Source organism: Scyliorhinus canicula, chromosome 2 (assembly GCF_902713615.1).
Source record: "Scyliorhinus canicula chromosome 2, sScyCan1.1, whole genome shotgun sequence".
Taxonomy (NCBI): Eukaryota; Metazoa; Chordata; class Chondrichthyes; order Carcharhiniformes; family Scyliorhinidae; genus Scyliorhinus; species Scyliorhinus canicula.
The window spans coordinates 16,140,081-16,284,259 of NC_052147.1; the positions used below are offsets into that span (position 1 = coordinate 16,140,081).

The following is a 144,179-nucleotide window of genomic DNA, read 5'->3' on the forward strand; positions in this document are numbered from 1 at the left end:
TCTGAATCAATCATGTATAATATGAACAGCAATGGCGCTGCCAATAACCTGCCTGAGGAACCATCTTTCTTCCATCATCATGCAGTCCCACAGAGCCATTCTCTGGGTTGGGTCAATGCATTCCACCCCCACCCAAGCACTTGTGTACCTTATTGTCTTTTGGACCAATCTCTTGTAGTCCCCCATATCTAAAATCAAAATACTGGCGACAAAGCACTGAGAGGACAAGGTTGAGTGGGTGTGAATTCCTGACATCAGTGAGGCTCTGTGTTTGCGATTGGGGAAGTGAAATATTGAGTTTTTCATTTAATGAAGTGTACTATTAGCTTCATACAAAATTTCCCATCGAACCAAGTGTTAAGAACATTGTCATTCCCTTTACATAATTTCTTCTTTCAATACCAAATGCACTATTTATATACCTTCCAAGTAATTAAATGAACCATTCCCCGGCACTCCCGTTGCGTAGAATGCCTCACGATTGCTGATCGGAAGAATGGAAAATATTTGTGACCTACAAACCCAATTCAATCCTTCGGTTGGCAAAATCCTTGTTCACTCTCTCAGAAGGGCGCAGTCTTGTTTCTGTTGCCATTTCGCCAAATATCAGGTTGTCTTGATGAACCTGATGTCGACGTGTGGAAAATGTCAGGAGCAAATTAATGGAGTCCAGTGAAAGAGTACACCTCATTCACACATTCCAAAAGAGAACTCAGCCTTTGATTGAAGGGAAGCCATTGACTCTGGTGATGCATTAGTGTGCGCTTTCGAGCTGAAAGAACTCAACAGATATCAACCAGGATAAACCCAACTGTTGTTCCTGATGAGGAGGGAGTAATGAATGGTGAAACAGATATTCGTTATTAATTGGACCCAGTATGGCTCTGTACTTGTGTTTGTCATGTCTGAGTGTCAGACATGTGGGCTGATAAGAGTCAGGGTGCGATATTAGATTTTGATGAAATCGGATTTCTGTTTTCAAAAGTCACATTTAATTTTCAGAAGATTTTTGACTTTCACAAAATAAACCAGTGTGATTGTAGATTTATAATGGGACCCAGGCCTTTTTATTTTACAAAGCAGTTATAATGGACCAAGTATAATCCAAGAGGTAGCCTTTATGACACAGCTACATTAACATCAAACAGCTAATTACGGCATAATTGGATACTGAGAGAGAATGACCCAGGGCATAGTTTGCTTAGCAACAGCAAATGGCCTATTTTCGTATCATTGGCTTATCCACACTTGCCCTAGACCAGCTATTTACATTTGTACAAAGTTGTTTCCCAACCTCCCCACCCCCTGCCTTCTTTTCATTCCACTTTGGCATGTTCTGCTCTCCCTGCTTCTGTTCAGCCATCCGAATCGAGGAGACGCGGCCACAGTGATTTTTCCCATACCACCATCCCCCGGGCCAGCTCAGCAGAGTGAGATGGCAACTTCAGCGTTTTCCTCAATCCCACCTCCCTCCCACAGTAAAGTGCTCTGCGTCTGCCGAGGCATCTCACACGGCTTGCTCAGTCTAGAACCGAGGAGACTCTGACAGACTTGGGATTTGGCTACTGTTACCACTCAAAGCCTGCAGTGTAGAGGTGTGAAGCAAGCATTCTTAAACCTCCTCATGACCAGGCAGCACCCATTCCCCACATCCAAAATGGCCAGACAATGAATAATACACACAATTCACTCAATTAATAGGGCGATAAAATTGGATAATCAAACAGCTGAAGGACCATGATTCCAAGATCTTCACGTTCAGCAGTCTGGAGTTCAACACTATACATGTCCTGGTTTCGACAGGTAAGCGATGAGCGCTACAATGACCCCAACGTAAACTCCTGTTCCGATGGTGATGGAGAGAGCTGCTAGGAATAGGGCTCTTCGTGATGCCGAGGTCGCACGCTGATAGTCTCCTTTTGCAATAGCTTTGCTCGTCTGTAAATTAAGAAGTCATTTGTTACCACCAAAATTAATCATTCCATTCAGCCTCGCCCACGCTGACTGAGTGTGTGTCAGCCAGCCAGGAAACAAAAAAATAGACATTTGAAGGATTGAACAGCAGCCAAACATGGCTAATGGCATCTCACACTACCCTTGGCACGAACATTCCATCACATTGCCATTCATGCAATCATTCCAAGTACACATTTTGCCATTAACACTGTTACTGCAACCCCTCACTGCCAATTCCACTTACTCTTAACTGACAGCCATTCAAAGGACTTGAAGTTGGTCCAATTCAGGCAGCTCCCGCCCTGCCCCCTGATCCTGCCTCCCTAACAGCTCCCCCCCCCCCCCCCTCACCCCCCACCACCACCAATGGTGTCAATGGACAGGGAGAAGAACTAATTTATCTGCTCACTATTTTTGTGTGCACTTAATGGTTCCCTCCCAACATTGGATAAATGGTAAGCCTTTTTGCAGAAACTGCAGCCACAACAGCGTTGGACCCCCATTTCCACAGCGGGTCAGCCTCTGGCCTGAAAGAGGCGGATGTGTCGTTTGCTGATTTAATGGAATTGGTGTCAGGCAGGCTTTGACCATTAAGCATTTGGGGCGGGGAGGGCTTTTGCCTGGTCTCCGCAGATTCAAGGCAACTGTTTCATTTTTCCAATAAGGTATGCGGGCTGGGCCATTGCAAATCACCCCAGCACCCAACGACCCAGCACTTTGCGCATCCCCTGGTGCAGTCTCGGGCAGGTGTGCGTAAGCTCTCCTTCAGGGTGTCACTGTGAAGGCTGAATTGAATGAGCACCAACTAGTGCCAGGAAAAAAAATAAAGGTAGCTAGTGAAGCAGCCCATCACCAGACTCTGACAACTGTTATGTTGTCGGTATATTCGAGGAAGCGTTTTCATGGTGTAATCCTCGCTGGTCTCAATATTGCTGCATTGCCTTCAAGAAGGAGAAGCCACCTTCGAGCCCAGTGAATCACCCGTGTCACTGCACATTAACAGTCCCTATGCTGCATCGTCATTGCAGTTTCTCCTGGGGTGCATACATATTGGAGTGACTCCAGCACTGAGCACCTTCCATTGTTGCTGTTTGAGTAGAGACGCCACTGTAACAGCCAATGAGGGTGCAGGAAGGGTGGGACTTATGACAGGACAAACAGCAGAGCCTATTTTACAGCCGTCTATTTAAACAGCCGATGTGCATTACAACAAAGGAAGTACTGCAAACATAAATTATGGGTGAAACTGCAGCAAAGTTTCCCAATAAAAGTAAGATGATCACTCCAGCAAAATGCAGTGAGTGGAGGATAGTTAGATAATACAAATTATGTGCACAAATAAATCCCAGTCAGGTACAAGAGCAGATGGAAACATAAAAAATGGGAGCAGGAGTAGGCCATTTGGCCCTTTGAGCCTGCTCCACCATTCAGCATGATCTAGCTCAATGCCATACTCCTGCACGCTCCCCATACTCCTTGACATCCTTCGAGCCTGAGAAGTCTATCCATTTCCTTCTTAAATATATTCAGTAGTTTGGCCTCCACAGTGTTCAGTAGGAGTACAGTAAACCATCCCATCATCTCAATTCTGGCCAGGATGGTGGTATCACTATTTGCAGCTTTCTCCCCCCCCCCATCCATACCGACAGCAGTCAGACATGGTCCCTGTGGTGAATGTGCAACCACTATAATTCACACTGTGTATCACTGTGTCCCTGTGGGCTCCGTCTGTGAGCCGTTGCGCGGCTCTGCCCACAGGGGGAGATGAGGAGCATGTACAGGGCTCCGCCCTCGGCTCCACCCCCTTCAGGAAGTACAAGTGCTGCGGTCCTGCGAGTCCGCCTTCAGTTCAGCATAGTCGCAGGCAGGCTCAGTTGTAAGCCGATTAAAGCCACAGTTTACTCCAACTCGTGTCTCTGGTTGAATTGATGGTCGCATCAGTCCCTTTTAAACCTTTCACGTAATTATCATTTATTTAATTACCAAATCACAAAGGCAAGATGCCAGTAACTATCCTGGAGATTAACCTAATAACCTGCTTTCTTTCTAAAGCAGTGACATAAACCGTTGCCAGGTTACATGCAATGCCACCTCGGCACCTCCTGCCAACATGAACATGGCAGCAAAATAAAATTGCAATGATGAAGTTTCCGAAGAAACGAAGTATCTTCTGAATGAACATTAAGCAGGTTTGTTTTCTCTGTTATAGTAACAACTAGGACCATTACAGCATAATTGAATGAGATTGTTAATGATTTTCTCACCATCTGTCACAATGTGTAACAACAATGAAGTCTATAATAGAGCTATCAGCTCTCCACGTTTCAGAATATATTGAAGTTGACTCAACCCATTCTTTGCCCAAATAGACAATTACCCAGTTCATGGAAATAAGGACTGGAGCAAATGGAATTCATTTCTGTATTTACTGGAAAAGCACTGGTGAGTTGACTGCTGAGAGATCGATTCAATGCTCTTGCTCAACACTGACATGGAGATATGATGCAGTTCTTATGGAACACACACAATATGCTCACATACCTAAAGGCAGAAAGTCATAGTTGGCCAGATTGAACACTGTTGACTGGAATCTTAGCACAGGATAGCAATCAGCTCAACTTGACTCATTTCGGAAGGCTATTTTTAAAAGGTAATTTCTCCTTCTCTGAGCCCAGGAAAGGGTGGACAACATATTCTCAGCCGTCTGCCAATGGCACTGCCCATGGCCGTTGAGGTGACAGCCGAGGTTGATGGTTATTTAGATATTCGTTCTGATGTTGGCCGAGTACCTCACCACACGGCAGAGCTGAGACTACTAGGTGTCAGACTAGAATCATAGAACCCCTTCAGTGCAGAAGGAGGCCATTCGGCCCTTCGAGTCTGTTCAATCTTGGCTCTTCTAAACGAAGCTCAGAAATGTTCTGCTCACCAATACAAATGATTGACCAAAACAAAATGAGAGAATGAGTTTTCTTTATACAACCAATAGATCCATTGAGGATAGATTTGGGAATATTGCGGTGATGGTGAAAGATACCACTTGAGCACTTCAAACCAACCCACTATGAAAACTCAGCGCTTTCACAACAATATGGCAAGTCCTTATAATAGGACCCATCACAGAAAACCTTGAATGCAAAGAACAAAGAACAATACAGCACAGGAACAGGCCCTTCGGCCCTCCAAGCCTGTACTGGTCATGATACCAACCTTTGCCAAAACCTTCAGCACTTCCTTGTGCCGTATCCCTCTAGACCCATCCTATCCATGTATTTATCAAGATGCCTTTTGAATGCCGTTAATGTATCTGCTTCCACAACCTCACCTGGCAACGCATTCCAGGCACTCACCACCCTCTGGGTAAAAAAACTGCCTTGCACATCATCTCTAAACTTTGCCCCACGGACCTTAAACCTATGCCCCCTGATGATTTACCCCTCCACCTTGGGAAAGAATGCCTGTCCATCCACTCTATCCATGCCCCTCATAATTGTGCAAATCTCTATCAGGTCACCCCTCAACCTCCGTCTTTCTAATGAAAACAGTCTGTCTTTTCAGCCTCTCCACATAGCTAACACCCTTCTAGACCAGGCAACATCCTGGTAAACCTCCTCTGCACCATCTCTAAAGCCTCCACATCCTTCTGGTAGTGTGGCGACTAGAATTGTGTGCAATATTCCAAGTGCGGCCGTACCAAGGTTCTATACAACTGTAGCATGACTTACCACATTTATACTTGATGCCCCGTCCAATGAAGGCAAGCATTCCGTATGCTTTCTTGACTACCTTGTCCACTTGTGTTGCCACCTTCAAAGATCTGCACGCCTAAATCTCTCTGACTTTCTAGATCCTAAGAGTTTTACCATTTATGGTATATTTCCCCTCTGTTAGACCTACCAAAATGCATTACGTCTCATTTGTTCAGATTAAACTCCATTTGCCATTTCCCTGCCCAAGTCTCCAACCTAGCTGTGTTCTGCTGTATCTTCTGACAATCCTTAACACTATCTGCCACTCCACCAACCTTGAATCGTGAACTTACTAATCAGACCAGCTACATTTCCTTCCAAATCGTTTAGATATCCGACAAACAACAGAGGCCCCAGCACTGATCCCGGTGGAACACCACTAGTCACAAACTTCCATTCAGAAAAACACCCTTCTACTACTACACTTTGCCTTCTGTGGCCGAGCCAGTTCTGTTCCACCTTATCACCTCACCTCTGATCCCGTGTGACTTCATCTTTTGTACCAGTCTGCCATGAGGCACCTTGTCAAAGGCTTTACTGAAGTCCATGTAAACAACATCCACCGCCCTCCCCTCATCGATCATCTTTGTCACCTCCTCAAAAAACCCGATCAAGTTAGCGAGGCACGACTTCCCCTTCACAAAACCATATTGGAAGCCGACTGACCTAACATATCCATTCCATAGGTTTCTTACAGAATTAGTTAGGAAGTCTTGGAGTTCTGTGAAGGAAAATAGTGAGCTGCGAGGGGTATTTTTAAGAGGCCATAATGTTGGTGAACTATTGGAAAATGGCAGGTTGACTACCCAGTGTGCACTGCAGGCATGGGAGGTGGCTACCTTTCAGCAATGTGCACCTCACACGATTTCCACCCTGGGTTTTAACTGAGAGTCCAACAGTGTAGATTGGGAAAATAGTGATCGTCTGCAATGGGAAGATCAGAAGCATCCATTGTAAAGTGTGAAGTGCTGAAGTTTGGGAGGATTGACATGAATACAAATGTATGAGGGGTAGGAGCAGGATAGGCCATATGGCACCTTGAGCCTGCTCCATCAGAACATGTCTAATCTTGGGTTTCAACTCCACTTTCTTGCCCACTCCCCAGCTCCCTGGATTCCCCTGAGAGATGAAAAATCTCTCAATCCCAGCCTTAAAAATACTCGATGATGGAGCATCCACAACCCTCCGGGGTGGAGAATTTCAAAGATTCACAAGCCATTGGATGAAGAAATCTCTCCTAATTTTGGTCCTGAATGATCGGCCCCTTATCCTGACGTTGCTCCTGCAGGTCCTAGATATCCCAGCCAGGGAAACACCTTGTTGTCTCTCCTTTCAAGCCCCTCGTGGGTTTTAATGGGATCGCCTCTCATTCTTCCAAACTCCAGAGAATTTAAACTCAATTTGCTCAGCCTATCATCGCAGGACAACCCTTTCATGCCAGGGATCAATCCGATGTCCCATCGCTGTACAGCCATCAAACAAAGACAGTGCACCATGAGTTATTTGATGCTGAAAAGTCCAGGTGAACCTTGGATTGCACGGAGGCACAAATCCTAAAAGATGGGAGGACAAGTTAATAAGGTGGTAAAAACTCAAATGGGTGACTCGGGTTTATAAATAGAGGCCAAGAAAACAAAAGTAAAGAAATCATGACAGAACTTTATAAACCCCCCATTGGGCTTTAGCTATTGGTATTCAGCTAGAGCATTGCGGACAATACCGGACATCACACTGAGGGAAAGATAGAGAAGAATAGGTCCAGAGAAGCTTTACTAGGATGTTACTCAGGATGAGGAACGTCTGTTATGATGAGAGGTTGGAAAAGCTGGGATTGCTGTCCTTGCATAACAGGAAGTTATAAAGAGAAGTTTCCAAGGTGATGAGAGGCTCTAATAGAGTAAATCGCGAAAAAACTGTTGCCTTTGGTGAATGTGTCAATAATTCGTGGCCTTAGCTTTGAAATCATTGACAAAACATCGAGAATGTAGAAGAGGCGAAATGTTTATACCCAGGGAGTTGTCAGGATCGGGATCACTACCTGAAAAAGTGGTGGGAGATCATACCATAATTAATTACAAGAGGGAAAGGTAGACGGGAAATTCCGATGATACGGACATACAAATGAGGATGTTGTGCTTCATTTATACAGAGCATTGGTGGGCCCACAACTCAATTATCGTGTGGCAGTTTTGGTCTCATTAAGGATGGATATAAATGCATTGAGAGGTGGCTCAGAGGAAGTTTCCTGGATTGATACCTGGAATGAACGGGTTGTCTTATGAGGGAAGGTTGGACAGACTGGGCTTGTTTCCAATGGATTTTAGAAGAATGAGGGGTGACGATTAAAGTATGCAAGATCCTGAATGGTCCTGACAAGGTAGATGTGGAAAGAATGTTCCTCTTGTGGGTGAGCCCAGAACTCGAAGGGGCACGGTTTTAAAATGAGGGGTCATCCTTACAGAACACAGATGAGGAGAATTTTTCTCTCTCAGTGGATTGTGTGACCATGGCAATCTTTGCCTCAGAAGGCCGTGGTGGCAAGGTAAATGAATGTTTCAAAAGGTAGATGTGGTTTGATTCTCGATGGGCAAGGGAATCAAAGGTTATCAGGGGAAGATGGGAATGCAAGCAGATCAGCAATGTTCTTACTGAATGGCAGAGCAGGCTCGAATGGTCTGCTTCTGCTCCTATGTCATATGCTCATATGTTCGGACTGAAAGCTGGGCTGTGGAACTAGGCATGGCTGCTCTGTCATAGAGCTAGCACACCAACATGATGGGCCAAATGGTCTCCTTCCATACTGTATGAATATTGAAAACCTTCAGGTTTTAGTCAGCCCACTTGGCGCGTCAGTTTGGGGGGGAAACGATGGCAAAACTACGTCAAGAGAAACCTGGAGCAATTATATGGGCAAAGGTGAATAAAGAAAAACCCTAAAAGGAATCAGGAATGGGAAGTCAGTAGTGCTCTTGAACAGGGAACTTACCATCAATGAAACTATGGATGGAAGCGAGCCAAATTTGTGGCGGGGGCATCATTATAAGAAATGAACTAGTGTTAGGGTCTAAAGGTGCCAGTTAGCTGCTGGTACAAAGAGATTCTGTTGTATTTTAGGTTATAATTGTGGCGTGAGAGTGTTTATCTGCTTTGTTCAGATGGTGGGTTTGCTGGTCCTGGACTGGTTGAAAAATAAGAGACCAAATTGGTGAGCTGTGGCTGGCTTATTAATTCCACCAAGCATGCATCACTATCCGTAAAACAAATACGGGGGCAGCACGGTGGCGCAGTGGTTAGCACTGCAGTCTCACGCCGTCAAGGTCCCAGGTTCGGTCCCGGCTCTGGGTCACTGTCCGTGTGGAGTTTGCACATTCTCCCCAGTGTTTGCGTGGGTTTTGCCCCCACAGCACAAAGATGTGCAGGGTAGGTGGCTTGAACAGGCTAAATTGCCCCTTAATTGGAAATAATGAATTGGGTACTCTAAAAAATTTTTTTTAAAGTACGGACTCACTTGTTGAATATTAATTGGAAGAAAAGCAGCAAGTCAGTCAGCACCTGTGGAGAGAACTGGATGGTTAACATTTTGGGTTGGGTACCTTCAAGTGTGAAAGGGTTCACACCTGAAGACTTCTTGTTTTGCCAAACAGATGCTGACTAACCTGTTGTGTGTTTCTTTAGCGCTCCCTGCCTTTGTTTCTTGCTACTGTGATTCCCTACAGAGAGCTTAAAGGCTGTAAGACGTCTCCTGCAACGATGAAACTCCGAAGGAGCGTTAGATCAATAATTCATTCATGTTCCACATTCAGCAATTCAAAACAAACCTCTCAGCTGTTGTGACAGACTCTCAATGAGACTTGGCTCCTTGTGTCGTTGGTCATGTGACCATGTCGGATGAGTATTCAGTCTGCTCTCTCCGACAACCCAATCTAATTCATACCGATACCTGGCCAAGAGAGGCAGGCAGAATTATATTGAATTGTAATAGTTATGGACTGCGCAATTGCATAAATGACCTTTTTATTTCATCAACCTTGTCCGAGGGATCTTCAGTGAAGAATTCACTGTAAATTTTAATTTGCTCAACTTCCTTTTTAAAATATAGAATGGTGTCACCTTGGGTCAGCAGCTACCACTCCTATTTCTGGATCTAGCAGTAATGTGTTTCAATGTATAGTTCAAATTGACATTCCAGTGCAACGCGGAGGGAGTACAGTACTGCATTGCTGGAGGCTTGGCCATTTCCACGAGATGTTAAAACGGGTTGCAGTGGTTTCATGTGGTAATCTTATCTCCTGCTACTGTTTTTCTGAAAGTGTCCTCTACCACTCGATAGCACACACACACATTGGCCTCAGTTATATCTGCCTTTTTATGGCCGATGTGGAACATGGAACACTCCATGCTCCAGTCCTATTCAGGCCCTTTCCCAGAACTCTTTCTCCATTATATTCCCTATATCGGTGCTGCTGCATGCTCTCGCCTGGACTTGGAAACATTTATCGATCTTGTTTCCACCCCTCTCTCACCTTCACATGGTCACATTTCCCTTCTCCTCCTTGACCTCTCGGTCTCCAGTTCTGATGATAGACTGATCACCAATATTCATTCCCACAGCTACCTTGACTACAGCTCCTCACACCCCGCTCCCTGTAAGGACTCCATCCCATTATCCCAGTATTGCATCTCTGCTGCACTGTTCCAATGATGCCACCTTCGAAAACAATGCTTCTGACATGTCTTCCTTCTTCCTCAAAGGACGTGCCCACCCCGCAACTCCACCCCCCCCCCCCGCCCAATTGTGGTTGACAAGGCTCTCAACCATGTCTGACCTATCTCCCGCACCTCTGCCCTCACCCTTCTCCTCCTCTTAGAACAATGACCCTGTTGTGTTAATCACCCTGGGGTTAACACGGACTGCAACTGGATGCAGTTGTACTTGAAAGTATACTCCAAACTTTGATGTTAGTTCAATACGTTTCATTGAACTTGTTAAGCAGTGCACATAGTTCGCTGTGGATTTGACACTCTACTAATCTAAGCGTGCTTACTATAATTAACTAGACCAGACTAGCTCTGAGCCACGTGTAGAAGTTGCTAACTGATGTATACACCCTGACTGTCACTCTAGTTATCACCAGTGGAAAGAGGCAGAGTGTTGATGCCTCGTGTGTTTTATAGTGGGAGACCACCTTCTAATGTTCTGCCTGGTGATTGGTTGTGTTCTGTCCTGTGTGTTGATTGGCTGTACTGGGTGTCTGTCACTGCCTGTCTGTATCTCATTATGTGCATGAGTGCATATCATGACAGACCCCACCAGCATCTGCATTCAAAAAATCATTCTCTGCCATTTCTGCCAATTCCAGCGCGATGCCACCGCTGAGCACAGTTTCCCCTCACCTACCCCTGTCAGCATTTTGCAGCGACCACTCCCCCTGCAACACACTGGCTCACTCCTCCATCCTCCCCAACCCTTCACCCCGACCCCCCCCACCTCCCACGGCACCTTCCAATCCAATTGTGGGAGGGTCAACGCCTGCCCTTTTTACCACCTCCCTCCTCCCTTCCCACTGGTCCAAACACTCCTTTCGGGTCCAGCAGAGGTTCACTTGCACCTTCTCCAATTTGACCTCCTGTAGTTGCTGCTCCCAATGTGGTCTCCTCTGCATTGGGGATACTAAGCGCAGACTGGGTGTCTGCTTTGCGTAACACCTCTGCTCTGACTGCAAGCATGACGACAACCTTCCAGTTGCTTGCCATTTCAATTCTCATCTGCACATGCCCTCCCTCAGCCTGTTGTAATGCTTCAGTGATGCCCAACGCAAACTGGAAGAACTATACCTTATCTTCTAATTAGGTACGTTACAGCTTTGTGGACTTAATGTCGAGTTTAACAATCTTAGACTGTGAACTTTCCCCTCCATCTGCACTCCCCTTTCATTTACTGTCATTTGCTCCTCTGTCTTGACCTAACACAAGGCTCCCCCCACAATCCCCCCCCCCCCCCACCCCCCCCCCCCCCACCCACATGGCTACCACCGTCCCTTGTTGTTCGTTCTTCTCCCACTGAGCATTGACCTCTGCTATCCCATTTTGTGAAAAAATATTCCAATTAAGGGGTAATTTAGCGGGACCAATTCTCCTAGCCTGCACATCTTTGTGTTGTCTTTGAGACGCACGCAGTCACGGTGTGCAAACTCCACACGGACAGTGACCCGAGGCCGGGATTGAACTCGGGTCCTCGGTGCTAACCACTGCACCACCGTGCCGCCCCAGCTCTCCTATTAACCCATCTGCTGTCCTAATTTTGCCACTATTAACACTCTTCAGACCCTACTGGCACCATTAACAGTCCCTTTATCTCCCATCCATGACATCTGTGTCCTTACCTCTGCCTCACCCCTGTCTTCTAGTATGTAATTCGTCACATTTCTATCTCGCTTCAGTTCTGTGGAAGGATCACATGGACTCGAAACGTTAACAGCGTTTCTCTCTCCACGGGTGCTGCCAGACTGGCTGAGTTTCTGCAGTAAATTAGTTTTTATTCCATTCTTCCCCTGTATCCTCCAGCAAGCTAGAACTGGAATGTGCTTCAGGCACAAAGAATGATTGATTCAATACAAATCGTGCTCGCGTGGCAAGTCGGACTGAGCTGTTACACAATTATCAAGGTTTCAGCTTACATCTGTTGGTTTCTGTGCAAAGAAACTATTCTCCGGATTTCCTTCTACCCAAAGATCAGCCAAGATTGAAGCTGGAGATTCTGGGATCCATTGCTGAATTCCTGATGGATTTATACTGCATCAATTCTTCCATGTTTTATTCTATTGAGTAACCTCACATTGAGAAGCCCAAAGGGCAGGTGGTGTTGGAAGCTGTCACACTCTGCAGTCAGGAAAATCTTCCCACACGCATTGCACATATCAATAGCGCAAAGGCGCACACTTAAAGGGTCACAGGATTCAACAGACATGTTTGCAAAATACCTTCTCATTTGATGAGATTGACAAAGAAACAGGTCACAATTGCTGAGCTGCACAAGTGACCACAATGGTGCATTTTGGTGAGATTTGTGTGGTAAATCTGCTTGGTAAAGGAACAGAAGTAGCACATGGTGCTTCAATAAGACCCTGCATGGCCCTTCAAACTATATAGATCATTATAAATAAACTCAGTTTCTGTCAAAGGACTGAAAGGTTAATGACAGTCAGACATCAGCGTTTAATAAAAGGTTCTGACTAGGCCAAATGTAGAAAGGCGGTTTATTATAATGCAGTGAAATGCTGTGGGCGAGATTCTCCCAAAACGGGAGAAATCGTAAAGCTGCCGTAAAACCCGGGCGGGTTTTACGGCAGCGCGCCCCTTCCCGACCGGGGACCGATTCTGGTCCCCGGTCGGGGCTAGCAGCCCGACGCCGTAGGCTCCGGCAAGACGGGCTTAACGAAAATCGTTAAGCCCGCTTGCCGGAGTTAGCGCCGGATGACGCGTCATATGACGTCAGCCGCGCATGCGCAGTTTGGAAGACTCCAACCCGCGCATGCGCGGGTGACGTAATCGCGTTTTGCGCGAAACCCGCGCATGCGCGAGCCGGGTTGCCCCTCAGCCGCCCCGCGAATGGATACTGCGGGGCGGCGGAAGGACAAGTAGTGCGCGGGCATCGGGCCCGCTGCCCGCGATCGGTGGGCACCAATCGCGGGCCCATGGCACCCTTGGCACGGCCGTGGTACTGCCGTGCCAATCGGTGCCATGGTTATAAAAAGCGAGTTGGTGACGCCGTTTTTACAAACGGCAAGACCAGGTGGGCGAAATTCTCCGCCCCCCACGACGGGTGGGAGAATAGCGGGAGGGCCTTCCCGACATTTTTGCCGCCCTCCCGCTATTCTCCCCCCCCCCCGCCGAAGTCCCGACCCGAATCGCTGCCGCCGTTTTTTTACGGCCGGCATCGATTCTCAGCTGTTAGATGGGCCGAAGTCCCAGCCCTTTCCGCCGTTTTTACGAACGGCAAACACACCTGGTCTTGCCGTTCGTAAAAACGGCGTCACTAACTCGCTATTAATAACCATGGCACCGATTGGCACGGCCGTACCACGGCCGTGCCAAGGGTGCCATGGGCCCGCGATCGGTGGGCACCGATCGCGGGCAGCGGGCCCGCTGCCCGCGCACTACTTGTCCTTCTGCCGCCCCGCAGTATCCATTCGCGGGGCGGCTGAGGGGCAACCCGGCCCGCGCATGCGCGGGTTTCGCGCAAAAACGCGATGACGTCACCCGCGCATGCGCGGGTTGGAGTCTTCCAAACTGCGCATCTGTATATCAGAGCAGGTCACGTTATGGCTGCTGAAATGATATAGGATTGTTCCAGACTGGAGACGCATCATCTGTCCTGTCAGTAATTGGCACTTGCAACAAAAAGCAGGTAATTGTCCTGTTCTCCAGCAACAATGGGCCTTTCCTTCATGGCCATTCAATCAACAATTAAAGTAGCGTAGAGGGGAACCTTTTGTAAAGCTAGACAAGAGGAAATCTTGTGCCCCATCTACTGACGGTTCATCAGTAGATCTCTCTGTGCACTTCGTGGCATATGAACTCTTCTATAAAGTGGGTGGTAGATCGGCCAATGGGAGCGGCATGGCGGGAGCTTAAATCCCACAGCTCCAACCCCGGGCTGGTACCTCTATGGGTTCTCAGGCTTGGACACGAGTGTTGTAAGCCACACTAGTGGCCTTTTTCGTCACCTCGATAAAGGAATTTGTTGTTGGAAGACCAGACGGCAAAGTTATCACACTGGCGACGAGGAGAAGGAAAACACCGTTTTTCCGAACGAACCTCAGAGTTGAAAATGAGCGGCTTCTCTGGTAAGAAACAAAATGCCTCTGTTCCGTAAGCTCACACCCTATGATGTTAACAGATAAGATTGGGCCCAAAACACGGAGTGCGGGCTGGTTCACCCCAGTGGGCTAGACAGCTGCTTTGTGATACAGAACAAGGCCAGCAGTGCGGGTTCAATTCCCGTACCAGCTGAGAATTCTGAATTCTCCCTCTGTGTACCCGAACAGGTGCCAGAGTGTGGCGACTAAGGGCTTTTCACAGTAACTTCATTGCAGTGTTAATGTGAGTCTACTTGTGACAATAAAAAGATTATTATTATTTCTTCCGGGTTAATCACATTATGGGAGATGAGAAACAGGAAGTGATTCTGCTGGTAGCATGACGGGTCCTGACATTATGTGTGACAGAAAGCCTGACCTACCCAGATGCCCCGACTTGAGAACCTTTGACGAGCTGGTAGACCTAGTGTAAATCACTATGACTTAAAGCCCTCTATCATCCTCGCGAGATACAGCTTTAACAAGGGAGGGGAAACCCCAGGGGAGCCTGTCACCAACATTTTGACCAGATTGCGGAAACTGGCAGAACATTGTGAATTCGGCTCAGCCCTGACTGAGATGTTGTGAGACAGATTGGTGTGTGGAATAGACAACGTCACATCTCAAAAAGAATTATTAGCAAAGCCCAATCTGGATCGATGAAAAGCCATTGAGATAGCTCCATTGCTGGAGAATGCAGAAAAATAATGTGCTCGTCAGTGTACGTCATATTCCAATGGATCATGGAGAACATACTCTAAAGGTTACCTAAAATGGTAATGTACTTGGATGACGATCTGGTCACAGGGACTTCAGAACAAGAGCACCTGGCAAACCTGGAAGGCGTTTTGCGGCAATGTTTGAAAGCAGGGGTACATCAGAAAAGGGCATTTTGCAAGCGAGCAAGGTGACCTCAGTAGCCAACCGGTGAATAAAAAAGGGCTACAACCATTGGAGGACAAGATGAGGGTCATCAGCGAAGCACCAGCTCCAAGAAAAAACATGGAATTGAAATCCTCCCTGGGACAGGTCAGTTATTATGGGAAGTTTATCCTGCATTTAGCCTCCTTGCTGCCTCTGCTACACATGCTACTGCGAAAGTACCGGAAATGGCCTTGGGAGGCGCCAGAGGTGGAGGCCTTCAAGAAGGTAAACTGACAGCTGCTGTTGTCCAATTTATTGGCCCAGTTTGACCCTCAAAAGAAACTCACCCTGACATGTGATCCTTCCCCTTACGGGGTTTAGGGGTACTCTCAAACTACTGGGAAGACAGATCAGGAAGGCCCATCGCCGAGGCATCCAGGACTCTCTCGGATATCGAGCGGAGGCATTCTCAAATCGAGAAGGAAAGCTTGGCAGTGGTGTTTGGTGCAAAAAAATGTCACCAGTACGTCTATGGCAGGAGTTTTGTAATAGTGACCGACCACAAGCCTTTATTGGGACTTAATAAGGAGGAGGAGGCAATCCCCTCTGTTGTCTCCACTTGAACACAGTGTTGGGTCCTGTTATTTGCAGCTTAGAAATATGTCTTACAATATCATCCAGGAAGTAATGCTGATGCCTTGAATCGCCACCCACCGCCCACAAGCCCGGCTCCCTTGCCAGTGTTGGAGGAAGAGGTCACGTTGACCCTAAATTCTTTACAGACATTACCAGCGTTTGCAAAGCAAATCAAGGCTTGGACGCAAAAGGACCCAAAACTGTCAAACTTGATGCCCATGATCCTGAATGGCCGAGTCTGAGGACAACCCTCCAACGACTTGAAACCTTATCCAACCAAGAAAGGTGACCACAGTGTTGAGAATGATATAATTCTTTGGGGGTCCTGGGTAGTTATTCCCTGCCCAGTGCAGTGCCCAATTCTACTGGAGCTACATGATAACCATCTTGCACTCTCTAAAATGAAAATGCTTTCCAGGAGAGATGTCTGGTGGCCCGGTCATGGCTCAGACATCACGGACCAGTGGTGTGACTCAAGCCAGGGAAATTAGAAGCTCCCTCCTTCAGCCTCCCTACACCCATGGCAGTACTTGGCAGGTGTGTGCATGTGGCCTTTTCTGGGTTCTATGTTTTTGGTCCAGGTAGATGCACACTCCACTTGGTTGGAGGGACACCACATCGGCTCTACAGTCTTCCAACGCTCCCATGGCATGCCAGAAGACCTGGTTTCCAACAATGACACTGCCTTCACTAGTGGAGAGTTCCAGGGCTTCATGCAATGCAATGGCATCAGACAAATTAAAACAGCACCATATTACCCGTTGTCAAATGGGCGGCAGAAAAGGCTGCACACCCTTTAAAATTGACATGAAAAAGCAACCGGTATCAACCATAGAGACCAAATTGCCCCGTTTTTTATTCGATTTTCGGAGCACTCCTCAGATGACAACAAGAATCTCCCCAGCAGAACTGTTAACGGGATGGGCGACTTCATATGAGATGAAGTCTACTATTCCCAAACTTGGCGGGGAGGGCGGAGTCCGAACAGGAAACCCAAAAAATAAATTATGACTCTGTGAGGTCCGAATGGGTATTCAAGACAGGTGATCTGGTTTATGTGAGGAAATTCGGAGTAGGATCCAGCTGGGTTCCTGGAGTCATATTGGGGAAAACAGGACAAAGTGAAGGTCTTAGATAAGACCATAAGACATAGGAGCAGAATCAGGCCACTCGGCCCATCGAGTCTGCTGCGCCGTTCTATCATGGCTGATATTTTCTCATCCCCATTCTCCTGCCTTCTCCCCATAACCCCTGATCCTCTTATTAATCAGGTCTTGAGGAAACACCTGGAGGACCTCAGAAGTAGGGTGTCCGTCCCCGTACAGGCCTCACCACTGGCCAGAGAGGTGGCTGCCACTAGTGCAAGGCAACCACCTGAAGAGAACCCTGATAAGGAGAACTCAGGTTCCGAGATGGAAGCAGAATAATCGGGCGTTCCACCTGTAGCCGACACCGAGGAGCCCACAAAGGTAACTCTTCAGCACTCCCTCCGGGAGTGAAGGTCTAAAAGTCAGTTCACATCGCCAGATCCAGGTCCACTCTCGATGGACCTCAGGCCGATTGCGAAGAATCATTATAGAATCCTAGAATCCCTAAGTGCAGAAGAAGGCCATTCAGCCCATTGAGCCTGCACCCGTCCTCGGAAAGAACATCCCACTCTCCCACCCTATCCCCAGAACCCCACCCAACTTATACGTCCTTGGACACAAAGGGGCAATTTAGCATGGCCAATCCTTCTAACCTGCACAACTTTGGACTGTGGGAGGAAACCGGAGCGCCCGGAGGAAACCCACGCAGATCTCCTTGTGAGTTTCGTGGGATACAAACTCCCCTATTAAGCGGGCGGTAGCTCACCCAATATTTAAACCCCGCTGCTCCAACACAGACTGGTACCTCTGTAGGTCCTCGGGATTGGCCACAAGTGTTGTAAACCACGACAGCGACCTTTCCCGTTTCTGCGATAAAGAGATTTGATATTGGAAGACGGGACTTGGCGAAGGTATTACACAATCTAGGAGAATATTTTTGCTGGCACAATACCCCACAGGCCAGGGTCCGTTACCTTGTAGACAGAAAGAAATATATTTTGCTTGGGTAAGGTGCCAGAGGTGAGATCTTGTGGCACAGTGGATGCCTCTGAATTAGATGAGCATTTGAAACGAGTTTGCTTGATTGCCAGGAGACATTCAGATCTTAAAGTGATAGTCCGTTCCTGGCTCATGCTGCTATATTTTTTTCCGGAACGAGAAGGACGAGGAAGGGGACAAGAGGCCGTGGGGTGGATGGCGAGGGTGGAGGGTGGGGAAGAGAAGGTTCAAGGCTTGACTGGAGAATACTATGCACAGGACCTTTCTGGAGGAACGAAGTTTCGAATGGAGGGAAAGCAAGAAAAGAAAGAAGGAGAAGAAAGAGTGAGTGGAGAAAAGGAAATGGGAAAGGAAAGGCAAAAAAGCGGAAGGAAGGAGGAGAACAGAGAATAGGAAGAACAAATGAATGGAAGAAAAAAGAAAGAAGGGAAAGAATAAGGGAGAAAGGAAAGAAAAAAAGAAAGAAGGGACCGAAAAGGAGTGAAAGGAAGGAAAAAAAGAAGAGAGAGCAAGGGAAAGAACAGAAAGAAGGCAGAGAAATGAGTGGAAAGAAAGAAGGAAAGAAAAAAAGCAAAGGAGATGAAGGGAAAGACAGAAAGGAAAGAGGTGAAAAATGAAAGGAAAGAAAAGGAAGGAAAAAGGAATGTGAGGGAAAAGCAGAGAGAATGTGAATTTTATTTCAAACCTCTCACAACCACATGACATCCCAATGCTTCACAGCAATGAAGTGCTTTTGACATACAGTTGCTGTTGTAACACAGGCAAAGACTGATGGGAAACAGGTGAAGCAAGTGAGTCAAAATCAATTTACGCTGACTGCTCCCTCAACACCTGGCCGCAATCCAGGCCGCAAGCTCTGCTCTGGCCTTTTGGCCTTGTTACAATTCTATAATAATTATATTTCAAGTGGCCTTCAACCTGGATGTTCCCATGGGCACAGATGTCGATAGATTGGCCACAACACAGGATTGACTTTGGGAGTCACAGTCTATTTATGGAGGCCACGCTGTGTCGGCCGAGGTTAAACGTTGTCCATTCCTCTTGACGGCTGCGGAATGAAATTAGGCTGTGGGGAGATTAAAAGACAACCATTCCCCAAACCAAATTATTTTCCCCTTGGGCAGTAGGATGACATTTGAACGCAGACCCTGAACCATCGGAGCGTGAGTCTGTGAAAAATGACAGGCTCTATTACACCAGTATGAAAAATGAAAGAATTCCTCAAGGCCTTACCACTCCTCTGGCTGGATGTAAACATTATTGTAATCTTCTATTAGTTTATCTCCCTTGAAACATGCGCCTCCGTTTAGGATTTTGTTTTAATTATCTGCTTACATTTCTGAAGATTGAAAGGTCTCCATGGGCCAGGCTTCACCGAGCCACATCTGTTGTGAATGAAGTGAGTTATCCACCTAATGAGTTTTCTGCAGCCAGTCATGAATGATATTAATGACACATAACAGCCCGTCTTTTACGTTCAAGTGAGTGGTTTTCGCTAAGACAGGGACTGTTGGTTGGGGGAAAGAAGCAAATCAAGCTCCATACCTATTCGTAGTCATTCATCACCAAGCAAATTGCCGGGAAGGAGAGAAAATACTTTGAAAGGTGGCCAGAATATTTCAAGTAAGCATCAGTGATGGAGCTGCTTGCTTTTAAGTGAAGGAGTGAGAAAATATTATTTCACCCGTGTGTTGTGCCAGCCACTGGGAAAGTTGATGACAACAGAGAGATTGTTGGTGGTGGAAGAGGCAGGTGAAATTCGGTGAAAGTTGATTTCAAAAATGAAAGAAGCGAATGTCGTGGTGTCATGGTTCTGAAAACATGATCAAACTGCTGAGGTTAGCCAATGTCTTGAGGGAACCCATGTCACTGTGGATTCAGATCCAAAACAAGATCAAAGGGGTGAATTTTCTCCCTCCTTGCAATCACACTCCCCTCCCCCTTCTCCTAATCTCTCTCTCTTTCTCTATCTCTCTCTCTTTCTCCAGACCGTGAATTGATAAATGTACTTGACCAAATTCCTGAGCGCCAATCGTGACTCGCGCTTTTTAAAATGCCCCCCCCCCCGAGAAAAGTGACAGGTGGAACAGCAGAATTCCTTGCTATGGATCAATTCTACTACCTGGGAACATTTCAATAATCTTTATTGTCACAAGTAGGTTTACATTAATATTGCAATGAAGTTACTGTGAAAATCCCCTAGTCGCCACATTCCGGCACCTGTTCAGGTTCAAGGAGGGAGAATTCAGACTGTCCAAATTACCTAACAGCACGTCTTTTGGGACTTGTGGGAGGAAACCGGAGCACCCGGAGGGAACCCATGCAGACACGGGAAGATCGTTCAGACTCTGCACAGATAGTGACCCAAGCCGGGAATCGAACCTGGGACCCTGGCGCTGTGAAGAAACAGTGCTAACCACTGTGCTACCGTGCTGCCCATTAACAGATAGTAAATGCTGAAAAAAAAAACAAAATTCTCCCTTTGAAAACGTCAAGGAAAGACTCAGGGTGCCAAAGTTCAATATCCCCGACAATGCTGCATCTGGAGACAATTTGTACCTGCACGGGAGGGTATTATAAAATCCTGCACCCAGCCAACTGTATGATGTGGGAGTCGAATCTGTACCCAGCAGATGGAGGAGTCCTCCAGGGGACCAAAACGCTTCGATACTGAATATCAATCATTAAAGCAGCGACAGATTTACTTTTAGCGATTTCTACGACAACCTCAGAATTATCAAAAACTTTCCTAGCGAATTGCTTCAATTGAGTAAGAAAATGAAGAGAAGTTAAGAAAAAAAGGTAAAGCATTAATGGGACTGAGATTTGGTTTCAGTTCCTCCACTGACAACGTCAGGAAGTCTTGCTGGTGAAAAAGTGGATTTTCTAACCAGTGTTATTCTAACCACCAGGTTAACCTGTTTAAGGGTTAACATTAAGTGGGAAATTTCAAGCCAAGTCAATTGCTTATTTTTAAATTTGTGTTCAGCAGCCAGATATTTAGGGGACAACACAAGGGGTGAAATTCTCCGACCCCCAGCAAGGTCGGGGAATCGCCTGGGGGCGCCTAAAATCCTGCCCCCGCCGTGGCAGAAATTCTCCGCCACCCGGGAAGTGGCGGCGGCGGAATCTCGCCACTCCGATCGGAGAGGCCCCTGCGGCGATTCTTCGGCCCGGATGCTGGGAGGCCTCTCCCGCTGCCAAGGTTTAAACCACCTCTGTAACGGCGGGCTCAGCGGCGCCGGTCTTCTGGTGGCAACCGCTCTGGCACGGGGCTGGCCCCCAAAGGTGGGGAGAATTCCCCACCTTTGGGGAGGCCCGACCCCCGAGTAGTTGGTGCCACTCCCCTACTCCGGGACCCTCCGTCACGCCGGGTAGGGGGAGAATGCCGCCCCTTGTTAGTAACAGCCACTTAGTGCTGACATTAAAGTTGTCAAAGGAGGTACAAGTTGACCTCTCCCTCTATTATGGAGCCTCACTTTACTCTCCATTTTCAGGTCAAGTCTACTTGCTGTGTTTACACCGTCTATGTTCCAGTAGCTGCTCCTTTGCCCAAAGATCAGTAAATGACAGCATGTCCATGGTTAGAAATATCATTTAGGCTCAAATGCGGGCAGCACAGGTCGGAGGTTAGTTCCCCATTGTGTTTCACCCTGATCTTCTCTAGATAGCAGAATGGTGTGTGTAAAATAAATCAACGTATTATTTAGCTTTTTTTTAGTGGACAATCCCTTCTGAACTATGTAACTGTTTCTTTGTTTCTTTTGTATTAATTAATGTAGACCAGTTATGATGGAACCCTGTGCGTAGGGTCTGTCTCATGGTGGTAACGTGGAACATCGAGGTCTAAGAAGAACCCAGACCAAAGATTTGTCAGGAACCGGACTGTGGGCATGATGGGTAATTTAGTTAAGTGAAAACCTTGCTAGAATCAGTAAGTTCTGCAAAATGGCTGAAGCTGTGGCAGGGCGGGTACCAGGGAAGATGAACAGACTGAGGTTTGTTCGGGGGAAATAAATGTGCCGCCTTCTCCCATCTCACGAGATTGACAGTGGTGTTGGAGATAACAAAATTAGCCAAGCTGGCTGTGCCACCTCAAGTGTGATCTTCAAAGGGGGTCTCGCCAGGATATATCTGGAGAGAGTTTGGAGATGAGTGATGATGCAATTAAAATCCAATGAAAGGAACTAAAAGCAGACTTTCTCCGGCACAATGGTTAGCACGGCTGCCTCACAGTGTAAGGACCCGGGTTCGATTCCGATCTTGGGTGACTGTCTGTGTAGAGTTTGAACATTCTCCCTGTGTCTGCGTGGGTTTCCTCTGGGTGCTCCGGTTTCCTCCCACAGTCCAAAGATGTGCAGGTTGGGTGGATTGGCCGTGCTAAATTGTCCCATAAAGGTTAGGCATGGTGGTTACGGGGATAGGGTGAGGGCGGGAGGCGTGGGCATAGGCCGGGTGCTGTTTCAGAGGGTCAGTACAGCCTCGATGGGCTGAATGGCCCTCTTCTGCACTGTAGGGATTCTAGGATTCTACGATATGGCACAGGGATATATAGGAAATAAAGTATAAAGAGTCCAGAGGATCATCAAGTGCTTATGGCAATTTGCTCCATCGCTCAGAAGGTGTGCTTAGAATTATTGATCGGGTTGACCACCCAGATGGACCCTGGCTCACAGGGAAACACAGAAAACGGTATTCTCTTTTTTTTTCTTAAAATTTCTTTTTCTTTTTAGTGTACCCAATTCATTTTTTGTTCCAATTAAGGGCCAATTTACCATGTTCAATCCACCTACTTTACACATCTTTGGGTTGTGGGGGCAAAACCCACGTGAACACGGGGAGAATGTGCAAACTCCAAACGGACCATGACCCAGAGCCAGAACCGAACCTGGGATCTCAGCGAAGCAAACGGTATTCTCGTCGGTATGTGCTATTGCGCATTGGTTTAATGACGGTGTATCGCCATGATAGCACAGTGGTTAGCGTCTCACAGCGCCAGGGACTCGCTTTCGATTCCCGGCTTGGGTCACTGTGTGTGCGGAGTCTGCACGTTCTCCCCGTGTCTGCGTGGGTTTCCTCCGGGTGCTCCGGTTTCCTCCCACAAGTCCCAAGAGACGCGCTGTTAGTCAAGTTGGACATTCTGAATTCTAACTGTGTGTACCCGAATAGGTGCCGTAGTGTGGGGGCGAGGGGCTTTTCACAGTAACTTCATTGCAGTGTTAATGTGAGCCTACTTGTGACAGTAAAGATTATTATTGTTATTAGGTAAGTTGCTGTGTGCTGTTATTCAGAATAGTGCAAAAAGTACATTTAGACCGGGTAAAGGGTCTTACACTCAGTTCAGCCGGTGCTGTTCTACAGCTGGACTCTGCTGGTTTAGCTCTCTCAGCTAAATCGCTGGCTTATAAAGCAGACCAAGCAGGCCAGCAGCACGGTTCGATTCCCGTACCAGCCTCCCCGGACAGGCGCCGGAATGTGGCGACTAGGGGCTTTTCACAGTAACTTCATTGAAGCCTACTCGTGACAATAAGCGATTTTCATTTCATTTCATTTCATTGTCAGGTCAATAGGTATTGGTGTCCAAGGAGATCTCCCAGTAATGCAACAGGTACTAATGAAGTGGAGGTCTGCCGCAGCAGTAGCAATACACATATCCGATCTGCCTGTTGCTTTCAGTACACAGGTCAATGGAAAATATCTCCCGCACAGAAAGTTGGGGGTAATGGGAGGGGGGGTGAAAGTGATGAATTGTGACCTTTACACACTCCCAGAATCTCCTCCTCAAAACTTTCTCCTCACATTTATGAAATTTCCCTAATAATTGAGCTGAATTTTACAGGTGTTGATCCTGAGCTGAGAAGCTGATGCTTAATATGATGGTTAAAGATCCCACCGGACTGGCTATTAAGCGCAAAAGATGGCCCTGTTGTCTTAGCCAACGTTGCTTGCCACCAGACCCTGTTCTCCCCAAGGCCTATATGAAATGAGGCTTCACATTACACTATTCTGATTAAATAGGTTTATGGCCCTCATCACTTGCAGAGTATGCGATAAACATTTCACTGAGGGCTACAGAGCAGCTCCACAGGGCAGACTAGGCAATATTAATTGGTCTCGATGTGTCTGGCACTGGCCTGAAAATGTTTTAATGGGAAGTTTTTGCTGATTAAAGTACAAATGTTTCTCTGAGGGATTGCGAGCAGACTCAATGGGCCCTCATGTCACCGTGACAAATTTATTTCATGCTTTCCATGGCACTTGTCTGTAATTATGTTTATTGTTGATGGTGCCAGCTGATTAAACAGCGCACATTTCCCTCAGGGTGAAAGAGCAGGCATAAGGGTTGGTGCGGCAACGGCTAATTTATGATTCTCTTTGCAAACCCTTCTTTAAATTATGTTTATTACTGGATCTGCCTTTACACCACACCAGAATTAGTTTTGTGAAGGTTTGATGCTTTACAGTAGAATGTAAATGTTTGGAGAATTAAGAAGGTCAAAGCTTTTCCCCAGAGCTAAAGAGGTGGAAGTGGCTTCAACACGTGCAAACCCTGACAAAAGAGACTAAAGATGGAGAATTCTCTGAGGCCCAAGCTGCCCAGTTTTAGGAATTTTGCCCTTGGATTGAGTAGTTGCAAGTTTTAAGAAGGTGGGGGGGGGGGGGGGGGGGGGGGAGGGAAGAATGGGGAAATATGTCTCTTCACCATTAACTGGAAAAGTTATTGGAATCTATTAGAGACAGAGGAATTGAACACAGTGGTTATCACAGCTGCCTCACAGTGCCGGGGCCCCGGGTTCGATTCCGGCCTTGGGTGACTGTGTGGAGTTTGCACCCTGTCCGTTGAGTGTTCTGGTTTCCTCCCACAGCCCAAAGATGTGCTGGTCAGGAGTGGCTACGGGAGTAGGGAAGGGTACTCTTTTGGCAAGTCGGTGCAGACTCAATGGGCCGAATGGCCTCCTTCTGCACTGTAGGGGATTCTATGGATTCTATGGAAATGGGAGGGTAGGTCAGGCCTGACTAATCCAGTTCGAGCTTCTGAGCACAGAAAATTCTGGAAAAGCTCAGCAGACCTGGCAGCATCTGTGGAGAGAGAAAACAATGTTTACCGTTTCGAATCCATCCGACTCGAGTGTCCAAAAGGCTAGGTAGAGTTGCTGAGTTACAGGGATGAGATGCGGGCATGGGCCTATGACAGGTGCTCTTTCGGAGGGTTAGTGCAGGCTCAGTGGGCTGAATGGCCTCCTTCTGCACGGGAGGGACTGTGTCATATAACATTGTTTAGGCACTGTGAAGGAATTTGATTCCACACAAAAGATTATTAGTGAGAAGAAAAATACAGTGGATTGGGGATAATTGTAACTCCTCTGAATTAGATGTCCTCTTGTCCTCTGTAAACTTCATATAAACTCTTCCTGCCCACATTGGTGCCATTTCTCATGGTCTCTCTACTCTCATGATCTCAATAATACACAAAACCATCTCTGACCAATTAGCAACTGTTATATTACCACTGCTTGTAGTATGTTATATTCCTGGTCTTGTTCTCCAAGATAGCCAGATATGTTGACAAAGAATATAAAACTAAGGGGCTGGATTCTCCGCACCCCGATCGTGAAATCGTGTTCGGCGACGGGGCGGAGAATCCAGTTCACCGCACAAAATCGGGACCGGCGTCAGTTCAGCGATTCTCCCCCCCCCCCCCCCCCCCCCCCCCCCACCGAAAAGCGTCGTACTCGGGTCAATTATCCACCGCTTCAGGCCAGTGCCTGAGGCCCGTCCCTCTATTCTCCAACACCGACCGGCCGAATTCCCGACGGCGTGGACCACTCATGGTCCCACCGTCCGTGATACCCACGTGGCGGCTGTGCACTCAGTCCGGGGCCGCCACGGTCAGGGGAGGGCCGATCGACCTCACCTCATTCGGGACTGGGGGCTCTGTGTGCGGGTGGTCTGGGTCGGGCAAGGGGCCGATGTGGGCCACTATTTCTGGGGTCCGCGTCCGTAGGCTAAGTCCGCGATAGAGCACGGCGCTGGCAGCAGGAGGCCGCCGCCGTGCGCAGGCGCGGCCTCTGACCCGGAAGTGTAGGGAGCCGTATCGGCAGCTGGAGATGCGAGTTCCACAACAGCTGACTGCTAGCCCCCTGCAAGGCTGTGAATCTGTGGTCTTTTGACGCTAGTTTTCCTGCCATACAGTTTTCACAATGGCGTGGGGCCTTCGTCCCAACAACAGGGAATCCTGCCCAAGGAGTTTAAATCAAAACTAATTTATTTGACACTTTTTTAACTTGATTAGGTTCGCACACTTTACTGAGTAACAGATAATAAAATAATAGGACTGAATCTGTGATACAGTAATTAATAATCTCCCTAATTTATAAACGACACTCTAACTCAACCTCACACTATCCTTCTACATTGAAATCTCCATCAGCTTCCCCCAGCATGCCGCAGCCTTTTAAATGATCACTCAGTGATGCCATCTAGTGGTGATATACATGCAGTCTTTCTTGTTCACCCTTTCCTGTACTTGTATGATACATATCATTACAGCAACCTTTACTGGTTCCTATCATCTGCACTTCCAACATTGCTTGTGCCTGGCAAAATCTCTCCTCTAATTCATTTACAATTGTGCTCCCATACTCCCAGCTACCCAGATTTTGGCCTTTCATTTGCCACAAGGTTGCTTTTCTATTCATTCATCCATGGATGTAGGCATCGCTGGCAAGATCAATATTTGTTACCTATCCCTAACTGCCCCTGAGAAGGTACAAGAATTTTCTGTTCACCCCCAACCTAGTTCTTGGCAGAATCTTTGCTCCCTCCTTCTCTGCTGCTTCCACATCAGTACCATGTTTTTGCTTCGACAAGTCCAGGGAGAGGCAAGTTTGGACATTTCACATCTGGTGCACAACAAACTTTGTCGTTATTCGTTAGATTTGATTCGCCTACACTTAGTGCTATTGGACCGCATTCACGCTCTGCTAAAACTATCCACCACAGCTGGATGGTCCAGATAGCCGCCCACCTCTCTTGCTCCCTCCACTGCTGTTTGTTTTTGGAGATCCAAGGTATTCATCGGCATCGCTGTTGCTAAGAAGGAAAGATCAGTTCTGCTGCCTCCCATCCTTCATCTAACCAACACCCAGTCTTAGCCCTGAAATTGTCTCTCTCTCTCTCTCTCCAGTTTCCCTGGGGCAGCACGGTAGCACACTGGTTACCACTGTGGCTTCACAGCGCCAGAGTCCCAGGTTCGATTCCCCGCTGGGTCACTGTCTGTGCGGAGTCTGCACGTTCTCCCCGTGTCTGCGTGGGTTTCCTCCGGGTGCTCCGGCTTCCTCCCACAGTCCAAAGACGTGCAAGTTAGGTGGATTGGACATGCTAAATTGCCTTAGTGACCAAAAAAGGTGAGGAGGGGTTATTGGGTTACGGGGGTATGGTGGAAGTGAGCGCTTAAAGTGGGCCGCTGTAGTATTGATGGGCCGAATGGCCTCCTACTGCACTGTATCTTCTATGTAACGTCCACTCTAAGTTGATTTCGCCCAAAAGGCCCCTTTGCTTTTGACCCACTAAACCATTGATATCTAATTTTCTAATCTGTCCCACATGCTAGTTTAGGGGCTGGTTTAGAACACTGGGCTAAATAGCTTGCTTGTAATGCAGAACAAGGCAGCAGCGCGGGTTCAATTCCCGTATCAGCCTCCCTGAACAGGCCCCGGAATGTGGCGACTAGGGCCTTTTCACAGTAACTTCACTGAAGCCTACTTGTGACAATAAGCTATTAGTATTATTATTAAATGCTAACTAACACTGTAAATTGCTCCCTCACCAATGTACTATCCCCCTCCCTTTCAACCCCGCTCTCAAACAAAAACCTTTGACCTTATTCTTCTTGTAAACTATTGTCTATCTCCAATCTCCCTCTCCTTTCCAAAGGCCTTGGGCGCGATTCTCTGACCCCCACGCCGGGTGGGAGAATCGCGGGAGTGCCGGGTGATTCACGCCACGCCGCCCTGGCACCCGCACGCGATTCTCCCACCCCCCCAAAACAGCGTTTTGCGACAGGCCGCTCGGAGAATCTCCGCTCCAGTCGAGCGGCGATTCTCCGGCCTGGATGTGCCGAGCGGCCTGCATAATCCGACCGGTTCACGCCGGCGCCAACCACACCTGGTCGCTGCCGGTGTGAACAGCGCACGACCGCTGCGTGTGGGGCCTGTGGGGCGGGGGGGGGTGGGGGGGGTGATTGAGCACCAGGGGGGTGCTCAGGAGGGGTCTGGCCCGCGATCGGTGGCCACTGATCATCGGGCTGTGTCTCTGAAAGACGCACTCTTTTCCCTCCACCGCCCTGCAAGATCAATCCTCCATGTCTTGCGGGGCGGCGGAGGGGAGGACGGCAACCGCGCAGGCGCGGGTGACATCATTTGGGCGCCGCCGGCCGCGTCATTCAGGCGGCGCCGCTTTGACGCAGGCGCCAAGACAGGCGCCAAGACCCGGCGCGCGAGATTGACGCGCCGCTGCTCCTAGCCTCCTGGGGGTGGGAGAATAGGGGGCGAGGAGCGGCCTCTGACGCTGGAGTGAAACACTCCGGTTTTCACTCCGGTGTCGGTACTTTGTCTCCCTTTGGGAGAGGAATCGCACCCACATGAATTTGTTACTTTCTAACTTTATGTTCTGGTTCCTGCCCGAGGCCCATTAGTCTTTAAAATCCCAAATAACACATTGTCGGTCTCAGCTTCTCTGCAGCTTTCAGCTGAAGCAATGTTTCTGCTCAACTTATCATGAAGGTATGTTCAGTTGGTGGTACCTGTGTTTGTGCACGTGTACAACCATTTTTGTGGAAAATTTACAGTAGCCAATTCATTTTTTTTCCAATTAAAGGGCGATTTAGCATGGCCAATCCACCCACCCTGCACATCTTTGGGTTGTGGGGGCGAAACCCACGCAAACACGGGGAGAATGTGCAAACTCCACACGGACGGTGACCCAGAGTCGGGATCGAACCTGGGACCTCGGCGCCGTGGGGCAGCAATGCTAACCACTGCGCCACCGTGCTACCCTCTCACGCGCCAAGAATGACAGAAGGAGTTGTTTTCTCAACAAAAAAAAGATTGGAACCCCTCGAAGATATGGCAGAGCTCACAAAACCCACCATGTCGATGAAGACCTGCAACCTCTCATGCCGTACAATGCCTTTCCATCATTTCCTGCAGGTGCTACATTTATCCACAAGTTTAAGTGTATCCTTTTATCACCAGAACAAGTCTTTCTACTTTGCAGGAAGGTTTAATAAAGTTGGAATGGATGGGCAAAAACCATTGCAGGCTGAAGCTGACAAAATGCATTTCGGTTATTGCATTTTTGCCTCGAGTAGAAAAAGGAGAAGGGAATGTAAATCGCAGCTGTGTTTCTGGAGGTGAAAGGGATATTATAGCGAACAAAGCTTCAGTCCCTGAAGCACAGGCTTGAAGAACATCCTGATAAAATTCACCAACGAGTACAGACATAAAACAACCCTGGGTCGCCAGCTCAAAGGGAAATCCAAGTATAGTGGGGATATTCCAATGATTCGATTACAGCTTTGTATTATAATCGCCGAGCCCCTTTCTATACATGTTTTTACTTCCTATTGTCCACATTTGCATATCTCCGTCATGTTTACAACACTCATTCCTGTACTAATCAGCTGAATGTCAATATTCCAGTTCAATCCTGTGCTATCGACTGCCTTTTATGCTTTCCAGGGATTTGAACATTCCTTCAGAGAAAATCTCCGAGCGCAGATCTGCTGCAGGCAGAATCTGACTGTTCAATCAGATTGCGTGACCTGTTGACATCACCTGGGTAGAAATGGCCACTTTCCTTTGACTCGTTCATTGAGTGAATTTCAGGCCTTGTGGCAAACTGCTGATAAATGACTGCGACCTTTGATGAACAGGGAGAAGATTTATAAAGAATTCCCACCATCGCATCAGGCAATCTAGTGAACTGGTGTCTGGAAGATGAAAATTAGCACAACCTACACGACACCATGACAAGGGGGAAATCAAAGAAATTTCCCATTTATACAACATTTTATTGTGTCTTTCAGTGCATCTCGAAACACTTCACATCCAACAAATTGCGTTGAAATTGCGTTGACCCTTGTTATGTAGCCAAACACGACTGTGCACAGCGAGAAGAAGTATAATTGGTTCGAAGGACACAGGAGTGCTCTGGCAGTGAGCCAGCCTGACAATGGGGTAGCTTAGTGAGAGAGGAAAATTGAAGGGACAAAACGTATTCTCCAAAAGCTACTCAAAGCAAAATGCTGCAGCTGCTGGAAATGTGAAATAAAAACGGAAAATGCTGGAAAACCCAGCAGGCCTGGCAGCATCTGTGGAGAGATCAAAACACAGTCCGGAATTCTCTGGTTGTGGCGGCTGAATGGTTAAAATGGGAAGTCCCATTGCCAAGCAGTGGGAAGATAGGATCCCACCGCCAGCGAATGGCGCAGGGCTGAGGAATGCAGGGTTGGGGGACCGGAGAATCCTGCCCACTGTTCACGTTTCGAGTCCAATATGACTCTTCATCAGAACAGACTAGTTTTTATGAATCTGTATACACCTCCCGCCGCCTCAGGAAGGCACAGCGTTATCAGACACCCCTCCCACCCAGGCATTGCCTTCTTCCAAACCTTCCATCAGGCAGAAGGTACAGGTGTCTGAAGACCCGCACATGAAATGAAAATCGCTTCTTGTCCCAAGTAGCCTTCAAATGAAATTACTGTGAAAAGCCCCTATCGCCACATTCCAGCACCAGTTCGGGAAGGCTGGTACGGGAACCTGTTCTACCTGTTCGTCAAAGGTACACCCAGACACAGGAGCAGCTTCTTCCCCACAGCCAGAAGACTCCACAACGACTCTCCCTCGGACTGATCTGTTCCCTGTAAGAACACTATTCACGATGCCCGATGTTGCTCTTGCTCATGTATTTGCTTTGTTTGGCCCCTTGTTCCGCATTGTAACCAATCACTGTTTGTCGATGTACCTTTTGTCAATGTTCTCTGTTGATTATTCCTTTTCTCTACTATGTACGTACTGTGTACATTCCCTCGGCCGCAGAAAAATACTTTTCACTGTACTTCGGTACATGTGGCAATAAATCAAATCAAAAATCTTTTCTGCACTATCTCCAATGTTTTCATACTCTTCCTAAAGAGTAGCATCCAGAACAGGACACAATACTCCAGCTGGTACCATACTAGTTAACATAACCTCCTTGCTCTTTTACTCTACGCTCATGTTAATAAAGCCCGGGATACTGCCTGCTTTACTCTCTCAACCTGACCCGCCACGTTCAATGACTCAGGCACGTACACACTCTGTTCCTGCACTCCCTTTAGAATTGCACACTTCATTTATATTGTTTCTCCTACCAAAATGAATCACGTTTCTCCAAATTGAACTTAACATGTTACCTGTCCGCCCTTTCTACCCACTTGTCTATGCCCTTTTGAATTTCTACACGATCCTCCTCACAGGCCACAATGCTTCCAAACTTGATACCGCTGCAAATTTTGAAATTGTGACGTCATTAATATGTATCAGGAAAAGCAAGGATCCCAGCACTGACTCCTGGGGAACTCTACAACAGGCCTTTCTCAAGCCTGAAAAACATCCATGAACCAATAACAACCCCCCCCCCCATTTCCTGTCGCTCAACCTATTTCAGGCCCATGCTGGCTTTCTTTAATTAACCCCCATTTGTTCATGTGACTATTAATTTAGTCAGGAGTTATTGCTTCCAGAGGTTCGCCCACCACTGAAGTTAAGCTGGCTGACCTGCTCTTGATGGGCTTATCCCAGACCATTCTGAGCAGAGGGATAATGTTTACAATTTTGCAGTCCTCTGACACCCCTCCCCCCTGAATTAGAATTAGAACAGTACAGCACAGAACAGGCCCTTCGGCCCTCGATGTTGTGCCGAGCAATGATCACCCTACTCAAACCCACGTATCCACCCTATACCCGTAACCCAACAATCCCCCCCTTAACCTTACTTTTTAAGGACACTAAGGGCAATTTAGCATGGCCAATCCACCTAACCCGCACATCTTTGGACTGTGGGAGGAAACCGGAGCACCCGGAGGAAACCCACGCACACACGGGGAGGACGTGCAGACTCCGCACAGACAGTGACCCAGCCGGGAATCGAACCTGGGACCCTGGAGCTGTGAAGCATTTATGCTAACCACCATGCTACCGTGCTGCCCATTGAAACACATTACTGCTAGATCCAGAAATAGGAGTGGTAGCTGCTGACCCAAGGTGACACCTGAGTCGAGGGAAGACAAAACTTAAGCCAGTGTCTCCCCGATTTACACTGTCACTGCAATCGGTCCAAAATACTAACTTGTTTACCTCTTCAAGGTGCTGATCTGCCTCATGTCTCCCCGCCCTGCAAAAGTCATCAAAATAAGCAGGGAAACTCTCAGAAAAGTCAGTCAATCGCCTTGCAGCAGCCCCCTGCACACTTCAGAGTGGTGCGGGTCCCACTGATTCTCAGGTGGAGCGACTTTATCGGGGAAAAAAATGGAGTAGAAATAACAAGACAGAAAAAAAAAAATCACCTTTCGAAAAAATTCATTAGTCCCGTTGATCGAGTTCACCTCTTTGAACGGCGTGCAGCTTGCCTCACTGAATACTGCCTGAACCACTGTCGAGCAACATCAATTTTTGTCATCTTAGAGCGAAGAGCTGCAAGTTCTGGAAAACTTGCAAATTGCAAAACTGATGCAGGTCATTAGACTGTGGCAATGTGGTGAGAGCTCCCATTACATCTATCGATCTTCCAACCTGCCTTATGCTTACAAGATTGTGGGGGCTGGTAGATTTAGATTTGGATTTATTGTCACCCGTACCAAGGTACAGTAAAAAATATTGTTCTGCGTACAATCCAGGCAGATTGTTCTGTACATGAAAACATAGGGCATACGATAGATGTACAATGTAAATACATGGATATTGACAACAGGTGAAGCATACGGAGTATAGTGCTACAACTGTTAGAGAAGATGCATAGAGAGACAGATCAGTCATAAGAGGGTCATTCAGGAGTCTGCTAACAGCGGGGTAGAAGCTGTTTTTTAATCTGTTAGTGCGTGCTCTCGGACGTTTGCAATTTGCAAGTTTTCCAGACTTTTGTATCTTCTGCCTGATGGAAGAAGTTGGAAGAGAGAATAACCCGGGTGGGAGGGGTCTTTGATTATGCTGCCCGCTTTCCCAAGGCAGGAGGAGGTGTAGACAGAGTCAATGGATGGGAGGCAGGTTCGCGTGATGGGCTGGGCTGTGTTCACGACTCACTGTAGGTCTTGGGGCGAGCAGTTGCCATACCAGTCTGTGATGCAGCCAGATTGGTTGCTTTCTATGGTGCTTCCCACAAATTGGGTCAATGCGGACAGGCAGAATTTCCTAAGTTTCCTGAGGACGTACAGGCGCTGTTGTGCTTTCTTGGTCGTGGTGTCGTGATATCTCAATAATCGAGTGGGGACGCATTCAATCTTATTGCAGTGCATTGAATGGTATTTACACTGAATATTCATCTGTGTAATGTCCAAGTAATTTCTTATTTTAAGTTGTTTATTTGCACAAACAGATGTCCCATGGCACCCTTTCCTGTGGGTCAGTCCACTTTTTAGAAGAGTGGAGAAAATTGCATTGGTCAAACGCAGGGGCAACTGGATTTTTAGTCACAACATAAACTTTATCCACCCAGTCCCCATTACATCCCCCTCCTCCTGCCACTGTCTCAGGCTGAACCAGATTATTTTCAACCTTGAAATCCATTCGACCCTGAGTGGAGCTTTGCCTCTCTTTCACAACAACCACCTTTCACCTCCACCCCTACCTCGATCCAAATCAGTGTCACTCTGGACTCAACTTTTCACTGTCGTGCACTGGACAATTTCTTAGAAAAATCAAATACTCAGAAGCTTATAAAATGTGCTGAATGGAACCTTTGTTTCCAAAAACAAGTTTAATTTGAACAGCCCACCCACCAACTGGCACGTGCAGCAGATATTTACCATGCGCAGTGGTTCCCCCCTGGGGACGTGGCCAGCTCTTGTGGCCAGTTCTGCTTCAAATGCAACGTTTCACAAACTAGCGTAAAGATCACAGCAGCTGAGTTTGCACTATGTGTAATTGCCGCGTATCGTTCTTCAATATTTTACGTCAGTTAGACCAATATGGCTGGGAAATGGGAACCTATGTGAGGATTCACAACAGGGGGAATCAGGAACAAGAGAAAAAGACAGCCAGGAGAATAAGAAAAGTGATAGGCAGAGAAATCAAGGGCCTGTATCAGAGAACGACACTGTAAAAAAATAGTAGGGACGGGACAACGAACGTTAAAAGGACTAGCCTTAAGGTTTTGTACCTGAATGCACGGAGCATTCGAAATAAAATGGATGAATTATTTGCGCGGCTACATGTAAAGGGATATGATATATTTGGGATTACGGAGACATGGCTCCCAGGTGACCGAGGATGGGAACTAAACATTAAGGGCCATTCAGTTTTTAAGAAGGACAGACAGAAAAGAAAAGGTGGTGGAGGTGGATCGTTGATTAAATAAGATATTGATACAATATTAGTACAGATACAGATGTAAAGATATTAGTACAGATGATGTGGAGTCTGTTTGGGTTGAGTTCAGAAACATCAAGGAGCAAAAAGCATTCTTGATTGTGGTATACAAACCTTCAAACTGCAGTGGTATGTTGGAAATCATAGAATTTACAGTGCTGAAGGAGGCCATTCAGCCCATCGAGTCTGCTCCGGCTCTTGGAAAGAGCACCCTACCCAAGCCCACACCTCCACCCTATCCCCATAACTCAGTAACGCCACCCAACACTAAGGGCAATTTTGGACACTAAGGGCAATTTAGCATGGCCAATCCACCTAACCTGCACATCTTTGGACTGTGAGAGGAAACCGCAGCACCCAGAGGAAACCCACGCACACACGGGGAGGATGTGCAGACTCCGCACAGACAGTGACCCAAGCCGGAATTGAACCTGGGACCCTGGAGCTGTGAAGCAATTGTGCTGACCACAAGGCTACCGTGCTGCCCACTAAATAGCATTATTACGGAAAATCAGAGGTGCATGTGATAAAGGAACGTCTGTGATTATGGGTGACTTTGATTGGGTGACTCAAATTAGTCACAGTGCAATAGAGGAGGAATTTCTGGAATGTCTATGGTTTTCTGGACCAATATGGAACCAACAAGGGAACAGGCCGCCTTGGACTGGGAATTGTGCAATGATAAAGGAGCAGTTGTCAATCTGGCTGTGAGAGAGCCTTTGGGGATAAGTGACCACAATATTTTATTTATTTTTAAAAAGTAATTTTAGAGTACCCAATTCATTTTTTCCAATTAAGGGGCAATTTAGCGTGTCCAATCCACCTGCCCTGCACATCTTTGGGTTGTGGGGGCGAAACCCACCCAAACACGGGGAGAATGTGCCAACTCCACACGGATAGTGACCCAGAGCCGGGATCGAACCTGGGATCTCGGCGCCGTGAGACTGCAGTGCTAACCACTGCACCACCCTGCTGCCCTAAGTGACAATAATATAGAATTCAAGGTGTTTAGAGAGTTAGCTGATTCTGAGACCAGGCTCGTGAATCTCAATAAAGGTAACCATGATGGTATGAGGCGTGAACTGGCTACGATGGACTGGGAAACATTATTGAAAGGAAGGACAGTGGAAAGGCAATAGCATTCAAGGAACGAATCGGTGAATTCCAAAAGATATTTATTTCTATTTGGCACAAAGGGAACCGTGGTCAAACCATGGCTTGCAAGGGAAATTAGAAATAGTGGGCGGGATTTTCCCCTACCCGGTGGGGCGGGGGGTCCCAGCGGGATGGAGTGGCGTGAACCACTCCGGCGTCGGGCCGCTCCAAAAGGTGCGGAAGTCTCTGCACCTTCAGGGGCCAAGCCCTAACCTTGAGGGGCTAGTCCCGCGCCGGAGTGGTTGGCGCTCCACCGGCTGGCGGGAACGGCCTTTGGCACCACGCCAGCCGGGGCCGAAGGGACTTCGCCGGCCGGTGGAAGTCCGCGCATGCGCCGGAGCTTCAGCGGCTGCTGACGTCATCCCCGTGCATGCGCAGGGGAGGGGATCACTTCTGCGTCTGCCATCGTGAAGACTATGGCAAATGTGAAAGGAAAAGAATGCCCCCACGGCACAGGCCCGCCGGCCGATCGGTGGGCCTCGATCGCGGGCCAGGCCACCCTGGGGCACCCCCCGGGGCCAGATCGCCCCACGCGCCCCCCCCCCCCCCCCCCCCCAGGACCCCGGAGCCCGCCCGTGCCGCCTGGTCCCGCCGGTAAGGTAGGTGGTTTGATTCACGCCGGCGGCACTGGCAAGACAGCGGCGGGTCTTCAGCCCATCGCGGGCCGGAGAATCGCCGGGGGGTGCCCGCCGACAGGCGCGGCGCGATTCCCGCCCCCGCCGAATCTCTGGTGCCGGAGACTTCGGGAGACGGCGAGTGCGGGATTCACGCCGGCCCCCGGCGATTCTCCGACCCGGTGGGGGTTCGGAGAATCCCTCCCAGTATTAGATTCAAAAAAGAGACATACAAATTAACAAGAAAAAGCAATAGACATGAGGAATGGGAACAGTTTAAAATTCAGCAAAGGCAGACCAAGAGATTTAATAAGAAGGGGAAAATATAATTTGAAAGTAAACAAGCGGGTAACATGCAAACTGACTGTAAAAGTTTCTATAGGTATGTAAAGAGAAAAATAGTGATTAAAAATGAATGTCGGCCCCTTACAGTCAGAAACGGGGGAATTCATGTCCGGCTGAGGAACTGAGTTCATACTTTGCTTCTCTCTTCACAAAGGAAGATGTACAAAATGTTTCGGAAGTTATGAGAAACACAGGTTTTAGTGTGGAGCTGAAGGAAATTAGTATTCGTGAAGAAATCGTTTTAGGGAAATTAATGGGATTGAAGAGGGATACAACTCTGGGGCCTGATAATCTTTATCCCAGAATACTAAAGAAAGTCGCCCTTGAAACAGTGGACCCATTGCTGGCAAAATTCTTTCCCTCTGGAATGGCTCCTACAGATTGGAGAGTAGCTAATATAACCTCGATATTCAAAAAGGGAGGTAGAGAGAAAACAGGGGACTGTACACCTGTGAGCCTAACATCGGTAGGGAAGATGCTGGAGTCCATTATCAGGGATTTCATAGCACAGCGTTTGGAAAGCAGTGGTGTAATCAGACAAAGTCAGCATGGATTTATGAAAGGAAAATCACGCCTGACTAATCTACCAGAATTCTTTGAAGTTGTAACTAGTAGAGTTGACCAGGGAGAACCGGTGGATGTGGTTTATTTAGACTTTCAGGAGGCTTTCGACAAGGGCTCACACAGCAGATTGCTATGTATAGGATTACGGGTAGTGTCTTGAGATGGATAGAAAGCCGGTTAGCAAACAGGAAACAACAAGTTAGAATAAATGGGTCTTTTTTGAATTGGCAGGCAATGACTAGTGGGGTACCACAGAGATCTGTGCTCGGACCCGAACTGTTCACAGTATATATGAATGATTTGGATGAGGTAACTAAATGTATAATAAAGAGAACAAAGAACAAAGAAAAATTACAGCACAGGAACAGGCCCTTCGGCCCTCCAAGCCTGCGCCGATCCAGATCCTCGATCTAAAACTGTCGCCTATTTTTGAAGGATCTGTATCCCTCTGCTCCCTGCCATTCATGTATCTGTCTAGATACATCTTAAATGACTCTATTGTGCCCGCCTCTACCACCTTCGCCGGAAATCCGTTCCAGACATCCACCACCCTCTGCGTAAAGAACTTTCCACATACATCTCCCTGAAACTTTTCCCCTCTCACCGTGAACATGTGACCCCTAGTAATTGAGTCCCCCACTCTGGGAAAAAGCTTCTTGCTATCCACCCTGTCTATCCCTCTCCTGATTTTGTAGACCTCAATGAGGTCCCCCCTCAACCTCTGTCCTTCTAATGAAAATAATCCTAATCTACTCAACTTCTCTTCATAGCCAGCGCCCTCCATACCAGGCAACATCCTAGTGAACCTCCTCTGCACCTTCTCCAAAGCATCCACATCCTTTTGGTAATGTGGCGACCAGAACTGCACGCAGTATTCCAAATGTGGCCGAACCAAAGTTTTATACAACTGTAACATGACCTGCCAACTCTTGTACTCAATACCCCTTCCGATGAAGAAAAGCATGCCGTATGCCTTCTTGACCACTCTATCGACCTGCGCAGCCACCTTCAACGTACAGTGGACCTGAACACCCAAATCTCTCTGTACATCAATTTTCCCTGGGGCTTTTTCATTTACTGTGTAGTTCGCTCTTGAATTGGATCTTCCAAAATGCACCACCTCGCATTTGCCCGGATTGAACTCCATCTGCCATTTCTCCGCCCAACTCTCCAATCTATCTATATTCTGCTGTATTCTCTGACAGTCCCCTTCACTATCTGCTACTCCACCAATCTTAGTGTCATCTGCAAACTTGCTAATCAGGCCACCTATACCTTCTTCCAGATCATTTATGTATATCACAAACAACAGTGGTCCGAGCGCGGATCCCTGTGGAACACCACTGGTCACAGTTCTCCATTTTGAGAAACTCCCTTCCACTACTACTCTCTGTCTCCTGTTGCCCAGCCAGTTCTTTATCCATCTAGCTAGTATACCCTGGACCCCATGAGACTTCACTTTTTCCATCAACCTGCCATGGGAAACTTTATCAAACGCCTTACTGAAGTCCATGTATATGACATCTACAGCTGTTCCCTCATCAATCAACTTTGTCACTTCCTCAAAGAATTCTATTAAGTTGGTAAGACATGACCTTCCCTGCACAAAACCATGTTGCCTGTCACTGATAAGCCCATTTTCTTCCAAATGGAAATAGATCCTATCCCTCAGTATCGTCTCCAGCAGCTTCCCTACCACTGACATCAGGCTCACCGGTCTATAATTATCTGAATTATCCCTGCTACCCTTCTTAAACAAGGGGACAACATTAGCAATTTTCCAATCCTCCGGTACCCCACCCATGTTCAAGGATGCTGCAAAGATATCTGTTAAGGCTCCAGCTATTTCCTCTCTCACGTCCCTCAGTAACCTGGGATAGATCCCATCCGGATCTGGGGACTTGTCCACCATAATGCCTTTTAGAATACCCAACACATCCTCCCTCCTTATGCCGACTTGACCTAGAGTAATCAAACATCTATCCCTAACCTCAATATCCGTCATGTCCCTCTGATCAGTGAATACCGATGCAAAGTACTCGTTAAGAATCTCACCCATTTTCTCTGACTCCACGCATAACTTCCCTCCTTTGTCCTTGAGTGGGCCAACCCTTTCTCTAGTTACCCTCTTGCTCCTTATATATGAATAAAAGGCTTTGGGATTTTCCTTAACACTGTTTTCTAAAGATATTTGATGACCCCTTTTAGCCCTCTTGATTCCTCGTTTCAGATTGGTCCTACATTCCCGATATTCTTCCAAAGCTTCGTCTGTCTTCAGTCGCCGAGACCTTATGTATGCTTCCTTTTTCCTCTCAGCTAGTCTCACAATTTCGCCTGTCATCCATGGTTCTCTAACCTTGCCATTTCTATCCCTCATTTTCACAGGAACATGTCTGTCCTGCACTCTAATCAACCACTCTTTAAAAGCCTTCCACATATCAAATGTGGATTTACCTTCAAACAGCTGCTCCCAATCCACATTCCCTAGCTCCTGCCGAATTTTTGTATACATAGAACATAGAATTTACAGTGCAGAAGGAGGCCATTCGGCCCATCGAGTCTGCACCAGCTCCTGGAACGAGCACCCTACCCAAGGTTAACACCTCCACCCTATCCCCATAACCCAGTAACCCCACCCAACACTAAGGGCAATTTTGGACACTAAGGGCAATTTTATCATGCCCAATCCACTTAACCTGCACATCTTTGGACTGTGGGAGGAAACTGGAGCACCCGGAGGAAACCCACGCACACACGGGGAGGATGTGCAGACTCCGCACAGACAGTGACCCAAGCCGGAATCGAACCTGGGACCCTGGAGCTGTGAAGCGATTGTGCTATCCACAATAGTTGGCCTTCCCCCAATTTAGCGCTCTTCCTTTAGGATCACTCTCGTCTTTGTCCATGAGTATTCTAAAACTTACAGAATTGTGATCACTATTCCCAAAGTAATCCCCGACTGAAACTTCAACCACATGGCCGGGCTCATTCCACAACACCAGGTCCAGTATGGCCCCTTCCCGAGTTGGACTATTTACATACTGCTCTAGAAAACCCTCCTGGATACTACTTACAAATTCTGCTCCATCTCGACCTCTGACACGAAGTGTATCCCAGTCAATGTTGGGAAAATTAAATCTCCTATCACCACCAACCTGTTGCTCCTACATCTTTCCATAATCTGTTTGCATAATTGTACCTCTATCTCACTCTCGCTGTTGGGAGGTCTGTAGTACAGCCCCAACATTGTTACCGCGCCCTTCCTATTTCTGAGCTCTGCCCATATTGCCTCACTGCTCGAGTCCTCCATCGTGCCCTCCTTCAGCACAGCTGTGATATCCTCTCTGACCAGTAATGCAACTCCTCCACCCCTTTTACCTCTCTCTCTATCCCTCCTGAAGCATTGATACCCTGGGATACTTATTTGCCAATCATGCCCTTCCCTCAACCGAGTCTCAGTAATAGCAATAACATCATACTACCAGGTACTAATCCAAGCCCTAAGTTCATCTGCCTTACCTACTACACTTCTTGCATTAAAACAAATGCACCTCAGACCACCAGTCCCTTTGCATTCATCATCTGCTCCGTGCCTACTCTTCCCCTTAGTCACGCTGACTTCATGATCTAGTTCCTCACAGGCTTTAGTTACTCCCTTCTTACTGTCCACGAACCTCCTCATTTGGTTCCCATCCCCCTGCCACATTAGTTTAAACCCTCCCCAACAGCGTTAGCAAAAGCACCCCCAAGGACATTGGTTCCAGTCCGGCCCAGGTGTAGACTGTCCAATTTGTAGTTGTCCTACCTTCCCCAAAACCGGTCCCAATGTCCCAAAAATCTGAACCCCTCCCTCCTGCACCATCTCTCCAGCCATGCATTCATCCTGCCTATTCTTTCATTTCTACTCTGACTACCACGTGGCACTGGTAGCAATCCTGAGATTACTACCTCTGAGGTCCGACTTTTTAACTTGGCTCCTAACTCCCTAAATTCTGCTTGTAGGACCTCATCCCGTTTTTTATCTATGTCATTGGTGCCTATATGCACCACGACAACTGGTTGTTCACCCTCCCCCTTCAGTATGTCCTGCAGCAGATCTGAGACATCCCTGACCCGTGCACCTGGGAGGCAACATACCATTTGGGAGTCTCGTTTTCGACCACAGAGCCGCCTATCTACTCCCCTTACAATTGAATCCCCTATGACGATAGCCCTTCCACTCTTTTTCCCGCCCTTCTGCACAGCAGAGCCAGCCACGGTGCCATGAGCCTGGCTACTGCTGCCTTCCCCTGGTGAGCCATCTCCCCCAACAGTGTCCAAAACGGTATACCTGTTTTGGAGGGAGATGACCGCAGGGGACACCTGCACTGCCTTCCTGCTTTTTCTCTGCCTTTTGGTCACCCAGTCCCTTTCTCCCTCAGCAGTCCTAATCTGCGGTGTGACCAATTCGCTAAACGTGCTATCCACGACCTCCTCAGCATCGCGGATGCTCCAAAGTGAGTCCATCCGCAGCTCCAGAGCCGCCATGCGGTCTAACAAGAGCTGCAGCTGGACACACTTCCCGCACGTGAAGGGGTCAGGGACATCAGCCACGTCCCTGAGCTCCCACATTGAGCAAGAGGAGCATACATGGGTCTGAGATCTCCTGCCATTTTTAATCTTAAGCTTAACTTAGACCAACTATAATATCAAATAATAGATAAATGAAAAAGGAAAAAAAAAGAAAAATTGTTACCAATCACACGATAAAAAGAAATAGAATTAGAAAAACCTTACCTTATCAACACACCACAGTCTTTTTTTTTGGTTAGAGGAGGAGGGCGGGTGGGAGACACTACACGTGTAGTGTCTCGGGTTCAGCCCCTGCCCAAATATATCAATTCACTCACTTTCCCAGAGTGCAATTCGGCCGCTCCCGCTCAGCTCCTCCCTCCCACCGCTCCTGTAAGGTAAGCTTTTTCAACGGGAAACTTACCTTCCCGACAGCCCCCTGGCTACTGCTCTCGCTGCTACTGCTAAAAAACTGATTTGCAGATGACACAAAGTTGAGTGGGAGAGTGAGCTGGGAGGAGGTTTTACCCCTACAGGAGGCCGAGGGATCTGCCACATCAGAGTTCCTATGGCCTCACCTGAATATGATTTACCCAGATGAGAGGACGGGGCTATCCCCCTTTTCCGAGGAGTGCTGGGATGTAAATACCTCGGCCCGGCTGTGGTCTGGATGTGGGGGACCCTTCGGGAAGTAGGAAGAGTGTATGGTAAGGAGAATAAAACCGAATTTCTTACAGTCACCGAAGAACCTGGCACAGGGAGTCACCTTCGGCAGGACCGGAAGATCCCGCCAGTGGGAAGGGCTGGAAAATTCATCCCAATTTTTTTCCGTCGCCACTCCAAACTCCGTTCCCAAATTACTGACTCCATCCCTCTCCTTGGCAACTCTCCTGGGGCTAAACCAGAAGATTGGCAATCTTGCTATCACTGCTGACCCCAAGGTGAGCTTCTGACCGCATACCTGAGCCATCACTATGTCCGCCTATTCTCACCTCGGTAATATTGCCCAGATCCACCCCTGCTTCAGCTCATCTGCTGATGAAACCCTCATCCATGATGAATTGACTATTCCAATGCATGCCTGGCTGGTCCCTAACATGTCGCCTGGTGTGAATTACAATGTTAAAGTTAAGAGAAACAGGTGATCGGCATTAATTGTCTTTGAGCACAGATAAATAGGGGAGCGTGATACTGGTCATTTGTTTTTTTTATTATTCTTCAAAAGAGTAAATAATAATAATCTTTATTATTGTCACAAGTAGGCTTACATCAACACTGCAATGAAGTTACTGTTGAAATCCCCTAGTCGCCACATTCCGGCGCCTGTTCGGGTACACTGAGGGAGAATTCAGAATGCCCAATTCACCCAACCTGCACATCTTTGGACTGTGGGCGGAAACCGGAGCACCCGGAGGAAACCCACGCAGACACGGGGAGAGTGTGCAGACTTCGCACAACACAGTGATGCAAGCCAGGAATCGAACCTGGGACACTGGTGCTGTGAAGCAACAGTGCTAACCACTGTGTTACCATCAGGTATCCTCCGCAATCGGTGGGCATCATAAGGGCCGTGGTGCATCATCACCCCCGAGAATGATATCCTGGTTTAGTTAACACAGTCTCCTTTAACGTTTTGTTTTAGATACAGTGCTCCACTCGGGGCTGTCACCTCCAGCCATTAGGTAGCTTGTTTTGACCATTTGGTTTCTTAAATTGAGGCTGTAAATAGGGGATAGCCTGGCCAAGGTGGCCAACAACACTTCCTGGCAGCAGGCGTTCAAAGGGGTTGTCTGACAAGACAGACTGCCCCACTATTGCAGCTATGTTCATGGCTAGCTGGGCCTGAAGAAGGAGCAAGTGGTGTCCACTGATATGCCTGAGACCTTTTGTGACTGGTCGGCATTGCAGCGGCTAAAGTGCGTCAGCCTCAGTAATGATAATTTAATTTGATTTTTTGAAGTTTTCATTGAAATTTGTTTATTTTTTACAGTGCCTGATCAGGGGCTGAAACCCACTCTATCAATTTATTTTATTGATCATTTATATTAATTTTAGAGGAGAATATAAATAGGGGATAGCTGGGACACTGGGTGTGTTAGAGAGGTGTGAGACTGAACAAGTCGATAAATTCTCTCAATGAAAGAAACGTTCTGTGTCTTGGTTTCAGCTTCACAGAGTAGTTTGGAGCCTTCTAACAACACCTTTTACCTTCTCAGATTCCTGAGGTCACCTAAAACTCTGCTGCCTGTGTCTTAACTTTCATCGAGTTCTGTTATCCTATGACCCCTGAGTTCGCTCACCTATGTTGTCTTCGATTTTAAAACTGCTTTCAAATTCCTCCATGACCTCGTCCCTCCCCTATCTCTGTAATCTCCTCCAGCCCCACAGCTCTCTGAGAAATCTGCACTCCTCTCACACTGGCCTTTAGAGCATCTCCGATTTTAAATCACTCCACTGTTGTTGGCCTTGACTTTGTTGCCTAGACCCCAAGCTCTGGAATCCCTTCCATAAGTAAGGTAGCACAAGTGGATAGCACTGTGGCTTCACAGCGCCAGGGTCCCAGGTTCGATTCCCCGCTGGGTCCCGTGTCTGTGTGGGTTTCCTCCGGGTGCTCCGGTTTCCTCCCACAGTCCAAAGACGTGCAGGTTAGGTGGATTGGCCATGATAAATTGCCCTTAGTGACCAAAAGGGGTTATTGGGTTACGGGGGTAGGGTGGAAGTGAGGGTTTGAGTGGGTCGGTGCAGACTCGATGGGCCGAATGGCCTCCTTCTGCACTGTATGTTCTATTCTATAAAAAAAACTCTCAGCCGCTCCACCTCTCTTTCATCCTTAAAGCACTCTGTAAAACCTAACTCTTTGATCAAGCTTTTAATAGTCATCTTTATTATTGTCACCACACTCTGGCGCCTGTTCGGGTTCACAGAGGGAGAATTCAGAATGTCCAATTCACCTAACAAGCACATTTTTGGGAATTGTGGGTGGAAACAGGTGCACCCGGAGAAAACCCATGCAGGCACAGGGAGAACATGCAGACTCCGCACAGACAGTGTCCCAAGCCGGGATTCGAACCTGGGAATTGAACCCGGGTCCCTGACGCTGCGAAGCGACAGTGCTAACCACTGAGCTACCGTGCCACCCATCTGATCATCATTTTGGTCATCTGATCTCCTAACCCCTCTTGCATCTTGGTATTGTACTTTGTTTTCCAACACTCCGGCGGAGCAGATTCAAAGCTTTATTACATTGAAGGTGCAAGATAGATATAAATTGCTGTTGCCCTTCTCAGAAAGGTAGCCAAAGAATGCTGCGTGTTTCATGGTACGTTTTTAAATGAAACATCAATGTTCCAGTGAGAGCAGACATCAGGCTCCCACATCTGACAGTTTGCTCATGGCAGGAGGTGAGGAATAAATAAAGATTGCAATTCTCTCTTTGCACACTCTGCTGCGATGCCTGGAGAGGTCAGTGAGGTGGGGAAGTGTTCCGCCCCCCACTGATACCGGCGGGAAATAAATCCTCCATTTCCTGCATCTGCGGAGAAGGCAAATCGTGTCCAGCTCACCATCATGCCTGCTCCAGCTGTTTCCCCCAAACGTTAAACATCTGGGGAAGGGGGAGACGGCGAGCATATCTCATTATACACAGTGATGAAGAGTTCAGATGCTGGGACACACAATTGAAGAATTAATTTAATAGGAGCGCTCGACGTATCGTTCGGTACCAAAGGGTAATAGAGTTGCGGAATGCTCTACCAGGGAAGGTTAATGATTCAGTGCAAGAGAAAATCTGATGAGCTTTGTTGAGGGAAGGCATCATTTTCCTTTAAATTGAAGGTCCACTCAGTTCACGGCAGTCAATTTTATTTTTTAAACATATTTTCATAAGCGTCTATTGACACAATTGCAGGTTACAAGCAAGCGCTTCCCAACCCCAGAAACAGGGTTTGCAGTCTGTGCGTATTTGTTCCTGTTTTGATCCAACCAGAAGGTTGCCAATAAAGAGGAACTGAAGGCCCCTGCTGAAACAGGGGGCAACAAAATGCCCCGAACCTTTGTGACATTATGAGAAATGTACAGAACTGTAAGGGTTAATGTTATGTCCAAATCAATCACTAGAGGGAGTTAGATGCAGAACTATATAAAGCATCGGGCTAAACTTTCTGGGAGAGAGTTGAGGAAAAGGCTGGGAGAAAGACAGTAGGAAAGTTAGGGTGAGTGAGAGCAGATCATAATTATTGTATTCGTGTAGAGATTAGTGGTAGATGAGTGTAGATTATATATTGTCAATTGTTTATTCTATAGAAGTAAGAGGTTGAATTCAATTAAGTATAATTAGAAGAAAGGGTTTGAAGACGTTTTTTAAAAAGCATACATTTATTGCAACTATCATTGCCCCCCAATTTTGTTGGGAGCTGCCCTGGAGATTAGTTGTTTTGTTTTAGCTCTTGGAGAATCCAGAATAATCCCAAGAGATTGGCAACTCCATCCACAGTATTAAAAGAGGGTCTGCGACAGCGAGGCAGAGCAACAGGCTACCCTAGTGCAGACTAGTAATGCAGAGCCTCAGGTTAATGCTCTGGGGATATGGGTTCAAATCCCACCATGGCAGCTGGGGGAATTTAAGTTCAATTAATCAAGGAATTTGCATTTGAAAGCTCGTCTTGGTCACGGTGACCATTAAACTACCATTGATTTAGCACGGCCAATCCACCTAACCTGCACATCTTCGGGTTGTGGGGGGGCGAGACCCACGCAGACATGGGGAGAATGTGCAAACTCCACACGGACAGTGACCCGGGAACGGGATCGAACCTGGGACCTCGATGCCGTGAGGCAGCAGTGCTAACCACTGCGCCACTTTGCCGCCTCCTCTTTTATGATGATAAAATCGCCGAGCAAGACTTTCGATTCAGGGACAAAGAAGGAGGCCTACAAATTGCCAGCGATGCCCCATCCCAAAGAGTAAAAACAAAATTCAGTCTCACTGATCTAGTCAGCCCCACCACGCCAGATATCAAACTTGTCAGAGAGCCGGTCAGCTCCAAAACACAAGGAACATAACACTTTCAGCTGAAGAAATCAGTAACGTTAATCAGCAGCACATGAGGTTCAGCAAGGCTGAGAGCAGAGGAGGAACATTTAATTCCGACAGACGGTACTAGACGTTAGAAAGCTTTTACTATTACTTTGCAGTGCGGGAATGTTAATAGGTGCTCACCACCAGCAGCCTCCGCTGCCAGAAACCAGTTAACTGCACTTCTCCCCGGGGAAGAGCTAATTCGTATTAGCACGGCTTTTGTCTGCAAAGATGCCATAAAAAGATGTAATCACAAGGCAGCGTGTAGGATTGTCCCTATTGATCTTACCTCGCAGAGATCTCAGCATGGAGAATATTTGAGCCAAATCAATCACCTTTGTTGTCTTTTGTATTTTGCGTGATAATTTGTCCCCATTCAATCATGTTACCCGTGCTTGATGCAGTCTGATCATTTCTTTTATTTTTTCTTTAGAGAGACATAGGGTGGGATTTTTCGGCCGCGCCCGGTCCAAGATCGCCACGGACGGGACGGGTAAAGGTTCGTTGACCTCGGGTGGGAATTTCCAGTCACCAATTGGTCGAGGTCGGTAAATCACGTCCATCGTCTTTTTAGATTAATTCACTTGTGTTTACACAGGGTGGATTACTGTAAACTGACCTCAAACCCATTGCAGAATCATTCGCTTCTGAGCTTGGGCTGACAAGTGGCAAGTAACAATCGTTCACACAACTGCCAGGCAATGACCATCTCCTACAAGAGGGGATCTAATCATCACCTCTTGACATTTGATGGCATTACTAGTGCTGAATCGCCCACTATCAACATCCTGGGGGTTACCATTGACCAGAACTGAACTGGACGAGCCATATAAACGCTATGGCTACAAGAGCAGGTCAGAGGCTAGGAATCCTATGACAAATAACTCACCCCCTGACTCCTCAAAGCCAGTCCACCATCTACAAGGCACAAGTCAGGAGCATAATGGAATACTCCCCACTTGCCTGGGTGAGTGCAGCTCCAACAACACTCAACAAGCTAACACCATCCACGACAAAGCAGCCCGCTCAATTGCTCCCCTTTCCACAACATTCACTCCCTCCACCACTGACACACAGCATGTGTGCCATCTACGAGATGCACTGCAGGAACTCACCAAGGGTCCTTAGGCAGCACCTTCTAAACCCACGATTGCTACCATCTAGAAGGATAAGAGCAGCAGATACATGGGAACACCACCTGCAAGTTTTCCTCTCAGCCACTCACCATCCTGACTTAGAAATATATCGGTATTCCTTCACTGTCGCTGGGTCAAAATCCTGGAACTCCTTCCCTAACAGTGTTGTAGGTGGTACCTACACGACATGGACTGCAGAGGTTCAAGATGGCAGCTCACCACCAGCTTCCCAAGGGCAATTCGAGATGGGCAAAAATTTGGGCATAGCCAGTGACTCCCACATAGCAGAAATTACATTTTTTTAAAATCCAAATGTGTAGTGATGCCAGCTGTTGTGTGATTCTCCTGGCTCCACCTGAATAAAATAAAGGTTTCTGCTTGCTTTTACTGTCAGGTGCAGTCCCTCGGACCAATTAAACTCCAGATCCAAATGTTGCCCTTGTAGTAAAATCGCAAGTCACGGTAATGTTTTTAACAATTGAGAATTCCATTTTTTTTGTACAAAGCTGGATTTAGGTGGCATGACCTCACTGAATGACCAATCAGATGTGAGGGAAAAATGGCCTCCTCCTTTTCCTACGTTTCCCTCTTCAAATCGAGCTCAATCTGCGCAAACGCCTTTCATGACTTTGTCTTTAATTTTGTCCTTTGTTCATCTTTCCCATAAATGGAAGAAATGACTTCTGCCAAAATACAGATTCACTCACGTAGACAGAACCAATGTTTGTTACACGTGGGCCAGCACAGTGAGATATTCATTCAGCTCTCGGGAGGCTCAAGAGAGCCCTCACCCAAACTCCAGACACCAACATTTCCACAGGTAACGCGTCACTGGGACCAGTTATGCTTTCTCTTGGTTAGCCAAGGAATGTCAATGGAGATCAGAGATCCAATGTGGAACACGCTGATCATCAGGACTGAGTGCTCCATTACTGCATTCAGATCCACTAATTACTGGCAGAGCTGCTTAACTGTGCAGTGAACCTGGTTACAGACAGCTGCATAGATAAGCGGCGGGATTCTCCGTTGCTGAGACGAAGTGTTGACACTGGGGCAGGGTTCGTGGAATTCCATGGCAGCAAAACTGGCGCCGCACCTGGATCGATTCAGCAACTGTGGAGGGGCTAGCACCGGCGCCACGTGGAACACAATCAATTCCAATGAGAAACGGCGCAGGATTCACCGGGTCTCTGATTGACACTCGGGAGGCTGACAAGCTGCAGCCACACAGAACACATTTCACTCTCCACACACACCACCCCAGCCAACAGGAGGGCACCAGGTTGCGCTGCAGCGCGCCCATCCTGCTAATGGGTCAGCTGGGGCCAGAGAGCACCTAGGCGGGTGCCTTAGGGGGAGACCCATACGACCCGTGGCACTAGGTTCACAGCGGGCAGGCAGCGGTGTGCGCAGCTGCAAGGCCACCTGGCCATCTCCGGCAATGGCGTTCCGTGCCCGTCCACCTCGACCCCACAGCCCAACTCCTGGCCACCCTCCGTTACTCCGCCAGCCCTGGCAGAAGCCCCCCCCCCCCCGGCCCCCCAGTGGCACGACCGTCAGCAACTATGGCGATGTTGGACACTTTCTGTAACCCCTCTCTCCCCCCTCAGCAGCCACAGCGCCTGTTTCACGATTTTTAAAAGCACAAGTGAACCTCACCGTCGGGAATTCACCTCACTGGAGGCCGAAAATCGCGAAGGCTCCGGAGAACACCAGCTCTGGCCCTCTAAAGATATGCCAACGGCGCTTACCGTAGCTCTTGTTATTTTCTTGGCGTAGCATAAGCTGCTTCCTTGATGTGCATTCTGACAAAGGAAGGTTCAGACATGGAGATAACTTCAACAGGTTATTAAACTATTTACAATTCTCCTACTCGTATTCACCTCCACTGTTAATTCTTCTATAGCTATTCAGACTGACGAACCAGTCTGCTACAATCCACGTGGTGGGTGTGATGTTGAATCGACCCTGTGTCTGTACTCACTGAGTGTCTCCACTGGAAAGAGGAAGATCATGTGTGCTGTGTCCTTTATATATGGGTTGGTGTAATGCCCCCCTGTGGTAGTGTCACCTCTGTGTGTATCGTGAATGCCCATTGGTCGTGTCCTATCTTACTGACCTATTGGTTGAGTGTGTGTGTGATGTCTCTGGTGCTCCCTCTAGTATCTAGCTAGTCTACGTGTACTTACATTAACCCCTTGTGTATTTACAGTGATGCATATCACCACACCGGACATTGGCTCTGGAGCGCATTGACACCGAGAATTGCGATTTGGCTTAAAACGGGCACCCGCCGTGATTCCGGCGACAGAACTGATTCTCCGCCCGATTGCGCTTCCCTATTTTGGCGTCAGCTGACGGAGAATCCCGCCCGTGGTCCGGAAATAGCTGTGGAACGAGAACAGAGGTAATGTTTCAGATTTTGACCTTTCCTCAGAGCGTGAAACATTGGGCTGGATTCTCCGCTGCTTTGGGAACTCTGCTTCCGGCGACAGGTGTCGGAGAATCCAGCGTCGTGCTCAAAACGGGATCGGCGCCTGGATGCTCCGGTCCCCACTGGTGTCAGGATCGAGGTTTACTCCCCATCCCAGCGGGAGAATGCAAATGGGCATTAAAACCCATTTGTGACCTATTAACGGGCCGGGCACCATATTCTCCGGTTCTCGTGATTCTACGGTCCTCTGGGCCAGGAATGGGCGAGAATTGGTGCAGGTCTTGACAAGCGAGTAATTGACCTGGTGGACCTCGCGGTGGGCCAAGGATGTAATTCTCGTTTCGTTCATCTCCTTTCACACTTAAGTGAATTTGAAGTAGTCAGCTGTGAAACTAACTGAAAGCACTTAACTCTCTTTGGTGTGGTCCAGGAGCTGTCAATCATAGCTTGATGTTTATAAACATTGCCTTAGTTTCACAGCTTTAAAGTCACTCAAGCATGAAGGGAGACGAATGAAACAAAACAGATAGCTGTGTGTGTGTGGAAGCTGTCAATCACAGCCTAGTAAAATCAGTGTCACAGAGAAATGAATGAATGACTTGCAGAACAGTGGCCAGAATTCTCAGGTCATTGCGTTTCAATTTTTCTGTCAGCAGCATAACCCTGCCAACGGGTTTCACAGCGGCCTGGGTTGGTTACAATGGGAAATCTCATTGACAAGCGATGGGAAGATAGAATTCCACTGCCAGCGAATGGCACGCGTCCAAGAAACACGCAGCAAGCAGACCGGAGAATCCTGTCCATTGTCTCCCAAATGGAGAATCCTGGCCATGAAGACTGTTCCTCACTCCCCATGCTGTCAGACCTGCTGAATATTTCAAATATTTTCTGTTCTTATTTCAGATTTCTGCCATCCCACAGTATTTTTAGAACATGTAACATAGAACAGTACAGCACAGTACAGGCCCTTCGGCCCACAATGTTGTGCCGACCTTTTATCCTAATCTAAATTCAAACAAACCTACACCCCTTCAATTTACTGCTGTCCATGTGCCTGTCCAAGAGTCGCTTAAATGTCCCGAATGACTCTGACTCCACCACCTCTGCTGGCAGTGCATTCCACACACCCACCACTCTCTGTGTAAAGAACCGACTCTGACATCTCCCTTATACCTTCCTCCAATCACATTAAAATTATGTCCCCTCGTGACAGCCATTTCCACCCTGGGGAAAAGTCTCTGGCTATCCACTCCATCCATGCCTTTCATCACCTTGTACACCTCTATCAAGTCACCTCTCTGCCTTCTTCGCTCCAGTGAGAAAAGCCCGAGCTCCCTCAACCTTTCTTCATAAGACATTCCCTCCAGTCCAGGCAGCATCCTGGTAAATCTCCTCTGCATCCTCTCCAATGCATCCACATCCTTCCCATAATGAGGCGACCAGAACTGGACACAATGTCTAACCAGGGTTTTATAAAGCTGCAGCAAAACCTCGTGGCTCTTAAACTCAATCCCCCTGTTAATGAAAGCCAACACACCATACCCCTTCTTAACAACCCTATCAACCTGGGTGGCAACTTTGAGGGATCTATGTACGTGGACCCCAAGATCCCTCTGTTCCTCCATCCTTCCAAGAATCCTGCCTTTAACCCTATATTCAGCATTAAAATTTGAAAAATGACTCACTTCACATTTATCAAGGTTGAACTCCATCTGCCACTTCTCAGCCCAGCTCTGCATCCTGCCAATGTCCTGTTGTAACCTGAAAGAACCCTCAACACTATCTACAACTCCACCAACCTTTGTGTCATCGGCAAACTTACTAACCCACCTTTCCACTTCCTCATCAAAGTCATTTATAAAAACCACAAAGAGCAGAGGTCGCAGAGCAGATTCCTGCGGGTCACACTGGTCACCGACCTCTAGGCGGAATACTTTCCATCCACTACCACTCGCTGTCTTCTTTCGGCCAGCCAATTCTGTATCCAGACAGCCAAATTTCCCTGTATCCCATGCCCCTTGACTTTCTGTTTGAGCCTACCATGGGGAACCTTATCAAATGCCTTACTGAAATCCATATACACCACATGCACTGCCCGACCTTCATCAATGTGTCTCGTCACATCCTCAAAGAATTAAATGAGGCTTGTGAGACATGACCTGCCCCTCAAAAAGCCATGCTGACTATCTTTAATCAAACTATGCTTTTCTAAATAATCATGAATCCCATCTCTCCGAATCCTTTCCCATATTTTGCTCACCACAGACGTAAGATTGACTGGTCTGTCATTCCCAGGGATTTCCCTATTCCCTTTCTTGAACAGGGGAACAACATTCGCCTCCCTCCAATCATCCGGTACTACTCCAGTGGATACTCACTTTGATAAGTATTTGCCTCTATCGATCCGCCCCCACTCACTAACCTGATAAAGACTGGTCAGTAGCTGGAGACTCCCTCCCCCCCCAACCCCCGGCCCAACAACACCCTCCCCCCAACCCCCGGCCCAACAGCTCCCTCCCCCCCAACCCCCTGCCCAACAACACCCTCCCAACCCCCTGCCCAACAACACCCTCCCCCAAACCCCCGGCCCAACAACACCCTCCCCCCAACCCCCGGCCCAACAACACCCTCCCCCCAACCCCCGGCCCAACAGCTCCCTCCCCCCCAACCCCCTGCCCAACAACTCCCTCCCAACCCCCTGCCCGACAACACCCTCCCCCAAACCCCCGGCCCAACAACTCCCTCCCCCCAACCCCCTGCCCAACAACTCCCTCCCAACCCCCTGCCCAACAACACCCTCCCCCCAACCCCCGGCCCAACAACACCCTCCCCCCAACCCCCGGCCCAACAGCTCCCTCCCCCCCAACCCCCTGCCCAACAACTCCCTCCCAACCCCCTGCCCAACAACACCCTCCTCTCAACCCCCGGCCCAACAACTCCCTTCCCCCAACCCCCTGCCCAACAACTCCCTCCCCCCAACCCCCGGCCCAACAGCTCCCTCCCCCCAACCCCCTGCCCAACAACTCCCTCCCAACCCCCTGCCCAACAACACCCTCCCCCAACCTCCGGCCCAACAACTCCCTCCCCCCAACCCCCTGCCCAACAACTCCCTCCCCCCCAACCCCGCCCAACAACGCCCTCCCTCCCAACCCCCTGCCCAACAAATCCCTTCCCCCCAACCCCGCCCAACAGCGCCCTCCCTCCCAACCCCCGGCCCAACAACTCCCTCCCCCCCAACCCCGCCCAACAGCTCCCTCCCTCCCAACCCCTGGCCCAACAACGCCCTCCCCCCAATACCCGGCCCAACAAGTCCCTCCCCCCAACCCCCGGCCCAACAACGCCGTCCCTCCCAACGCCCTGCCCAACAACTCCCTCCCCCCAACCCCCTGCCCAACAACTCCCTCCCCTCAACCCCCTGCCCAACAACTCCCTCCCCCCAACCCCCTGCCCAACAACTCCCTCCCCTCAACCCCCTGCCCAACAACTCCCTCCCCTCAACCCCCTGCCCAACAACTCCCTCCCCCCACCCCCTGCCCAACAGCTCCCTCCCTCCCAACCCCTGGCCCAACAACGCCCTCCCCCCAATCCCCGGCCCAACAAGTCCCTCCCCCCAACCCCCGGCCCAACAACGCCGTCCCTCCCAACCCCCTGCCCAACAACTCCCTCCCCCCAACCCCCTGCCCAACAACTCCCTCCCCCCAACCCCCTGCCCAACAACTCCCTCCACCCCAACCCCCTGCCCAACAACCCCCTCACCCCCAACCCCCTGCCCAACAACTCCCTCCCCCCCATCCCCTGCCCAACAACTGCCTCCCCCCAACCCAACAACTCCCTCCCCCCCCAACCCCCTGCCCAACAACTCCCTCCCCCCCACCCCCTGCCCAACAACTCCCTCCCCCCAAACACTGCCCAACAACTCCCTCCCTCCCAACCCCCGGCCCAACAACTCCCTCCCAACCCCCTGCCCAACAACTCCCTCCCCCCAACCCCCTCCCCCCCACCCCCTGCCCAACTCCCTCCCCCAACCCCTGCCCAACTCCCTCCCCCAACCCCTGCCCAACTCCCTCCCCCCACCCGCTGCCCAACAACTCCCTCCCCCCAACCCCCTGCCCAACAACTCCCTCACCCCCATCCCCTGCCCAACAACACCCTCCCCCCAACCCCCTGCCCAACAACTCCCTCCCCCCACCCTCTGCCCAACAACTCCCTCCCCCAACCCCCTGCCTAACAACACCCTCCCCCCAACCCCCTGCCCAACAACTCCCTCCCCCCACCCTCTGCCCAACAACTCCCTCCCCCCAACCCCCTGCCCAACTCCCTCCCCCCCAGCCCCCTGCCCAACAACTGCCTCCCCCCACCCCCTGCCCAACTCCCTCCCCCAACCCCCTGCCCAACAACTCCCTCCCCCCAACCCCCTGCCCAACTCCCTCCCCCCAACCCCCTGCCCAACTCCCTCCCCCAGCCCCCTGCCCAACAACTGCCTCCCCCCAACCCCCTGCCCAACTCCCTCCCCCCAACTCCCTACCCAACAACTGCCTCCCCCCAACCCCCTACCCAACAACTCCCTTCCCCCACCCCCCTACCCAACAACTCCCTTCCCCCCACCCCCTGCCCAACAACTCCCTCCCCCTCAAACCCCTGCCCAACAACTCCCTCCCCCCAACCCCCTGCCCAACTACTCCCTCCCCCCCCCCACAATGGGAGCTTTGTCTTTGATCTATAGTTGACCCTAAGATCTTTCCCTATAATAATTCCAATTCTGAGTAAAACTGGTGATCGTAAAAATGAGTAACATTTCCACATCTTTTCGTCCTTCTCAAAACCCCTTCGAAAATTGCAGTGACGCGGGTTCATACCTGTGTCGCGAAAAAAGTCGAATGCGTCCATAAATGACATTGAATAAAATTATGTCACGCGGAACACCCAGTATTAAGGAATTCTGACCTAGTGTTAACTCTTTGTAATTGTCGTGTGCCCAGTTCAATGGGGGCCGCGCTCCCTATTTAAACCCCCCAAACTGTAGTTACAGATACCACGGGAGGCGGGGTCTCACAGCCCTTAGCTGTTCCGATATTTAAATGATGGAAGAGCTGGAGGTCCTTATTGGATCTTATGGACACCTGATTTCATTTACAAAATTACTCAGCTGTTGATTTCATTCCTTTATGCCGAGAGAACACTGTTTCCTATTACGGCATTTAATAGACATTAGATTGTATGTTGCAATAAGATTTTATTAATCTCATTTAACAACTGGACGGAAATGAAATATGACTCTGAAACTGAACTTTGACAATTCAGCCCGTTATTTATATACAAAACAAAGCTGTACATGCAAACATTTAAAAATATATTTCACAATTACCCTGCTCAATAAATATTTAATGTTTGACACAACCAAGTGTTGTTACAGTTTTAAAATAAAACCTACTGTTATTCACCACCTCTCCTATCTGCCCCAGGGCGGTCATCTGTCTTCTCCAGTCAACTGGTCCTGTTACAATTTTAATTTCTGGATATTAATTATATTTCTTGCTTAGTTCCCTTCCCCATAAGGAACTTGGAGATGTAATAAACAGCAAAGTGGTTAGCAACAGGCTTCAGGAGAGTAAAGCCAGGCTAATGAAATGGGCAAACGCACCTCAGGCAAAATCTAATGCAGGTAAGTGTGAAGCCATGCGTTTCGAGAAGAGGAGGGAGGAGAGGCAATGTGAACTAAATTGTATCATTTTTTAGGTTGTGATCCAGAATGCACAACCTCGAAGGGTGGGGGGAAGCGACAAACACTTCAAATGGAAACAGAATTGGTGGGAGGCACGGTAGCACAGTGGTTAGCACTATGGCTTGACATCGCCAGGGTCCCATGTTCGATTCCCGGCTTGGGCCACTGTCTGTGTGGAGCCTGCACGTTCTCCCTGTGTCTGGTTTCCTCCGGTTTCCTCCCACGAATTCCCGAAAGACGTGCTGTTAGGTCATTTGAATTCTGTGCACCTGAACAGGTGCCGGAATGTGGCGACTGGGGGCTTTTCACAGTAACTTCCTTGCAGTGTTAATGGAAGCCTACTTGTGACAATAACATTTATTATTGAATTGCCGGTTTGTGAGAATGGAAATAGGACAAATTGGATCGTTTTTTTCAAAGAGCTGGCACAGTCATGATGGGCCGAATGGCCTCCTTCTGTGCTGCAAGGTTTGATCATTCCAGGAGCCAAATCCTTCCAGACACCCTCCAGCAGCTTGCCAAGAATCCATTGTTTATGCATGAGCTTACAGGCCAAGCGCTGGATGGTTATTTAAACAGAGTGAGGAGGAAGGATCTTTCACCTCCCAACAAATATATCAAACATCCTTCTGTCCAATCCTGGAGTTGACAGGTTGTGTGTGGGTTTCTTATACAGCGAGAGATATAAATAAGATTGAAGTCATTCAAAGAGAAGTTGCGTGATTCTATATATGGGAAATATATCCGGCCGGATTTGGCATGGGAATCACTACAGCAAAGGAGGGAGAAACATAGAAACATAGACAATAGGAGCAGGATGAGGCCATTCGGCCCTTCGAGTCTGATCCGCCATTTGTTATCATCATGGCTGATCATCCAACTCAACAGCTGTATCCTGCCCCCGCCCCCCCCCCCCCCCCCCCCCCCCACCACCCCCATATCGTTTTATCCCCTTGCCCCAACAGCTATATCTAACTGCTTCTTGAAAACAAGCTGACCATGTTGTATAAAATGTCGAATGGACTGGTGGGAATTGACACAAACATGTACCTGGTGCCCTCGGCAGTGACTGAACACGAGGGGCGGGATTCTGCGAAAACCGGTGGGGCGGGCAACTCCGGCACAAAGGAGTGGCGTGAACCACTCCGGCGTCAGGCCACCCCGAAGGTGTGGAATCCTGCGCACCTTCAGGAGCTAGGCCGGCGCCGGAGTGGTTTGCGCCGCGTCGGCCGCCGTGGAAGGGGCTGGGCGCCACGCCAACCGGTGACGAAGAGCCTCCGCCAGCCAGCGCATGCGCGGGAGTGCTAGCGTGCGCTGGCTTCATCCCAGCGCATGCGCGGGGGAAAGGATCATCTCCGCGTCCTCCATCGCGGCCTGTTACAACGGTCGACGCGGAAGAATAGAGTACTCCCACGGCACAGGCCCGCCCGCGGATCGGTGGGCCCCAATCGCGGGCCAGGCCACAGTGGGGGCACCTCCCGGGGCCAGATGCCCCTGCGCTCCACCGAGGACCCCGGAGGCCGCCCGCGCAGCCAGGTCCCGCCGGAAAATACCTGCTGTAATTTACGCCGGCGGGACTGGCCGAAAACGGGCGGCCACCCGGCCCATCGCGGGCCGGAGAATCGCCGGGGGTGGGGGGGCCGCTGCTAGCGGCCGCCGACTGGCGCTGTGCGATTTCCTCCTCTGCCAAATCCCCAACACCGGAGAATTGGGCAGCTGGCGGAGGGTCGGAGAATCCCATCCGAGGTTTCCGTCCACACAAACCGCTAAGACAATGTGGTTGAGATATACCGGCCCCTCCCTCCAGTGGGATCTTCCTGTCCCGACAAAGGTGACCCCTCCCCCGCCCCCCGTGTGGGGGTTTCCTCAGCGGGAAACACACGCTGGCGGAGGGTGGTGGGGTGGTGGGGGGGGGGGGGGGGGGGGCTGGAAAATCCTGGCTTGTGTATCAACAATCTTTCTTCCGAAGGACAATCCCAGAATGGATCCAGCTGCCAAAGAAAATAGTCCCAGCCTCATCACTTCAGATCTTCAATATTCACCTTTCGATTATTTCCATTTAAAAGATTTTATCATCAGCACCACCACCTCAGCTTCTTCCCGGTTTAGCACCAGGTACGTGTTTCTGACAATTTGCACCAGCCCATTTCATATTTTATTGAACGCGGTTGGATTATTTTTCACCCTCTTTTGTATCAAGGATGTGAAGAATTGTGCTGTATTTAATATTGGCTGAATACGGTTATACCGTCAATTCACTGAGAGACCGTGAGAACGAGTGAACATTAGGCTTTATTATCCATGAACTTGCCTAGCCAGCGTCGGCTGTACAAATGAGTGCCACCCACAGGTCACCGTACTATATATGGCCCCGGTGAGGGCGGAGCCAGGGGCGGAGCCCACCGGGGGTTCCAGTACAGTACCTGGAAGGAGACCGTATCATCACTTCCAGATCATAGGTCACATCAATATACAGACAGCTCATGCATTAGGTGAATACATTCACCACATTCGGGTGTTAACCTGTGACGCCAACACAGCTAAAGCTGAAGCAGCAGCAGAACATCTGAGCCAGCTCAATCCTGCCCTCGGCCTCAGTACTTACGTCAGGAGTTGCTCGGTAATGAGGAAGAGCAGGAAGGGTGGCAGAATTTCCTCTCTCTCATTGGCGCCGTTGGTTGCATTTCGAACATTGTGCACTGGAGACAGCCGGGTGTCAACTCCGAGTTCGTCACCAAGAAACATGACGAGCTGTTTGAAGGAGGGTGGTGCAGAGGGGCTCCTGTCAATATCTAGCCTCCTGCTCATCACTTTACAGAGATTGCATTTGTATCAGACCTTTAATGGAAAGACGTAACTCCATGTGCTTCACAGAGGGGCAGTCTGAAAGCTCGGAGGAGATATCAGGATCGGAGATGAGAGAGTAGTAGTGAGGGGACAATGCAGGCGTTTACACAGTTCATTCCAGAGCCTGGATGTGAACTCTGGATATGACGGGGTGGGGATGGATATGGAGAGGGGAAGCTGCATGTTACAAAGAACAATCTCTATAGCCGGTCCTCTCCGGGGACAATGAACGTTTCTGCATGCCGGATATCCATCCCTTCCTTCCTCTTCCCCATTTACAGCTCAGATATCTCCGTATCTTCCTTTGGATCTTCTGGCTGTTTCTGCTCTCCTCTGACAGGTCATTTTAGTGGGCGCGATCTACCGGCCACATTACGCCCGAAAGGCTATAATATTCGCCACCTGCGGACGTTCAACCACCCGAGGGAGAAGGAGTTCTCCTTCTCCTCCCAAATCCACAAAGTATATTCCCGTATTGACCTCTTTGTGGTTGGTAAAACGGTGCATCCAGGTCTGAATACCCTGCAGTAGTAATCTCCAACCCGGCACCACATTATGTGGGTGTGAGGTTGGAGATGGGCCAGGCCCAGTGTCCCCCATGGAGGCTGGGCCCAGCCCTCCTCACCGACAATGCGTTCTGCGAAAGAATGTCACAAACCATTGACGGATATGTAACCTGAAACCAGAATAGGGAGGTCTCATTCTCCACATTCTGGGACTCATTGAAGGTGGTGATAAAGGGGGGAAATAATAACATATAGGGTCACAGAGGAAAGGGCGAATAGGCAACAGCTGATTGACTCCATATTGGATGTGGATTGGGGGTACTCCACGGCCTCGACCATGGAACTACTGACAGGGAGGAAAAAGCTACAAATGGAATTTGACCTGCTCTCCCTCGGGAAAGCAGTGAACCAGCTCCGCCAGACACGGGAGACCTCTTATGAATATGGAGACAAGGCCAACCGCCTGTTGGCTCACCAGCTGAGAAAGCAGGCAGCCAGGAGGGACGGAGCGCAGGTGAGGGACAGGAACGGCAAACTCGTCTCGGTGCCAGACAAAATCACTGAGGCTTTTGCGACTTTGACTGAGAGCTGTACATCTCCGAGCCCCCGAGGAGGGGGACTCGAAGACAAAACGGTTCCTCAACAGGTTAGACACAAGCAGCTGTGGGGGAGGAAAGGAGGCAGGGACTGGAAACGCCACTGGAACTGGGGGAGGTCAGGCAGAGCATCAACTCCATGCAGTCGGGGAAGGCACCGGGTCCAGACAGACTCCTGTGGCAGATCTTCAAAGGGACCCTGCCACCCACCACTGGCAAAGGTCTCAATATCACCGATCCCGAAAAAAGACAGGGACCTAACAGAGTGTGAGTCATACAGACCCATCTCACTCCTAAACACTGACGCCAAAGTCCTGGCGAACGCCCTGGCGAAGGCAACTGGAGAGCTGTGTGCCAGAGATAGTCATGGAGGATCAGGCGGGCTTTGTCAAAGGCAGGCAGATAACGGTGAACATCAGGCGCCCGCTGAACGTGATAATGACCCTATCCGGAGACAGAACACCAGAAGTGATCATCTCCCTAGACGCAGAGAAGGCCTTCGACAGAGTCTAATGGAGGTACCTCATGGAGGTCGGGGAACAGTTTGGGTTTGGGCCAGGGTTCACCTTGTGGGTGAAACTACTGTTCAGCACTCCCATGGTGAGCGTACATACAAACGCCACCAGCTCTGAATACTTCCGGCTGCACAGAGGCAGGGGCGCCCATTGTTCCCATTGCTATTTGCCTTGGCAACCGAGCCACTGGCTAATGCCCTTCGAGCAGTGTAGGCGTGGAGGGTACCCAGAGGGGAGACAGGGAGCATGGAGCCTCAGTCTTTGCAGATGATCTGCTCCTCAACGTCTCAATCCCGCTAGCCAATACTGGAACTCCGAAGGGAGTTTGGAGTCTTCTCAGGTTACAAACTCAACCTGAGCAGGAATAAAGTCTTCAGTGAACCCGCAAGGGGGCGAACCAGAGCTGGGGAAGTTGCTGTTCAAACTGGCCCAGACCAAAGTCCGATACCTGGGGATCCAGACAGCTATGACCAGACACGGATCCACAAGTGAAAGCTATCGAGTCGAGTGGACGTGGTTAAGAGAGACCTGTGGGTGTGGGACCCACTCCCACTCTCCCTGACGGGGAGAGTGCAGTCAGTCAAAATGGGCGGCTGCCAAGATTCCTCTTCCTATTCAGATCCCTCCCGATCGTCATCCCCAAAGCCTTCTTCACCTAAGTAGACAAACGGATCTTGGCCTTTATTTTTGGGGGTGGGGGGGAGTGGGGGGAGATGGGTGGGGATGGTGGAGAACCCTAGGAAATGTAAAAGTGTCCAACACAGAGGAGGAACATGGGGGGGGGGGGGGGCTTGGCCCTTCCGAACTTCCGACTCAACCACTGGATGGACAATGCAGAAAGGGTACGGGGGTGGATCAAGGATCCGGAGACGGATTGGAATGGAGGAAACCTCCTGCAAGGGGACTTTCCTCCGAGCACTGGCCACGGCCCCACCCTCATTTTTCCCAGGCAAGTACTCAAGGAAACCGGTTGTAGTGGCCACTCTGAGGACGTGGTATCAGCTCGGCACCATTTCCATTTGGGTGCAATGTCCACTATGGTCCCCATCTGCAGAAACCATGGCCGGGATTCTCCGAGCCCGCGTCGGGTCGGAGAATCGCCACTGACGCCAAAAATTCCCGCCATGCTGCTCCGACGCCGGGACGCAATTCTCCGGTGACCGGAGAATCGGCGGCAGTCGTGCGCGCATTGGAAAGAGGCCCCCACGGCGATTCTCCGGGGTCGACTGGCCGGGTTCCCACCAAGTGCCACCAGCCTGGTTCTAATATGGTACCACCCAGCGGGAGCTCGGACCCATGGCCGTGATGGCCGTCCTGGCTGGGGGGGGGGGGGGGTGCGGAAGCAGCCACTGCATCCATGTGCGGACCCGCCCCGGCAGTGCACGGCCGCGTATCAGCGTTGGAACTGCGCAGGGCACTCCGGTGTTTACGCCGGCGTCAACACTTAGCTGGGATTTTGGAGAATCCTGGCCCGTAAATTCATCCCTGCAATAATAGATGCCTTCTTTAAAAGGTGGTGACAGGACGAAGTGGTACTGACGGTCGGGGACCTGTACATAGACGGACGAGTAGTGACCCTGGGGGAACTAACGGACAAGCTCCAGTTCCCGAAAGGAATCGATCTCCGGTACCTGCAACTAAGGAACTTCCTCCGCAAGGAGACCGCAACGTTACCCCAGCAACCAGACCCACCTTACTGGACAGACGTCTGACATGGGGGACTAGCTGTGCTGATATGTACAGATGACTGCTATAGGGTGGCATGTAGCATAGTGGTTAGCACAGCTGCTTCACAGCTCCAGGGTCCCAGGTTCGATTCCCGGCTTGGGTCACTGTCTGTGCGGAGTCTGCACGTTCTCCCCGTGTCTGCGTGGGTTTCGTCCGGGAACTCCAGTTTCCTCCCAGTCTAAAGTTGTGCGGGTTAGATGGATTGTCCATGCTAAATTGCCCTTTGTGTCCAAAAAAGATCAGGTGGGGTTACTGGGTTATGGGGATGGGGTTTGGGCTTAATTCGAGTGCCCCTTCCAAGGGCTGGTGCAGACTCGATGGGCCGAATGGCCTCCATCTGCACTGTAAATTCTATGAGGAGGTAAGGTCACCGCTCGATAAGACCCGGGGAAAGTGGGAGGAGGGGCTGGGCATGGAGATAGGGGGAGGACTCTGGGTCGACGCACTGCAGAAAGTGAACTCCACCTCCTCAAGCATAGAGCTGAGCCTAACACAGCTAAGGTAGCGCACAGGACGCACTTGGCAAGAACACATATGAGCGAGTTCTTTCCCAGGGTGGAGAACAAATGTGAACAGTGCCAGGGAGGCCCAACCAACCACACCCGCATATTCTGGGCCTGCCCCAGGCTTGGCAGGCATTGAACTGCCTTTTTCCAGGCCATGTCCAAGGTTGTGGGAGTGAGGGTGGAGCCATGCCCACTGGCGACGGTCTTCGGCGTATCAGAACAGCCGGAGCTGTTTACTGGGAGAGGGGCAGACGCCCTAGCCTTTGCCTCCCTGAGCCCGGCCGAGACTCCTGCTCAGCTGAAGATCAGCAGCGATCACAGGGCCGCAGATTGGCTGTCCGGCTTCGCGGAATTCCTCAAATATGATAAGCTAAATTTCACCTGTTTGTGATCAGCAACCAATAAGGGAGAGGGGTCGGGGGTCGGCGGTCGGCGGGGGGGGTCGGGGGGGAGCAGGGAGGGGTGACCGAAACTGGCAAAGGAAGAAAAGAAGCGGGGGTGGCTGGGTCGGAGAAGTGGGGAGGGAAGACACCCCCCAGATTACAGGGGAAGCAGGGCAGAGGGACCATGGGGCACGGGAGGAAGGAGAGCCCATGGATGTGCCCAGAGCAGCAACGGGGTTCACCTGGTGGCCAGAAACACGCCCCTGGTATGTTCTAATACCGTGGGGCAACATGTAACCAGTCAAACAGTACGGTTATGGTTCCTGGTCACTGGAGGCCCGATGTTAGCATGTCTTGTAGCTGTATATATATATTTACATGTATTCATAACTGACCACTTTGTTTCCCCTTTCGTCGTTTTATTTTTCAATTTGTATTTTTTCTCCTTTTGCTTTTTGCTCGTCACAATCAAATGCGAAAACTAATTTAAAAAATATATTTTTTGGATAATGTGACACAGCTAGTCTCACTCGAATATGCATTCCCGCGATCTACCAAGGCCCTGGGGTCTAACCCCCTTTGCCTCGGCTGCGCGATATTCAGCGCTGATCTCCGCAAACGGGGTTTGGAGGCCCCCCTGGTTCTTTCCCTCTGGGCCGGGTGGCAGTCTGGCATTGGTGGTGCCACCTCACCTGGGCTCCTTGGCAGGGGCAGTGCCAGGCTGGCAGTACCAAGGTGCCAGGCTGGCATTTTCCCAGCGCAGGAGATCGGACCTGGGGGGGGGGGGGGGGTTGGTCGAGAGATCTGGACATTTAAAAATGGCGGCTCGATCGTCTCTTGCACTGAGGAGTTCCAGTGAGTGGAGCTCCTCAGTGTCGGAAACCCCTGGCTAAACGTGCTTGTTGTGGGACTCTATTTCCAATGGTTAGATCGCGCCCAATATTTCTCTTCTGGGTTGCATTGTCCATTAAACTCAATGACTATTCTCACCGTTTGGCCTGGATATTCACTGTGCTTCCCATGATTTTTCTGCTCCTAGAACATAGAACATGGAACAGTACAGCACAGAACAGGCCCTTCGGCCCTCGATGTTGTGCCGAGCAATGATCACCCTACTCAAACCCACATATCCACCCTATACCCGTAACCCAACAACACCCCCCCCCTTAACCTTACTTTTAAGGACACTACGGGCAATTTAGCATGGCCAATCCACCTAACCCGCACATCTTTGGACTGTGGGAGGAAACCGGAGCACCCGGAGGAAACCCACGCACACACAGGGAGGACGTGCAGACTCCGCACAGACAGTGACCCAGCCGGGAACCGAACCTGGGACCCTGGAGCTGTGAAGCATTTATGCTAACCACCATGCTACCGTGCTGCCATACTCTTGCCCTTTCGCCTGGCCCTGTTTCCTCTTCCTCCCCTAACTCCTCAGCAGCAGCCGTATGTCTCCAGGCTCAGGATTCTTTCACCCTCACACATGATCAACTCTTCCCTAGTTTACTGGCGGCTTGGAAAATTCCTTTTTCATCATCATCACCATGGTGCCACAGGGGATTTGAACACTGCCTCTGGATTACTCGTCCATGAACATAATCACTGCTGCACTCGCCATGTTCCTCACTGTCTGATGCCTCCCAAAAGATGCGACTCAATGTCGACATTCATGGTCCTGCTACACATGAGGGAACATTCCTTTATATTAGGGGCGGCACGGTAGCACAGTGGTTAGCACTGTTGCTTCTTCACAGCTCCAGGGCCCCAGGTTCGATTCCCGGCTTGGGTCACTGTCTGTGCGGAGTCTGCACGTTCTTCCCGTGTCTGCGTGGGTTTCCTCCAGGTGCCTCCCACAGCCCAAAGATGTGCAGGTTAGGTGGATTGGCCATGATAAATCGCCCCTTAGTATCCAAAAGGGGTTGGGTGGGGTTGCTGGGTTACGGGGATAGGATGGAGACATGGACTTAAGTAGGGTGCTCTTTCCAAGGGCCGGTGCAGACTCGATGGGCCAAATGGCCTCCTTCTGCACTGTAAATTTTATGATATTGTGCCTTTCCCTGACCTCAGGACATTCTAAAGCTCTCTAGAGCCAATGGAATACTTTCTCAAGTGCAAATCCTGTTGTCATGTAGGAAATGTAGCAGACAAATTCTTCACAACGAGCTCTCACAGTAATGATCGTGATAATCTGTTTCTTTTTTAAGGGATGAATGCTGGCCGAGACATTCGGCCCCTCTTATAAATGGAGCCATGAGATCTTTCACACTCGCTCAAGAGGGCAGGCAGGGCCTCGTTTAAACATATCATCCAAGGGAGAGTCCTCTGGCACTGCAGCAATCCCTCAGGACAGCACTGAAGTGTCAGCCTAGGTTATGCGCTCACATTTCTGGAGTGAAAAGTGAACGGACAAACCTCTGACCAAGGGACAGCAGTGATTCTCGATGTGTGCAGCTGCTATTTGGGTGAGACATTAAAATGGCGCCTGACTCTGTGCATTCTTCACCCAGCGATGGGTCTCCGCCTACATCAAAGAGATGGAAGAAAGGACCTCGCTGGACCTGGACTGTTTAATACGTGAATATTGTGCCAGCTCCTTCGTTGGCACAACTCTTCCAGTCAATCAGCACGCGACATGACTGTTTCAGCTTCTCACCACAACACACATGCACGCACACACGCACACATATGCACGCGCACACCATTTGCTAGTGGGTCATGTGAAAAACAAGGACACACAATTCTTACCCCTTGTGAGAAGTAGAAGGCAGCGATACCCAGAGGCCAGAAACAGCAGAGCATGGAGAAGATGGCCAGACCCAGGTGGTCACGTGGAGGGATCATAATGAAGTTGTCCTCGCTATCACTGTCACTCGAGCAGTCACTCTGGGGAGGAGGAGAATGATTGAGTCTGAATTTCATTAATGGTACACAAGTAGATAAAGACTGAATTACCAAAGCCATTAGGAAAACATTTGCAGTAATCTCATCAGATCACACAATGAAGAGAAACGCTCGCAGGGAAGAAAATATAGGTCATGACCCTGGGGAAATGGCTGTAAAACCCAGTATGTGTATGTTTATCTGTGTCTCTTTGTGTGTCTGTGTCAGTGTCTCTGTGAGTGTGCGTCAGCCCGTGTTTGTGCATCTGAGAGTCTGTGTGCCTGTGAGTTGTTAGTTGTGCATCTCTATGTGTGTGTGTGGTGAGTTTGTGCATCTGAGTGTGTGTGCATCTGTGAGTGTGAAGCTGCGTGTGCAAGTGCCTGCGCACAAGTGTGTATATGTAAGAGCCCGCGAGTGTGTGCACCTGTGGTGAGTGTGTGTCTGCGTGAGCGCCTGGGTGCACACAAGTCACAAAAAAGTCCCTGGACGGGTTTCTCCATCCCGCCAACCCCGTTTCCCGCTGCGGCACGCCACAGCCGGCAGCGGGATGCTCTGTCCTGGCAGCCGGCCAATGGGGTTACCCATTGTGGCCACCCCACGCCGTCGGTAAACGCTCGGGCGTGTGTGCGCTGTGGGCTAAGCGGAGGACCCCGCCGACGGAGAATCTTTCTTTAATGTCATTCCTCAATCATCATTATTTCTGTGTAATCTCTTAAACCCTATGAAAATTCATCGCTTATGACAATGCGTGCAGGCAGAAATCTAGTGGCCGGTGCAGATTGCTGGCAAAGCCAAATTTAAAGGGATAGGGCGTTCTAATGTGGGGACTAAAATTATAAAAGTCCTTGGATTGATTCAAGGTCATCCAAACCCATTAGCAAGTGTTGCAAAGGCTGGGGTTACCAACTACGATTAAATGTATTCCAGGAGGTTTTATCACATGATTGCGCCCCCCCCCCCCCCCATCCCCCCCCCCCCCCCCCCCCCCCCCCATCCCACGCTCCAGCCAGCAGACAGGCAGCACATCCATCCTTGTCTCTTTGCACCAATTGGAAAACAGAAATTGGATGATGTCTGACTGTCAGCCAATCAGTCTTTTCCTTCCCCATTTCAAATATTTTTATAGTTGGCAAAGAGAACTGTTGAAAGAAAATTTAAAAAAATACAATCTCTTTTGATGTCAAAAGACCAGAAGGAAAAGGGAACAGGATTAGACAGTTCGGGCCCTTGAGCCTGCTCTGCTGTTCAATGGGATCACAGCCGATCCGACATTCCTCACATCCTGCCCTTTCCCCATATTCCTTAATTCCCTCACTGATCAAGAATATATCAACTCACCTTAAACATACACGAGGGCTCTGCCCCCACAGCTCTCTATGGCGAGGAGTTCCAAAGAGACACAACCTTCTGAGAGACAAAATTCCTCCTCATCTCAGTCTTAATTTGACACCCCTTTATTCTGAGACCATTCCCTCTGGTCCCAGACTCCTCCGTGAGCAGAAACATCCTCTCAGTATTGACCCTGTCAAGCTCCTTAAGAATTCTATATGTTTCAATAAGATCACCTCTTGTTCTTCTGAATTCCAATGAGTGGAGCCCCAACCTGTTTTTTAAAATAAATTTAGAGTACCCAATTAATTTTTTCCAATTAAGGAGTAATTTTAGCGTGGCCAATCCACCTAACCAGCACATCTTTGGGTTGTGGGGGTGAAACCCACGCGGACACAGGGAGAATGTGCAAACTCCACACGGACAGTGACCCAGAGCCGGGATCGAACCTGGGACCTCGGTGCCGTGATGCAGCTGTGCTAACCACTGCGCCAACGTGCTGCCCTTGGTTTAACCTTTGCTCTTAAGGCACTCCCTCCATACTGGGTATCATCCTAGTGAATCTTCTCTGAACCGGCTCCGATGAAATCTCTCCTTAAGAAAGGGGACCAAAACTGTTCACAGTGTTCCAGATGCGGTCTCGTACATCGTGATTTTGTACAGCTGCAGCAAGACTTTCCGACTCTTATACTCCAACCCCCTTGATATAAGGGCCAACATTCCATTACCCTTCCTGATTACCTGCTGTACCTGTGTGCTAGCTTTCTGTGTTTCGCGCACAAGTCCCCCCAAGTCCCTTTGTGTTGCAGCTTTCTGCAGTTTTCCTCCTTTGAGCAATATTCTGTTCTTTTGTCCTCCCTGCCAAAATGAACAACTTCACATTTTCCCACATTATACTCCACTTACCAACTTTTTGCCCACTTACTTAACCTATCAATATTCCATTGCAAACTGTTTGTATCCCCCTCACAGCTTGCCTCTCCCCCTATGTCTGCATCTTTTGCAGATTTGGCTAATGTCCTTGATGTGTTGGGTACTCTGGATCTGTGAAGACTGCGTTTACCTTAGCAGTAACATAGACAGGCTACCAACACTTGTAGAAGTACAACTCTATATCATTAAACTAAGAGCTGTTGAACATACTTGCACTGTGGGTCAACACTATGTTAGATTGATTGAAGACCTATGCCTAACCTGACCAGCCTATACTGCTAGCATGGTGGATGTTTGTGCTACTGACTGCGGGCTCTGTCTGTCTCAGAGGCTGCATCCCGAATGAGCGGGAAAACTAGTGCCCTCTGGCTTTATAGTGACCGTGCCCTAACTGGTGATTGGCTGCTGTGTTGATTGGTTTTGCAGTGTGTCAGTCAGTGTGTGTGTCTCTGCACCATCATATACTGATGTGTATATTATGACAGTCCTTACGGTTTTTCTCCAGCTTTGCGCACAACAGTGTCCTGGAGATCGAGCCTCAATTCCTGGAGTCTCCAGGCCAAACCTGGAGGGTTGGCAACCCTAATGCTGAATGATTAGGGAACTAGGAAGAGACATAGATTAAAAAAATAAGAGTAGACGGCACAGGTGTCAAGATATTGGGGTGGATTCTCCATTGTGATTCCCCCTCCCTCCCGCTGCCAGCGAGGAGGGAGAATTTAGCGTGCCGTTCGCTGGATGTGGGATTATCCACTCCCGCTGTTTGTCAATGGGATTTCCCATCGAAGCCGCCCGCCGCTGCTGGGGAACCCACGGGAGGAGGTGCGCTGCCGTCAGGAACGGAGAATCCCGCTGCCGGTGAACGGTGGGCGAATTCCGCCATTCTCTTTAGTGTGAGGTTTCTGATGGGGTGGGGCTCTGATCCGTCCATATGTACTGACTACAAACCTGTCTCTCAGGGTTATTGAACATACATTCGGTATGATTCAGGGAAATAAATGAGGAGAATAATTTTCACACCTCTTGCCAGTCATGTTTGCGCTGTCTCTTTGAAAGGCTTCCCCAATCAGCCCCCAATGCTGCCCCCCCCCCCCCCCCCCCCCCCACCCGCTCCCCCACCCGGCACCTCCCCCCCAACCCTGTTTATTCCCCAGCATCCTTCCATTCCTTCCCTTTGCAGTTATTTATTCAAATTCTCTGGGAAAGTTATTATTCAATCAGCTTCCAGCATTCTGATCATGACAACACCTAAAACGTTCTCTTTCCCGGATTCTCTCTACACACATTTCATCCCTCAGGGTGGGAAAGAGAGAGAGATGGAGTCAGTCAGCACAGAAAGAGGCCCTTCGGCCCATTCTGTCTATGGCCATCAAGCACCTATCTATTCTAATCCCATTTTTCAGCACTTTGTCCCTAGCCTTGTGTGCTGTGGCGTTGCAAGTGCTCATCTAAATGCTCCTTAAATAATGTAAGGGGTCCTGCCTCTACCACCCTTTCAGGCAGCGAGTTCCAGATTCCCAGCGCCCTCTGGGTGAAAATGTTTTTCCTCAAAACCCCACTAAACCTCCTGCCCCGACCTTAAATCTAAGCGCCCCCTTCCTCCGGCTATTGACACTTCTACCAAGAGGAAAGAAATGTTCCTTCCTATTGACTCCATCTGTATCCCTCATCATTCTGCCCACCCCAATCAGATCCCCCCTCGGCCTTCTCTGCTCCAATGAAAACAGCCCCAGCCGAACGAGCCTCTCTTCACAGCTGAAACGCTCCAGCCCAGGCAACATCCTGGTGAATCCCCTCTCTACCCTCTCCTGTGCAATCACATCCTTCCTATAGTATGGTGACCAGAACTGCTCACAGTACTCTGGCTGTGGCCTAGCCAACATTTTATGCATCACCTTCTGACGTTAAAAAAAATGGAGAAAAATAACTTGACGCCGATTTTGAGAGCCAGAAGAAGGAATCGTCCACAGAGGTCCGGGACCGCGCACCATTGGGGCTGAGGTCGGGAGAAATATCGTCGACTTCCAAGGTGAAATCATCATTGTGGCAAATAAAAATTATGCTCAAGTAAATCCTTGGACATGGTACAGTTGGTAGTGGGGGCACCAGCGAATCCTCCGGTCGATCGCGACAGCCGACAGTGTGAGGTAAAGGGTTTTCAAAAGGCAAAAAAGGTATCGGACAACGGCGAGTTACTGGGGGCTTATCTCAAACAGAGGATCAGAGTTTCCAGTTATTACTGTTGCGGTGGATAGAGCTGCAGAGACTGTGCACGTGGGAACGCGGACCTAAAGGACTGCGGCTCTGCAACCTACTGCCCAGGAATCGCCAGCGAGGCACAGAAACAGCTGATCTGCTTGTGCACGGTGAGATTCTCTGCTTTAAACAGAGAGAAAATAAACAGCAGAGAGGCAGGCTGAGGGCTGAGGGCTGAGAAGCACAGACCAAGAAGCTGCAATTCAAAAATGGCAGGAAGAAAAGGCGCCATGGACCTGATTGATGAGGAGGAGGAGACATGGAACGCTTATGAGGAAAGGTTCCAGTCGTTCCTTAAAGCCAGTCAGTCACCAGCATGCCTGCAGACTGAGACTTTTCTCAGCTCAGTTGGGAGGGAAACATTCGTATTGTAGGATTTAGTACACCCAGCTAAACCTGGAGACAAGACAATTGATGAGTTAATGACTGCCTTGCAAGAACGTTTCTCTCCACGTCCACTATTAATAGCCGAAAGATTCCACTTTCACCGTCGTGCACAGGAAGACGGGGAAAACATTTCATAATTTGTTGCAACACTGCGAAAGCTGCAAAATACTGGGAATTTGGCCAGACTTTGGATGATCCCCTTCACGACCGATCAGTTTGTGGCCTCAGGAATTAAGCCATCTAAAGGAAATTGTTGACTGAAGGTGCATTAACTCAAAAACCTGCTGTAGGAATCGCTATACGAAGGAACTTGCTGAGAGAGAAGTTTTGCTGATTGGAGTTCGAGCTAAAGTCCAAGTGGGACATATGGCTGGAGATTGTTGGAGCAAGGGGAATAAATGCAAAAATTGTGGCAAAGTTGGTCACGGTGCCAAGGCATGTTGGCCACTCCAACCTACATCAGCACTAAAGAGGTGGACCAATAAGAATACTGCAAAGTCTACTCCAGGGCGCGTTTACCCGTTAAGTGATCCAACTGAAGACTCACCAAGTACCAAAGTGTCAAGTCAGCTTAAGGAATGTTTCCCTTTGTGCCCCCACCCCGCCCCCTCCTTCGCCATCGGGAAACCTGCTGCCGTGAATGCGCTGCCGGTGAAACGGAGGACCCTGCTGACGGAGAATTCAGCCCAGACTCTTTGACTGTGGGGAATGGATTCTTGTGAGAAATTACACCTTAGGCGAAAAATAGACTCCAACAATTGCACTCGCCAAAATGGGTCCAATTTCATATAATGTACAATCTGACTATAAATTAATTTGCCATCGGTGCACTGACTACTTATTGTTGGCACAATCTGAGTACAGAATCTGTACCAGATGGTTTCACCACAGAGATTATGGACAACGACATGTCAGATCTGAGGACTGTGACTGCCAAGATCACGGAACCTGTTCCGACAGAGTCGTTCGTACAGCCAGGGACAGTCCCTGAATTAGTTTGGTCGGATGTAACACCGACCAGAGTAAGGGAAAACCTAGTACCCCCAAGAGTCAAGTTCCTGTATGTTGTGTTGTAAAGCAGGAAGGGTGTTATGTATCAGAGTAACACCATTGGCTGGTGCAATGTCATTTGATTTGATTTGATTTATTATTGTCACATGTATTAGTATACAGTGAAAAGTATTGTTTCTTGCATGCTGTACAAACAATGCATACCGTACATAGGGAAGGAAGGAGAGACTGCAGAATATAATGTTACAGTTATAGCAAGGTGTAGAGGAAAGATCAACTTAATACGAGGTAGGTCCATTCAAAAGTCTGATGGCAGTAGGGAAGAAGCTGTTCTTGTGTTACGCAATGATGTCATTGGAGCGCTTTGCATGCTTTTGTGGAGTTCACCATTGTACCTGTTTGAGCTGCACCATGTTATATAAACTCGATGTCTGCCACAACAGAGAATATAACGCCTTCTGAATGACCTTGTCTACCTGTCCTGCAGTAGAGAGCCTTTATCCCTCAAGCCTTCATAAATCTATGGACATGCATCCCAAGGTCCATCTGGTCCTCTGTACCTCCTAGCAACCTGCCAGTCATTGTGTATTCCCTTGCCTTGCTCGCCCTCCCGAAATGCACCACCTCACACTTTGACATTGCAGATAAGCCTTGAAAGGATTTAAGAGATTAACAGAAATAATTGCGCGTGGTCATCGGGAATACATTACCCGAAAGTATGCAGATTTCACAGGAGCTTGCAAAAGGCAACTGGTCGCGGGAGGGATTTTCCCTGTCCTGTCAAAACGCCCCACCCCCGGGGTGGGGGGGGGGGGGGGAGGGGGCAGAAAATCCTGCCCATGGATTTGGAGAAAACAAATTCACAGGAAAATGGGGAGAAACGGCTAGCGTGGGTACTAAATTGGACGACTTTCCAGAGAACCACCTTTCCTGTGAGAAGTGATTAATTTTCAGCAATAGATCATCTGAGAAAATATATGTTTGTTAATTCCTTTATCCATTTAATCCTCCCTTCTGCTTTTGCTGAGCATGAAGGCAGCTAATTTAACCAAATGTTAGTGAGCTGCCTTTGAGACTCTATTCCAAATGTTTATTCTAATTGAAGGTCAACAGATTAACAGCTGTATTCAAAGACAGCGGACAAAGAAATGTCATCCAAATGAATTACCTGTGCACCTGCCAATATATAAACTGTATTCCCAATATGTTATATAATTATTTATTCAAACCAGTCGCTTAACAATGGCTTTGTCACGTTTTGACAGCAGACAATTATGACGCCTCATTATTTCAGCTGTCGGCTTTATTGACAGTGATCCCCCAGAGACATGTCCATAAAGGCAGCACGAGTTCTCAGGCTTGTCCCGGTTTTGATCGCAGAATCCCTACAATGCAGAAGGAGGCCATTCAGCCCATCGAATCTGCACCGACCCTCTGAAAGATTACCCTGCCCAAGCCCACTCCCCTGCCCTATCCCCATAACCTCACCTACCCTTTTGGACGCTAAGGGGGAATTTAGCACGGCCAATCCACCTAATCTGCAGCACGGTAGCATTGTGGATAGCACAATCGCTTCACAGCTACAGGGTCCCAGGTTCGATTCTGGCTTGGGTCACTGTCTGTGCGGAGTCTGCACATCCTCCCCGTGTGTGCATGGGTTTCCTCCGGGTGCTCCGTTTTCCTCCCACAGTCCAAAGATGTGCGGGTTAGGTGGATTGGCCATAATAAAATTGCCCTTAGTGTCCAAAATTGCCCTTAGTGTTGGGTGGGGTTACTGAGTTATGGGGATAGGGTGGAGGTGTTGACCTTGGGTAGGGGGTAGGGTGCTCTTTCCAAGAGCCGGTGCAGACTCGATGGGCCGAATGGCCTCCTTCTGCACTGTAAATTCTATGATCGTTGGACTGTGGGAGGAAACCGGAGCACCCGGAGGAAACCCACGCAGACAGGGGGAGAATGTACAGACTCCACACAGTCACCCGAGGCTGGAATTGAACCCGGGTCCCTGGCGCTGTGAGGCAACAGTGTTAACCACTGTGTCACCGTGCCACTCCTTAGCTCCTTCCAGGAAACTACTTACGAATCCAGGCCGAATTGTGGACAGAATTTTGAAGCTCAAGGGTCAGTGGATGGGAGGTCAAAGCTGCAAATATCCCAGGATGTGGCGTCAGTGATTTCCCCCAGAGAGGCTGCATGAGCCGGTTTTTTTTTTTTAATTTTAGAGTAGCCAATTATTTTTTCCAATTAAGGGGGCAATTTAGCATGGCCAATCCACCTAACCTGCACGTCTTTGGGTTGTGGGGGTGAAACCCACGCAGACACGGGGAGAACGTGCAAACTCCACACGGACAGTGACCCAGGGCCGGGATTCGAACCCGGGTCCTCAGCGCCGTAGGCAGCAATGCTAACCACTGTGCCACCGTGCTGCCCGCATGAGCCGGTTTTGAAATAAAACACCGATGCAGTTAGCTCAAGTACATTGAATAAGGAGAGGGCCACACTTCGGATCACACCCTGCCTGGCTCAGGAGGGTCTGATGTTGAGAATAGTGTAACTCACCAGCATTCCATTCACCTTGACCAGAAAAACAATCTCAATTAAGATTTATTGTTAATGGAAGCAGTAAATAGATTTATAATGTCGCATTAACCCCCTCCAGTGTCAGGAATATTCACAAGTATAACTCCCCTCGTATTGTAGGGATACAGGATTTTGCAGTTTCATCAAATTAAGTGCTAGTTGATGAGTTCGAATGTAAATGCTTTACATTGAGGATGCTCTGAATGACCGACTAAAGGAGATGACAGTGAGGTGACCAGACATTAACCCATTCACTAGACAGCTATAATCGACCGAGCCCAATAGTCGGATTTTGGGATCTGAATATCTGTCAATGTTGGTCAGAGTTGTGGCAGGTTACATGTTACATTAGTTTGAAATGGAGCATCGCTGTGTCATGTGTACATTAAGTGCAGCGATGATGAAAGCAATGATGTAAAGGAATAGTATCTTGCTTCCTCATTTTGTGTAGGACTATGTCTGTTTTCACACTGATGTGGAGATGCCGGAGTTGGACTGGGGCGAGCACAGAGGAAGGAGCAGTGCTCCAAAAGCTCGTGTTTGAAACAAACCTGTTGGACTTTAACCTGGTGTTGGAAGACTTCTTACTGTTTTCACAATGCCCTACCTCCTGCAGATTTGGATCGCAATCCTCAATGCTACACACGTGCTCTGCTATTCCCCACCACAAGAAAGGAACTGAAGATTCCTGCTCGAGGAAGACATTCACACTTCTGACCTTTTGTCATTTATAGAATCATAGAATTTTCAGTGCAGAAGGAGGCCATTTGGCCCATCGAGTCTGCATCGGCCCTTGGAAAGGGTCTACATCCCCATAACTCAGTAACCCCACCTAACCTAAGGGCAATTTATCATGGTGAATCCACCTAACCTGCACATCTTTGGACTGTGGGAGGAAACCGGAGCATCCGGAAGAAACCCACGCACACGGGGAGAACGTGCAGACTCCGCACAATCCTTGCGAATGCTTTTGCAAAGCAAGTCCCCAAATTGTACCAATCCCCAAGGTGGTTGCAGAATTGAGTGTCCATCGACAAGTGGAATGGACATTTTAAGAGGTAAAATAACGGGCAAAGGTAAATGGGTTTGGTCCCAATGATCACAGTTAGTGCTGTGAGGTTACACTGAGGATTAACGATTCCTGCTGCTGCATTTAGCACTGCTCCAACTCCACGTTAATTATTTGGCTTAGAACTTTTAAAAAAAAACAGTTAAAAAAAAACTGCAAACTAGTTAACTGCCAATCAGCTGAAAGAGTTGCTTGAGCTGCTGTTAATTACTGGAGCAGGAAATTGCTCAGCAGCTGCAACGTGGGTGAGTCAGTGGCTCCAGATAGGAGCACAGTGTTTGATATTGCAGTGATCATGGAATAATGCATGATTAACAGGAATCTGGGAAGGGAAAGGGGGGGGGGAGAGAAGAAGGTGTTATTAAAAAAAACATTTTCATCTTCAATGGTTGGTGAGTTGACTGTAAACTGTAATTTGCTGTTACTTTACTGAATTGCTTAAACTAGGTAAACTAATTAAACTAAAATAATTGATTCAATTAAAAAATTAATTAAATAAGGTGAGATAGACCGAGAAGAGCATGTAACTGTGCCATGTGGGAGCTTGTGGAAAACATTGATCCGGGCAGTCATATGCGTGATTAAGTGTCCGTCTGCTACTCGTGGAACTTCAGCTTGGGATTCTGAGCTAGAGCCTGAGTTGCAGATATTCAAAGAACAATACAGCACAGGAACAGGCCCTTCGGCCCTCCAAGCCTGTACTGGTCATGATACCAACCTTTGCCAAAACCCTCAGCACTTCCTTGTGCCGTATCCCTCTAGACCCATCCTACCCATGTGTTTGTCAAGATGCCTTTTGAACGCCGTTAATGTATCTGCTGCCACAACCTCCCCTGGCAACGTGTTCCAGGCACTCACCACCCTCTGTGTAAAAAAACCTGCCCCCTGGTGACTGACCACTCCACCCTGTACACCTCCATGAAGACACCCCTCAACCTCTGTCGTTCTAATGTAAACAGTCCGAATCTATCCAGCCTCTCTGCATAGCTAACACCCCCCCCCCCCTCCCCCTCCCCCTCCCAGACCAACATCCTAGTAAACCTCCTCTGCACCCTCTCCCGAGCCTCCACATCCTTCAAAACTCCAAGTGCGGCCTTACCAAGGTTCTTTACAACTGCAGCATGTCTTGCCAATTTTTATACTCCAATGAAGGCAAGCATCCCTTATGCTTTCAGGAGCCTCAAAGAAGAGATGGGGTTATTTGAACACCTGCTTCACAACATAGTCACATGCTAAAATAAGTAGTACTTTCGAGTTGGTCAATGGTCAGGGACAGGGTGATGTGAACCGTCTGGCAGTCTGATGTTGGGGATCCAGGATGGTGGTGGCAGACAAACCTCCATCCTTGACTTTAGCCTAGGTCTGAGCTGTGGGTGTCTGTCTCCATGGTTCCTTGGTGCAGGAGGCCATCCAGGTGGGTTTAGTGAAGAGGAATATAATAGTGGTCGGGGATAATAAAGTCGGGGTATGTACTGTTCTTTGTTACCACAGTCCGGAGCTCTGAAGGTGGTGCAGACTGCCTGGTGCTGGAATAAAGGCATCGTTAATGGCTGGAGAGGAATTTGAAATGGGATGGGGGAGATCCCATTGTTGTGGTTCATGTGGGAACCAACAGTTTCGATGGAACTAGGAATAATGTTCGGCTGAGAGCGTTTGAGGTGTTAAGAGTCCAAATGGAAAAGCGTTTTGTGTCATTTTGTTTTGGGATGAACAGAGTGGTGGGTTAAATGCTTGGCTCAAATAGCGTTGTGGGCTTTGCTTCATGTGCCACTGCAACCAGTGCTGAGGGAAGAGGGAGAAATCCCTGTGGATTGGGTTCCAACGGTGACAATATGGAAAATGAGAAAAAAGTTGAAGCTAAAGGTACTAATTCTGAACTTGCAGCAAGTTAGGTGAATTATCAGCATAGAATTTACAGTGCAGAAGGAGGCCATTCGTCCCATCGAGTCTGCACTGGCCCCTGGAAAGAGCACCCTACTTAACCCACACCTCCATCCTATCCCCATAACCCAGTAACCCCACCTAACCATTTTGGACATTAAGGGACAAGTTAGCATGGCCAATCCACCTAACCTGCACATCTTTGGACTGTGGGAGGAAACCGGAGCACCAGGAGGAAACCCGCGCAGACATGGGGAGAACATGCAGACTCCGCACAAGCCAGGAATTGAACCTGGGGCTTTGGTGCTGTGAAGCAGCAGTGCTAACCACTGTCCCACCGTGCCGCCCCAAATGATAATCGGTTTGGTTTACTAGCCACTACATAAGACCATAAGACATAGGAGTGGAAGTAAGGCCATTCGGCCCATCGAGTCCACTCCACCATTCAATCATGACTGAGTTTGGACAGGGGTATGAAGACCGGAGACCCAGAGACCCAATATGTGGATTGTCCATTTGATCCTCGGGAAGATGATGAGAGTGACGGTGTGAAGATTCTGGATGAGGACTTGGAAAATTGAGTTGTTGTAAGTACCCTGGTGTCGGAGGTGGCAGAAGATTGAAGCATAGCAATGGATTTGCTCTTGTTGGAGTAATGAGGGAACGTGGAGTGGATGTTGTGTGATTGAAAAGTACCTCGGAAACAGAAAGGGAGAATTGAGAGCAGTTGTGAGACTGACCTTGTCATATATAATGTAGAAACTTGGGCAACATCAAGAAGAGAGGAATGACGGCTGGATGCTAATGAGATGCGGATGCTGGGATGGATGTGTGAAGTGGCCAGGAAGGACAAAAATCGGGGATCAGTGAAGATTGTGGGATTGAAGAAAGTGAGAGATTGAAATGGTATGGTCGTCTGTTGTGGAGAGAGAGAGGAAGCGTGGTGGGCCACGTTTGGGAATGACGGATGGCCTAAGGCTGGATGGAAAGACCCGCTGGCGAGAGGCTTAAAAGGCATCAGGATTGGAAGAGGAATGGGCGGCTGACAGGGAGAGATGGAGAAGGTGATCAACCAGCATTGCGGTGACCCCAATTGCAATGGGAGGTGCTGAAAGGAGATCGAGTTGCCGCCACGGAGACGTGATTGCAAAATGACCAAGGCTGGGAACTAAAATGTCTAGAATGCACATCCTGGGTCAGGGGAGAGGCAGCCCTGATAATAAAGAAGGCGATACACCACAGTAAAACGAAGCTTAGCTCAAATGCAAGCAGCAGAATCAATTTGTTTTGTTTAGTGTACCCTTTCAGTGTCAGGAAAAAGCAGGTTGATCATTTAGGACCACGCTGAGGAGAAATCCTTTCACTCCCCAGTGTTGTGAATCTTTGAACGTTCCACTCCAAAGGCTTGTGGATGCTCATCCACTGTCGAAGACAAGAGGTCCATAGACTTTTGGGTATTAAAGGGAATTGAGGGATCGGGGGAAGTAGTGCAGGAATGTTGGATGAGGTAGTAGGTGATCTTATTGAATGGCATAGAAGGGACCTGGGGCCTACTCCAACTCCTATTTCTTACGTTATGTTCCGATCTGAGGTTCCCTACAATGTACAATGGGGGCCGGTTTAGCTCAGTTGTCTGGGACAGTTAGTTTGTGATGCAGAGCAAGACCAACAGCGCGGGTTCAATTCCCATAGCAACTGGGGTTATTCATGATGGCCCCGCCTTCTCAACCTTGCCTAAGGTGTGGTGACCCTCAGGTAAAGTCACCGCCAGTCACCTCTCTCCCCTCCAAGGGGAAAGCAGTCTGTGGAATTTACAATGGATGTCGGTTGTTGATTTCTTCAGCTGGTATGCTGTGTAACACAACTGCTGTGTGACCCTCCCCCCTTACTCTGAGTGCTGTCCTATCACTTGTCTGCCTCCTCACCTCTCTGCAAATCTGTGGTACTGAGCCTTGACATTCACCTTTCCTGCCAATTCCAGAGACACATGGGACGTGGGACTGAAATAAAATGGCTGGGTGTCGAATGAAGTGTGTGATGTGATCGAGAGATGGTGATGGTGCCAGCCTACACTGCACTCCAGCCAGCCACAAGTGGAATGGAATTTAAATATTCATTCTTCAGAATGATTCAATTGAACCGTAAGTAGGATGATGGCACAGTGGAGAACTCTCATTGCTGTTTTTGCCTTCAATGTGGTAATTATCCAAATCATTTTTCACCTTGCTCCCTCTTTAAAATTGGATATAATGTAGAGCTCTTGTTGGAATAAAACATGACCACCTACAGTGCAATCAATTAGACGCCAACGTTACTGAAAGGATTTCTTCCCATCATTATGTCTGAGCACTCAATGCACATGTTTAGGGCCTCGGTACCAATATTAGCCACCGTGCCCGTCTCCTGCATATGTACATTCGCCAGGGCAGCAGGCTCCTCTCCTTGTCACATCCTGGCACACAAAACAGTAACTTTACAGGCTTAAAAGAAAACTTGCATTGATATAGCACCGTTCACATCCCAAGGAGCTTCAGAAGAGTGCTGTCAAATAAAATTTGCAGCTTTGAGCCACATGAGATAGATATTAGGACAGCTGTATAATCAAAGGCTTGGTCCAAGGTTGGTCTCAAGAAGTTTCCGAAAAGGGGAGACAGAAGAAGAGGTGGTATTTCGGAAGGGAATTCTGGAGCCTGAGGCCTAGTCATCTGAAAGCACTGCCACCAGGGATGGAGAAATTCAAATTGGGGAAGGGCTGAGATGAGGAGGAATTTCTTCTCTCCGAGGGTAATGAATCTGTGTAATTCTTCACCGTCTGAGGCTGGTTTGTTGGGCTGAGATGGATAGATATCATTAAGGCGCTGAGATAGATAATCAGTAAGGGGTAAAAGCGGCAGAGTGGGAGGTGAGGATTATCAGATCAGTCATGCTCCCAGTGAATGGTGGAGCAGACTCGATGGGCTGAATGGCCTACTTCTCTGACGTCCTGGGGGCGATTCTCCGAGCCCCGTGCCAGGCCGGAGAATCGCAGCAACCGCGCCACGATCCCCCGACGCCGTTGCGCAGTTCTCTGAGGTGCAGAGAATCAGCGCCATTTGCGCCGGCGCGTTTGGTGTTGTCCCGGATGGGCCGAGCGGCCTCCGATGGGGTCTGGCCCGCGATCGGGGCCCACCGATCGGCGGGTCGGCCTCTCCCTCTGAACACCGACCCCATGCTGGGTCGGGGCCGGCGCGCGCAAGATGTTCCCTGCGCATGCGCAGGATGGCACGGCCCAACTGCGCATGGCCCAACTGCGCATGCGCAGGATTGAGGTGGCCCAACTGCGCATGCGCGGGTTGGCGCGGCGCTCATTTGGCACTGCATAAGGAGGCTGGAGTGGCGTGAACCGCTCCAGCGCCATGCTGGCCCCCTGTTGTTTCACAACGGCGTTCACAACGGACAACGAACACTTGGTCTCCATATCGGAGAATCCCCCCCCCCCCCTCCTTGTGCTGTTATGTCAGAGGTTCGTATAGCTGGAAGAGGTTACAAGAAACGGTGGGCTGAATGGCGGCAAACCTTCGAAGAAGAGGTTAAGAGGGATGAGGCTGAAAACATCAACAAGATTTTTTAAAGTGAGGTGTTGCCGCTCTGGGAGTCAAGCGTGGCTCAGAGCACCGGGGTGATAAGTGAACAGGATATTGGTGTGAATTAGGTTCTGACAATGTTAGAAATGAAATGATTGGACGCTGTGATCGAAGGTGCTAGCTTCTCAAACTAATCAAATAATCTTGATGATTTTTTCCTGACACTCTTTTCACCTGCACCATATCGCCTGTCATCGCACAATCTAGCACATAGATCTCCATGGGCTTTAGACGACTCATGTACTGTTGGCATAGCAACAACGCCTTGCTGCTGGTAGCTACTATAACGAGGAGACAGAATGTCAGCCTTTGACCCCGGTTGCTGCTGGAAGGAAGGATGGATAAGCTCGGGAGAGACTGTGGAAAGTGCCAGAAGGCTCGGAAGACGAGTCGTCCGGACTGGCAACGTTAACTCTATCTTCTCTCTCCACAGACGCTGACAGACCTGCTGAATTCCCCCAGCGTTTTCTATTTCCATTAGCCAAAAGGCTGTGTTATCATCCTGGAGCACACCGCCAAATTCTTGCAATGATCTGGTTCGTGACCAATAACTTGTTCAAAATAGACAGAGGTTGAGATTCGAGACACTTACTGAGAGAATGAAGCAACAACATTCTACGGATTTTGAACAAACATAGGATAAAATTTACTATTCAAGATCAGAAAGGAAAAACTATTTACAATATCCACCTTGTGCTCTAACATTAATATGAGGTACGTGTGAGTTAACAGGCAAACTATGGTCAAACACACTACCCTGCACAACAAATGGCAGATGTTACCAAGATAGATTCCATGGATTTCTCAACAACCACCCAGACATCAGTGGACACTGGGCGGGATTCCAGGCTTCATCTTTGAGGATCTTGCCTTGGAATTCTTTCCAAAAGTCGCTCTTGCTCGAACCTCGCAGGGTCTCAATCGTGTCTCCTGAGACTCTTCTCCCCCCCCCCCCCCCTCCCCCATCCCTGGCCTCCGCCACCCCCACCCCCGAGTATGCACTCCAGCACCAATTCACAAACACAACCTCAGCTTTTCGGCCATGCTGAGCAGAACATTATTGTTCCAAACTGCTACCTTTGCCCGAACGGCCTGCAGCATGGAGTCACCAAACTGCTACCTTTGCCCGAACAGCCTGCAGCATGGCGTCACCAAACTGGTACCTTTGCCCGAACGGCCTGCAGCATGGCGTCACCAAACTGCTACCTTTGCCCGAACGGCCTGCAGCATGGAGTCACCAAACTTCTGCTGCATCCTTTGATCACCAGGGCTTCTCCTGAGCCCTCGCGACTTAAAGGTTTGACAACCGCAGCCTTTCTTCTGCTTACCACCTCTTTTTCTGCTCCTTTTTCTTCTTTTTTTTTATAAATTTAGATTACCCAATTATTTTTTCCAATTAAGGGGCAATTTAGCATGGCCAATCCACCTACTCTGCACATTTTTGGGTTCTGGGGGCGAAACCCACGCAGACACGGGGAGAATGTGCAAACTCCACACGGACAGTGACCCAGAGCCGGGATCGAACCTGGGACCTCAGCGCCGTGAGGCGGTTGTGCTAACCACTCCTTTTTCTTCTTAACATGAACCTGTCCTTGTCCCTTGTCTGGGAATCTTATCAATGACATCACTCTGCTCCTCGGTCTCACAGCCCCATTTTCATATTGTTTACTTTCTGAGCGGGAGCACGGGGCCTGTCCTCAGTTAACACTTCCCCTGAAGTGCAGGGCCAGTGTATGAGCAATCACAGAATAATTATAGCATAGAAAGAGACTATTTGGCTGGCCGAGTCCACGTCTGCTTTCTCCAAGAACCCAGCAAGCAGCATTCTCTATCCCTTCCCTGTAAACCTGCAATGCTGATTTACTCTCGGTCATTTTGAAAGTCACGAATGAATCTGCCTCCACCAGGCTGTAAGGCGGAGCATTCCAGACCTTAAGTAAAATAGAAACGTTTCATGTCATCACTGATTCTTTTGACATTTGTCTTAAATCAGTGATTTTGCTTCTGCCAACGGGAACATCTCACTCATTGTGATCCACTGCATCAGCCAATAGTAACATCTCTATCTCTGTCATCCTCTGTAGTAACCAATAAGGAACATCTCTATTTCTGTGATCCACTGCTTCTGCCAATGAGAACATCTCTATCTCTGTGATCCGGGGGGGGGGGGGGTGGAAGGGAGCAAGGGGGGGGGGGGGGGAAAGGGAGGGGGATAAGTGAGGGGGGAGGGGGGTAAGTGAGGGGGAGGGGGAGGGGGAGAGGGGAGGGGGAAGGGAGGGGCAGGGGTGTAGTGAGGGGGAGGGGGGAAGTGAGGGGGAGGAGGACGGATGGGGATGGGGAGGGGGTGGCAAAGGGGAGGGAGGGGAGGAGGCAAGGGGAGGGAGAGGGCGGGGAGAGGGAGGGAGGGAGGGAGTGGCGGTGGAGGGGGGACGGAGGAGGCGGGGGGACGGAGGGGGGGAGGGAGGGGGGAGAGAGGGGAGGGGAGGAGGGGGGGAGAGGGGGGGGAGGGGGGGAGAGGGGACGGGGGGGGAAGGGGGGGAGGGAGAGGGAGGGGAAGGGAGGGAGGGAGGGGGGAGGAGGAGGGAGGGAGGGGGAGGAGGAGGGAGGGAGGGGGAGGAGGAGGGAGGGAGGGAGGGAGGGGGGAGGAGGAGGGAGGGAGGGGGGAGGAGGAGGGAGGGAGGGGGGAGGAGGAGGGAGGGAGGGGGAGGAGGAGGGAGGGAGGGGGGAGGAGGAGGGAGGGAGGGGGGAGGAGGAGGGAGGGGGGAGGAGGGAGGGGGGAGGAGGGAGGGAGGGGGGAGGGAGGGGGGAGGGAGGGGGGAGGGAGGGGAGGGGGAGGGAGGGGGAGGGAGGGGGGAGGGGGAGGGGAGGAGGGGGGAGGGGGAGGAGGAGGGGAGGGGGAGAGGAGGGGGAGGGGAGGGGGAGGAGGGGGGAGGGGGAAGGGGGGGGAGGGGGGAGGGAGGGGGGAGGAAGGGGGGGAGGGAGGGGGAGGGAGGGGGGAGGAAGGGGGGGAGGGAGGGGGGAGGAAGGGGGGGAGGGAGGGGGAGGGAGGGGGAGGGAGTGGGGAGGAAGGGGGAGGAAGGGGGGAGGAAGGGGGGGGGAGGAAGGGGGGAGGAGGAAGGGGGGGAGGAAGGGGGGGAGGGGAGGAAGGGGGAGGGGAGGAAGGGGGGAGGGGAGGATGGGGAGGAAAGGGGAGGGAGTGGGGAGGGACGGGGAGGAAGAGAGTGAGGGAGGGGAGTGAGGGGGAGTGAGGGGTAGAGGGGAGGAGGGTGGGAGTGGGTCGGGGAGTGAGGGGTAGAGGGGAGGAGGGTGGGAGTGGGTCGGGGAGGGGGTGGGGGAGGGAGTGAGGAGCCTGGGTGGGGGGGGAGCGATGGTGGAGAGTGAGGGAGTCGGGGGGGGAGTGAGGGAGCTGGAGGGGGGGGCTGAGGGAGCCGGGTTGGGGGAGGGGGGGGAGAGTGAGGGAGCTGGTGGGGGGGGGAGGGAGTGAGGGAGCCAGGGAGGGGGGGGAACGAGGGAGCCGAGGGGGGGGGGGGGGCAGGCAGCCGGAGGGAGAGTGATGTGAGCGAGCCCAGAGGGGGGGGGGGGAGGTAGGCAGGCAGCAGGAGTGTGGCAGGCAGGAAGTCAGCGGGAGAGTGAGTGAGCGAGCAGAGGGGGCTGGCAGGCAGGGGGAGAGTGAGTGAGGAGGCAGAGGAGGGAGGGAGGCAGGCAGCGGGAGAGTGAGTGAGCGAGGCAGAGGGGGCTGGCAGGCAGGGGGAGAGTGAGTGAGCGAGGCAGAGGAGGGAGGGAGGCAGGCAGCGGGAGAGTGAGTGAGCGAGGCAGAGGGGCCTGGCAGGCAGCGGGAGAGTGAGTGAGCGAGGCAGAGGAGGGAGGCAGGCAGCGGGAGAGTGAGTGAGCGAGGCAGAGGAGGGAGGCTGGCAGCGGGAGAGTGAGTGAGCGAGGCAGAGGAGGCTGGCAGCGGGAGAGTGAGTGAGCGAGGCCGAGGGGGCTGGCAGGCAGCGGGAGAGTGAGTGAGCGAGGCCGAGGAGGGAGGCAGTCAGGGGAGAGTGAGTGAGCGAGGCAGAGGGGGCTGGCAGGGGGAGAGTGAGTGAGCGAGGCCGAGGGGGGAGGCAGGGGGAGAATGAATGAGCGAGGCCGAGGAGGGAGGCAGTCAGTGGGAGAGTGAGTGAGCGAGGCAGAGGAGGGAGGCAGGCAGCGGGGAGAGTGAGTGAGCGAGGCCGAGGAGGGAGGCAGTCAGGGGGAGAGTGAGTGAGCGAGGCAGAGGGGGCTGGCAGGGGGAGAGTGAGTGAGCGAGGCCGAGGGGCCTGGCAGGCAGGGGGAGAGTGAGTGAGCGAGGCAGAGGAGGGAGGCAGGCAGCGGGAGAGTGAGTGAGCGAGGCAGAGGGGGCTGGCAGGCAGGGGGCGAGTGAGTGAGCGAGGCAGAGGGGGCTGGCAGGCAGCGGGGAGAGTGAGTGAGTGAGGCAGAGGAGGGAGGCAGGCAGCGGGAGAGTGAGTGAGCGAGGCAGAGGGGGCTGGCAGGCAGCGGGTGAGTGAGTGAGTGAGCCCGAGAGGGCTGGCAGCGGGGAGAGTGACGTGAGCGAGGCAGAGGGGGAGGCAGGCAGCGGGAGAGTGAGTGAGCGAGGCAGAGGGGGGAGGCAGGCAGCGGGGAGAGTGAGTGAGCGAGGCCGAGGGGGCTGGCAGGGGGAGAGTGATGTGAGCGAGGCAGAGGGGCCTGGCAGGCAGCGGGATAATGAGTGAGCGAGGCAGAGGAGGGTGGAAGGCAGCGGGAGAGTGAGTGAGCGAGGCAGAGGGGGAGGCAGGCAGCGGGAGAGTGATTGTGAGCGAGGCAGAGGAGGGAGGCAGGCAGCGGGGAGAGTGAGTGAGCGAGGCAGAGGAGGGAGGCAGGCAGGGGGGAGAGTGAGTGAGCGAGGCAGAGGAGGGAGGAAGGCAGCGGGAGAGTGAGTGAGCGAGGCAGAGGGGGAATGCAGGCAGTGGGAGAGTGAGTGAGCGAGCTGGTGCACAATATGTTATGAAACATGTCTCATCCACCCTGCTGTATCCAGTTCTCAGAACACACTGCTTTTCGACAATCCTTTCTGAATGTTTTGACTGTTGGGAGAACACTTCATTTCATTTGAGCTTCTAATTGTCACAGCAAATCAGCACAGCCACATACATGCTGACATTTGCTGACAACATAGCTTGCCATTCCATCTCCTGAACCACTGGAAGAGCAGCTAAACAGAGCGTCAGTACCCCTTTAACTGGCGGCACGGTTAGCACTGCTGCCTCACAGCGGCAGGGACCCGGGTTCAATTCCAGCCTCGGGTGACCGTGCGGAGTCGACACATTTTCCCTGTATCTGCTTCCTCCGGGTGCTCCGGTTTCCTCCCACAGTCCATAGATGTGCCGGTTAGGTGGATTGGCCATGATAAATTTCCCCTTCGTGTGCAAAGGTTAGGTCGGGTTACGGGGCTGTTGGGGATAAGGTGGGCGTGTGGGCCCAGATAGAGTGGGTGAAAAATGTGACTGGCAAAATTATGTGCAACGCAAGGGATGGAAGAGGAACAAAGGATCTAATTCAAATGGTGGCATAATCCAATAAAGTCCAGAGAGACTGATGATGTTTTCTACAAGTGTGTTCTAAATCCTCAGTAATTTCGGAAAATAAACTGAGGTAAATCCAACTGAGAGGATCAGAAACACGGAAGCAGCAGCGGACAAATTGAGATGGGACTGCTCACTAATTAGAGCTATTGTGGACATGGTGGGCATTGAGGCACAGAAAGGAGCGGAGAATTTCTTGCAATGTGTCTTCTCCAAAGCACCGGAGATAATGGTCAAGCCAAAACTCCTCATGCAACGATTTTCAGTCTCGCCCAAGTGTCAGAAGTCCACTTCAGCACCGATTGTGCAGCAAGGCCTCTCGCTCTGGTCAACGTTCCCGCTCTGCTTTGCACAGGGTCACTGCCTTCCCGTGTAACAAACAAAAAGTGGAAAACGAACTCGAGGCCATCTGGCGTCCCCGCCCGTGAAACAAGGAACACTGACTTCTCTCGGCTGAAGAGGACGGTGGGTAAAAATCGTCTCCAAGCTTTTGCTTGTCTGCATGTTCTCCCCGTGTCTGTGTGGGTTTCCTTCAGGTGCTCCGGTTTCCTCCCACAAGTCTCGAAAGACGTGCTGTTAGGTGAATTGGACATTCCTCGCCCGTGAAACAAGGAACATTGTTTTATGAAACGATTCACCTTGGAGGACGCAGCTATTACGAAATTACAGCCACACTGCCGACTCTCTCGGGTTTGTTTTCCCCCTGATTGCTAAAACCGGAGTGAAAAGGTGATGCAAGCACAAACCAGTTTGCAATTTATTGCAGTTGTGTAGCTTACTGAAACAAGGCCGTATCTCGGTTTCAAAATCGGCTCCAAGCTTTTGTGATTGTGTCAGCTACTTTCTAGTGAACAGGGAAATAAAGATGGTCTGTGAATTTAATACACATAATATCAAGACCACTCACAAAATGCTTGCAAATGTAGTTTAAAAGAAAACTATTTCCCAATGCCCTTCTGTTCCCATCTTGGCCTCAAAGCATTTCAGCGATTTAATTAACAAGTCAGTTCGATGTTTGAGGGACATCCATTCTAAAGGTAAGAAAATCCTGTGAACATTGGTCAAGGGTGACCTTCCTCCGGGCGCTCCGGTTTCCTCCCACAAGTCCCGAAAGACGTGCTTGTTAGGTGAATTGGACAGTCTGAATTCTCCCTCTGTGTACCTGAACAGGCGCCGGAATGTGGCGACTAGGGGCTTTTCACAGTAACTTCATTGCAGTCTTAACGCAAGCTTACTTGTGACACTAATAAAGATTATTATTATTAAAATGTGGCGACCCGCTTTACCCACAATTACATTTCAAAATGTAATTTTGTGGAGGTAGCGCACTGTGGCGTACGCTGAGGATAAGGACAGAGCTAAGTAAATACCAATCCATTCTTTGTTGCAGCTACAAATTACATACAATGCCACATTTGTGCAGGTTTTCATACAGATACTAGTGCCTTCCTAGTAAATATCAATTTAACATTAATTTACATCTTAATTCCCTTGTCGGGTGACTCGAGCATATTTAAAGGGCTCAGGTTTTTTACCATTGAACGATTACAGTGCAGAAAGAGGCCGTTCTGTCCATCGTCTCTGCGCCAGCCAAAATATAAACTTGCCGTTCATTTTAATCCAATTTCCAGGAGCTGGTTCCGGAGCCTAGCGTGTTACAGCACTTCAGATCCAGGTAACTTTAGTTCAGCATTTCAGCCTCAACCACCAAGTAGGCAGCGAGATCCAGATGTCCATCACCCTCTGGGTGAAAGAAGTTTTTCTTCATGTTCCCTCTAGTCTTTCTACCAACCACCTTAAGTCTCTACCGCCTGGTTAATGATCCCTCGGCTGGGGGGGGAAAGAAGTCTTTCCTATCTCCTCTGCCTCAGCCCCTCAGAATTATATACTGCAGTTTGCACTCTTGTGGTGTGATGTACCATCAATTCGACTCAAGACACATTTAGGATCCGAACTGTGGCTTTAATCAGCTAGTTGTTAGCCCGGTGGTCGACTACAGAGAATGGCCGACCGCCGGGAACTCTGGGTACTTATACCCCGCCTCGGAGGTGGGGCCTACTTGCCTCTCGACCAATTGGAGAGCAGTCACATGACTAGTCCCAACCAATCGGACGAGAGGCACATGACCAGCCAGAGCCGATGGGAAGCCAGTGCTCTGCACCAATGGCAGTGCTCATATCCATACCACCGCATTGGTGTTGGTTTGTGCTGTGCCACTGTTGACCGGGCAGTCAGAGCCCTCGCGTGTCAATTCCTCATGTGTGAGCCCCGACATTGAGGGTTTGCAGGATATTCCACCACAAAGCACATCATTGTCTCGGAGCGGGTACAGGACATTCTGGAGGGGGAGGGTGAACAGCCAGTGGTCATGGTACACATCGGTACAAACAACATAGGTAAAAAAAGGAATGAGGTACTAAAAGCAGAATACAGGGACCTAAGAAGGAAGTTAAGAAATCAGACCTTGAAGGTAGTGATCTCAGGATCACTAACGGTGCCACGTGCTAGTCAGAGTAGAAATGACAGGATATATAGGATGAATAGGTGGCTGAAGGGATGGTGTCAGGGGGAGGGTTTCAGATTCCTGGGGCATTGGGACCAGTTCTGGGGAGGTGGGACCTGTACAAACTGGAGGGGCTACACCTGGGCAGGACTGGAACTGATGTCCTTGGGGGGCTATTTGCGAGAGCGGTTGGGAAGTGTTTCAACTAATGTGGCAGGGGGATGGGAACCGATGCAGGAAGTCGGAAGGTAGTAAGACAGAAACAAAAGGCGGTAAGGGGGAAAGTGTAAGGCAGAGAAGCCATAGTCAAAAATCAAAAAGGACGACAGTACAAGGTACAGTGACTGAGGGGAGCTCAGTGAATAGGCCCAGTAATACTAAAAGGAATAAAACGCAAAGTAAAAACATAAATGGAAAGCGATGCGGCAGGTTGTTACATGAAGATATGGGTTCAACGACAAGGAAAATTAGGAGAAAAGTTAAGAGGAGAAATAACTTAGGAGAGGTTACAGATCAAGGTGTTAAGATTCAAAACAGAGGTATAAAAGCCAACATAAGTGTACTTTACCTCAATGCTCATAGTATTCGGAATAAGGTAAATGAGTTGATGGCGCAAATCATCGTGAATGACTATGATTTAGTGGCCATTACTGAAACATGGTTAAAGGTTAGTCACAACTGGGAGTTAAATATCCAAAGATATCAAACTATTCGGAAGGACAGAGTGGATGGTAAGGGAGGTGGTGTAGCTCTGTTATGTAAGGATGACATCCGGGCAATAGTAAGGAATGACATCGGTGCTATGGAGGATAAGGTTGAATCCATTTGGGTGGAAATCAGGAATAGTAAGGTGAAATAGACACTGATAGGAGTAGTCTATCGGCCACCAAATAGTAACGTTATGGTGGGTCAGGCAGAAATAACTGATGCTTGTAGAAATGGTACAGCTCAAGGGGCCAGATGGCCTACTCCTGCTCCTAGTTCTTATGTTCTTATTACCAATCCTAATCTTGTCCTGACCCATTGTTCATGTGAGCACACTATCTAGGCTGGGGCCACCAGAAAGTAGTTCAAAGCCAAAGTGACCTTTTCCTTCCCTAAGCTGGAGGCACTAAAACCAGTTGTCGCACCCCCAAACTGTGGACGTGACTGTTTCTTAAGTAAGTCTTCACACGCTCCTTTTTCTGCACCCTTTAGGAAATAGTGGAGAGATAGTGGAAGGATAACGGAGCTGATTTATCAGCCGGTTCAACTGTATCATGAACACTCTTTCCATGGCCAGAAAGATTAATCCAGATCATAAATATCTGAGCCGTCAACATTGATCTTTGCATCACTCCACGGGTCATAGTCTACCAACTTGAAAATGCCTTAGGCTGCCTCCAGTCCATTAAGCAAACCGTATGCTAATATATCACCCCAACTCCTGGAGCCCATATTTTATGTATTCTCCTTTTGTCTGCCACTTTATCAAATGGCTTTTGGAAATCCAGGTATACTACATCTACTGGTTCCACTTTATCCATCCATCCTCAAAAAAACTCTGATTAATTTGTCAAACAGGATTTCCCTTTCATAAAACCATGATAGATTCCAGCATTTTCCCAACAACTGGTGTGAGGCGAACTGGCCTTAGTTCAGTCTTTTCCCTTTCCCTCCTTTCTTGGCCAGCAGTGTTACATTTGCAACTTCCAATCATCAAGGACTGTCCCAGAATCTAGGGAATTTTGGAAAATTGTAACCAGCACATCCACTATCTCTGCAGTTATCCCTTTTACAACCTTAGGATGTAGGCCACCAGGTCCTGGGGATTTGTCAGATTTGAGTCCCTTGAGTTTCTCCAGTATTTTTCCCCTGCTGATATTAATTTCTTACGTTCCTACTCTTATTAGCCCCTAGATTACCCTCTACCTTGGATATGTAACTTACACCTTCAACTGTGATGACAGACACACAATATTTGTTCAATTTCCCTATGTTTACTTTAGCTACTCTCTTCCTTTTCATATCCTTGTAAACAGTCTCAAATCCTGGCTCGTTTAAATCTCATATTAAATTTTGTTTTCCTCTTTATCAAATGTTTGATGACCCTTTGCTAGTTTCTAAAACATCCTCAGCCCTCAGACTTATTACTAATCTTTACAACTTTATACGCACCTTCTTTTATTAACCTGACCACCTTAGTAAGCCACCAGATAGCTCATTCTTGCTGAGTTTTTGTTTTTCAGTGGCATGTATTTTTGTTTAGCCTACTTACTCAAAGAGCCTTAGGCAGTTCTCCTCTCATGACTATATGATTGCCATTGTTTAAGGTTCTTGTTTGTGATTGGAGTGTGACGTTTTCGAACTTAATGTGGAATTCAATTGTATTAAGATCACTATTTCCCACTTGATCTTTTATTGTGACATACTAATTAACTCTGCCTCATTGCACAATACTAGGGCTAAAATAGCTTTACTCCTAATTGGTTTGACAACATATTTCTCCAGGAAACCCCCATAAACGCGTTTTATAAACCTGTTTTTCAGACCAGCTTCCCAACCAATAAAAACACCGGAAGAGAATTTAAGTCTAGTTGGAGCATGTCCCTCTCCGGCTGAAACCCTGCAACCACCTCCGCCCCCCCCCCCCCCCACCCATGCCCCCACTGTCTCAAGTGGGCCGGTACCCCAGCCCAGTTTTCCACAGGAGCAATTTACTTGCCGACCTTTACAATCCAAATCTGACACAAGCAATAAAACATACTCACAGAAGATAATGCCGTGGAAGTACTAGATTTGCCTTGTCATGTTCGGTATTCATAACAAGTTTATGGCAGTAAGATTTGAAAGGTGCTGCTTTGTATGCTGTCAACATTCGTGATATGCACTGACAGACGAGATTAAGAGATTACTTTGCCCTTGAGGCCCTTTTGGAAAACAAGAACATTTATATGGTAATTTTTTTTTTATCTTTCCAGATCATAAGGAGAAACACGATGGAGCTTTCGACGGTTGTTAAGTCTGCTTTTCATTCCACAGATGTAACCATCACATTTGGCTCTGTCCATTTGCAAGACTATTTCTGAGGCAATTTCGTGCAAGGGAGAAAATTAAAAAGCTAAGAGGTTTTGGAGAATGTCGCGGTAAGCCCTACTTAATTGCAAATTTGGAGAGGCGAGGCTGACATTCGACGTTTCACTGAAAGCAGGAGAAAAGACACTTTCTCAAAAATTAATGAGCCTCTAAACGAAACTGCGGGAATGAATGGCTCTCAACTGCCTGATTCCCGAGAATGGAGCTTTAATTAGCAGCGATGGGGAGCGCAGTAGCCAGTCGTCGTACACGTGCGATGATGATCCTTTAACTCTCCTCAGAACAGCTAATGAGTTACTTAATTAGTACAAATGTTGAAAAGTTTCCGAAACCAGCTGTGAGGTGCACGCTCACCGAGGAGAACGTCTTAATGCCAGTGAAGGGGGAAACAAAAAAAAAAGTCAAGGAAAACTCACACAAGTGCTGCCACAATTATAAATAAATCAATTCCGCCTCTTTTGTGGACACGGAAGGTGATAAGGATGGCAATTCCTGATAGGGCCAATGCTAACCCACTGATTTGGAAGGCCTGAGCTGAAGGCCAAGAAGGGGAGATCCCTGTTGGTCCGAACCTTTAACGAGGCAAGGGGGGGGGGCTTTGCCCCCAACTATGTCACGGGCGCTGATTTCCTTGATCCTGAAGCGGGACAAGGACCCTCTGCAGTGTGGGTCATCTAGGCCGATCTCGCTGCTAAATGTAGACGCCAAGCTGCTGGCAAAGATCTTAGCCACAAGAATAGAGGATTGTGTGCCGGGGGGTCATTCACGAGGACCAGACGGGGTTTGTGAAGGGAAGGCAGTTGAATACTAACGTACGAAGGCTCCTCAACGTTATTATGATGCCGGCTGTGGAAGGGGAGGCGGAGATAGTGGTGGCACTAAATGGGGAGAAGGCCTTTGATAGGGTTGAGTGGGGGTATCTGTGGGAGGTGTTGGAAAGGTTTGGGTTTGGGGAGGGGTTTGTCCGTTGGGTGAGGTTGCTCTATGCGGCCCCGATGGCGAGTGTAACCACCAATAGGAGGAGGTCGGAGTACATTCGGCTGCACCGGGGGATGGGACAGGGGTGTCCCCTGTCCCCCTTGCTCTTTGCGTTGGCAATTGAGCCCCTGGCCATGGCATTGAGGGAGTCAGGGAACTGGAGGGGCCTGGTGCGGGGTGGGGATGAGCATCGAGTGTTGCTTTATGCGGACGACCTGTTGCTGTATGTGGCGTACCCGGTGGGGAGGGATGCTGGAGGTGATGAGGATTCTCAGCGAATTTGGGGGCTTCTCTGGGTATAAGCTGAACCTGGGCAAGAGCAAGTTGTTCGTGGTGCACCCGGGGGATCAAGAGGAGGGGATTGGTAGGCTCCCACTGAAGCAGGCAGGGAAGAACTTCAGGTACCTAGGAGTCCAGGTGGCTGGGAGCTGGGGGGCCCTGCACAAGCTCAACCTCACAAGGTTGGTGGAGCAGATGGAGGAGGAGTTTAAGAGGTGGGATATGTTACCGCTGTCACTGGCGGGGAGGGTGCAGTCCGTTAAGGTGATGGTGCTCCCGAGGTTTTTGTTTCTGTTCCAGTGCCTTCCAATCCTTATCAAGAAGGCCTTTTTTAGGAGAGTTAACAGGAGTATTGTTGCGCTAACAATTGCACACAGAAACACGAAACGGTACAAAAGAGGCTTTAGAACCGTGAGATGTTATTACCTCAAGTGGAGCTGTAAAATGGCAGCTCAGGAGACCTCATGGATATTTATACTGCTCCTGTGGGCGGAGATAGTCGGCAGGGGCTTACCGACAAACTATGCAGGGGCTTACCGACAAACCTGTAATAGCCGGTACTATTGTACATCCTCTAATAGAGGCACACACATATATATACAGTGGTTTTACCACAAGTACTACGGGATTTGTGTGGGCGCATGGGACTCCGAGGGTGAGAAGAGTGTTCTTGGAGCGGGGCAGGGATAGGGGGGGGCTGGTGCTGCCCAACCTCTGTGGGTACTATTGGGCTGCCAACGCAGCGATGGTGCGTCAGTGGGTAATGGACGGGGAAGGGGCAGCATGGAAGAGGATGGAGGTGGCGTCATGTGTGGGCACGAGCCTGGAGGCGCTGGTAACGGCGCCGTTGCTGCTCCCTCCAATGAGGTATACCATGAGCCCGGTGGTGGCGGCTACCCTCAAAATTTGGGGGCAATGGAGACGACATAGGGGAGAAGTGGGGGGCTCGATGGAGGCCCCGATACGGGGGAACCATCGGTTTGTTCCAGGGAGCATTGATGGCGGATTTCTGGGCTGGTACAGGGTAGGGGTTAGGAGGTTGAGGGACTTGTTTGTGGAGGGGAGGTTCGCGAGCCTGGGGGAGTTAGAGGGGAAGTTTGGGCTCCCCCCGGGGAACATGTTTCGGTACATGCAGGTTAGGTTGTTTGCCAGGCGGCAGGTGGAGGGGTTCCCCTTGTTGCCCCCACGTGGGGTACGGGACAGGGTGCTCTCGGGGGTGTGGGTTGGAGGAGGGAGGATTTCGGACATATACCAGGTAATGCAGGAGGTAGACGAGGCCTCGGTGGAGGAACTGAAGGGTAAATGGGAAGAGGAGCTGGGTGAGGAGATCGAGGAGGGGATGAGGGTGGATGCCCTGGAGAGAGTGAATTCCTCCTCTTCCTGTGCGAGGCTTAGCCTCATACAGTTCAAGGTGCTGCATAGGGCCCACATGACTGGGAAGAGAATGAGTAGGTTTTTCGGGGGCGAAGACAGGTGTGCTAGGTGCTCGGGGAGCCCAGCGAACCATGGCCATATGTTTTGGGTAGCAGCCTTTCCTGGACTTCCTGGGGGAACGGTAGGGAAATAGGCCGGCAGCAGCAGCACCCCGGCCCGGGGGGGGGGGGGTTTGTTTCGGTGGGAGGGAGAATTGTGTACATGGGTTTGTTGGATGTGGCGGGTGTTATCTCTTTCCTTTTTGTTGTTTGCTTTTTTTTTTGTTTTTGTAGTTGCTTTTGTAATTGTGTGGGTGGTGTTCTTGGGTTTTTACAATGGTTGTTTTGTTAATATTGTTTTGTTGTTTATATTTTGGGAAAATCTTAATAAAAATTATTTAAAAGAAAAAGAATGTGCATTATTAAATGTAGGACACCCTGTGCTATACTTAATGCAGGTGGAAGGATCGCCCTACCAGACAACACCACACAAAAAGGGCAAAGTTTTACATCTCACCATTGCGCTGGTTGAAGTGAACAACACAGAGATGTTTCAGTCATATAACATGGCCAGAGCAATCAGAGCATCTCCGAAGATGAAGAGGCACAGTGGGTAGCGCTGTAGCTTCACAGCGCCAGGGTCCCAGGCTCGATTCCCGCTTGGGTCACTGTATGTGCGGAGACTGCATGTTCTCCCCGTGTCTGCATGGATTTCCTGCGGCCGCTCCAGTTCCCTCCCACAAGTCCCGAAAGACGTGCTGTTAGGTAATTTCTGCACTGTAATCGGAATGGTAGCAAGTCCTCCTCAATCCCAAGGGACTGCCTGATGAGAGAGAGAGCAGGAGGAGGGGCTGATCTCGCAGCGGAACCTGAAGCCCAGTTGGAACTAAGGCAGAACCTGACCCCACCCCATTTCCCAGGATCACTTGTGCACTCGTGGGGCACCTGCCTCAGGTAAAGAAGGGGAGATTTAATTGTGGCACATTGCAACAACGTAGGGAGAACCAAATTTCTGTATGAATATCCAAAAAAAAACAATTAGTCACTTCACTGTTCTGTCAGTTTTGACTGAAACTGGCCAAGTAAGTTTAAATTGCACCCTCAATTTAAGAGATTTTGATCACCAGGGGCATACAGGCAACCTTTGCAAATACCTTTCCTGGGCTATGTGGGAAATATGTTGTACGTTATTATTTTCTCAAATGTCACTGCTTATATTGCACCTGCTCATATTTGGGTCTGTGTATGTGCCAGATAGCAATTCCATTGAATATTTTCTCTCCATATTTTCCCGTGGAGTTTTGAGTGTCCTAGACAGGGTCAGCATTTGTTGCCCACCCCTAATTACCCTTGAACTGAGCGGCTTGCGAGGCCATATCAGAGGGTAGTTGAGAGTCACCCCCATTACTGTGTGTTTGGAGTCCCGTGTGGGCCAGATTGGGTAAGGGCAGCAAATTTCCTTCCCTAAAGGACATTAATGAACAAGATGGACTTTTGCGACAATCGACAATGGCTTCCTGGTCACCATTACTGAAACTAGTTTTATAACTCCAGATGTTTTAATTGAAGTCAAATTCCACCCCAGCTGCCGCGGCAGGATTTGAACTCACATCCCCAGAACATTAGCCCGGGCATCTGGATTGCGAGCGCAGCCACAGTTTCACTATCCCACCATCTTCCCAAATTATAAATGATGGGAATTTCACCAGGGATTGGAAGCTGGCACGCTGCTCAATTCTTCTGCTGCTTCAGTGTAAGCCGATAGGAATTTGGGCCCAATGCTCCTGCAATGGAATCAAATATCTCGGCATAAAGGACAAAGAAGATCTTGCATTGCCCGTCTCAGAGTGACTCGACCTGTTTTCCAGCCAATTATCAAATATTTCTGAAATATATGGAGGCAAATGTACCATCCAATTTTGTACCCAACATTCCTCAGTCAACAGATATGCACAGTTTTGGTTAAGGATTCACGTTTTTAAAATTTATTCTTTCATAGTATGTGGGCATCGCTGAGAAGGTCAATATTTGTTGCCCATCCCAAATTGTTCTTTAAACAAATGGCATTTCAGAGGGCAGTTAAGAGTCACCACATATGCTGTGGGTCTGGAGTCACACGTCCCTTGACAATCAATGGCATTATCATCACTGAATCCACCCGCTATCAACATCCTGGGGGTTACCATTGACCAGAAACTAAGCTAGAGACTAGTAATCCTGTGGCGAGTAACCGTACTGACTCCACAAAACCTGTGCGCTGTGGAAAAGACCCCATACTTGCAACTAGCTACCATCCAATCACTCTCCTGTCACTCCCATATAAAATCCTTGAATGCCTCATGCTTCGGCGCATATCCCCAATCATAGAAGAAGTCCTGAGCATCGACCGAGCTGGTTTCTGTAAGGACCATAATACAGGGGAGCAGTTACTGACCCTCAACATGGACACTGAAAACTAATTTCAGAGAAACCTGAAGACTGGGGTGGCGTTCCTTGTCCTCACAACCGCCTATGATACCATTTGGCACGGTGGCCTCCTCCTGAACCTGCCATGGGCCCTCCCCCTCTGGGGGACTAAAGGCAGAGAAACGCTGTTGAACAATCAAAGGTTCAGGGTTCACCTTGGACAGGCAAACGCACATGGAAAAGACAAAGCGATGGGCAGGGTGGATAGGGAGCAGCTGTACCCAGGGCCGGCTCAAGGCACCGGCAACTCGGGCAGTCGCCCGGGGCGCCATGTGCTAGGGGGCGCCAGACTTGGGTCCCGCGCATGCGCAGTTGGGCCGGTGCCAACCAGCACATGCGCGGTGGCCGCCCTCCCCCGCTGTGGCCGCCCTCCCCCAGGGCACCCCCCCCCCCGGTCCGCCCCCCTCCTCGGTCCGCTCCTCCCTCGGTCCGCTCCCCCCCCCCCGCGGGTCCGTCCCCCCCGCCCTCCCCTCGGGTCCGCCCCCCCCGCGGGTCCGCCCCGCCCCGCCCCCGCCAGGCCCCGCCCCCCAGGCCCCCCCAGGCCCCCCCCAGGGCCCCCCCCCGCCCAGGCCCCCCCCTAGGCCCCCCCCCCAGGCCCCCCAGGCCCCCCAGGCCCCCCCCCCCCCACAAGGGCGCCGAAGTTCAGCTTGCCCGGGGCGCCAGCAACCCTAGGGCCGGCGCTGGCTGTACCCTTTAGTTGAAGGGTCAGTTATGTAGGGAGAAAAGTTCAAGGTGAGGGGCAGGGGAGTTTGGGGGGATTTTACCCAGAGGGTGGTGGTGGTATGAAACGCACTGCCTGGGAGGGTGGTAGAGCAGGACTGTCTCACATCCTTTAAAAAGTACGTGGATGAGCACTTGGCACATCATAACATTCAAGGCTATGGGCCAAGTTCTGGCAAATGGGACTAGGTAGGTAGGTCAGGTGCTTTTTCATGCATCGGTGTTGACTCAATGGGCAAAGGGCCTATTCTGCACTGTACGAATCTTTGATTCGGTGACACCCTCAAGGCTCAGTACTGGCTCCAATCCTGTTCAACATGTGCACAAATAATCGTCCAAAAGCGACCTCCTGAAAATTCTGCCTCGCAACTCAGGCCCCCGAATTCGACACCTTGGACCGGATCCCAAATGAGGACTTGTCAAAATTTGAACAGACTGCTACACATGGCAACTCAAGCCAAGACCTGGCAAAACAGTATCCAGCTTATTTCATCTTTAAAATGCAAAACCCAGTGAAGAGCTTATAGCCAAATGAATGGCTGTAAGTTAAAGCACTTCCCAACTCCAACGTACCTCGGAGTGATCTTCGATCAGACACTGAATTTCCGGGAATATTTAAAAATAACTGCAGCCAATTTCAAGTCCAGAAACAACATTGTAGTGTTTTTTGTGTTGCTAAATTCAGGATGGTTGGCGTAGTGTTCATAAAGACCACAAAATAGCTTGAACACATAACTTGAACAAAGCTACAAATTTATTAACGCTACTAATTTGGATTCGACACGTACTCCGAAATAATGCACAGTTGATAATTGACATATAATCTACACTCACCTACAACTAATCTCTACACGATTACAAACTATGATCTGCTCTTACTCACACTTACTTCAGTCTGTCTTTAGCTAACTCCTTCACTTCTCTTCCCCATGATGCACTATCAATTGCCTCAAAGACGGGAGTAGTGGAATAATCGAGGATTTATTGAGCAAAGATGTTGTGCCTCCTGTAGCTGCTGCCAGAATGGCTACAGCACCGCGAGCACACACATTTATACGCCACCTACTGGGCGGAGCCAGCAGGCAGAGATTTACCCATGTACCTCTATTATACGTGTCTTACCGTAATACATATAATACTGCTAGTGATGACTATCCCACGAGGCTCAGCATCAATGTCTTACATACTTGTATCTGTAGCTCCATCTAGTGGCTGATCTAGACATTTCATTAACCCTTGCAGTTCTTACATTTACGATAATACCACAAACTTTATTGCCAAACAAGTTGGCTCAACGTGGGGTGCTGTTCCGAACCTCAGCACTCAACTCTCATACTCAGTAGCAGGATACTGCACCCCTGTTTGGTCAAGATCATTGCACACACACACACACACACACACACACACACACACACACTTACACACACACACTTACACACACACACACCTGTCCTGGCGTATATCACTTCTCCAAATCCGCTAACATGAAATAACCCACAAAATGACCGAAACAGTTCGCAATGCCCCCGACATGCCACTTCATGCTGATTTATTCAGTCCACCCAATGGGTACGACTCCCATCAAGAGGCTGATCTGGAAAACACAGGACCGCAACACAAATTCCACCTGGACAAATTAATGGGAATCATTGGACATGATAAACAAGTACCTGGTCCCAAACCCAACCCAACACCTGCTTTCAATCTTCCAAGGCAAATGTGGTCAACCATAAACAGGTTCAGGACCGACCACAGTCCCTGCCTGGCAGACCTCCACAGATGGGGAATTAGTATCAGACCCTATGTGCCTGTGGGAGAGAACAAACTATGCACCATATCATAGAAGAATGCCCAATCCACAGGCGCAATGGAGGCCTATCCACACTCAACACAGCAGGTCTGGGAAAAACTGCTTGCCACCAGGACTTTGCATTCACTAAATAGAACAGTGTCTACAAGGCACAAGTCAGGAGTGTAATGGAATACTCTCCACCTGCCTGGATGAGTGCAGCTCCAACAACACTCAAGAAGCTCAACACTATCCAGGGCAAAGCAAAGCAGCCGACTTGAATGGAACCCTTCCACAAACATTCACTGCCCCCCACCACCCAGGAACAGCTGTGTGTGCCTTCTACAAGATGCACTGCACAAACTCACCAAGGCTCTTTCGGCAGCATCTTCCAAACCCACGATCGCTACCATCTAGAAGGTTAAGGGCAGCAGACCCCTGAGAACTCCACCACCTGGAGGTTCCCCTCCAAGTCACTCACCACCCTGACTTGGAAATATATCGGCCGTTCATTCACTATCGCTGGGTTAAAATCCTGGAACTCCGTCCCTAACAGCACAGTGCGTGTGCCTAACCCTCAAGGACTTCAGCGGTTCAAGAAGGCAGCTCAGCACCACCTTCTCATGGGCAACTAGGAATGGGGAATAAATTCTGGCCTAACCAGCGACGCTCACACCCTGTAAAATTAACATAGACCAGATGAGGTAAGGTAGGACAGCAGATTTCCTTTCCTCAAGGACATTAGTGAATCAGATGGGTTTCTGCTACAATCGACAACGGTTTTGTGGTCACCATGACTGAGACTAGTTTTCCAATTTCAGATTTTATTAATTGCCAAGGTGGGGTTTGAACCCATGTCTTCAGAGCATTAGCCTGGGCCTCTGCATTACTAATTCAGTGACATCACCATTCTGCCACCACCTAACCTTCATAATAGCCAGGAAAGCTCCTTGCCATTTTTCATGTCATTTCCACGGGGCCTCAGTTCATCAACTCTTCGAGGTGGCATATTAATCAACACAGGTCCTGCTTAGTGTCACCCTGGATTCCTTCCTGAGCGTTCGAATGGGGCTCTGTGTGCATCTCCACCTCAGATTCTCAGCCTCCTCATGCCTGCCGTGTTGAGGAACAGTCTGTAATATTCTCACAGGGTGTCTGTCCGTGTCTGTCTCAGTAATTTGCTCGGAAGTGCGATCCAGTCACATCCTCAGCAAGGAGAGGAGCCAGCTAGCCACGAGGAACCTTCATTTCAACCAGTCACAATTGCAGCCAGTAAGTACCGCATCTGATTCCCAAAATGACTAATAAAATCTATGGGAGAAATAAATTGCATTTCTATAGTAGCTTTTAGAAACTCTGGCTGTCAAGGAACTTTACAGCTAATTAGTCCTATGTAGAGTTACTGTTACACTGTTGGATATGCAACAGCCAATTTGTGCACAGTACAAGAGATACGACCGGATCACCAACTCTTTTAATGATGATGTGGAAATGCTGGAGTTGGACTGGGGTGGGCACAGTAAGAAGTCTTACATCACCAGGTTAAATCACTAGCTTTCGGAGCGCAGCTCCTTCACCAGGCGAGTGAAGAGGTGGGCTCCACAAACACATGTACAGACAAAGTCAATGATGCAAGATGATACTTCGAATGCGAGTCTTTGCAGGTAATTAAGTCTTTACAGGTCCAGACGGTGCGACTGGAGAGAGGGATAATCACAGGTTAAAGAGATGTGAATTGTCTCAAGCCAGGACAGTGGGTAGGATTTTGCATGATGTTGTCTGAGGGATATCAGCCAGACAGCAGAGGGATAAATATCAGCCAGGGCAACATGGGTTTGTTATCCTCTGCAATATACAAGGTCTCCTGTTCCTAACTGTAAACTACTCATTTCTCTTTTTGAAGGAGCAGTCTGCAGTTCAAAACACTTTCCTCCTCAACTTTGGTTACGCTCTTCGTTCTGCTCTCCATTCTAAAAAGTGCAACTTTGATTTAAGTAGGGTCGCCAACCCCTCAGGTTTGGCCTGCAGTCTCCACTAACTGAAGATCAATCTCCAGGACACTGCTGTGCGCAGCCCTGGAGAAAAATCATAGGGACATTAAATAGATTGCTCCTTCTGTCATTTTCTTTGAACACCTCTCCTTACCACATATAACAATTTCTAAAAATGGGGAATAAAAAGGCTGGCAGTCAAACATCATCCAATTGGGTAATGAGGCCTTGTTACTTCCCAGCTGCCGGGCGGTGTGTCACAAGGACGGATGTGTTGGCCAACTGATGGCTGCAGGACGGGATCAACTCATGTGATCAACCATGCAGGAATACATTTAATCGTAGTTGGCGACCCAACATATTAACATCATACAAGAGGGGTTTGTCTGGGCAGATTCTCGGAAACGGGATTTAGTTTTTTTTTAGCTCTCTCGGATCGTCCAAGTGTCTCTCAGAATGGAGGACGTACGTTTTGAGCGCTGCTGCTCATGAGCCGGCAAAAACGAGTTTCCGGCACTTTCCCGCTGTTGCGATCTCCGCCCGAGATCGCCTGCTCACGGACGGGCCTTCTGCTTCTCCGAAGTCTCGCCCCACAACTGCTGGTGCAAAACCGTGATCAAAGGTACTCAACCGCAGGGATTCAACTTTTTACAAGGGCCAACACAATAACAACTGCACACATTGCAGCCGGGGATCACATGGTCAGAGATTGGAATGTGGTGGACCCATTACCGATAACATCCCAGTTTACCCCTTCCATAGGGTTGGCAACTGCGGTTAAATGTATCCCTGGAGGCTTCATCACATGACTTCCCCCCCGCACCCCAGCCATTAGTCGGCCAACATCCCTGTGACGCACGGCCTTCCTAAACCAATTGGAAAGCAAAAAGGCTCCTTACCCAATTGGACGATGGCTGATTGTCGGCCAAATAGCCATCACCTCACCACTGCTAATTTTCAATATTTATACATCTGGTAAAGAGAAATATTCAAAGGAAATGACAACGAAGAAATAGTGGGTGGGATTCTCCACCCCGACAGACTCGTTTTCTGGCGTGCCGTGCCCCTGCCGCCCGTGGGATCCTCCTTCCCGGCAGCCGTCCAATGGAATTTCCTCACTGTTGTTATGGGCCAGGGTTTAGAGAACCCCAGAGTGTATCATAGAGTTCACCTGACCCACAACTTTTAATAGATTGTGGTTATGGGGAGCACACGGCCCACTCTACAGGTGTGCTACAGCAGAAATGGAAAAGTATTTTTTAAAGCAAAACAATGTTTATTCTATGAACTCAAGTTAACCTTTTTAAAACAAACAGTGAACATCTTAGCAACCATTAATTCAAATACAACCCCCAAAGAATACAACACTAAGTAATCCTTAATAACTTCCCAAACAACATCCAGAAGACAAAAGAAACACCTTTTAACAGAAGCACATTAGGTTTACATTCACTACTGAGAACATTTATAATTCTGAATTCACCAAATGATCAAGAGATAGTCTTTTGATGGCAGAGAGAACAGCAGTACACCTGCTCTGTCTGGCTTCAGCTCCAATGCTGAAAACAAAACTAAATCACACCCTGCAGCAAGCAGCCTAAAACGAAAGTAAAAAGCGGACAGACAGCCCAGCTCCACCCACACTCTGACATCACTGATAACTGACAACCCATTTCTTAAAGGTATATTTCTTAAACAACCGTTTCTTAAAGGTACTCTCACATGACACAGTGGCCATCCCCATGCCTTCGTGAAATCCGTGGATGTGACTGCCCTGCCGATGAAGCGGTGGACCCTCCGATGGTCAATCCCCCCGTATGTTTTTCAATGACCTGATGATTTTTCTCCAGGGTTGCACAGAGCAACCTGGAGACTCCATACCAATCCTGGAGGGGTTGTCAAGCATACCCGCCCCCTCCACCAGCAAGGAATTAGTACAAGGAGTCATTTAAGAACATAAATGAGAAATTATTTACTGTGCCAGCAGGTCAGATAGTTGGATTGGCCAGATAGAGGCAGCTTAACACTCTGAAAACAGGTTGAAGAAATTCTGTTCCCTCCGTGGTGGTTGTCCACCTTCAGTATTTCCCATTTCTCTTCTCACGTTTGATCAGGTCCCAATTCTTCTGTCATTCAATCTCCCCCATCTTTCACCCTATCACCGGCCTCCATTGTGACCTTGCCCCGCCCACCCCCTTGCTCAAACCAACTTTCCCCAGTTCGGATGAAAGGTCATCAACCTGAAAAATTAACCCTATTTCTCTCTCTCTCTCTGGGAATTTCCGGTATTTTCTGTCCTTATCTCTATTTCTTTGGACTAAGACTGATCATTATAGGCTGTCCCTGAGTGCAAGACGGGCAGCCAGAAAGCTGTGGTTTAGAGGGTTAACAGAATGGGTATGCCAATCTCGGAGATGTGGCACGGAAATCAAGCAGTCACGTGCTGGGTACTTCAGGCAGCCGATAGTTAGCCTTGAGGGAGATGTGACTTTGCTGTAACCCACTGTAAATAGTGTAAATAAAGTAGGTTATAAGTAAATATTCTGAAACACCGAGAGCTCTTCCTTGTTTAGCACATTCTAAGTCAAAATTCGATTTCACCAACCACCAGGTAGACCTCCATTCATCCGTCTGGGCTGGAATGGAACTAACGGGAGGGATTCTCCGACCCCGCGCAAGGTCAAAGAATCACCGGGGGGCTGTGCGAACCGCGCTACGCTGCCCCGATGCCGGTCCACGATTCTCTGCAGAGCGGAGAATCGCCGCCATTGGGGCCAGCGTGGTGGGCGCGGCACGGATCAGAGTCCGCTCCCATGACAAAAAGCCCGAGTCCCGCCGGCGGCGTTCTAACATGCTCTGTGCGGGTGGGACCTTGCCATTGAAGGTTCCGGCGGTGGCTTGTGGGAGGGTTGAGGGGGGTCCGACCCCGGCGCGGGGGGGGGGGGGGGGGAGGGGGCTCCGTTGTGGCCTGCCGATGATCAGGACCCACCAATTGGCGGGCTAGCCTCTCGGGCTGGGGCCTCCTTTCTTCCACGCCGGCCTCTGTCGCCCAACACCATTTCGCGCCGGTGCCACTGCGCATGTGCGGACCCCGTGCGCCCAGTTGACGCTTGGGTCAGCAGCTGGAGCGGTGTGGGCCGCTCCAGGGCTGTTCTGGCCCCTGTGGCCCAGAGAATCGGGCACCAAAAGGCCTGTTGGCACCAGAGTAAAACACCCCCGTTCTTACACCAACGTCAACAACACATAGCCGCGCGATCGGAGAATCCCACCCAATATATCCAGAGCTGAAAGGTCAGTTTATTGCACTGGCCTCCTGCAGTACCTCTTATTATTATTAATTATTACTAATAATTTGCTAAAATGTGCTCAACCACACATTGTTTGAATAGAAGAATGATAGGGTGGGCATGGTAGTAGCTTTACTAACTAGAGGCAACACAATGGCAACTTAATAAAGGGGGATAATTAGCTTTAGGATTGAGATGAGAAACGATCATTTATGTTACTGGGGGCTCTTTGAGACAAATGTATCAAATGAGTAAAATTGAGCCATCATCCTGAGATTTCAATACCTTTAAATGAACTCAAGAGACGGGGGAGTGACATTCACTGGGGGAGACTTGTCTGGCCCTCTGGCAGGGGAACCGCTGATAGGATTTCCCTGCATCTTCCGGAACGCCTGTCGAACCTGGGCAGTGGCAGTCATTCCTCTGGGATCAAGGACTCTTGGCCGGGGTGGGGGGGGGGGGGGGGGGGGGGGGGGGGGGGGGGGAGAAGTCAGAGGCTGGCAGTTCTTAATTGATTGGCAGTGCCCACTGGGGAAGCAGTGGCTATTGCCAGCGCTACACCAAAGCCCAGGATTGTCGCTGGATCCCAGGAACAGGTGAGTGATGGAGGGGTTGCGGTTGGGGGGGGGGGGGCGGTAGGCTCGTGGGGAGGGGGGGTGCGGAGGGGTGGGCTGTTTGTGGCCACCTTTTCCCAATGCCAGGTCTCTCGATCAGTAGAGTGCCTTAGAATGAGTGACCATCCTGGAAGCTGGTAAGCAGCCGTGCCCACCGCTCGATGAATACCAATGGATGATACCAAGGAATGTGGGATGAACCCTTTAGGTGGGCATTAATTGACTACTTAAGGGCCTGTATTGTCAGTGAGGCAGGAAGGTCATCTGTGGGCTTTCCCACCACAGAGCTGATCGGGGCACCAGTAGGAAAGTGGCAAAGTTCCCACCTCACACTCACCCGCCCGGTCAATATCCTCTGCCACCTAACCCGCCACCCAAAAATTCCCTTTTCCTCCAAACCTTGTCGCCAAATATCTATGACAAAAGTTGCTGAATCAGAAAGATGCCCAATGTAATTATCCCTCTTCCAACACCCTCCCCAGCAAAAAAAATCATTGCGCAAGCCCCGAAAAAAAATCAGCTGAATATTCATAAATATCTAAGAACATAAGAACTAGGAGCAGGAGTAGGCCATCTGGCCCTTCGAGTCTGCTCCACCATTCAACGAGATCATGGCTGATCTTTTGTGGACTCAGCTCCACTTTCCTGACCGAACACCATAACCCTTAATCCCTTTATTCTTCAAAAAAATATCTATCTATATCTTTAAAAAAAATGATAAGGCTGAGGGCTCCATTCGTAAGACATTTAAAAAAAAACACTTTTGAAAGCAAGAGCTTCCCTACCTCACAGTCGTGAAATTCCTCTTCCTCCACCTCATACGAGACAGTCTGAATTTTAACATCGTTCTCCGTGTAGTCCACAAGTTTACATTCTGAACGGTCGGGGGAGTCAATAGTCAAGTTCTTCCTCTCTGTGAATGTGGTCTCACAGCTGTCGCTCCTGAAATCCTTTACGCTCTCTTTCGCCTCGTCCTTATACAAAATGAAGTTTGGGCGGTAAAAGGCCTCGACGGCCAGATGCAATGAGCTGGCGTCCAGGAGCTGGTGAGTGAAGTTGCCTTTACTCGGCTGACTCTTGGCAGAATTGTTGTTCACAAAGTAGCTCAAAATCTTCTCCTTGTAGTGTTGCTGCTCGCTGTAATCGCCCTGGAAGCCGTAATCGTTTCGGACGTGCTGGTTGTTCTGGTCCAGCAGGGGATTCTGAAGTTCTGTCAGGTTTTCCATCATTTCGGCCGACGGAGGGTGGGGGAGGGGGAGGGGATTGGAGGAGTGGCAATTGGTGATGAATTGACCTGAAGCGCTGTTAGACCGCGAAGGTGATCACTGGCCCAAGGCCTGCGGAGAAGAGAGAGAAGAAAATTACATTTGCTTATCTTTGTGCCAACAACTTAAAATTCAACAAACAACTGCCTTTCATTTCCAGCCCAGACTGTCAGTTGGAGGCAGCAATGACGCTTTGCCTTTGCAATCTCCATCACCTGCCACTACATTGACTTTTAAGCTGCTGAGCTTCATTGAACAAGATGACCTATTGACCAATGATGATATCAGAAAGAAGCCAATGAAGTCCCCAGTGTTGGGTAATAAAATACTATGATTTGTGTTTAAGCTTCAGCTTTTTCCAATAGGGAGATAGCGAGGGGGGTCACACATTTCATCTCAAGCCAGGGGAAGTAAAATCAGAGTCTCTTGCACTCCTTGACGGCCAATCTTCGTGCAACGTGGGTGAAGGCCCGCGAAAATGAATTGCCTGCTCGGGTTCTCAGCTGGGGTGTCGTCAGGCAGACCAGTGGGATCCAAAGAGAGTGACAGGAGACACCCTCCTCCACGGTTACCTGAGACTCCGCCACTCCAATGTAACCTGTTCAACCAAGGGTCTTCTTTAGGAGGATGGGCTTAAATGGTCTTTTCTTGGTTTATGGAGCATCATGGATGACATGGCCAACATAAATTATACATTACCACAAAAAAAACCACGCAAAACGAACACGTATATTTACAAGCGAGCATCTTCATAACAACAGCTGTTGCCCTCCCCCCCCCTTTAACCAGCATACATAATTTATATTCCCCAATACGGCCAGGGGACATAATAACAGGCATTCGTACACAATTTGGTTTGTGCTGTAGCTTGCCAGCAGACGGGTCCCTTGCAGCTTTGTCACTCGTGCTCGTACTCGTGTTCCTTTTTGTTTGCCTCCCCCCCCCCCCCCCCCCCCCCCTTTGCTCTACTGGTTGCTGGCTACAAACAGGTCTTGAAGTAAGTTAGTGAAAGGCTTCTTCTAATCCATGGATGGCGAACTATATTTTCTCCGGCCTGGGAAATTCCACTATGTGAGGCAGCCAATCTACAGCCTTGGGTGGTGCTGCCGGACGCCAGCCAAGGAGGCAAAGGCGAGGGCATCGCCACCCCCCCCCCCCCCCCCCCCCCCCGAAGAGCTTTGGCTGATCTAATAACCCAAAGACCTCCACGCTTGGGCATGGCTCCACCCTCAGACCTTAGAACCTGGGACTTCGATGTTGTGGCCATTTCGGAGACATGGATAGAGCAGGGCGAAGAATGGTTGTTGCAGGTGCCAGGGTTTAGATATTTCAGTAAGCTCAGGGAAGGTGGTAAGAGAGGGGGAGGGGCAGGGGTGGCATTGTTAGTCAAGGACAGTATTACGGTGGCTGAGAGGACATTTGATGAGGACCTGAATACTGAGGTAGTATGGGCTGAGTTAAGAAACAGGAAAGGAGAGGTCACCCTGTTAGGGCTTTTCTATAGGCCTCCGAAAAGTTCCAGAGATGTAGAGGAAAGGATTGCAAAGATGATTCTGGATAGGAGCGAAAGTAACAGGGTAGTTGTTATGGGGGACTTTAACTTTCCAAATATTGACTGGAAACACTATAGTTCGAGTACTTTAGATGGGTCCGTTTTTGTCCAATGTGTGCAGGACGGTTTCCTGATGCAGTATGTAGATAGGCCAACGAGAGGCGAGGCCGTATTGGATTTGGTACTGGGTAATGAACCAGGACAGGTGTTAGATTTGGAGATAGGTCAGAACTTTGGTGATAGTGACCACAATTCAATTACGTTTACTTTAGCGATGGAAAGGGATAGGTATAAACCGCAGGGCAAGAGTTATTGCTGGGGGAAAGGCAATTATGATGCGATGAGGCAAGACTTAGGATGCATCGGCTGGAGAAGAAAACTGCAGGGGATGGGCACAATGGAAATGTGGAGCTTGTTCAAGGAACAGCTACTGCGTGTCCTTGATAAGTATGTACCTGTTAGGCAGGGAGGAAGTGGTCGAGCGAGGACCATGGGTTACTAAAGCAGTTGAAACACTTGTCAAGAGGAAGAGGAGGCTTATGTAAAGATGAGAAGTGATGGTTCAGTTAGGGCGCTTGAGAGTTACAAGTTAGCTAGGAAGGCTCTAAAGAGAGAGCTAAGAAGAGATAGGCGAGGACATGAGAAGTCTTTGGCAGGTAGGATCAAGGATAACCCTAAAGCTTTCAATAGATATGTCAGGAATAAAAGAATGACTAAGGTAAGAGTAGGGCCAGTCAAGGACAGTAGTGGGAAGTTGTGGGTGGAGTCCGAAGAGATAGGAGAGGTGCTAAATGAGTATTTTTCGTCTGTATTCACACAGGAAAAAGACAAAGTTGTCGACGAGTATACTGAGATACAGGCTACTAGACTAGAAGGGCTTGAGGTTCATAAGGACGAGGTGTTAGCGATTCTGGAAAGTGTGAAAATAGATAAGTCCCCTGGGCCAGATGGGATTTATCCTAGGATTCTCTGGAAGCTAGGGAGGAGATTGCTGAGCCTTTGGCTTTGATTTTTAAGTCATCTTTGTCTACAGGAATAGTGCCAGAAGACCGGAGGATAGCAAATGTTGTCCCCTTGTTCAAGAAGGGGAGTAGAGATAACCCCGGTAACTATAGACCAGTGAGCCTTACTTCTGTTGTGGGAAAAGTCTTGGAAAGGTTTATAAGAGATAGGATGTATAATCATCTGGAAAGGAATAATTTGATTAGAGATAGTCAACATGGTTTTGTGAAGGGTAGGTCGTGCCTCACAAACCTCATTGAGTTCTTCGAGAAGGTGACCAAACAGGTGGATGAGGGTAAAGCAGTTGATGTGGTGTATATGGATTTCAGTAAAGCGTTTCATAAGGTTCCCCACGGTAGGCTATTGCAGAAAATTGCATGGGATTAGCAGTTTGGATCAGAAATTGGCTAGTTGATATAAGACAAAGGGTGATGGTTGATGGGAAATGTTCTGACTGGTGTCCAGTTACTAGTGGTGTACCACAAGGATCTGTTTTGGGGCCGCTGCTGTTTGTCATTTTTATAAATGACCTGGAGGAGGGCGTAGAAGGATGGGTGAGTAAATTTGCAGATGACACTAAAGTCGGTGGAGTTGTGGACAGTACAGAAGGATGTTACAAGTTACAGAAGGACATAGATAAGCTGCAGAGCTGGGCTGACAGGTTTAAAATGGAGTTTAATGCAGAAAAGTGTGAGGTGATTCATTTTGGAAGGAATAACAGGAAGACAGAGTACTGGGCTAATGGTAAGATTCCTGGTAGTGTGGATGAGCAGAGAGATCTCGGTGTCCATGTCCATAGATCCCTGAAAGTTGCCACCCAGATTGAGAGGGTTGTTAAGAAGGCGTACCGTGTGTTAGCTTTTATTGGTAGAGGAATTAAGTTTCGGAGCCATGAGGTCATGTTGCAGTTGTACAAAACTCTGGTGCAGCCGCATTTGGAGTATTGCGTGCAGTTCTGGTCGCCACATTATAGGAAGGATGTGGAAGCATTCGAAAGGGTACAGAGGAGATTTACAAGAATGTTGCCTGGTATGGAGGGAAGATCATATGAGGAAAGGCTGAAGGACTTGAGGCTGTTTTCGTTAGAGAGAAGAAGGTTAAGAGGTGATTTAATTGAGGCATACAAGATGATCAGAGGATTAGATAGGGTGGACATTGAGAGCCTTTTTCCTCGGATGGTGATGTCCAGCACGAGGGGACATAGCTTTAAATTGAGGGGATATAGATATAGGACAGATGTCAGAGGTAGGTTCTTTACTCAGAGAGTAGTAAGGGGGTGGAATGCCCTGCCTGCAACAGTAGTGGACTCGCCAACACTAAACGCATTCAAATGGTCATTGGATAGGCATATGGACGATAAGGGAATAGTGTAGAGGGACTTTAGAAGGGTTTCACAGGATGGCGCAACATCGAGGGCCGAAGGGCCTGTACTGCGCTGTAATGTTCCATGTTCTCACTCCCATAACCCTGGACATGGCCTCGAAGAAGGATGTCCAGTACCCGGACAAGTCTGGGCAAGCCCAGAATATGTGGGTGTGGTTGGCTGAGCCTCCCTGGCACCGTTCACATTTGTCCTCTGGGAAGAACCTGCTATTCGAGTTCTGGTTAGGTACACTCTTGTGCACCACCTTTAGCTGCGTTAGGCTCAGCCCCGTGCACGTGGAGGTGAAGTTCGCCCTGTGCAGTGCTTCGATCCAGAGTCCTCCCCCTGTCTAGTTCCTCCTTCCATTTTTTCCTTGTCTCATCCAGGGGGAGCGTCCCTCCTCCAGCAGTCGCCCATCCATCTCCACACAGTTCACCTCCCCTGGGTCACTCGTATTCAACAATCTTTCGAACTGAGTGTCCCGGTATCTGGGGGCACGTCGTTGTTTCTTTGCGGAGGAAGTTTTTGACTTGAATGTACCTCAGGTCGTTCCTTCTTGGTAGCTCGAACCTCTTCATGAGTCCCCCAGGGTGGCTATTCTATTGTTTGTGTACATGTCCCGAACTGTCAGTCCCCTCGTCCTGTCTTCACCTTTTGATGGTGGCGTCCATTATTGTGGGAGTGAACCAGTATTTGTTGCAGATGGGGGCCATGGTGGATACTTCGGTTCCGCCAAAGTGTTGCCTCATTTGGTACCACAGTTGGAGCGTGGTCACTACCACTTGGTTCCTTGAGTATTTGGGCGGGCGCGGGGGGGGGGGGGTTGGGGTGGGAGGTGATGGGAGCACAGTTGTGGCTAGAGCTCGGTAGGGTGTCCCTGTGCAGGAACTCTCCATCCTCACCCACTCTGCTCCCGGTTCCTTGACCCATCCCGGTACTCCTTCTGCCGTGGCCTCCCGCATCTATCCTCCTTTGCAGGACATGCTTTTAATCCTGGGCACTCCCTCACCCCTCCCATGCGGCCCCCGACCCTCCCACCCCCACCCTTCCACACACACACACAAAACTGCCATCATTAGCTTGTCGACTGTGTTGAAAAAGGCCTTGGGGATGGAGCTCGGGAGGGATTTAGCTCAGTGGGCTAAACAGCTGGGTTGTGATGTAGAACAAGGCCAGCAGCACAGGTTCAATTCCCGTACCAGCTTACCCGAACAGGCGCCAGAATGTGGCGACAAGGGGCTTTTCACAGTAACTTCATACTTGTGACAATAAAAGATTATTATTATTATCTGAACATGCAGAGGACCCTGGGTAGCATGTTCATTTTGATCATCTGTATCCTCCCTGAGAGGGAGTGTGTCCCACTTCTGCAGGCCCTTTTTAACTTCCTCCACCAGCTTTGTCAGGTTCCTTTTATGGATCCTTGTTCAGTCGCGGGCTATTTGGATCCCTCCCCAGATAGCGGAATTTTGTCTGGGTCAGTTTAAACGGCAGTCCCTCCAGCTCTTCACCCCCCCCCCCTTGCGGGTTCGCAGGGAAGACTTTACCCTTACTCAAGTTAAGCTTGTAGCCTGAGAAGGCTCTGAACTCACTTTCATGCTGGACCGGGGTTCAAGGTGTGGAGGAGCAGGTAGGTCATCCACATAGAGTGAGACTCTACGCTTTCTGTCTCCCCTTTGGATACCTGTCCACCCCTTCACCGCTCTGAGGGAAATCGGCAGCGCCTCAACTGCCAGGTAATCAGTAACGGAGACAATTGGCATCCCTGCCTCATGTCTCTGTGCAGCCGGAAGTATCCAGAGCTGGTGGCGCTTGTCCGTACGCTCGCCATGGGAGCGCTGTACAGCAGTTCCACCCAGGAGGTGAATCCTGGCCCAAACCCAAACCGTTCCAGTACTTCTGTGAGGTACTTCCATTCGTCCCTGTCGAAGGCCTTCTCTGCATCCATGGAGATGATCACTTCTGGTGATCTCTCCCCGGATTGGATCATTATCACATTCAGCAGACTCCTGATGTTCTGTGCTAGCTGTCTGCCCTTGACAAAGCCTGTCTGGTCCTCTGCGACTACCTCTGGCACGCAACTCTCCAGCCGCCTCACCAGGATGTTTGCATCTGCATTCAGGAGTGAGATGGGCCTATAGGACCCGCACTCCGTTGGGTCTTTATCCTTTTTGTGCATCAGCCATATTGAGGTTTGGACTAGTGTTGGTGGCAGGGAGCCCCCTTACGAGCAAGTCTACAAACATCTCCCGCAGGTGCGGGGCCAGTGCTGATGCAAATGTTTTGTAGAAGTCCACCGGGAATCCATCTGGTCCCTGCACCTTCCCCGCCTGGAGTTGATATTTTCCATGACTTCCCCCAGTTCTAGTGATGCTTCCAGGCTCCGTCTCTTATCTTCCCCCACAACCGGCATGTCCAATCTGTTGTGGAACTGCTTAATCTCCAAGGCCCCCTCCGGGGGTTCGGAGGTGTATATCTCACGGTAGCAGTATGCGAAGGCTTTTGCTGTCATGTATTGTAGGTAAATTGAAATTATTAGCCAAAGTACATCTATTTCTACAAACACATTAACCTTGCAAACATCTCTCCTTGATGTCAACTCACATTCTTTTTTTTACAAAAAAAGCACGCAAGTCTCAGGAAACTGATGAAATAAAAATGTTTCTCTCCTGCGAATCTCACCTCATCAGCATTGTATTTGAAATGAAATGAAATGAAAATCGCTTATTGTCACGGGTAGGCTTCAATGAAGTTACTGTGAAAAGCCCCTAGTCGCCACATTCCGGCGCCTGTCCGGGGAGGCTGGTACAGGAATCGAACCGTGCTGCTGGCCTGCCTTGGTCTGCTTTAAAAGCCAGCAATTTAGCCGAGTGAGCTAAACCAGCCCCAGTATTTCGCACTCTGGCAGCAATCTTGGGTGTCAAGGTATTCACGACCGATAATAAACAGAGATACTGGTAGGCCATTTAGATCCTCAAGTATGTTTCAACATTAACATGGTTAATCTGTATCTTAACTCCATTTACCTGAGTCCTGAATACCCTCTGTCACCAAATATCAATCTCGGTTTTGAAATTTTCCAATTGAAGTCCAGACTTAACTGTCTTTTCTTGAGGTTCCACATTTCTGCTACCCTTTACATGAAGAAATGCTTCTTGACATCACCCCTGGATGATCTAGCTCCAATTTTAAAGTTTATGTGTCCTTCTAGACTGTTCCGCAAGGGGAAATAACTTCTCTCTATCTCAACCTTCCTTACTCAAAGGGATGTTTACACAACCGGTTTAGCTCAATTGGCTGGGCTGGTGGTTTTTAACGCACAACAAGGCCAACAGTGTGGGTTCAATTTCTGTGGTGGCTGAGGCCCTGCCTTCTCAACCGTGCCCTTTGCCTGAGGTATGGTGAGTCTCTTTGCTGTGTTGGAAATGGCAGAAGTGCCTGAAAACTATTAAGTCCCACCCCCGAACACAGCGCTTCCCATTTTTTGTCCGACCAATCGCATATGCATGGTTCACAAAAGCAGCTGGTCATTCAAATCCTTTGCTGTCTCCAGTGATTTTTGTATCTCAGAATTGTGAAAGCCAAAGTGTGCAGAGTTGACCCGTTAAGAGCAGGTTTGAACTTTGTGCATTTCTTGAATATTCAGGGTAATCCTTTGGAGAGATAAGGTACCCATTTAAATCTGGTCCCAGGACACACTTGGAGGGAGGTAATATGCCCTTTGGAATTGCCAAACATAGGCATGAATGAGCATAAAAAGTGCATTAAAGTCATAAAGCTAATTGGATCTGTCACAATCAACTGTCAAATAGTCCTGTGAAAGGAAGTTGTGAAACTGCCAAGACTTTTAAAAGTCCTGCCCTTTAAATCTTTGAAAAGCATCCTGCGGTTTAAAAATAACATTGCTTGCTATTTTACTCTGTTGGAATACCCTGAGGATTTCCATTGCTACATGACTAATTTCATAACCATCCATTATCACAGCAGGGTACCTGCCGTTGCCTAGTTTGATCGACAGCTACAAGTAGTTAGAGGCTCTTTGAAATGAGATTATGAATTCCAATACTTGTTTTGTAACTGATAATGCACTTAACACATTTTTGTTACAAGACTTTATGTAGTAGAAGAAATGTAAATGTAGTAAATGAGTTTTCATGAATGAGAGTTTTTTCCCCAATTACAAGTGTGCAATAAACTCAAACTTGAATTTATTTCATCATCACATGGGTCCTGAAGTCTTCCCACGGTGAGTTGGCATAACAGGTGTACGGGTAAAGGGTGGTGGATGGGGGGTGTACGGTTCAGCATGAGTTGGCACTAGATTGGTATAGGTGCTATGAAGGGCCTTGGCAGTGGCTTGAGTAGGATAGATTGGCATAGAAGGTCAAGAAAGATGGGGGTGGGTACAGGATCCTCAGGTAGCATGAGTTGGCACGGATAGCCATGAGGATTGTGTGCATGTATGTGTTGAGGGGGGGCTTTTGTATTTTATTCTGTTTTTGGGACGGTGCTGGGACCCAGAAGCAAGATATCTGCCCAGCCTACCTCCACCCCCAACATCCTCCTACTGCCAGGTTTGCCCATCTCAACGTCAAATATAGCCTGCACATCCTGTACTGAAAATCTGTTGTCCAGTTTTAGGGGAAAAAATAAATGCATGAAAAGGGTATGAGAGTGAACATTTCTGATTCAGAGTAAACACCCATGCCAGTTAAATGCTGATGCAGCCAGTATTATCAAGCACATTCCAACGGTTAGGATTCAGATGAACATTACACGCCCTAAGGGTCCAAACCAGCAGCAATAGTTGCCAGGCGAACCTTGTATGCCCTCAAGGACTTATATCAGCAGAGTTCTCCAATAAGACCTTGGGAATGAACTCTGTTTACTGTTAGAGGGGCAGGAGTTCAGACAAAACAGGTTAAATATAGCCTCTGGGTAGGAGAAGGAGAAGACAAATAGTATTCAGCTAGGAGGAGATAACTGTTATATTACTCTTGGTGTTCTTTGTCATTTCTTCCAGAATGATCCGATGTGTTGTTGACAAAGAATCCACCAATCATTAAATCGAAAAACAAAAAACTGATTTATTATATAACTATTAATTAAATTAAGTTTGCACACTCTACTGAGCTACAGTTAATAATAAAGTAATATTGAATCTGTCTAGCAGTGCTCAATTATCTAAATAGTCACTAATTATACTATGATCTAACCTCGTGTTAACTCTATCTAATCTAATCTTCTCCTAGTGCTGTTCTTATGCTTTCTCCTTCACGAACTACCCAGAATTCTCTAGGGTCTGATTTATGTACAGAGAAGTGGTAGTGCCCTCTCGTCTTTGAATCACAGAGAGATGTAATAATTACCTTTTCACTGGCGTACCTATATACATATCATTGCATCTCCCTTTTTTAACATTTCTTTTCTATTTACAAAGGAAAACATATAGAATATTATTACAATACATGATATGTATATGAATTTAACATTTAGTGAAAAATCAAGAACAAAAAAATTCAACACGTAGGATTCACAAATTGAGTCTTTCCGGGTTCCTTCTTCTCCTGGTTGACCTTCTTAAACCACGAGGAGGAGACTCAGAAGTTTTTAATGTGCTCTGTGAATCTTCATGAACTTTGGACGATGTAATCATATCGTTGAAAATACTTTCACGGAGTTGTAGATCTGGAAAGATGTTATGCTGTTTGAGTTTCAGAAGTGCTAATCGATTACGTCAAACAATTGATCCTTCATCTGTTTGAATGTCACAGGAGTGTGGTGCTGCTTGATGAATAACGTTTGCAGGGGCAGACCAACCTCCATCAGGTTTTGATCCTGACTTTGTCTCCTGGAAGCAGTGTTTCCAGTGTGGTTGCATGTTGATTATAGTACTGTTGTTGTTTATCTCGTTGATGTTGCATATTTTTTATTAAGTGTAGGTGATCTGGATCAGGTAGTGTAATGGAAGGTAGAGTGGTCCTTAACGCCCTGTTCATCAACAATTGCGCTGGTGATAAACACGCGGCAAGCGGAGTTGCTCTGTAGTTGAGTAACGCAAGATTCATGTCTGCATAAGATTCAAAAGCTTTGTAAAAAAGTTGTTTCATGATATGAACTCCTTTCTCAACTTTACCTTTTGATTGAGGATAGTGCGGACTTGAAGTGATGTGAGCAAAGTTGTATTCTCTGGCGAATTCAACCCATTCATGACCATTAAAGCACGGTCCGTTGTCAAACATTACAGTGTTTGGAATACCATGTCTGGCAAAAATTTCCTTTGTAGCTTTTATAACAGATCTGGAAGTGAGATCGGACCACTTGATGGCTTCCGGATAATTCGAAAAGTATTCTATGATTAACACATAATCCCAACCATTGCAATGATACAAATCAATTCCTACTTTTGACCATGGAGATGCATCCAATGTATGCTATTGAAGTTTCTCTTTGCATTGTGCAGGTTGAAATTTTTGACATGCTTCATGTCCAGGAATCATATCAGTGATGTCTCAGTTGATACCTGGCCAATACACAACTTATCTTGCTCTTCTCTTGCACTTTTCAATGCCAAGGTGACCTTCATGTATCTGGTTCAGAATGATGGGTCGGAGAGACAAAGGTATTACAATCCGATCAAGTCGAAGTAATAATCCATTCACAGCTGTTAGTTCTGCTTATATATTCCTGAACTTGGAACAATGCCCTTTTGACCAACCATTGTTGAGATGGTCTGTGACTGTTTGAAGCATTGAATCCTTCTTGGTTTCTTCACAGATGAGGTTCAGTTTCACTCGCCAGTTAACATCACGTTTACCGGTGATCCGTAGTTGTTGTGGAGCGTGAGTTTTCTCCATCAGTCCTGGATTCTTCTATGTCCCGCAGTAACAGTTCTGTGCTTCGAAATTTGAGTTGCGTATTAGTTTTTCTGACTAAATCCTTACTAAATCATCTAACTAGCTTCAGCAGTCACCTGGTACCATGTTATATTACCCTTGGTAATGTTGCGTTCTTTGTCTTATGAAATGAAATGAAATGAAAATTGCTTATTGTCACGAGTAGGCTTCAATGAAGTTACTGTGAAAAGCCCCTAGTCGCCACATTCCGGCACCTGTTCGGGAAGGTTGTTACGGGAATCGAGCCGTGCTGCTGGCCTGCCTTGGTCAGCTTTCAAAGCCAGCGATTTAGCCCAGTGTGCTAAACAGCCCCGCATCTTCCAGAACGATCCAATCTGTTGTTGACAAATAATCCACCAATCATTAGATTGAAACAAAACTGATTTATTGTATGACTATTAATGAAATGAAGTCTGCACACTCTACTGAGCTGCAGATAATAAAAAGTAATATTGAATCTGTCTAGCAGTGCTCAATAATCTAAATAATCACTAACTATACTATGATCTAACCTCGTGTTAACTCTATCTAATCTAATCTTCTCGTGCTGTTCTCATGCTGCCTCCTTCACTAACTACCCAGAATTCCCTGAGGTCTGATTTATATACAGAGAAGTGGTGGTGCCCTCTAGTGTTTGAACTACACAGAGATGTAATAATTAACCCTTCTCTAACCTGACTATATACATATCATTACAATAACGGGATCTGCTTGGGTGTATTATGTACCTGGAATTGCAGACACCTGTTTAACATAAACCTTTATGCAGACAATATTAGAATTTAAACAACGTTTCTCTGTACGTGACCATCAATATATATATGTGAACATTTGTGATTTGGCATAGTGCTGTTAGGGGGTTCTAAGACAGTGCTCAGAGATTGTGTGGCACAGTGGGTAGTGCCCCTATCTCTGTGCTAGAAGTCCGGGTTCGAGTACCGCCTCAGGACTTGTTGGCGAAGGAAGGTATGTTCGCAACCCGGCCAAACAGGTTGTATGTCAACCTGCAATTGCTTCCAAGCACGGCCAATGGCTGGCGGTCAGAGTGGGAGAGACTCCTGGTCAGCCATGTTTGATGTGAAGTGGCCTCCCTCAATTATAAGCTCCTGATGACTGACTAGCGACCTGTTCTGGGGATAACTAGCTGCAGAAACAGGTAAAACAAAGTCTGCCTGAGTGCACCATGAGATGTGAGAAGAGAATTGGAATTGGAAGAAGGCACTCACCCTTCTTGCTGAATAAACAATCGCTACCTCTACCTGAGTCTCCTGCCTGATAGGCCAAGCTATGGCCGCTCAAAAAAAGTGTTTACAATTAGTCAGAATTTACAGTACATCAGCTTTTTGTTAATGTCCACATTGTGGGGGAAGAACGCTGTTGGATATTCTCTGATAGATTGTCAGCTGGTGCTGGGAGCAGAGGCAGCATGGGGGGGGGGGGGGGGGGGGGGGGGGGTAGAAATGACACTTGGTGCCAACAGGCCGAAACGTGGGGACAAAATGGAAAGCAGCCAGTTTAGAAAAGCTCGAGCTGAACATGCACTCAGATGTAATGGCATGCTCCAACATCCCTGCTTTCTTTGATTCAATGCTTCTTGAAGGTCCACCACCACACCGGCAGACATTAAAAAAAATTAGGTTCAGGGAGCCGGGAATTTCTCCCAACCCCCGGCCGAACATCCAGTGATTCAAATTTAATCAGTGATTCAAAGGCAGCATTGCCAAACGTGAAGAGCTGTTTGACTCTTCACATTTACGCTCCTGTTGCTTGATGTGCATCGATTTTCTCGAGTTGGCCAACTTTACGAGGGAGAAGACACCCATGCAAGAATGAAATCGATCTGGTTGAAAGTAAGCAGCGTCTGTAATCGACCGCCGATTATTTATTGATAAACTTGAAGTGATGACGGGGCAGGATTTACTCCTTTACGTACGAGAAGGGTAGCAGCTCCCACTTCGGCAGTGACAGTCGCAGATAGCGTCACTGTTAACCGTGCTGACTGCAGTTCATTAGCAAAGCTCCCTGGCCACGGCAGGGTTTGAACTGATGAATTCTGAGTTGCTAATCCAGGGCCATGACCTCGGGACTGCTGAACTAAAGTTATTCTGTTCTTTGTCACACAAGTGTTTTCAGATCCAGATGACAGAACACACTCCGAAGTGAAAAGCACACAGTTAACATCGAGAATAGGCAAAGGGTAACAAAGACAGGATGCACAGTCTACCTGATACGAGAAGCACTGAATCAAAGAAAGCAGGGATGTTGGAGCATGCCATTACATCTCAGTGCATGTTCAGCTCGAGCTTTTCTAAACTGGCTGCTTTCCATTTTGTCCCCACGTTTCGGCCTGTTGGCACCAAGTGTCATTTCTACGCCCCCCCCCCCCCCCCCCACCCCCCACCATGCTGCCTCTGCTCCCAGCACTAGCTGACAATCTATCAGAGAATATCCAACAGCGTTCTTCCCCCACAATGTGGACATTAACAAAAAGCTGATGCACTGTAAATTCTGACTAATTTTAAACACTTTTTTTGAACGGCCATAGCTTGGCATATCAGGCATGAGGGGCCATTGCGAGTGTGTGTGTGTGTGTGTGCGTGAGGGCCGTGGGGCCGAGGATTGAAGGTTTTCCTTTTGTGGTTACAGCGGGGATGAAGTCCCAGAGTTCTGATACAGGCATTTCTAACAGCCCCCCTCCCCCCCACCCCCCCGCCGCCGCACGGAAGCCCCCTGCGGATGCCTCCGAACGCTCCCTGATTATAGCCTGCACCCGTTCCCCACCCCAGCAATGGAGACCCTGGGCGGGAGTCTCCGTGACGCCAAAATCGCAGAATGCGATTGGGCGGAGAATAGGTTCCCACGCTAAAATTGCGGCGGGTGCAGATTTGACGGCAAATCGCAATTCTCCGTCACCTTGACAGCGGCATCAACGCGGTCCGGAATGCACGTACAGTAAGCACCGTTTGCATATCATTAATGGGCTTCACCCGCTATTCTCCGGGGTCGCCTGCGATTTTCCACCTCCGTTGGACCGAGCTCCCGACGGCGCGGTTTACTCATCCTCTTAAAAATCGTAAAACCGGTGTGGTGGCTGCTGAGGGAGAGAGAGAGGGGGGGGGGGGGGGGGGGGGGAAGTGTCCAACGTGGCCATAGTTTGCTGAGAGTTGTGCTACTCGCCGGGGAGGTTCCGCCAGGACTGGAGGACGGAGCGAGGAGTGGCCAGGAGGTGGGATGTAAGGTTGGGGTGGACAGATCTGGAACACCATTGCTGCAGCCGGCAAGGCAGCCATGATGCTGTCAGCCCACTGGGGAACCTAGGGCCACGGGTCATATAGGTGGTCACCCAGGCCACCCCCCTGGGTACCCTCTGACCCCAGCTGACCCATCAGCTGTATGAGCGCACTCCAGCACAACAGTGCCATCTTGTTGGCTGGGATGCTGTGTGTGGGGACTGTAATGTGTATAAGCAGCTGCAGCATGTCAGCCTCCCGAGTGTCAATCTCGGACCCGATGAGTCCCGCACCATTTCTCATTGGAATTGATTGTGTTCCACGTGGCCCCTCCACAGTTGCTGAATCGATCCAGGTTTGGAGCCAGTCTTGCTGTTGTGAAATTCCACGAATTCTGCCCGTCGACACCTAAGCCTCGGGAACGGAGAAACCCGCCCCCTATCTTTGCGGGCACTTTCTCCCCAGGTAGGTGCATGAAGCCGGGGATTTTCTCCACTACCTTTTGTCAGCCGGATGAAAATCCAGGCCTATAAAGTCTAACGGCCTTGGTTGTACGTTAGCCATGCCTCATTGGTAACAATCTTGAGTCTGAGGGGCTGGATTCGAGCCTCACTCCAGAGATTGAGTCGGGTAACAAAGTGCAGCACCGTCTGTGCTGCAGTCCTTTTGGGTGAGATGTTAACCTCTGGTGGGCCTGAGTGACCTTATTTGAAGAGCAGAGGAAGTCTGTCCTCCTGCCAATACCTAAAACAGAACAAATGATTGGGTCATTGATTTTTGTTGCTGTTTAGTGCGAGCTTGCTGTTTGCAAATTGACTGCTTTTTGTAAGGGGCAAGAAAAGGAGTCCGCACTGAGTTGTAGAGAAAAACAGAACTTACTTTATTTAACATGTTAACTATTATATACAGCTCCAGCAGTTCCCTACTTGGTCTTTTCTCGTCGGTGCCTAATTGGCTGACTTTATTTATACAAAGGCGCACAAACTGTGTTAAGCATCCCCCACCCCCTTATTGGGGAAGCTCATGTTCTGCAAGATCTACAGGGCAGTGCATCACCCCGACCCCATGAGACCAGTGCAGAATTATTTGAACTGTAAAAAGACCTTGAACATCCTCGAGTTGTTAAAGGCATTACAGAAATACAAGCTCTTACTTATGTCCTCTTTCTTGCAAGTCCCAGATCTGTTGGGCTGTGTAATTTGCAGTTAGGCGTGCAATCTCCTATAAGCTGTCATGCCAATTGTGATGATGCGGTGACAGGAAGGCACACGCTTCAGTATTAATTAACATCACAGTCTCTTGCACTCCTTCAAGGCCAATTTAGGTGCGATGTTACCTGCTTGCAATCTCAGCCATGGTATAGACACGCAGACCTGAAAGATCCAAATAAAGTGCCAGAGGATAATCTCCTCATTTAGCAGGACAGCACGGTGGCACAGTGGTTAGCACTGCTGTCTCACAGTGCCAGGGTCCCAGGTTTGATTCCCGGCTTGGGTCACTGTCTGCACGTTCTCCCCATGTCTGCGTGGGTTTCCTCCGGGTGCTCCGGTTTCCTCCCACAGTCCGAAGATGTGCACGTTAGGTGGATTGGCCATGCTAAATTGCCCCTTAGTGTCCAAAGATGTGCAAGCTGTGTGTTACGGGGATAGGGAAGAGTGGGCAGAGGTGGGGCACTCACTCAGAGGGCCGGTGTCGACTCAATGGGCCAAGTGGCCTCCTTATGCACTGTCGGGATTTTATGATTCCACGATTCTATCATGGGCTCCCAACGCTTCAAATTAACAAAGATCTTGGGCGGGATTATCCGACCCTCCCGCCGGGTCGGAGAATCGCCGGGGGTCGGCGTGAATCCCGCCACTGCCGTCCTCCAAATTCTCCGGCCCCCCAAAAATCGGCCTGGCATGAGTCACGCCGCTGCCCGCCTCGGAGAATGGCGGGGACCAGCGCGACTCAATAGGCCCCGGGGCTGCCCGAATTCTCCGGCCCTCGATGGACCGAAGTCCCGCCCGTTTTTTGCCAGCATGCGCTGGTGCTCCCACGCATGCGCCAACTCGCACCGGACGGCGGAGGCCCTTAGCAGGAATTGCCCGCCTCGCCGATTACGGCAGAATCACGCCCCTTATTACAATGGATGAGTTTAACAGGTCAAGAGGCATTGGGTTGAATTCTTGCATTGCTCTGGAGATGTGAATGGAGGGGGTGGAGGTCTAAAGTGCTGGTGCCAATTAGCATGCCTGTTTCCCACCACGGTCAGGGCGCTGGCAAGTTTAATCAATGCCAATTGACATTTTTAAAGAGCTGTTTGAGAACTCGTTAAGTGTCATCTTGAAATTTCCTTGGGGCACGGACGCTGCGTGCACTGCCTGGGGGGGGGGGGGGGGGGGAGAGAGAGTAGCTGAATGGAGGCTGGTACAGAGCAGGGAGCTGGTCATGCGCACCAGGGAAGTTGCAGGCCCGCATGAAAGAGAGGCCGACACAAAGGAGTACCGACCATTGGGACCCAGGTGCCAGCGGCTGAGGGCAGGTGGCATAGAGAGTGAGCAGGAAGCTCACTTCCGACAGTGCGGGGATGGATCGTTACCCTCCTGGCATTGCAGGGGCATCAGAGCAGGGGGGGGGGAGACTGGCAAACACAATTGGGGTCCACCTGAGTGCAAGGAAGATGGCCAGGCCTCCAGTTGTCCTGAGACATCCCAGATTCCCCTCAATAGAATTTCCTCCAGCAGCCGCAGCAATGAATATTATGGTCTGTTGAAATCAGGCCCACACATGAACTGCACCACCTCCATTCCTGCCCTCTTGGCCACGAAACCCATCTCCATGCCAATTAAGGGTGTGCCCCCCCCCCCCACCCTCCTCTATGTATCCTGGGATCAATGAGCGTAGCCCCCTTCCCCAATGGACACGCTTGAGACCTGGAATCACTTCATTTCATGCCATTGCAGTCAAATGCTGGTTCGTTTTCTTGGCATTGGTAACAGTCTGGGGCCAATTGACATGGATCAACGAAGTGTCGGCCCGACTGGAATTTTGAAGCACCCATACACATTTGCACAAACACACTGACGTTTCGAAGGTTTTCTGCTTGATAATTATAAGTTGGCTTATAGAATGATGTTGCTATTATGATAATTTCTTCAGGTCTCTCTGCAAAGTTCCAGGGGAGAGGCGACGAGAAATTTGAAGCGTGGCGACATTAAAAGTTTCCCATCACTTTCTGAAGAAAAGGTTAATGGTTCGGGCTGTCATTGTGAAGCCAATATTTTGATCAAGGCCGGTTGGGGAGGGGTGGGACAGCTCACACAGGGGGTCCGGCTAGCTTGCGGGAGACGGGGGGGGGGGGGGGGGGGGGGGGGGAGGGGGCGGGGGGGAGGTGGCGGGTTGCTACAGAATTACAAAGAATAGGCTTCAAAATCGTGCCTGAGGCAGCATCATAAATAGAGAAAATGTGCAGTGATATGCTTGACAAAGCTGAAGATTAATCCATTGCGTGAAGGGTAAATCCATACCATGCATAGGGATGCTTTCTTGCACAGGAAATCGTAAAGATGACTCAGATGATTGATGTAACTTTAACTGCTGTATTATTTCATTTCTATTGATCAGGTTCGGCAGCACTGAATGTAGTGGTATACCTGGAGAATATTAATCAGGTCTAGCCCACAAAGTCCTGAATACAGTGAGGTGACAAACCTCTACACATTTTGGCAAATTTACTTCCAGAACGGTGTGAACACTACATTTCTTCATTCAAAATCTGATGGTAAAACTTACTGAGCTCCCGTGGTATCGCACACTAGCTCTCAACATCAGAGGGTATTTCTGAGGTAAAGGAGGTTCAGAGCATAAAGATAACTCAGTCTCCATTGCAAAGTCCTTCACTGTTTATGTTTTTATATTTGACTTTAATTTGAATTGGTGATAAAATATAAAAAAAATGAGGGGCCACTTAAGATGCACAATTGATCAAGATAGCGTGAGGAACTTCTCAGAAATATGAACAGAGGAGAATTTTTAAATAAATTAATTTATGGGATGTGGGCGCCAGCTACCCAGGTTCAGTTCCGGCCTCGGGTAACTCTCCGTGCAGAGTTTGCACATTCTCCCCGTGACTGCGTGGGTTTCCTCCGGGTGCTTCCCCTTTCCTCCCACTGTCCAAAGATATGTATGTCAGGTGGATTGGCCATGCCAAATTGTCCCCTAGTGTCCAACGGTTAGGTGGGATTATGGGCCTAGGTTGGGAGCTCTTTCAGAAGGTCGGTGCAGACTCGATGGGCTGAGTGGCCTCCTTCTGCACTGTAAGGATTCTATGACTTATTGCCCACCAACAATTGCCCTTGAACTGAGGGACTTGCTCGGCCATTTCAGAGGGCATTTAAGAATCAACTTGGGCATGGAGTCACATGTAGGCCAGACCAGGTAAGGATGGCAGATTTTGTTCCCTAAAGGACATTATGGAAGTCAAATTTCACCATCTGCCATGGTGGGATTGAACCCGGGTCCCCAGAGCATTACCCTCAGTTTTTAGAATACTATTCCAGTGACAATACGACTAGGCCACCCCCTACCCAAAAAGATACGCAACTAAGGTGCATATAGAGCTTGTAGAGCAAGGACATAAGCATAGCATGCCAAGTTTAGGCAGACAGGACATCATTTATAAACTGATATCATGTGCCTCTTGTCAAGAGGTCAGTTTGATTGGCACCTCATCTACCACCTTCAAACTTCCCTCCCTCCATTACAGGCACAATATGGCTCCATTTACAGGGTGCATTGTGAGACTGCTTCAACAATCTGCGACCTCTATCTCCTAGAAGGACAAGCGCACATAGGAACATCCCAAGTTCCCCCCCCCACGTCACGCACCACTTTAAAATATCACTGTTCCTTCAGCATCGTTGGATCAAAATCCTGGAATTCCTTTTGTACCAGCATGGTGGCATATCTTCACACAGACGGCAGCATTGCAAAGCAGCCACTCACCATCACATTCTTCACGAGAGTTAGAAATAAGCCAATAAATCCTGGCATTGCCAGTGACCCCCGCATCTCATGAAATGAAATGAAATGAAAATTATAAAAATGATTTTAAAAAAAGATTATAGTATTAAACAATTCTCTTTGAGCAGTCATGTCTCTTGTTTGACTGGAGTGACAAAGAGACATTCTAAAAGTCTGTTTACCTCACTCAATTGATTCCAAGTGCTCTATAGCCATCATGGGTCCAGATTGAGCCCATGTAAGAGACCCTGGTTTCACCACCTTGCCCCCATTCGCCTTGACGGATGGAGGCTTAGCCTCTTAAAAGCAAAACAAGAACAATCAACCAGGTATCCATCACTAGTTCAGGAACTGGGTCAGCGGCAGAAATCCTGTTGAATTACAAAACCCTAATTTCTACAAGTCCAAAAATGCACATAGGCTCTTCAACTCATTGTAATGCGAAGGATGAGGAAGGCTTACATTGCGTCTTTCATCACCTCAGGATGTCCCCAAAGCATTTTTCTTTTGAAGTGCACTCACTGTTGTGATTTAGGAAGTGCAGCAGCCAATTTGATCACAGAAAGTGTCCACAAACAGCAGTGTGATGGTGACCAGATGATGTGTTTTGGGGATATTGATAGGGATAGACATTAACAAGGGCGCCAGGGAATATTCTCCTGGTGTTCTTCAAAATAGCATTGTGGTGTCTTTTACATCCACCTGAGTAGAGGGCCTTGGTTTAATACCTCGCACGGAAAGTGGCATCTCTGACAGTGCAGCACTCCCTCAGTAATGCATTGGAACATCAGCCCTGATTTTGGCACTCAAAGGCTGGAGTGAGACACACGTCCTTCTATTCACATCGCCACAAAATGAAAGAGGCTCCACGTTGGTAAATGCGAGGTATCATTTAAATTACGAACAGAGTTGAGATATTCTATTCTGTTCATTTTTCTTCCACCAACTGCAATCCCATCTTTTTTACCATCTCACTTCTGATCCTCATACTCGTGAACAGCAGCAGGTTTAAATTGCCGAGCTTCAATCAGCATCGCAGTCTACTTTGTATTCCCAAGTGTGCGTACACCTGCAAATAGGGAATCAAAATGTTGACACCGCATTCATTTATTTTTGTTTTCTTTGGCGGATACTGCAGTTTAAATTTATAGTGCTCAATGTGCTGTGTCTTCTGGTCTGAGACAGAGTAATGATTTTTTGATGTTAGAGTGTCTAATATTGTGACTGTATTTGACTGAATGGTACGTGTTGGAGCTTAATGTACTTCACCCCTCAGAAAGGATAATGTCTTATGCTTATACCCTCCACAACAAGCTAGCTCCAAGGTGCTTCACAAATGTGTATCATGTGATGAATGTAAGAAATTGGTATATATATTGTATTACATATATCTGGTGCAGTAATGGTTTTAAAGTCTGGGTTAGAGTGTTTTATAACTGCTGTAGTCATTTTAAAACAAATCTTGGTTTAAAAGACAGTCAGACTTTGTGGCTGCAAAGGTTCAATTAAGATATCATAAAAGTGAGATCATCATTTTTTTGAGCCATGCTTGCGTTTACAAGGGGAGGCCTGATGGGATTCTGTTATGATTTCTGGGAGGTAGATAATGAGAGATATTGGGCTGAGCTGGGAACGAGAATCCAGAGGCGATTCACTGTCCCTTGCTATGCAGGTTTATGCATGGCGGGGATTGTGAGGGATATCCATTTTGAGCGGGTGTCCCAATAGCAAGGTCTGGTGGCTGGGCACTGAAGTGTAAGTTAAATTCATCCATGTAGGTGACTGTCTCCTTGTTCAACCCTGTCTGGCTAGAACACCATCTGCTGTTGCTTCCAAAGGCACAAAACATGCAAATGTGATATTGATGAGCTTTGACAAAGAGTTATCCAGACTCGAAACATTAGCTCCCTTTTCTTTCCACAGATGCTTGTCAGATGCTGGAATTGTCCGGTATTTTTTGTTGTTGTTTCAGATTCCAGCATTAGCGGTAATTTGCTTTTAAGCTTGATCTTTGTTTGCTTTACTTACAAAACCTAAGGGGCGCGATTCTCCGAAACGGAGAGAAACAGCCGACGCCAGAGTGAAACCCGGAATGTTTCACTCCGGCGTCGGAGGCCGCTCCTCGCCCCCTATTCTCCCCCCCCTGGGGGGGGGGGCTAGGAGCGACGGTGCGCGAATCTTGGGCACCGAGCCTTGATGCTTGCGTCAAATCAGCGCACCGAGAATGGCGCAGCCGGCGGCGCCTAAGTGACATCAGCCGCGCATGCGCAGGTTGGCCAGCTCCAACCCGCGCATGCGCGGTTGCCGTCTTCCCCTCCGCTGCCCCGCAAGACATGGCGGCTTGATCTTGCAGGGCGGCGGATGGAGAAGAGTGCGTCTCTTAGAGACGCCGGCCCGACGATCGGTGGGCACCGATCGCGGACCAGACATCTGATGAGCACGCCTGTGGTGCTCGATCCTCTCTCCGCCCCCCACAGGCCCCACACTTACCTGTCGCGCAATGTTCACACCGGCAGCGACCAGATGTGGTTGACGCCGGCGTGAACTGGTCGGGGTTGTCAGGCCGCTCGGCCCATCCGGGCCGGAGAATCGGCGGTCACCGTGAAAAATGGCGAGCGGCGATTCTCCAAGCGGCGTGTCACAAAACACGACATGCCATTTTGGGGGGGGTGGTGGGAGAATTGCGGGGGGTGCCAGGGCGGCGTGTCGTGATTCGCCCAGCCCTCCCGCGATTCTCTCCCCCCCCCCCCCCCCCCCCCGGCCAAGGTACTGCAGTATTGGGTAAAATGTCTTTGTGTGGTAATACCACTGTATATATATGTGTGTGCCTCTATTAGGGGATGTACAATAGTACCGGCTATTACAGGTTTGTCGTTAAGCCCCTGCATAGTTTGTCAGTAAGCCCCTGCCGGCTAGCTCCACCCACAGGAGCAGTATAAATATCCATGAGGTCTCCTGAGCCGCCATTTTACAGCTCCACTTGACGTAATAACATCTCACGGTAATAAAGCCTCTTTTGTACCGTTTTGTGTTTCTGTCTGCAATTGTTAGCGCAACACTTTGCCAATCGTGGGGTGACACAGTAGCACAGTGGTTAACACTGTTGCCTCGCAATGCCACAGACCCAGGTCTCTATCTGTGCGGAGTTTGCACGTTCTCCTGTGTCTGCGTGGGTTTCCTCCGGAAGCTCCGGTTTTCTCCCATAGTCTAAAATTGTGCAGGGTAGGTGGATTGACCATGCTAAATTGCCCCTTAGTGTCCAGGGACGTATAGGTTAAGAGGGGTTATGGGGTTGCAGGAATAGAGTGGGAGCCTGGTTAGGGTGCTCTTTCGGAGGGTCGGTGCAGACATGATGGACCGAATAGCCTCCTTCGGCACTGTAGGGATTCTATGATTATATGTACTTTGCCATTGCGCAGCCTGTCTGCGACCTGCTGTATTTTAAAAGGATCCTGTCTGAGGCCTGCTGTATTTTGAAAGGATCCTGTCTGGGGCCTGCTATATTTTGAAAACATCCTGTCGGGGGCCCGCTATATTTTGAAAGGATCCTGTCTGGGGCCTGCTATATTTTGAAAGGATCCTGTCTGGGGCCTGCTATATTTTGAAAGGATACTGTCTGGGGCCCACTATATTTTGAAAGGATCCTGTCTGGGGCAAACTATATTTTGAAAGGATCCTGTCTGGGGCCCGCTATATTTTGAAAGGAGGGGCCTGCTATATTTTGAAAGGATCCTGTCTGGGGCCTGCTATATTTTGAAAGGATCCTGTCTGGGGCCTGCTATATTTTGAAAGAATCCTGTCTGTGGCCTGCTATATTTCGAAAGGATACTGTCTGGGGCCCACTATATTTTGAAAGGATCCTGTCTGGGGCCCACTATATTTTGAAAGGATCCTGTCTGGGGCAAACTATATTTTGAAAGGATCCTGTCTGGGGCCCGCTATATTTTGAAAGGAGGGGCCTGCTATATTTTGAAAGGATCCTGTCTGGGGCCTGCTATATTTTGAAAGGATCCTGTCTGGGGCCTGCTATATTTTGAAAGAATCCTGTCTGTGGCCTGCTATATTTCGAAAGGATCCTGTCGGGGGCCCACTATATTTTGAAAGGATCCTGTCTGGGGCCCGCTATATTTTGAAAGGACCCTGTCTGGGGCCCACTATATTTTAAAAGGAGGGGCCTGCTATGTTTTGAAAGGATCCTGTCTGGGGCCCGCTATGTTTTAAAAGGAGGGGCCTGCTATGTTTTGAAAGGATCCTGTCTGGGGCCCACTATATTTTGAAGGGATGCTGTCTGGGGCCCGCTATATTTTGAAAGGATCCTGTCTGGGGCCCGCTATATTTTGAAAGGACACTGGCTGAGGCCTGCTATATTTTGAAAGGATCCTGTCTGGGGCCTGCTATATTTCGAAAGGATCCTGGCTGGGGCCTGCTATATTTTGAAAGGATCCTGTCTGGGGCCCGCTATGTTTTGAAAGGATCCTGTCTGGGGCCTGCTATATTTTGAAAGGACCCTGTCTGGGGCCTGCTATATTTCGAAAGGATCCTGGCTGGGGCCTGCTATATTTTGAAAGGACCCTGTCTGGGGCCTGCTATATTTTGAAAGGATCCTGTCTGGGGCCCACTATATTTTTAAAGGACACTGGCTGGGGCCCACTATATTTTTAAAGGACACTGGCTGGGGCCCGCTATATTTTGAAAGGATCCTGTCTGGGGCCCGCTATATTTTGAAAGGACACTGGCTGAGGCCTGCTATGTTTTGAAAGGATCCTGTCTGGGGCCTGCTATATTTTGAAAGGACCCTGTCTGGGGCCAGCTATATTTCGAAAGGATCCTGGCTGGGGCCTGCTATGTTTTGAAAAGATCCTGTCTGGGGCCCGCTATATTTTGAAAGGATCCTGTCTGGGGCCCGCTATATTTTGAAAGGATCCTGTCTGGGGCCTGCTATATTTTGAAAGGATCCTGTCTGGGGCCTGCTATATTTTGAAAGGATCCTGTCTGGGGCCTGCTATATTTTGAAAGGATCCTGTCTGGGGCCCGCTATATTTTGAAAGGATCCTGTCTGGGGCCCGCTATATTTTGAAAGGATCCTGTCTGGGGCCTGCTATATTTTGAAAGGATCCTGTCTGGGGCCCACTATATTTTTAAAGGACACTGGCTGGGGCCCACTATATTTTTAAAGGACTCTGGCTGGGGCCTGCTATGTTTTGAAAGGATCCTGTCTGGGGCCTGCTATATTTTGAAAGGATCCTGTCTGGGGCCCACTATATTTTGAAAGGATCCTGTCTGGGGCCCGCTATATTTTGAAAGGATCCTGTCTGGGGCCTGCTATATTTTGAAAGGATCCTGTCTGGGGCCTGCTATATTTTGAAAGGATCCTGTCTGGGGCCCACTATATTTTTAAAGGACACTGGCTGGGGCCCACTATATTTTTAAAGGACTCTGGCTGGGGCCTGCTATGTTTTGAAAGGATCCTGTCTGGGGCCTGCTATATTTTGAAAGGATCCTGTCTGGGGCCTGCTATATTTTGAAAGGATCCTGTCTGGGGCCCGCTATATTTTTAAAGGACACTGGCTGGGGCCTGCTATGTTTTGAAAGGATCCTGTCTGGGGCCTGCTATATTTTGAAAGGATCCTGTCTGGGGCCTGCTATATTTTGAAAGGATCCTGTCTGGGGCCCACTATATTTTGAAAGGACACTGGGTGGAGCCTGCTATGTTTTGACAGGATACTGTCCGGGGCCCGCTATATTTTGAAGGGGCACAGCAGTGGCCATTTCCTAGCCTGGTATAAGGTTGTCTTTTCCCGCTCTGCTTGTCTTGCTTGTCACTGGGAACAAATAATGGTCCCATTATTTGGCAATCACCCGCTGTGGTTGCTTGGTTGGTCTCGAACTCTAACACCCTCTGCTCTGCTGCGTTTCACCTGAGGCTTTTATCGTTGTTTTCGATTGCTCCTCTGTGTATGTAGTCACTACTGCTATCACCCTGTAATTGTGGGTTAATCTTGGGAATTGTTGGGTTCTTTCTCCATAAAAGAACTTGCTGGAGGCAATGGCTTTTTGCTCAAAAACATATATTCATAACAGATCAAATGAAATCAAGAGGTAGCTGGAGCTACTCTCCAAGATGCTTCACAATCCCCCTCTCTGTGGGTGACATTCACTTCTGATTAAGATAAACATGCTGAAAAATCTAGAGTCAAATTCTTGACACACTGTTTTCCCAAAGAGTTTTCCTCTCCCCTATTTACATTGTTACCACAAAGCTGACTTTTGATTTGTAATAGTTCCATAGACAATGGGCGCGATTCTCTGCTCCCCACGCGGCGTGGGAGAATCGCGGGAGGGCTCCCCGACAATTTTGACACCCCCTCGCGCCACCCGCGATTCTCCCCCCCTCCCGCTCGGAAGAATCACCGCTCGCCATTTTTCACAGCGAACGGCGATTCTCCGACCCGGATGGGCCGAGCGGCCTGCCGTTCGCGACCGTTTCACGACGGCGGCAAACACACCTGGTCGCTGCCGTCGTGAAACGGGAGTGAGAAGCCCGTTTGGGGCTTGTAGGTGGCCTACAAAGGAAAGAGCACCACGACTGTGCTCGGGAGGGGACTGGCCTGCAATCGGTGCCCACCGATCGTCGGGCCAGCGTCCAAATCGGACGCACTATTTCCCCTCTGCCGTCCCGCAAGATCAAACCGCCACGTCTTGCGGGGTGGCTGAGGGGAAAGATGGCCACCGCGCATGCGCGGGTTCATGCCGTTTGCGTCATGACATCAGCCGCGCATGCACGGGTTGGAACCGGCCAACCTGCGCATGCGCGGCTGACGCATATAGGCCCCGCTGTCACGTCATTCTCGGCGCGCGGCCGAGAAGAATGGAGCTCCGCTCCTAGCCCCCCGGGTGGGGGTGAATTAGGTGCGGGGAGTGGGCTCTGTGGCCGTCGTGAAACTCGTCCAATTTCACGACAGCCTTCGCGATTCTCCGTGGGAGCGGAGAATCGCGCCCAATGATTTGATTTTTACCTTTTTTGCTAAAAGAAAAACCCACTGATCTATTTTCATTTATTTCAGCGCACAAGACATGAAGGTGCTGATCATATTTAACCACATCAATGTGATCTAGCACTCTGACCACATTGGGACATAAACAGTGCACTCAATCTTCAGGCTTCAGCCCCCGGGTGGTCTTTGTGTTGCTCCATTCAGTACGGTTGGCGTAGTGTTCACAAAGACCACAAAATAGATTTAACTTGAACAAAGCAAATTTATTCAGACAACTTAATTGGATTCAACACTCACTCCCATATAATACACAGTTGATAATTAACATATAATCCACACTCACCTACTACTAATCTCTGCGCTATTATATTAACTATGATCTGCTCTCACTCACACTATCTTTCCTTCAGTCAGTACTCCAGCTACCTCCTTCACTTCTCTCCCCACCAGGCTTGGCATCAGTGTCTTATATACTTGTAACTCTAGCTCCCTCCAGTGGCCGATCCAGACATTTCATTAACCCTTGCAGTTTATGCATTTATGATTAGGTCACACCGGGAAACAGCATGAGATTTATTCCGAGTATTCAAATCTTCACATGTACACGGATGGCCAGGTTCATCTTAAATTTTAGATGATGAATAAAAATGAACCCCGGAATATTATAGGAGACCTGGACAGAATATATTGGAGCGTATCGTATCCTGAAGAAGAAGAAAACAAAAAAGAATCGTGGCCTCATTTTATTTCAGGAGATGTTGGCGGGGAGGGTGAGAGAGAGAGAGCCGGTGGGGGGGGGGGGGGGGGGGGGGGGGGGGGGGGAGTGAAGGAGAAGCACTCCACCACAGTCCAAGGGCTGAAGCTCAAAGTGTTCCTTAATGAGCCAATTTTAGTTCTCAGCCTGTATACATAAATATGCAAATAGTTTCATTTCCTGCAAAGTGCAATGGTTGCCTGTCGACTTCTGTTTGATTACATGCGGCCCGCTGAGAATGAGCAAAATCTTCAAATAATTGAAAGCGGTGCCTGGGCTTTTACGGACCTACTGTTAATGTAAACATTTGAACATGGGGCCATGTGACCAGAACAAAACGTGCCAATTGTGCCAGTACACTTCCCCGCCATTTAATGCACATCTATCCATGTCAGCCTATCCCCATGGCTATAATCTCACATCGACTAATGCCACGGGAAGGAAACGAGACATGTGCCAAAGTCTGTACATCGGAAGAATGCGCATTATTAATCAACTGAAGCCACTTCCCGTTTAATTCCAAGTACAATCTCAAGGTAATTCATAGGCACAGTAAGAATTTCCCAACAGATCAAAACAATCTAATTCGCTGGCACTGTGCAGAATTCCAACAAGTCAAATCTATTGCAATTCCCTAGCACGGTGCAGAGTTGCGGAGGACTGGACTTTCACTCCAGGGCCAAATGGAATTCCAATGTGGGGAAATCAACTTCATTAAGCAGCACTGTTCAAAATCGCAATGAATCAATTACAGATTCTTTATTATTACACAATCGCAGAAAACCACAATATTTTCTTATCACTCCCATTCAATGAGAATACCTCCTATTTGCCTTTAATGGTATTGAATTTACTTCCCAAGTGGATTTCCAATGATCCAAATCCCATTCCATTTATTCATGCTCCAGTCGCATCTACAGAATAGAATTTCTAATCCCTGCACAACACGATAAACTCTCACCCAAGTGTAAACTGCACTCCAATTATCCAGTTTTTTTTAAAAACTAAACAACACAGTTAATCAATCTACTCCTAGGCTTGATCTAAAGTCATCAACACATTTCAGAAACCTAATTAGTTTTATGTAAAATATATACTTTCACTCAGGGCGCTTTCTAGTTATCGTTGTTTAGATTGAATTGTGAGTGAATTGATGAAATGGTCCGTGATATAAAGATTTCAGAGCTGATCGTCTTCGCACACTCTTCCCCATTCTCTACTTACTCTCCAAAGTTTTTCTGCAAGGGTACAGTTCCAAGAGGTCCCACAGCCCTCCACCAATTGGCTAGTTGTGCCCCACGACAGCAAAGGTTAGCGGGCAATTCCATCTTTAGAGAAGAGCTACAGAAGTAAAGATTATTTCCTGTTGCAAAAAGTAGGAATGCTTGTAGTTTTCCGACGCCTTGTCTTCAGTCTTCCTACGCAGCGTGGCTGCTGTTCCACAAAACCCACGATTAGATCTGGATTTTTAGCGCCGCACTTCAGTGATCACCAATTTCCATACTGCACCCAAGGAGGCGAGACGGAGAAGCAATGAGATATTTCTGCACGCGTATGAACAAAATGACGGAAGATTTTCTGAGATTGTGGTTTATAATCTTGCTGACACATAACAAAATGAGAAGAGTCCCTGATTTTCCATGGACCTGAAATTTCAATCTGCAAGTCTGGCAGGGTGGGTGTTCTGTATTTTACATCTCAGAGCAATGCAGAGATGACACCAGTTTGTGCGCATGTAACAAGTTTTATTTAGCGCTTTAAAATGTCTGCTCCCTGCTTCAACTTGGGTTTCCAGCTCTCTCTCCGGCTCTGTTCACTTTTCCTTGAGTCCACACCCAGGCTCAACCAATCAAACACAGTGAGCATCAAACAGGCTCACATAATCGAACTGGACAATTGCAGTGGGCCAATTCTAGCCCCTCCTTCTCTTCATAAGTCATCAAATTGGCTGGTTTAGCACACAGCTAAATTGCTGGCTTTAAAGCAGACCAAGCAGGCCAGCAGCACGGTTCAGTTCCTGTACCAGCCTCCCCGAACAGGCGCCGGACTGTGGCGACTAGGGGCTTTTCACAGTAACTTCATTTGAAGCACTTGTGACAATAAGCGATTTTCATTCATTCATTCAATTGTCCCCGACACAGCTTTACAGACACAGCTTTGAGAAAATAACATGCATCTTTTTCTCTCTCCCCTGTAAATCATTGTAAATCAATCCACCGCTCCTCTTTGTTGCTGTCTATTGATCCCCTCCTCACACCAATCCTTCCTTTTCCCCCTCAGAGCTCTTCACCCCTTAATCCTACTGCTGATGGAGGGCAGTCCTGCCTGCTGCATTGTCCAGGTGAAAATTCCCCTTTCCAGGACAGCAGGGCCAAGATCACCAACATTTACAAAGGAATTCAGGTTTGACCAGTCCATCTTAATTTTTGTTGAAACCCCCAAAACACTGATGTCAGCATGAAACACTAGCCTTCGACATATATGGAATAGATTAAAGGGATACTCCAGAAAACACGTTAAACTGTTTATTAATTAATATGGATTGACAAAGTTCTCCAAATACTGATAACAAAATCGATCTCAAGGGTTTCATCATGTTTAGCACATTTGATGGTGTATATTGCCATTGTATATTGGGCATGATCTACCAGCTGTGCTGCGCCCCCTTCAGGTGAATGGGGGCACGACGTGTGGCCAGTAGATGCCAGGAGAGGCCTCTTCCGAGATCTACCTGGCGTGCCACGCCTCGCGAAATATAACGGGATTTCACGAGACGTTGCGATCTGAATCCTGCCTATTGTGGGCGGGGTCAGTATTTGGCAAATCTGCATATTAGAATGTGCAGCCAGTCTCACTCTAATATGCAGCTCACCTAATTTTCCTGAGGCCTTGGGATTTAACCTCTTCACCTGAAAGACCTTAGGCGGGCGCCAGTACTGCCCCCCCCCCCCCCCCCCCAAATGGGGACCAGATGGAACGGCACGGGGGGAGGGGACTTTCCAGGGGTCTCACAGGAGATCTGAGGTGCCCAGGTGGTTTTCCTCTGGGTAGGATGGCACTGTTGCTGCCATCAGGCACATTGGTACTGCCAGGTTGGCATGCCGGTGCCGGAGACCGGGCCCAGGGGTGCCCTGCCCGTGTGAGGTGGGGTGCGGAGTGGGAAGGGTGCTTGAGTAGGTGAGAGGGTAGTCTGGGGGCCATGTTGGGGTTGGGGAGTCGAAAGATCGAGGTGCTGTTTAAAAACGGCGTCCCAATCTCCTCCTGCACTGAGGAGTTCTGGCGAGCGGAGCTCCCCAGTGCAGGAAACAGGACTAAGTGCAGCCTCGGTGGGGTGTCCCCCCCCCCCCCCCCCCCCTGTTCAATAGCACGGTCTTTCCCGGTGCTGTGAGCACTGGGAAACAACGAGGTAAAGAACTCGACACAGGACTCTGTTGCCATTCGGTCAGATCACGTCCATTATGTTCAAACTCCTTCCTGATAGCATACAAGCACTTTGCTCTCCATTTGGAGTCATGATAGGCCATTGCAAACACTTGGCTGGTGAGAGAAAGCAATGTTAAGCCAGAACTGAGTGGTGTGGTAGATTAAGACAGCAGTAGTCATCCACTGTAAATACAATCTACAACAGGAAATCAAACATTGATAGTGAAATAAGAAAAAAATACTTCGGAGTTCAGCTGACAATATTCTGCATCGTGACCTTTTTCTCTTTCAAGCAAACAGCACTGGAGCACTCCTTAACTGAGAAATGAGCAGAGGTGTTTCTGCTAATAATCTACATTAATGCATTATGTTAACGATTCATTAATGCAGAAAAAAAACTCCCTTCCTTCTATCCCTGTATATTGTACATATTAAACAACAGAAAGGTTACTATATATAATAGAAACATGGGAACAGGAGTGGGCCATTCAGCCCTAGATTCAGTTGGATCATAGCCACACCCCTCTCACTATCCCCATGTCCCTTGATGGCTCATCATAGCAATTATTAACGGGTGCAGTGAGAACACACAGCAGCCTTCTGACAACAGTAACTTCCCAATAATGACTGGATAAGTGACCAGTTAGTCTGTCACTTTTTGTTCAGTGAAGGAGGAATGTAGGTCAGGGAAACCATCTGCTTTGCTCTGAAACTCCTGCCTGAAACTGGGAGATACGATTCTCATTCAAATAAACAGCAATATCGCACTGCCTCAGAACCATACCCGAATGGCAGCAGAGATTAGGATCTCAAATCCTCCTCATCGTAAGTCAGAGGCAAAAATGTTACTGACTGATCCAAGTGGAGGCAATGGTGCCAAATCCATACGTTCAAGAAATGAAAATCACAAATCTCGGCCAACCTTAAGACTTAGAAATTAAGATTTCGGGAGTGAAGCCGAGCAGGAACGGCCTTAAATGAATTTTGCCCCTTTTCTGCCTTGCTTCTGGTTTGATAACTTGAATACAAGGAACACAGAACAAATGAAGAACAATACAGCACAGGAACTGCCCTTCGGCCCTCCAAGCCTGTGCCGATCACGTATGCTATCTAGACTAACCGCCTGCATCCTTCTATACCCCGTCTGTTCATGTGCCTATCCAGATAAGTCTTAACGGTCGCCAGCGTATCGGCCTCAACCACCTCACTTGGCAGTGCATTCCAGGCCACCACCACCCTCTGTGTAAAAAACCTTCCCCCGCACGTCTCCACTGAACCTTCCCCCCTCACCTTGAACTTGTGCTCCCTTGTAATTGTCATTTCCGCCCTGGGAAAAAGTTTTGAACTGTTCACCCTATCTATACCCCTAATAATTTTTTAAACTTCTATCAGGTCGCCCCTCAGCCTCCGTCTCTCCAGGGAGAACAATCCCAGTTTATTCGATCTCTCCTCACAGCTAATACCCTCCATACCAGGCAACATCCTGGTAAATATTTTCTGTACTCTCTCCAAACCCTCCACGACCTTCTGGTAGTGCGGTGACCAGAGTTGGACACAGTATTTCAAATGTGGCCTAACTAACGTTCTATATATCTGTAACATAGTTTTCGAACTTTTATACTCAATACCCTGTCCTATGAAGCAAGCATGCCATATGCTTTCTTTACCACCATTTCCACCTGTGCTGCTACTTTTAAGGATCTGTGGACCTGCACGCCCAGATCTCTCTGTGTCTCTATGCTCATGATGGTTCTGCCATTTATTTTATAGTTCCCACCTGAATTGGATCTCCCAAAATGCATCACCTCGCATTTGTCCAGGTTAATTTCCATCTGTCATTCTTTGCCCAATTTTGCAGCCTATCTATATCCTGTAGTTTTCTCTGACAATCTTCATCACTATCCGCAACTCCTTAAGTATCATCAGCAAACTTGCTAATCCGACCCGCTACATTTTCTTCCAAGTCATTCATATATATTACAAAGAGCAGCGGTCCCAGTACTGATCCCTGCAGATATTAGGGAATGGTCCATTGCTCCCACTCAGTCCAGTAAGAAATGAAACCATACATTTTTGTTATTTAAATCAGGAACAAAACAGCAATAAACAGACTGCAAACGAATGTTAACTTCATAAAACCACCTTCCATCTTACTTACAGACTGGGCCTCATCCCATTTTTGCCTGCCCATGTAGAGTGGAACAGACTGGAACCTGTCTTAGCCAATAGCTTGTCAGGCGCAGTGACTGAGCATAGCACAGCTCCGCAGGGATCAGTAAATTCAATGATCCAGCACGAGCCAAAAGTGACTGAAACACGTCGGTCCAGGGTCTGCCAGGACTCAGCTCGCAAGCGGCAAGTCAATGGTGCCAGCCAACGAGCCCAGCAAAAACCAGTCACACTTGCCCAGTGAAGCTACATCGAATTCCAGAGCAGCATAAATCAGCGACACACAAGACACTGAAGCGATTGTAGGTGTTTCAGGTAACAAGAGGGGAGCTTCTCCTATTAAAAAATAAAAGAAGCAAATCAAAATGGTTGCCAAATTTGTACTTGTTCAAATCAGGATGAGGTGCACTTGTGCACTATACAGCAACAGTAGTTAATAGAGGAAACGTGCACTAAGGAGCTCAGCAATACTATGGCAAGTCTGTTGTGACTGGCTGCTCACTGTGCTGGGGCACCCATTGAAAACAAAGCACACAGAAAACAAAGCCACTCATACTGCCATCCCTCCGCCACCTATAGAAGTATTATTGCTGTCTCCAAATCCTATCACTATTCTCACAAATGCATCCGCCAGGTTCTCTGTTCCTGAGACTAAGGGCGAGATTCTCCGCAAATGCGGCCGCACGTCAAGCGTCACGGCGGCTGACGCGGCCGATGACGTCAGCCGCGCATGCGCAGGTTGGACAACGCCAACCCGCGCATGCGCAGTTGGCGTCTTTCTCCTCAGCCGCCCGGCAAGACGTGGCGGAGTGGAAAGAGTGCGTCTGTTTGGACGCTGGCCGATGATCGGTGGGCACCAACCGCGGGCCTGTCCCCTCCCGAGCACAGCTGTGGTGCTCCCGTGCCAATCGGGCCTCTAGATGCCCCAAATGGGCATCTGGCGCCCATTTCACGATGGCAGCGAGCAGGTGTGTTTGCTGCCGTGGTGAAACGGGCGTGAAGGCCCCGCCGCTCGGCCCATCGGCCTCGGAGAATCGGCGGTCGCCATAAAAAACGGTGAGCGGCGATTCATGGCGTGGGTCGAGCGTGGGCGTGGGGGGGAGAATAGCGGGAGGGCGTGAAAAATGTCGGGAGGCCCTCCCCCTATTCTCCCACCCGGCGTGGAGGGCGGAGAATCGCGCCCTAAGTGTTGACGTCGGGGCGGAATTCGCAGAGTTCCATGACAGCAAAACCGGGGCCAAACCCGGACTGACTCAGCGACTGTTTAGGGGTGATCACCGACGCCACGTGCAACATATTATATTCCGTTGGCTAGCAAGCGCTGATCGATGTCCTCATCGCCAGTTTCTGCGCCGTGTCAGCAGGATGCATGGCGGCTGACAAACTAAAGGAGCTTTATTAGTGTTATGGGCCAGGGTTTAGAGAACCCCAAAGTGTATCATGGAGTTCATCTGACCCACAACTTTTAATAGATTGTGGTATGGGGAGCACACGGCCCACTCTACAGGTGTGGTACAGCAGAAATGGGAAAGTATTTTTTAAAGCAGAACAATGTTTATTCTATGAACTCATGTTCACCTTTTTAAAACATACAGTGAACATCTTAGCAACCATCAATTCAAATACAACCCCCAAAGACTACAACACTAAGTAATGTGTACGTTTTCCTTTTAATATCCAGAAGACAGAACAAACATCTTTAAACAGAAGCACATCAGGTTTACATTCACTACTGAAAACATTTATAATTCTGAATTCACCAAATGATCAAGAGATAGTCTTTTCATGGCAGAGGGATCAAGTGTATACCTTATCTGTCTGGCTTCAGCTCCAACACTGAAAACAAAACGAAAACACACCCGACAGCAAACAGCCTAAAACAAAAGTAAAAAGCTGACAGACAGCCCAGCTCCACCCACACTCTGACATCACTGATAAACACCCATTTCTTAAAGGTACATTTCTTAAACACCCATTTCTTAAAGGTACTCTCACATAACAATTAGCGAGCTGTGTTCAGTACGGGCTTGTTACCCTGCACAGTTACACGCGCGAGCGATCAGTGATGCCACTGCCAGTGATGTCACGCACATTATTATATACAGTGCTCAGTGCAGCATCAATGCTGTTCTCAAAAATCAGTATAAATACGTAAAATACGGTACTTGCGTTGCACATCCAGACGCCTTTTAAATGGGTTGAGGGTTCCTGCCTCTACCACCCTTTCAACCAATGAGCTTCAGACCCTTACAACCTTCTGGGTGAAAAATCTTTTCCTAATCTCCCTTCTAATATTTCGACCAGTCACCTTAACTCTGTGCCTCTCAGTCTTTGCCAGGGTAAATCGGCCCTTCCCATCCACTCTACCTAAACCCCTCACACCTCAATCAAAGCTCCTCTCCGGCTCCTCTTCTCCATGGAGACCCACCCCAGCCTATCCAATCTTCCCTCTTGGTTGCAAGGTCCTGGCCCCTCACTAATGCACTTACAACCTTCCATATCCAGGAAATAACCATTTTCGTAGCATTTCATCTGCCTGACGTTGTGTATCTGAATCAGCAATCTGTACTTTAAACATAAAACCTGAACTCAGGGGGAATTAAGTGTGCAGAGGTTTTCATTGAAGATCACGAACCAGAAATACAAATTCCAGTGGACTCTTGGATCAATATTCTAACAACCTGAGAGGACCGTCTGTGAAATGTATCCACTTTATGTGGCTTTAATTGAATGGATGCTCCAGGCAGCTGTCTTGATCACCCATTTTAATCTGAGACTCGTGCATTGATCTCACTGTATGGGTGTAGTGACTCAGAGGAGAGTTCTTCTTTATCTTAACAAACCACAGAGATTTAGAGGTAAATAAACAAAAAAAAAGTTTTAAAATGTTGCAGAAGAACAAGGGTTATTTATTATTCGTATAGCTGGGGAAGCAGATTCAGTCCAATTTTGAGGTTAACAATCCATTCAACCATTTCAGCTGATGCAATGTCAATGGTTCAGATGTCACCAGGGGTGGATCTTTCGGGGCAGGATTTCGGTCTACAGGCCCTGGTCTGACTTGGACGGTCACACTCACAGTTTGAGCTGTTTCTCATGTTTCAATTGTGGAGCAAGTGGCCCCAGCTTCCCGCCTTCACACTGGTCAAGGTTGTGCAGATTTCTTGTGGAGGGTTGAAATCTGGGACTTCACCTCCCGGGTTTACCGGGCAACCCATCGCGTGTTTCGTGGCGGTGGGAGGTGGCCCCGCCGTTGGCCGGTGGCGGGGTCTTCTGGTCCCACCGTTGTCAACGGGGTTTCCCGTCGAATGCACCCCCCTCACCGCCAGGAGACCCCCGCCGTCAAAGGGATCGGAAGATTGGGGAGTATTGCAGCTTTCAGATGGAGACTCTCAGGGTGGTCTGTTTAGCAGCAGGCGATCCCGGATCTTATATGTTACTGAGAAACGACGGTGGGCTGGTTCTGTGCGGAGTTACTCAGTGGGTTCCCTGGCCGGCACTATCCATTATCTTGGATTGCCACCATCTGTTTGGAACGGTGCAGGTGGCTGTGACTGTCGGTAAACAGCTTCACTAGCCACTTCCTTCTCTGTAACTTGATGTGTTCATCAGCATTAATCCCATTGACTCAATGTGCTGTGTCATCAGGGTGCTGACTACTTTGTCTTGTGTGTAAGGGCTTCAGATGTCTGTCTGCCCTGGGACAGTCTTGGGAGACTCCATGAGGGCTGATTTTAACCCTCTACTTACCTTCCGTTCTGGCCGGCACATTTGGAGTGTGCCGTGTAGCAGAGCTGATCCTGGGCTGCTGGTGTGGCTGTTACTTGGCTGCTCCTGGGTGTTGCAGGAGTTCCCACAGCTTTTGGCCCAATTTATGAAGCCAATTTTCTCCTCTGTTTCCTGCCTCCATTAAGGGACTCGAGGAGCACTGTTGCCTCCCTCCCTGTATTCTTTCAGGAGCCATTCACTTCCTTGGTCCAGCAGAGGATGAAACCTTTTCCAAATCCCCAAGGAACTGGTGGTGGCCATTTTGAGGAGTTGAGTAAAGTTATTGGTGATTTCAGGGAGGAGAGGGATCTGGTTAAAGGAACTTTCTAGGTATCTGCCGATCACTGTGTGTGTGTGTGTGTGTGTGTGTGCGCATTGGGGCTTTAAAAGGGGCAAATGTTGTAATCCAGAAATGTATTGTAAGTGCCCTTCCTGTTTATTACCTTTGCTCCCATTTATTTTATTTTATTACTTTTGCGTCTGTGGATGAATAATCGGAATTTGCCTTTTAGGAAAAGACGCTCGCTGAAGCAGGACATTGTGTTCCCAGGTTTTTTTTGTTTGGAGAGGAGAGTCCAGACCCTTCAGTGCTGTGTGAGAATTGGAAACTAGTTTTGGAGGAAGTCCCTTCAGTGCTGTGTGAGAATTGGAAACTAGTTTTG

At 49.0% G+C, this 144,179-nt stretch overlaps 1 protein-coding gene and 1 long non-coding RNA gene across 2 annotated transcripts; both read right to left on the reverse strand.

Annotated features, from left to right (window-relative positions):
• Positions 1-973: 973 nt before the first annotated feature.
• On the reverse strand, positions 974-108,248 carry syndig1l (synapse differentiation inducing 1-like). The gene is made up of 3 exons (XM_038774145.1): positions 106,882-108,248; positions 66,203-66,340; positions 974-1,938 (listed from the first exon to the last, which is right to left on the reverse strand). The coding sequence occupies exons 1-3, from the start codon at positions 107,323-107,325 to the stop codon at positions 1,780-1,782; spliced, it is 741 nt and encodes a 246-aa protein (XP_038630073.1). The 5' UTR covers positions 107,326-108,248; the 3' UTR covers positions 974-1,779.
• An 8,103-nt stretch (positions 108,249-116,351) lies between these two features.
• On the reverse strand, positions 116,352-121,257 carry LOC119951144. Its single transcript, XR_005457513.1, has 2 exons — positions 121,162-121,257; positions 116,352-118,509 (listed from the first exon to the last, which is right to left on the reverse strand). It is a non-coding gene; the product is annotated as an uncharacterized LOC119951144 (long non-coding RNA).
• Positions 121,258-144,179: the final 22,922 nt, after the last annotated feature.

Bases quoted from the DNA above. Each gene is read 5' to 3' on its own strand.
- syndig1l (XM_038774145.1), bottom strand. From the start codon at position 107,325: ATGATGGAAAACCTGACAGAACTTCAGAATCCCCTGCTGGACCAGAAC. The intron at 66,341-106,881 runs GTAGGGAAGCTC...CCTCCTCCCCAG, and splicing joins AGGAATTTCACGACTGTGAG to AGTGACTGCTCGAGTGACAG. The intron at 1,939-66,202 runs GTAAGAATTGTG...CTTAATTTACAG, and splicing joins CCTTCTACTTCTCACAAGGG to ACGAGCAAAGCTATTGCAAA.